A 144,179-nucleotide genomic window follows, 5' to 3' on the forward strand; every position below is an offset into this window, starting at 1 on the left:
GTGGATGAAGTCAGCGATGATCTCCTTCTTTTCCTCGTTCAGGAGAACATGGAGAAGCACCATAGAGAGCTTACTGTCCAGCTGTCTCACTGTGTGGTGTGGTGGCTGCACCACCTCAGACTGGAAGAACATGAGAAGAGTGGTGAGAACAGCAGAGAACATCATCAGGGCTCCTCTTCCCTCCAGTAAAGACATTTCATCCCAGAGCATGTCCCACAGGGCTCAGTTCTAGGCCCGCTTCTTTTCTTGCTGAACTTTTTTCGTCTCAGCTGTATTTTAGAAAACATGGAATTGCCTTTCACTGCTATGCAGATGACACACAGATATATTTACAGCTAAAGAATGTAGACTCCACCTCTATTTGGTCTCTGTTTTTAGGTCTTGAAGATGTGAAGGCCTGGGTGGCCCTACATTTTTTGAAACTCAGATCCACTGCTGATTCCTTGACCAGTCTTGGCTCCTTGGCCCTGTACATTAAGCCAGTTATTACTAACTTAGGGGTTAAGATGGATGCTTAAGATCGAAGCACACAACAGAGCCGTTATAAAGTCCAGCTTTTTCCACTTCAGGTAGATAGCCAAAGTAAAACCCATTCTTTCCAGACAACATTTCGAAACATTGATCCATGCATTTGTGACCACACGGCTGGATTACTGTAACTCACTTTATACAGGGGTCAATGCTTTGTATATTTCCCAACTTCAGAGGGTTCAAAATGCTGCTGCACGTCTTTTAACAGGCAAACGAAAATTCAACCACATTTCCCCTGTTTTAGCTTTCTTACACTGGTTGCCAGTAGATTTTAGGATTGATTTTTAAATTATTTTATTTGTTTCAAAAACTCTTAATGGCCTTGCCCCTCCTTATCTTTCTAAGCTTTTACATTCTTACACACCCTCCCATTCCCTCTGGTCAGCTGATCAGTTGCTTCTGAGGGTTCCAAAGACAAAATGCAAGCTTAGAGGGAATCATACTTTTTCTGTGGCAGTTCCTAAGCTGTGGAATGATCTGCCTTTGAGCACAAGACAAACCTCTTCTCATTATTTTAAGTCCCTTCTTAAGACTCATCTTCTTTCTTTGGCTTTGGGCACAATTTGAGAGGTTTCACTTCGTTTTATTCTGTTTGTATATTAATATGTATTTTATACTCAATCCTTTGTATTTTATAATTGCATTGTATTTTATGATTGTGTACAGCACTTTGGTCCTGTCCTGTCGGTGTAAAAAGTGCCTCATGAATAAAGTGGGTATGGTATGGTAGAGCTGCGTGTCCTGAGCCTGTAACATCATTGATGACCCCTCACACCCCCACCATGCAGTGTTCTCCCTGCTGCCCTCTGGAAAGAGGCTTTGCAGCATTCAATGCAGGACCAGCAGGTTCTGCAACAGCTTTTTTCCTGCTGCCATAACACTATTGAAATTTTGAAAACCCTAATCAAAGTCACAAAATGAGACTCTGCATCACATTTGTTAACATCATATTTGCACTACACAGCAACGTTTTCAAATCCTTTTTAAACAGAACTCAACTCAATGTTTCTACTGCATTTGCTCCATATTATTCTGATCACTGCTGCTCTTTATAAATGGAAAAGTTCCTTTCACTGTTGAAAAACTGTATTCATCAAACGTTTGTCTAAGTCTAAGTCTAGTATTAGAAAATAGCATTACCAAAATGGACATTAAAACTGATTCCTTACTCAGGTGATCTGAGAACAAAAGATGGGATTGCTAATGGACCTTCCTTTCTCCAATGATAGTCCCTATCCTGCATTTCTCTTTTCAGAACACCTGGCTCCAAGGGAGCAAAATACAATTAGTTTTCTAAGAACAACTTCTGTATTTCAGTGGAATTTGGTCTTTTCAGAAAGTGAAAAAAAAAATTTGAAACCAACCAGGAGCTGTTTTTAGCACTTTGTAACAGAAGAACAAAGTATACAAAACATGTCCACAAACTTGCTTCATCCTCAGAGCACTTGAGGTGCCAGGAGAGTGCAGAGTCTCGGGATATGTCACTTCCTAGACCATACCAGAGCATTGTGCAGCTGAAGTAAACTTTGGCAACGGAGCCTTGAACCTCAATGTAACCATTGTCTGCTTTAGCTCAACACTTTCAACACTAGATTCACTTTTAGCAGTGGGGCAAAACAGTTCCTAATGTTGTCATGTTCCTGTGTATTCTCCTGAGGCGTATAATCACTCCCATAGGAGTGAACATAAAAGCAGAAAACATACTCCTTCTAAACAATTACAATGTGATTCATTTTACAAAGACAAATAGTTATTAGACAATTCAAAACAACGCAATTTATCATAAAATTAGCAACATTAATACCTAGGAAGTGGATAAAATTTTGCATTGCATTGATTTAGTGTAGTGACTCCTGTATCTTATCTAGTGGGGCTTTAATGAAGTGGCTCCTTGAGAATCACAAGAGCAGCTAAGCTGACCACAGGCTGAGTCACCCAAAAGTGTCGACTCAACAGCTTTCAGAGATTCGGTCAAACTACTGCCGAGAGTAAACCTATGTATGTGGTCAAAATTAGTTTTAGTTTAAAACATTCAGGATAATTCTAAAACAAAAGGTTATATTGATATGAATTTACATACTGTTCTTGTTTGAAAATCTCTTCAGTCTTTCCCAAAAGCTATTTTCCCAGTCTCCATTATGATTAAGTTTGTTTACAAATTTAATGCGGAGGTAATCCTTAGTGATTTTAAGAAGTAACTGTAGATAATGATGAAAAATACAACAAACAAAAAGGAGCACTTGTAACACAGCAAGTGATCTGTGACTAATCAGTAGATTAAAGGTCCCACCATCAGTTTGAGAACAAGATATTTTTCTGCATGTAATTTTGAAACAAAAGGCTGAGTTTCTAACACTTAAATAAAACATTTTAAAAAATTATAGTTTTTCTAGCCATCACATTAGAGGTTCATGCTCTTCCAGCGTCCTACAAATTAAAGTCATATGTGTCATGATCCTAAGGTGCTCTGGGCTTTGGTTTCCATTGATGTTGACAAACTCAGTCTCATGTTCTTCCTTTTACAGAATATTCTACATTTTTATCTCTCCTCATGTCCTCATCACCTATACTTCGCTCCCGACTTTAGTCTTTCAGTATCAAAGGGGTCTCGTGGCTCCAGCTGGGTGGCTACCAGCCTCTCATTTCCTCTTAGGCTCTTGAACCATTCAACAGTGGCGTGCTCCATTAGGGCTGAGCCGACCCCTGGGAGTCTACCAGAAGCCTCCGCTAGGCGCTCACCGCTGCTTCCTGCTCATTTAAGTGACCCCCTCAGAATGGAGCACCATTGTCCAGGCTGTTATCTGATGGCCCCAATCCACAGACAGACAAAGCAGAGGGCCAGGCCCCCTCCATCGCCTTAAAGTCAGCACCTTTCTTTCTTTCTTTCTTTCTTTCTTTCTTTCTTTCTTTCTTTCTTTCTTTCTTTCTTTCTTTCTTTCTTTCTTTCTTTCTTTCTTTCTTTCTTTCTTTCTTTCTTTCTTTCTTTCTTTCTTTCTTTCTTTCTTTCTTTCTTTCTTTCTTTCTTTCTAAAAATTAGACTTAGACAACATTATTAGAAATTTCCTTTTGTACAGCTCTAATGACATTTCCATATTGAAATAATATTGCAGTTCCAAAGGTTTCTGTAAAAATAAAGAATGAAGCAGAGCAGAAATAGCTGTGTAAATTTACCCAATTTTTCAATTTAGAAAATAAAAATAAGTTGATATTTTCATAGTAATGAATGATGCTAGATATATTGGTATATTATATACTTTTATATATATTTTTTTCTTTTTTACATAAATAAACAACAGAGAACAGTCCAGTTCTGAGGTACCATGACAACGTAAACTGAACAAAAAGTATTTTCATTAAACACAAACAAAAAAAAACAAGGCAAACAGACTTTCTCTATTAAAAAAATTAAACAGAATACTCCTGATAGTTCCATTTTACAGAAATGGGGTATTTCTCTTCTGAAAATATGACATTCTTATTACTTGCAATAATGATGGAGGATTGAGTACGACAGCAGCAGTAGGTGGGAAAACAGCAGCTGTGGGGTGTTTAAGAATTCAATAATTGGTATATTTGAAGTATTTGTTTAGCAGTTTCTGATTTTATATCTTTGGATGGACCTTTAATCTTAACCTGTTGAATCAGTTAGTAAATGCTTCTGTGGTTCTAGACAGGGGCCAACAGGGGCCAGTGCCCCTATAGAATTACTTCTGGGCCCTGTTATCGCCCCTCTACAGAAGACATAACACTAAATACATTTCTTATGATAAAATCCGCTGGCAAATAAACCGTTAATATTTGGATGTTTAAACCAATTTCATTTCTGACCTTTATAGCTTTACTTTAATAATGATTTAAACATGAAGATGTTTCACTTTTAGCTTCAACCACAAATTTTTGACCTGTTACATCGGGGTTCTGTAACGTGCAGTTCCAACGAGATGATTTACTTTGCGGCTCACTTGATATACTTAAAAGTGATGACTAGAAGTTTATCTCCTCCCAGCTGGTTAGTGGTGCATTCACACTCACTTACTCTTGTTTTGTGCTGGTTACCAGCTGGTTGCTGGTCCACTGTGCTAACATTCAGAAGGAAAGCAGCAACCTCAGCATGACTTCTGATCCCTTTTACATCCATAAGTTACTTGGCTTCTTTTTGTTGTTTCTTTAAATCTTAGAAATGTAACATTTATGGGAGTGGCGGCCTATTGTTTAGGGCATTGTGCCTGGAATCCTGAGGTTCTGAGTTCAAGCCCCACTCCCAAAGATTGCCACTCTGAGAAAGACCCTTAACCCCCACTCTGCTCCCCAGGAGCCGCACAATGGCAGCCCACTGCTCCCTAAGGGTATAGGTTAAATGCAAACCGTTAATTTCATTGCTCTGTACTTGTGACTGTGTAATGCCAATACAATGCTGAAAAATTTTGAAGAAGCCATCTCTCAGGTCTATCACAGAGCTACTAGGATTTTACAACGATTGAGCTGCATTGAATCCTTTTATGTCAATGTTGGCATGGTAACCCACAGTAAATATTCATATTATATATTCTTATAAAATATTCTTATAAAAGTTAAGAATATACTATATGTTCTTTCAAAGTAAAACATAATACCTTTATGCTGCAGCATTGTAAATGTCCTGTGGATGTATTATTATTTTTTAATTTATAGTTTTGATGAAGATTTTAGCGATGACATTTAACAATGAAATATTACCCCTTCTATGCGTCACTTTATGTTCTGAGCCCCGATTTAAAAGTCAGTGGCCCCACCTGGCCCCCCTGGTAAATCTGATGTAGAACCGCCACTGAGTACAGTATATACAAAAATTATAATGAAACAATATTTAAAAAACCCAGAGCAAATTGCCTCAGAAAACTTTTACTTGTATTTTTTCAAAAGCAGTCATGGAAATAATCGTACATAAAAATAGATTCTAATCACATCTACTAAAAAAACATTATGTAATTTTTAAATTACATCTGTGTAAAGAGTAATTCCCTTTTTGATGCTATAGTCTATCATCATTACTGTCCCTTTTTAACTGTCATGCCTCATACTGAGTTCATTACATGTGCAATCTTGTTTCTTTACAGTGACTATTTGCTCCCTCCTAGCTTATTGGTTAACCCCCCCCTAGTGGTCTAGCACAAGAACAAGTTTATACTTGTTTTTTGTAAACCTGCAGCTTTTTTTTCTCCTATTTTCTGTGATTGCATCATTTGTCCTCACGTCATTTTTCTCCCCTACATTATTTTGTGTTTTTGATTTAGCATCATCAATGTTTCTGCATCACATGCAGCTTTTTCCTGTGTCTTTGCTCCTGTTGGCAACAATATTTTAACAAAAGACGTCACATAAGTTATCAAGATGAAAGTTGCTAAAGAATCTAAATTTGAAGACACTGCAAAAAAAAAAAAAAAACAGGTGCACTCTTCAGACATGTAAACTTATTAAAGCTCAAACAGAGAGCAATAAATCTGTACTCCACTGATTTTGGCTTTGAACAATCACCAAGGAAAGACATGTTGGCTATTTAAAAGACAACAGAGATACAATTTTATGATTCAGAATAATCAATAATATGGTATATTTTTTTTATCTTTAATAATGAATAAAGTTATGACTGATCTTTTCATTCATACAAAATTTACCTACAAAATAAATGTTTTACTTAAAAACAATCAAGCACAAAACAAACGCTTATCAGATCAAAATGTAATAAAATATATACTCCGTCCTGTTTCTTCTGGCTTAACATTGAAATTGAAGAGGTAGATAATCATGCTGGAGGTTTATTTCTTCAGGTTATCTCCTCAATGTTTGACAGATAAAGGGACATTTATGTCAGTATTATAACATGAGTGATAATTAGATGAAAGTTCCCACACGCTTTTAACCATACTCATTAATTAAAAGTAAAATATTTATATCTGGAATTTGCAAGCATGATTAATGGGCTACATTGAGAAAAAATCTGAGCACTGTAATTGTTGCATTTGGTAGCAAAATGTATTACATTTATTTACTAATACTTTATTTCCTAGATTCCGTCATAAAAAATACTTGAATCAAGAAAACATTCCATATATGATTTTTTAGAAAGTAGAACTATACGCCTAAAAGACCAATGTGTGCTGCCACTGAACTGGTCCAAATCTGTTCTTTATGCTGAAAAAATATTACTTTTTAAATACAGCCTGTCATTAAAAAGTTTTTTTTGTGTGTGTTTTTTTTTCCTAAAATGACAAAAAAATAGAAGAGGATGTGGCAGATTTCATTGAATGCAGCATGGGAGCAGTGTCCTCTTGTGGAAAGAAACAGAAAAGACAAATCAATTTTTTTATGAGTTATTTTACTTTTGTGTTTCAGACTGATAGACAGACAGCAGCAAATGGTTTTATTATAAGGAAACCATTGTGCCCTTTGTACCAAATTAGAGCTACTAAAGCAGCTTGTTTTGTGCTTTGATTTCACCCACACCAGTCAGGATTACCTGTTCAGGTGTTTTGCAACCAGCTGGGGGTAACAAGCTCCAAATCCATATCCTTCTGACCAAGCAGGAATGTCTGTAGAGTAGAAGAAAGTAAATATAATAGATAATATGGGTCTAACCTGCATTTCAATAAAGTATGTATGATGTGTGCCTTCTTCTGTTTCTGTCATTGTTGCCACTTCCTCAGCTTCTCCTTATGAAAATCTCCTCAATTGTTCAGCATTGCAATCGTAAAATTGACGTCACTAAAGCCATGTAACTGCATTATATGAAATCAATAAAAATGTACTGTATTGGATTAAAATAAAAAACTTACAGGATCGGAATGCTGGATTGGAGTCATTAATTGGATAGCCTATCCAGCTAATTAGTCAACATGGTAGCTGACATCGGATCCAAGTATCGGGTTCATGCATCAATAATAAGAACAGCAAGAGAAAATTCAGAAATTGACTTAACAGAAAAAAGATAATATTTACATTAAAACCCAGGTAAACAAGGTAAAGCTTTACTGTGAAACTGAAATATAAGGAATTATAATCCTCTATGTTTTATAAATGCAATTTGAAAGAGTTATTTATATTCTTCCCTCTTTAGCAAAATATTAGTTTAACAAAAAAACTTCTAATATCACTTAATCAGTAAAAGATTGAACTTTTGTCAGTAAAAGACCTTGGTGATTTATTTGAGAACAGTAGTGAGCAAACATCATGCTTGAAACAATAAAAATGGTAAAGGTGAGCAGCAGAGATGCACAGTTTAAGGAAAGATATTTTTTGGGCTTTGCAAATATGGCCTGCATGGTAGAGAGTGGAAGAAAAAACCCATAACATCTAAATTTCCAGTTTATAACAAGCTATGTAGGGACAAAGCAAACATGAAAAAGTAAAGAGCAAAGAGCTCCATTCAGTTAAGAACAAAATAAAAATGTAAAAGTCAATATTCACTGGGTTAATGTAAGGGCTTTCTCAAGCTATACACACAAAATATTTTCAATCAGCATAGATTCTGTTGCAATACTCCCAAACTGCTAAAAAAAAAAAAAAAAAAAAGGTGATTTCCTATGGGGGTTACATGTTAGAACAACTGATTAAAATTATATATCTAGTAACTCCAGCTTAGGATTCAATGCTACTTTGTCCACATACACCTCTGTGAAAAAATGGAATTAAACTTTTCTTTTGCAATCTATAGTCCCATAGACCGGCATCCAAAAACAAGGCCCGGACTTTAATGACAAAAAAAGGTTCTTATCATTTCTTTCTAAAAAATAAAAAATAAAAAAAATACTTTATTTATCACAAGAAACAAAAACTATAAATAATTTCAACACATGCTGCTTTCACATATAGAGGTGCTTCTATACAAACATTTAGTTACAATCATGTATACATAGTTATCTCAGTTACTGCACGCAGTTACTGTCTTTGCACGGTTTTTCAAGGGTAGTGTAAATGGGGTAACAGAATTGGGATCTGTTTTGGAGTCTTTAAATACTAAACCTGATTTTCTTCGCACATATTCTGACACCTCATCTTAACACTGAAACCAACAGCAGATGCAGAAACCTGATTCAAACCTATTGGAACATTATCTAAAAGGACACTGAACAAATATACAACTTTCACAAACTTATAGTAACTTATAATACAAAACTTATAGTATAAAACAGAGAAAAAAAATCAGATACAATATTTACAAAATAAACATGTTAGAGGATTCCGCAGACTGTCTCAACTAGGGCTGAATGAATATATTATCTTATTCTTGTTAAATGTCGTTTGATTAATATTGAGAGCTTTGTTAAATTGCGAATATATTGCAAATGCAATTAATTGGCCAACCCTAGTCTGCATAAACTCCTGACTGCTAAAATATCATCTGTATCTGAAAGGGTAACAAAGCAGTTGGCATTTGCAAAACACATAATTGTTTTATTGCTAACTAATAAGGTTTTCAATGCATATATGGATGCCATCAGTGCATTCCTACAGTATGTATGGCCAAAGGCCCAGTTTTTTTATGGTTAAAGAAGGCCGACATTGGTTCTTAATTACAAATAAAAGCTTTTAATAATATGGTAAAGAATTAATAAACATTTCTTTATGAATAGAAATAATCCAAATAAAAAAATATGAATTTCCAAAAAGCACAATGTGTTTTAACTTAGGAAAAGTTCAGAGGAATAAAACTGTTTTCAGTCACACGTTCCTTGCATCGTGGAATGCTCTATACCAGTCTTTCATGATGCTGTTGGATTCACTTGATAAAATAATTAGTTCCTCATTAAAAAAGAATGTTGTATATGTGTATTTATTTCTATCAGGGTCTGGAATAAAATGCTCCTCCAACTTGAAGCTATGCTGATTTAAGGAAAAAAAACAATGACATCTTTTTAAGCTTTGCAAATGTTGTAATAACAAATCAAATGTAATTTAAAAAAAGATGAAAAAGTCAAATGGGTCAAATTACCTTTGGGGGTCTATCAAACAGATACAATGGCGAGTTATATGAAGGACTTAAAGATAATATAAATAGAGATGGAGAGGGAGGGGGTTGTTTTTTTAAAGCCTGCTTTAGATAAGTCTTTGTAACATTTAGCTGCAGAGTGAAGAAAAAACCTGTTCTGAGACATTAAAGTCAAGTAAAACACGCTGGTTGAGGAAATTAACACTCCTAAAACAACTAAAGAAACACTCCACCTAAAACTCCTTCATCCTTCCAAGATTTCCCCTACTTTTCCTCGCTTCTTTTCTGAAGATCAAGCTATGGCAAAAAGTTGAAAAATTCTGCCTCTTTGATGTGCACACACAAGTGAGAGTTCATTTCCATTTTTGATTTTCTCTCTCTCTTCTCTTTCTCTCTTCCTTTCTGTAAGAGTGCCAGCATCAAGATTTACCTTGGTGTGCAAATGTGCTGGAATAGGTTAAAAGGAAATCTCGCTGCTCTCTCAAAGCACAAGTGCAGATGTTTTGAAGTTAATTAAAAATTTAGCAATTCGTTTCTCCTCGTCCCAATTTAGGCTGCATCAAATGGAAGAAAACAGACGGGTGGAAAAAAAAAATACTTATGAGAGGAGTCCGTGCAGTCTGTAGATGTTACACGTATGGCACCAATGACAAGGAGGACTAGTTCAGTAATGTAAAATTAATCTCATCCACCTTTCCTGGTTCTTCTAGTATTATTAGTGCATATGTAAAGCTGTAATTTCAGTCTCAAGCTAAAACTTATGCAAGACTCTGAATACAAGCATTTTAGATTAATAGGCTTAGCCTGATTTTACTCAAACAAACCAATATTGCTCTACACCTTTTCCTCCATCTGCTTCATTTAGAAGACAACAGAGATAAACACCTTCACCAGCCTCCTTCTTCCATCAGTCTTCCCAACAACTAACCCAGCTCTATCCATGTTTACTCAAATTGCATCAGTATGTTGACACCGGCCCCGCATCTTCTCCCAGCTCCTCTTTCTCCTCCCAGATAATAGTGCCATCCTCAGAAAGGATGTCAAGTCTCAAGATACTGCCCACCCCTCTCTACCCCCCGACCCCCCCCTGCGGGTGGAGTGGGTGATGCTCCCAGATCATAGCAGAGGGAGGGTTTGCAGAGGGTGGTTTCATTTTGAACAGGTGCTTGCAGCTGCATTCGTCCCTTAATCGGTGCTCAGTGTTAAAACCTCTCTGTGCTGCCCCCTTCCCACCACAATACCCCAGCCCACCCCCCAATGGGACCCCCCCCCTCCTCCACTGAGTGATATTACAAGCGGCAGCCGCACGCCTCTGATCTACACGCACTGGGTTCCCTCCTGGTCCTGGGTGAATAGCGCTTGACTTGTTCAATTTGTTTAGAAGCCGCGTTGGATGCTTTGAAGCCACACATTTTAGCATAAATCATAACCTGTCTCCTTGCTCACAACAGCTTTGAAATGCAACATCTGCTTTTGAATCTCCTGCTTTACAATTAGTTAAGCAACATCAATAGAATGACTCCCTGTAATTTTTCTTTATAATGAACTGCTTTGTATACGTATGAGGGCACCGGTGGGCCCCTTTTGATTCGTTTGGTGTGCTTTTCCCAAGGCCAAAGTCTGAGATGGATTAATCTTCATGAACAGTTTTGTATTTTTGAGGGTCCACGGACTCCCTAAACTTTTGAGCACAGTCAGACACATGTGTTAAATTGGGTTACCCTCGGTGCTAACCTACTTAGGAAGTGTCATGGTTGTGGGGCATGTTACCGGGCCGTGTTGTTTACTCTTTCATCACACCTCTTCAGGATTCCTGTTTGTTGGTTTGTTTTGCAAAGCACCAGCCTTCTGTTCAGCTGTGGGAAAAGTGCGGAATCAAAGTCCCGGGGAGCAGCCTGACGGTGACGTTGATAAGCTTGGCCTGTCACTATCCGTTTGTCTGAATGACACTGATGCTCAGGTTGGATCTCTGGAGGAAGTGGCGCCACAGAGCAACCAGGTGCACATGCTGCAGCTGTGCTGTGAGAAGAGAACTCTTTTTCCTTCAAGTTTGCTTTATGAATTTTGTACAAATATAGAGATAATGCAAAGATTTTTTTTTAATCTGTTGATCTAAGTTTTTGTCATTACCAAAGTTAAAAACTCCTCAAATGGGATCCATCACTTAAGGAGGCCTCTAATCAGGTGCATTAAAAATTCTTTTTGCGGGTTGAAGGGGAAAATAACAATCCCAAAGATTTTTATTTTCAAAGGCAAGCATTTGATCAGTAGTCATCAATTAAACTTACTGAGGTGCAAATTACACCGCAAGGATTAGATGAAAGAGCCTCTGTGTTATTTTCTCCCCTCCTCCTCAAAGCTTGGCTTGATTCGCAGCACACAAACAGCGGGCTGATCCCTGGCATGGCGGTGACAGGGTGACACTTCCCCTCACATTACGCAGGCTGAGCTGACTGAGGGGCTTAACAGATAGTGGCATCGCAGGCGTACGTTTACAAATAAACCCACTCCTCTAGCTGTGTGGCACTCCCCTGCACATGTAGCCCTTGTATCTCCAATCCTGCTTTGCATTTCTGATTTTAGCTGGAGTCCCCCCAAGAGATCAGGTTACCATGCTGACAAGAGTCCTTTTTCACATGGCATGTTTGGATTTCCAGACTAATGTTGATAAATCTATATCAAAGATTTTTCTGACAAATGAAGGTTGTTACTTCCTATTGAATAGTGATAATAGAAAACACTATAAGAAAAATAAGAATGTTAGAAAACCTTTTAGGGAAATGAAAGAAGAAGCAAAGCTCTGTAAAAAAGAGACATACGAAGAAAGTTGGTTTCTGACCTGAGGGATCCAAAATCCAAGAAACTAACATTTCTAATTAGATTGAAAAATTCAACATTACATGATGAAAACAGAAGAGAGAACTTCAAACTCTGCCTCCCCTTGTCCAAATACCACATTAGGTGATAGATACCACCCATAGTTTATTTTCTTCAACAAAAGAGTTTTAAATTAAAAGTATTGTGGAAGATTTTTTGCAAATTTTTTGAAAAGACCCTCCCTCTCCACTTTAACAAAAAAAAAAAAAAAAAAACGCTCTCGAGAGGGAATGCCTACTAAAGGTGTGCCACAACATGCACAAGCCCATTTCTCCTTGTGCACGCTCTGTTTAAAAGTTGCCTTTTGCATCACTCATACAAGCTTACTTTCCAAAATTACATTTGCAATTTTTCCATTATGGGGACGAACACATAGGTCGGGCTTATGTAAACATATCACCAGAATGATAGACAATTAGGAAGACAATTTATTTTGATGATCCACCCAGAAATGATGCAAGTTATAATAAAGGTCTAAAGTCTGATAAAAAATTTTTAAAGCCCCTTCGTCATTTAAGATACTCTTTTTCCTCAGATAGATAAAAGTGGATGTTTGTTCATTCTTCCTACATATATATATATATATATATATATATATATATATATATATATATATATATATATATATATATATATATATATATATATATATATATATATATACATTTTTTTTACCATATAGAAGCACAAAATCTGTAAAAAATATACACCTGTTTATTATGTATGTATGTAGTATTATGCCCAGTCTGTATTACAGTATATTTTCATAAACTGTTTAGAAAAAGTAGCATCCAGACAAGTTCACATGGCACCACTGAAGACAATGCAGTAGACATGCCGGGCCTTTTGGTGGCATTGTGAGATAGCTACAGAATCACACCTAAACAACTGAAAAAAATAAATACCAGGCATGCAGAGAGCCCATGCAAGGTAAAAAATAGCAACACGGCATAGCCTAAATAACAACATACAATCTCTGTGTGAATGGGGCCTTTATAAATTCATACATCTTCCGATTAGACATATATACATATATACCCTGTGAAAAAGAAATGTGTACATATCTATATTTGACAATAGTTGTTGAATAAGAAGTTTAAAAAATAATGCCAGCTTAATAGATAGATGGATCCATTTAAAATTGATTGCATATGTTTTATTTAAGATATTGGATAAGTATTTTATGATTTTCTTTTTCAATGGAACTGTTTACAGTTTACATTTAAAATGTGATCATTATTGAGTGTCTTAATAAAAAACAGGTTTTAATCAGTCATTAATATTTTGGTAACGTGCTCAAATCTCCCACAGCCAAAGGGTCGTGTAGAAATGTCCCTGCTTGCTACAATTCCCAGATCTACTTGATGGCTGTAAATGATAGTGTTCAGTGTTAAAGCTAATTATTTACCAATGTTCCTATAGGCTTTGTGACTGATAGGCCCATTGTTTTCTTTCTTCTTTTGTCTCTCCTTTTTTATTATTTATTTAATGTGCCAATTACACCGACAAGCAATTGTAGGGAATTCATCTTTTTGGGGAATTTACACAGCAAACCCCATGAATAAACAATTCACATTTTCTGGGTAAATTAGTTATCATTAATTTTAAATGCTGTGTTGGGGAAATGAATTACCATAAACTTAACACGCTGAAGAAACGGCCGCCAGTGTGGATACTTTAGACACCAACAGGAAATTCACAGAGGAAGTCAGTCAACTGGCAGATGTAGCAACATCTCAATCAGGGTTTTACTATTACCAATGGAGGGAAACTATGTCTTCAAATTTAAAGCACATTTAAAAAAATTGCAGGTCAAGGATGTGCAAACTGATAAATCTTAAAAGTAAACTGTATTTCTTTTTGCTTAAAAAAATATTTGAAAAGACTTTCTTTGAAATAATGAAGGTTTCACAGCATGAAAGGGAACAGCATCACTAGTTCTTAAAAAGCAATCTCATGAATTGCTCTGAAAACACATCAGCAAGAAGTGTCCAACTAAACGAAAGTTTTGAAAGAAGAGCGTTTTCCTCCAGATTAACTATCCTCAGAGACTTGCAATCCATTATCTAATTATTGCAAATTGGAAAGCATCATATTGAACAGCTATTTGTTAATATTAAATTCACACTGTTGTTCTTTTGTTGTTTCTTGGTCACATCTATTGATTTATGTTTATTAATTTCAACTTAATCTCAATTGTTAGTGTTTGCATATCCATACTAGAAGAAACAAGAGAACAAATGAAGGTCAGTTTTTTTACTTTTCCTGCAAAGAATTTGTCATCTTGAACGTATAATGGCAGGATTTGTTTCTTTTCTTTTTTTTTTTTTTTTAGGGGCGACTTAGTCTTACACCAACAAATTTCAGAATATGACATGGTTTCCTGTTCATTTGTAATCATATGAGTTTTGCATTCTTTTTTCATTTCTTGCTGTGTATGTAAAAGGGACCGTTTCTATTCCCCTGTATTACATTTATGTTCATTTCCTAACTTACAAAACAGATGATTAAGGTCTTTCTATGCAGTATTGCTGCTTTGTCCAATCTGTATTGATATCAACAGCAGGAGTTTTTTTTTCTTTAAAGCAGTGATTTTGTTTTTCATATCTTTTCATTATTACTTTGAATCATTTGCATGCATTAGCCCACGTTGTCTTTTCTCAGGGCTGAATCCCTCTCCACTTTGAGTTCTAAAAAATGTACTAGCATGCTCTGCTAATACTAAACCTTCCTCAATTGTCACTCAATTCAATTTACCCTTCTTTATAATCATCACTCAGAAATTGGACTTTTATTTTTTTCTTTTTCCTCCTTTGACTTCCATTTGTTTACCAATTTTCAAAACTACATTATCTTTGTATCTTAATATACATATCTTTTTATGTGTTTAAATTTTTTGATGAACTTATGTATTATTTGGCCAACACCTTTGAAGTGTGTAATATCTTGATGAGATGATGAAATGATTATCAGGAACCATGCAAGTGACGTTTGGCATATGGACTGAATTCATCTTTATAACATCACAAGGTTTTTTCCCTATTTTCCTCTGATAAATCATGAAAAACTCTGCTTCTGCTTTTAACCTGTGACAGGTGTTTTAGTGCTGAAAAGAGGGAAATGTCTGAAGTTCCTGTGAGTTTATGGGTTAAATATATTTATTTTCTCTGACATTTTTTGATAGATCTGGTATAAAATGTAACAATCAGCCTCACGCTGTAAAGTTTTTAGTGGATTTGATATTTATGATTGAGATCCTCATGGTTCAGTTAATATAACATTTCTCCAAAGGTGAGTAAGGTAGACATATCTTCAATGCATTTCTGTAACTGTACTTCTCATAGCCAGTCAGCCTTTGCTGGATCTCTCTTCACACTCTCGCCTTTCGTCTTCGTCTCTGGGAGTATGGGTGCATGTCAAGTGATTGTTGAATTGAAATATTGATGCGGAGTATCAAAGCGTGGCGTAGCACTCCTGTGTTTCCAGAACTAACCACGAAGCGCTTTGATCAGATACTCCTGTGATCTGACTTCTGAAGTTGTTAAGAGTGCTGGAAAACAAAATGCAAACAAACTTCAAGTGCTCTTGGTATTGATAAAAGTTTTCTTTGACAAGTGGATATGCATGCTGTCTGCCTGCGTCTGCCCAAGACTGGAGATTTTGGGGGTTTTGTACATGCTAATGGACATGAGATGAGGGAATTATTATGGATTTCGGTGTCTCACACAGCTTACGGTGCAAATTATAGTGGATGCCTGGGAATCCACAAAGAATCAAGCAGCATTATAAAAAATATTTTAGTTATATTAATTCAGTACTAATTTCATTGTAATTTTGCATATAAAACACTGTATTTGATACAAAGTAAGAAATATAAAAGATCAAAAGATGTAAAATGTGTTCATCAGTTTGGTGCAGATTAGCTTAGAATGTGAAAAAAATAATATTACCAGAGGAAAATTTTTAAAATGTTTAAAAGATTAAACTAAGCATCACATTGTGTTTAACTGGTTGAGCTGTGAAAATGTAATTGTGCAAGAGCCCTAGGTTATCCACTGTTTTTAAATTATTTATAAAAAGTTTGATTTTGCTCTAATATTTCCTTTTTTTCAGCCTTGCAATATGACTTTGAAAACATTTGTCTCCTTTTGGCTCCTCCAAAGCCAATCATCATTCAAGATCCCCTTTATTTATCTCCTGGCCTAGCTTCTCTCTCCCCGCTACAAGTGAACTTGCATCCACCTCTGCTCCATCTCCTCCTTCACTCTCAGACTATTCACAGTCCATTCACCCTCTGGCTTATTCCACCACCAGTGCCGGCCCCTCATGGAAAATTACATTAATCATTTTCCATCAAAGTCTTCTGCTGGGGGCCGAGGGGCAAATAACTTTTCTCATTTATGTCATTTGCTTTTGTCTCCTTTAACCCCAGTCGGCCTCGGCAGATGGCCGCTCACACTGAGCCTTTTTCTGGTGGAGGTTTCTTCCTGCTAAAAGGGAGTTTTCCTCTCGACTGTCGCTACATGCATGCTCAGTGTGAGAAATTGCAGAGTCAATGAGTCGATGCAATCAGCTGGTTTTCCTTAGATCACATTTTGACCAATCTCCTCTGTTACCTGTTTGAATAAATTGAATGGAAAGGAATTAAAAAAAAATGTAATATCCACTTTTATATGTGTGAGCCTCTCCACTCCTGAAAACTACAAAATTATTATTTTCAGCTTACCGGGATTTTTCTATTTATTTTGTAAACAAATGTTTTTTTGCATCAACATTTTCAATCATTATGAATCTATTTATTTTTCTTTGTAATTAAGTATTTATTATGTAGATGTATTTTCTAACGATGCTTGAATCTCAAAAATAATTATTTTACAATTGTGTTATTTCTGGAAGTGTGGTATCATTTCCAAAGTTTTTGGTTTTGATCCCCCTTTTGGTGAGATGATTGTTCTAGAATATGATAGATTCTGTTGCCTGATCAAACCAAAATAACTCATACTTTGTGGATTCAGATTACTTGGTGTGTACAGAAATGACTTTTAACTGGGAGTTTATAAAAAGAAGTTTAGGCCTGATGCAGTTAGAAAAATATTTACCATTACTAAGTGGTTACTGTCAAGGCAGCTCACATTAAACAATGTGCATGCTTTTCAGAAGAGATTAGATGCGTGCAATAGTGTCCTTATTGGTCTGATGATGAATCTGTGGCTCAGCCAAAATGCCACTGCTAAAGTCCTCATTGATACAAAAAACAGCTCTATATTGAGTTAAATTAAATAAAGACTTAGATCGTTTTCAGCTGAATGAGCTACACCCTACCCCAAGTAAAACTGTGTCTGTCTGAATACCTCAAATTATAGCAAAATGTAGCTAACGGCTGAAGCTTTTCAATATAAAGCCCAAAACATTTTTAGGTGAGGACATTTGCATGTGTGACATAGAACATGTCGGGAAATAATTCATTTTTGTTCGACCGTGCCCCCAGTAACTAAATAGCTCCTAGTGGTCGCTAGTAACATCAGGAGGTCTCTATGATAACTGCATTGGCACAATGAAGTGTACTGCTCCCTGGTCCTGGCTCCTTCCTAACTGCCAGCAGTATTCAGGTACTACTTATCATGGTGATCGCGGTTGCACTTCATCTGTGGTTTAGGTGTCCTTAATGATTTGAGGTTGGGCCTCTGTGAAAAAAACAAAGCCACCCTCAGCTGATGTCATACCGCCTGCAGCTGCAGGTTATTACAGAATGAGAAAAACCAACCAGATCCGCCTCCTCGCCACTTAGGCCCCATCCACACGAAGTCAAAACGAACACGAAACGCTGATATTTTCCACAACGTTTGCCGTAAAGACGGAGACGTAAAATAAATGTGAGCGTCCACACGAATGCATGAAAACGCTGCAAAATGTATGCCAGGCCTGTAAGTGGCGCTGTGGTGCCAAAGCAAAAATAAGCAACGAAATGTTGGGCATGCGCACTAATATTTATACATGGTTGCCCTGCGGGTCCATTTTCGTGGTTAAGTCAAATTCAGGTGCTGAACTATGTCGTTGATATTGCTCTGTTCTTCCTGGAGATATTCCAGAAGAAGAAGATTCTGTTGTAAGCCCGACAGCAGGGTGAGTAGCATTAGCAGCAACGGCGCCATTGTTGTTGTGATACTGGTCGCGCATACGTGTTTAGAGGCGACGCTATGACGCATGCGTGTAAAAAAAAATATGCGGTTAGAGCGTAAAGATGGAAACGCGAAAATGGCGTTTCGAAATCTTCCCACTCTGAAGGCTGAATAAAAAAAAGATTGTTTACAGACCCCCGAAACGCCTGCAACGTATGGATGAGAGGCTGGTTTGGTGAAAAATGTGTGCGTTTAGGCCAGGGTTCGTCTTCGTGTGGACGGGGCCTAAGTTTAAAGCTAAACCATGTAGCTAGAAACCTGTGGTTCAAGTAGATCTGCTCACCTCTGGTATGTATATACCCGTCTGAGTGTCTTTAAGAATGTGTGTGTACGAGAATGATAAAAAGAAAAAGAGTTATAAGTGAACTTTTTTATGTTTACATTTTCTTGGAGTTATTGGGTGGTAAGTTTTCAGCTGTGTAGGTAAATGACCGGTCAGGTCTAGCTCTTCAGGTGCAGCCCCCTGTCTCCACCCCTCCATACTCCGTAACCAGATTGGTTTTAATAGCAGGAATTATTCAGCTGCTGGTTTGGTTAAACGTAAAGTGCTTTGCAAACTTATCTTAGATTTAGACTAACTTTGCTGTTTCGATGAATACAGCTTTTCGGCAGCGAATGAGCAGCTTAACACTGAAGAGAACATTTCCATTTATAAAGTGCAGCAGTGATTAAAATGTAAACAGTGTAGGAGAGACATGGTGCAAAAGGCAATAATGTGGAAGGTGCAGAGCAAAATGTATTTATGACTTGATTAGAGTTTTCAACAGTTTAACGGCCTTATGGCAGCAGGGAAAAAGCTGTTGCAGAACTTGCTGATTCTACATCAAATGCTGCGAAATCTCTTCTCACAGGGCGGAAAATTTATTCTTTTAAATGCAAAATAAAATATAATAAATGCATAAAATTTGGTGTAGATCCCTGTAACTGTATTCCTGTGGTTTATATTGATATAAAAAGAACTGACCAGACTAGAATCCTAAATAGGCATCGTTCATCTGATGTCCAGCTAATTAGTCAATATCTGTGCAGATATCCAGGTATTCGATCAGTGAATCTGTCATATCTAGTTGTTTAATTTATTTGCATTCTACATTGTCTTTCTTTTAATGGCACATTTTTTAATGTGATTATTTAATGTAATTTGTCTCTACAACATTCTGAAAAGTTGTATGTGTGACTGGTGCTTTACAAACAGGCCACCTTTGTCTTTCTTTGAAACGGTAACCTACACAAAGACACAGTTACAGACCCAGTTTCCATCTATCCAGCCTTCCTGTAGAAAAGAGAAAGATAACATAGTGTTAAACAAACAACACAAGAAAAGAGAGCATCTATCTGGTAGTGCCTAGTATTCGCTGGGTTATTTACAAGGCGTTAGATACTGTTCATATAGTTTTATACATTTTACAATTCTTATTTTGTTTTAAGGTGTCCATTTTACTTATTTTATGTATATAATGTACATATTGCACCAGAACTGGAGGAAGATTTAAAAAGAAACTAAAATAATGTGGAAAATCCTAAGTCATGTTTTTTCCAAAAATTTTGACTCAGAAATGCAACTGAAAACAAACAACAATGATATAAACTTTTAAATTGCAATTCGCAAAACAACACATGTACCCCATTGGGGTACAATAAAGGGAAACTGCTAAGAACACCCTCCTTTGTTAAGCATTGTTTTGATGCACTGTAAAGTCCAGCTGTTTGTGTTGTTCTTCCTTCCAAAGAACCAGAAAATAAAAAGCAGGTAACCATGTTGATCAGCTTTAAGACTGGTTACCAGAAGAAACTAATAGTTAGCAGGAGGCTTTTACAAGCTGTCTGTCTCTCTGTCTGATCCATTAGGCCACATTTGTCACACATGGACCATTCAGTTAGCACCGCTCTGTAAAACCAGCTTTCTCACATGGCCACCAGCACAAAGGCTGCTCTCCAACGCTGTGGCCCGATTTCAAGTGCAGATGGCCGAGACAGCTGGGCCACTTTAGCGATCTAAGGCTTTTAAACTGCCCCCCCAGGCATTATAAAAAACTGGCTTGAGTACATTCTTATATATTCTACTTTAGGCGTTTAAGATTGCTCCTACAACAAAAAGAGCACCTTTTGTTCACAGTGTCCAGGAACTGAAGAACTGCTTCAAACCTTTGAGAACATAATCACAGAACACCCTGCAAAGTTTTAAGAACCTTAGTTTTGTTTTCCTGGATGCATTTGCTGTCTAGAAATAGGTACACAAGAACATCTGCATCATCTTGTTGGGATTTGGGTTTGAAGTTTTTGGTAGCCACCCAGTCCGAGTTAGTGCGCGGCACATGACGGAGCGGCTCTGATTACCAGCAGTCTCACCAGCTGTTTAATGAACACAGGGACCCCTTTCTCTGGAAATTAGTTTTCCCTTGAATACTGTGGAAGCCTTATCCAGGTCTATTTAAATGAGGTAACATGGGGAAGGTAAGCACCACCACATGAGCATTGTTTTCGCAGTTCAAAGTGAGGCGAGAGTACTTTGCACTTCAAAGACACTCTTCTGGGAGGCAATACAGTGGGGGTGGGGAGGGGTGGTGGAAAGAGGGGACAGGAAATAAGAATCAGGGTAATTAACAACTTCTGCTCAGTAATAAACCACAGACATGGTACCCTTCTGCCTTAAGAATACACTCCTTTATTGCTGTTCTGTTTTTCTTTATTTTAAATTGCACTGATAATTTGAGTGCATTCTGAGCGAATAAAGACAAGGGCTATTCTAATAAATAGTTTTTATTGGATGAAATTGGTCAGTTTTGTATCGGTGGCCTAGAGGTTGGCCAAGGGAAGCCTCCCAATCCACCTAAAACATTTGAAATGCATCATATATTTGGGGACAAATCAATGCTAAAAATCTGATAAATATATAAGGGCTGAGTAAAACTCAAACATGTACAATTTTCTTTTGTTTTTTGAGTGTTTGCATTTAATCTCAAAAGCATATTTTAAATTCAGTTTTGTCTGGTTACACCAACCTAAAACTGTAAGGTGAAACTCCTCTTCCAGTTTAAAAGTAAAGCATTAATCATTTTATTTTTTTTAATCCTACTGTCAGGTAGCTTCTCACTCTCCTTGTAGTGTGTTTATTTAAGGATCACACACTGGAAAGCAGTGAGGAGCAGATAAGCAAAAAAGAAAGAAGGGTGATGGGGGGGGATTTACATGAGAAACAGGTTCCCAGCCTGGATTTAACCTCTTAACATTGTAATGGTGAGCAGACTTACAGAATGAGATTAAGCCTTCCGATCTGCATTTAATGGAGCAGATCTGAAGCGGCCTCTACTTGAACTCTGAAATGTGAGAATGTCACACGGGGCGGCCTATTTGACATGTTACCTACTGGTGAGAACTCTGGGAGGCTTTGATTGAGTTTTATCAATTAGCTTTGTGAGGGGAAAATACTGTGACTTCTCTGAGAGTGTGTGAGCTCCACGTCAGCCAAACATGACCACTGTGTGTTTCCATAAGGCGCAAATAAGTTATTATGATAATCAAATTATAATGAATTCACACCAAAACAGTCCATATATTCATTCATTGAATCATTCAGATCCTTAATAATATTAAGTCTATTTTTCTTTCCCAAAGAATACATTTAATATGGGGGGGATCTAGCTCCTGTTCCTGAATCAGAGTTATTTTGCTTGTCATCATTAGTACAAGATAAAAATAAATTTCTTGTATTTTTCAGTTTTTATTGAATTCCCACCAAGGGCTTTAAGTTATATGCAAATAGTGAGCTTTTCTTTTTCACAGAGGTGGCTTTATAAATCTTAGATCTTTTAACAGAGTAAGCATTTTGACAATGAGCAATGTGCTAAATGTAGAAATGCAGGGGAAATGCAGAAATACAAACTCAACTCCACAAAATGCTGTTTTTAGTCATTTTTAGATTCTACACTCATCAAATAAACAGTACTTATCTGATTTAATAGTCTAAGAGCATGCATACTTTTTAGTTTAGTGGGTAATTATAGATATTTTAGAGTAGAACTTATAAAACTACAAGTTTTCCTGGGGTAAGTATTCTGAAAATGAATAAAATCAATAATTGAATTTTTATTTAATTTTCAAATTTATATGAGCCTTTGCTAAAATATGTACTAGTTTTACATTTTTGATGATCATATTCTAAACACATAAAACATTTTAAATATTTGGTAATATTGTTCTGTGCATTGGGTGCTCCTTCAGTAATTACATCATATTTTTTGCCAGTCCATGTTCCCGTTGTGAGTTAACATATAACAGAACACTATCCCTTACATGCATAGATGGAAAAGGTGATGTTAAAGAAAATTTGGGGTTAGTTTACTGCTTTTCAAGTTATTGTTTTGATAAAATATTATGGCTTCGCAAAAAAATCTTATTTGAAAAAAAAAATAGTTATTTCCTGATTCTTTAAAATTTCCATTTAAGTAAAAGTGTTAATTTTTAAGATGGATCTTTAGATAAAGTACATTGCTGTTTAACATTGTCTGCTTTTCAAAATTCTTTGTGGATTTGTATTTGTTACAAATAAATTTGATCTGGCTGCACCCCTGTTAGACATTATTTAAGTTTAAACCCTTTTAGAAACCTGAATACATTAGGTAAATTAGACTAACAAATTTGGACTAGTTATCTACTGTGATTATTCAGATCTGATTTATCCTTATTAGTTGAAATGAGCTGAAAAAAACAAGTTAGTTTAGTCCTCAAGTATAATACTTCATCAAAACATGAATAAACTTTTTGAGTTTATTTTAAAAAGCCATTGGGATTCCTGAGTTATGAAGCTCAACTTGCCAGCAATGTAGTGTGAATATTAGTGCTTTTGCCCCTATTTAAAGATATAGTGGAGGATGTTCAAGTGGATCATCTAAATAAGTGGTCATCCTAATTGTCAATCATTCTGGTGATATGTTTACATAAGGCTCTGCTTTGTGTTCATCCCCATTTTCACTTACTGGTGGTTAGTCTGACATAGTGGAAAATTGCAAATCTTCTTTTGGAAAGTGAGCTTGTATGAGCGATGCAAGCAGCAACTTTTGAACAGAGCTTGCACAAAGAGAAATGGGCTCCAGCATGTCCTTGCACATGTTTAATAGGTGTTCCCTCTTGGGAGCGGGTACAGGGTTGTGCATGTGATTCTTTATTTTATTTTTTTTAAGTGGAGAGGGTGGGTCTTTTAAAAAATTCACCAAAATCCTCCAGTATACCTTTAAGATTTTTTTTGGCACTAGTGGTCTTCTTTGAAGTATGATGACAGGAAACAGGGTTGAGCGAAAGCAGGGAAGACAAGTGGTGAAGGTCAACGGGCTGAAACCTTCCTTATAGCCGCTACTAAGAGTTCCAACCATTTCCATCATTTCCCCTGTGCCCATGCCATTTTTTATAAGGGTGGCCAGGCAATAACCAACGTACACTGAGGGGTGGCCGACAGCAGATCGGCACCAGAACCTCACGGTCAATCTACACTGTTCCAACAGGAAAATTAACAAGCAAAACATCCATATTTTCTAAATAAAGACAAACTATTCTTTCCTACAGCCTTTGTTAATAAATAGACGCATATATTTAAACATCCGTAATTTCTAGATAAAGGTATAGTGGATAAAACTCAGTTTTGAGTTCTGGGGCATAAGACTTTTCCATTGTCATTACTTACCTACTTGTACCAATAAACATTCTGCAAAAAAATTATATTTACAAGCACAAATATCTACATAAATCCAATATTTGATAATTTTTTTTTCTTTTTTATCTTTGATTTCACTGAAGGCTCGCTCCTATTTGACTTCCAGAGACACATTATTATCTCGTTACCCCATATAACAGAATATCTGGTTCTGGAAAGAGCATGAATTCTATACTTATCATCTTTGATGTTAGTATATTGATGGGTATAATTAACCTAAACAAAATATCAAATGTTTTGAATATTCCACTTGAGAGTATTACTGCTGCCACCATCTGTATTAGAGGGGAAAAAATGGTAGGGGTGGCAAATGATTAGCTAAGGGTGGCCATGGCCACCCCTGGCCCCCCATCTAGCTCCACCCCTGTCCAAGACACAAACTTTTTAAATATAGTTTAATAACATGTAGAAGGAATTTCCCTGACAAACACAACTAAAATATTTCATACATTATTAACACTTGTAACCAAGTTAAAACACTCAATTTGCAGGCAACTTTGACTTTAGGATTAGGAGTGTTGTGAACTACAATTTAGCACATATTTCTATTTAAGTACAAGAGTCCCGACAGTTCATAAACTTGGCTAAATCTTTATAAAAAAAAAACAATTTATATGTCACTTTTTTATTATATTAATCAAAACAGGAAATAATCCACATCTTCATTATCTCTATTATACTAAAAGGATTTATGTTTATCATGTTAAAACAAGTATTTAATTTTCTTATAATATATCTACCTATATATCTTTAACTTTACATAGTAATTTGCTGGAGTAGTATTTTATTAATGCAGTGGATAATATTTAGCAATCAGGGTAATATTTTGCATGCATTTCTGGGTTACTGTCCTTTTCTTTTTCAGAGGAAACTAGACACATCTAGAAGCTGCAAATACTAAGTGACAATCTTTCTATTTTGATCTTTTTTATTAGTCTTTTGTCAGAACAAACGGAGGAGGAGTCAGTTCGCAGGGTCAGCATTTGGTTGAAGTTGAGTGAAATTATGAGTAGCCCACCCCTTCACCCAGCAAGCCCCCCTCCCTCCTACAGCTCATCCATACTCTATTGATGGGCTCGCCTGCATCACACTGGAGACCCCGTTGAGAGGATTTTTTTCTCTCTATAAAGACAAGATGCTGCTCAGACGTCTTTGAGACGTTCACACTGGATTTTACAGAGCGCACCTCTTTTAATAACATCAGCTGATTTAAACTGTCCGCGAACAGAAACACTATACAATTCTTCTGAACTTTTGAATGAATCAAAGAAGATCTATGCTTTAAAGTGCGGGAGTCCTTTAAGGTGCCGAATGCGCGCATTTTGCGCCATCTCCTTTAGTTTCAGCTTTTACGCAATCTCGGAGCAGTTTGTGCTGCAGGTGGAGGAAAGGAGCTCAAGGACAGATGGCTGCGCTCACGATACAGAGGACTGATAACTTTTTACACACATTTTTGCAGGTTTGATTCTCTTTTTATAATTTCTGTCGTGTTTTATCTAATGCTCGCTTTCCGTATAACTTCAAGTTTTACGCATAGCGAATGGATTTATGCTGCTTTCCCTTTCTTCTTTGTTAAAGTCTGATTTATTAGGAATGTAATATATATTTATATAAGAAAAAGACAAAATGAAAAAGCATAAAAGAAGGGGCTGTTGAGAAACAAAAAAAAAAAAACGGTTTTTAGATGATTTATACTAATGTTGCTTGCATGTGTATCACAGGATCGGACCCCCAGCTCCTCTCCAGAGGGTGCACCCAACGCCCTCTCCTTCCTGGCCACCACCTGCAGCCAGGCCTGGCAGGTGGGCGGCAATATGGGCTCTGATGGGTCACAATTTCCTTACGAAGGCACCGTCAGCTCCACATCTGGGATGTTTCAGCTCTGGAGCAATGAGATGGCCCCGAGTACGGCCCTCAGTACGCACCAGATGACCTTTACGGTGCCCAAGGTGCAGTTTCCTGGGCACATGCAGTCCGGCCTGGGTCACCCTCATCATCATCATCACCCCCATCATCACCACCACGAGCTGCCTCTGACCCCCCCAGCTGAACCCGCGTCCTCCTACTCATTTGAACTGTCCCCTGTTAAAGTGCTGTCTTCGCAGCCTCAATCCAACACTTATTACCCTCAGCACAACAGCGTTGGACAAAACTTCCCAAGCTTTCTGCAGAATCCTACCGCCAGGCATCACCTGTCAGGCGGCCACGTGGAGGACGGCCAGCAGTGGTGGAGCCTCCCTCAGACCAACAGCGCCCCAGCCAACCACCCCTTCACCCTGGGCAGGCAGCTCGTTTTGGGCCACCAGCCGCAGATAGCCGCTCTCCTCCAGGGCACCTCCAAGGGTTTGCTGAGCTCCACGCGTCGCTGCCGGCGATGCAAATGCCCAAACTGCCAGACAAACGGCGGGGGGTTGGAGTTCGGTAAGAAGAGGCTGCACATCTGCCACATCCCGGAGTGTGGGAAAGTGTACAAGAAGACGTCCCACCTGAAGGCGCACCTGCGCTGGCACGCTGGGGAGAGGCCCTTCATCTGCAACTGGCTCTTCTGCGGAAAGAGCTTCACGCGCTCGGACGAGCTGCAGCGGCACCTCAGGACGCACACCGGGGAGAAGAGGTTTGGGTGCCAGCAGTGTGGCAAGAGGTTCATGCGGAGCGACCACCTTTCTAAACACGTAAAAACCCACCAGAGCAGGAAGGGTCGGTCAGGGCAGCCCTCACAGGGCATAGATCCGATGCTCACCAGCATTAAAAGAGAGTAATCTGCTTCATTTAGATAAAAATAAAGCTACAAAAACAAACTTTTGGAATCCAGTTCCAGATGTTGCACTACAGGGTAAGCATTCCCTGGATTTCCATTATTAGAAGAATACTCCCTTTAGACTAATCTGGAAACTTGAAACGAATATTAAATTAAAATCTGTGTTTAAGGGGTTTTCCCATTCATTATGTGAATCTTATTTAAAATTCAACTGGTGTGAAAAGTCTATTTTTTCACCTTATGTAAATATTTGATTTTGTTAGAGTTAATGAAAAAAGTGACAGGGTTCTTCCTTAACGTGATTTCTAAATGTATTAGTTGAAAAATAATTATTCCCTCTAAAAATCAAATAAATAAAAGAATTGCACAAATCATGCTGGTGATAACTTCCATTTTGATTACGGATTTGAGCGATTGGTGTGTGTTTGGACATTTAAACTTTTTTATTTACATATTTATCTGCTCCTTGGAGGCAATGCAATATCATGTTCTGCAGACCAAACCTTTTAAAGTTTAAAAATGTTTGTAAATTATGTGTAAATATTCTGAACAGTTTTATTTGGGTTTTGTCCAAAATGTAAATTCTAATAAACACTGTCATGAAAACTTTTTTTAAAACTTCTTATTGAATATTTTCTCATTTTGTAGAGTTTAACTTTCTCACCAGCTGATTCCTTCTGGAGGGGTTTTATTAAAATGTTAATTTGATTGCTTCCAGAATTTAAATGCTGTCCATTGTGATGCTGCTGTAAAAGGAAGAGGCTCTTGAAAAAAAAAGACCTAACATCTTGGGGCAGTTCAAAGATTTTCACACCTCAAAGTAAATACTCATCCCATTGATGGGCCGTTTGTGCCACCCGCTGCAATCAAGTTCACAGTCATGCGGCTTTTTAATGTGTGTTTTCTTTTTCTCAGTAGATTGGATTGAGTCAACAGCTGCATCACAGGGGCAGTGGGGAGGAATTCCCTGTGAATGGGACCCCTGTTGCCGAGACCCCTCCATGGTGACAGGAACTCCCTTTGATTTTGCACCCTTGTGAAAGTTAATACCCCCACACCCTTCTCCCACCCAAGACCTCCATATATCACAGCCGTGTTACGATGGGTCCCGCTTTTACTGCCCAGAATGAGGCTTTATTCAGGAGGCCAGCCAACCAGATGTCTGCTTATCCAGGGGTTTCTTTTCTTTGTTTCAACTTCCTCTGATGGGAAACTAAAACAAGTGAAATTCTTTGTCTTTGTCGGAGGTCCCACAGTGGAAGCAACATATTTTTTTACTTTAACCCTGTCATCAGTTTTCTTTGTATTCTATGAGAGTGAGGGTACATTTCTAAAGCGGAGACTTTAAGGCAAAGCTCGATGCATAAAAATCTATCCCAATAAATGGCCTCTCAGTTTTAAAATTTTAAATTTTTTATATCAGTGAAACTTATCGAACTAAAATTCCTGATTTACGACTGGAATTTCGTTGTGTACACCTAGAGTATACCTAGTTTAATTCAATTATCCAATTTAAACCTGTTTGTGCTTAAATTGATCAGCTAACTGCACTGCAAAACCATCTAGAAATAAGTAAAACTTTCATAAATTAAGTGTATTTACCCTTAATTTGAGTAGGCAAATGATATGATGAGTATTTTTACACTTAAAATAAGATAATATGCTCTTGAAATAAGACAAAGCAATTGTGTTTTCTTATTTTAAGTGTAAATTGTCTTGTTCCATTGGCAATATGTCTCTTTTACCTCCTTAATTCAAGAGCAAACGCACTTATTTTAAGAAAAAAATGAGTTATCTAGATTTTGTTTTTTTTTCCAGTGTGTAAGTCAATTTCACTCTCGGTCTCTGAAAATTTTTACAGCAGAACTTAATTTTCAGGAGCTATTTTTGATACCTACTGTAGCTGTTTCTTGTTGTTATTTTTAGTTTGTTCCAAAACTACAGTGTTTATCTAGATACCAGCTACATCTACCTTAAGAAGTAGACTTTGCCTGCAAAAAAGTGACAAAAAGACACAAAGATAAAAACCCGATAAAACAGAGGAACCATAAGTGATAAAACTTAATGTCATACTACCATAAAGGTAAAGAAGAAGGACTGAAAAAGTAGCCCGAATGCAGGAAAACTCAGAAATGATAACTGAGGTATTAGTATAAAAGTCAACGAGGCAGTCCATAGAAATGCCATAGAGGAGCAAAATATTTTAAAATCTGCAATAATTTAAGTAACTTGTGAAACACTGTGTTTTTTTTTTTCATTGTTGTTTGTGTTTGCTTATGTGTGTTAAGAGAGGCTTGAATAACCTAACCACACTAATTGTAGCTGGTAATATGAGTAGAGATTTCCATATGAAGCAGCCAGCAGGGGAGGTATCAAAATTTCCCACTTTGAGAAAAGGTTTTAATTATTTTAAGTTTTTGGATATAGTTTGCAGCAGAATACCATCTGTCCAAAATGTTTTTCAGTTACCCGACTTCATGTATACAGTGTCATTGTCTCCTCACTGTGAGCTGCATCCTTTCCCACAGGATTGTTGGTGAGATATAGGAATATGGGAAAACAGATATCCACCTGCCCCACCTAACGCAGCACATGTGATTAAAAACTCTGCAGTCAGACCAGAACAACAACCAGATCATTTTAAAGCAGATTTGAAAGTCAAGTAATGTCTATCCAAACTATGTGGATGGAAATTCCATTTACAAGAAAAATAAATGAAAATCACAGCTGATTGACAAAATGTTTATACCTATGTAGCGTGACCTAATGAAAAAGTGTTTTATAAGAAACTTTAACATCGTCTGCCAACTGAAAGGTCTAGGTTTGCTGCTCTTTAGCAACTAGAACAGACGTCCAGCAGCTGAAGACGCTCCAGTGATCCTGCAGCATTTAAAGTTATAACCTGCCGTTGTTGTTGCTGATGTAAATCTGAGTATATGTATATAGATATATATATATATATATTTTTATTATTAAAAAGTAAGACCATAAAACAAAGAGTGGATGGATTTAAATATTGAAGCCAAGATAGAAACACTACTTAAAGGAATATCAAATATTTCTGCATTAATTGTGGAAAATCTTAGTGATACAAACGTTTTCAGTCTATAAATGGATTTCATTGTGATTTTATGTCAACTAAACTTAATGAAATTCAATTTGATTCAATTCAATGAATTCATATAGCTCCAATTCACAACACATGTCATCTCAAGGCACTTTCCAGTTCACCAGATCATCCAGTCAAATTGATTCAAAGTTTTCTATCTAAGGAAAACCAGTTGATTGCATCGCCTCATTAACTCAAAGGCAATCCATCACACCAAGCATGCTTGTAGCGACAGTGGGGAGGAAAAAACTCCCTTTTAACAGGAAGAAACCTCCAGCAGAACCAGGCTCAGTGTGAGCGGCCATCTGCTGAGGCCGACTAGGGTTCAAGGAGACAGAAGCAGAGACATAGAAAAAGAAGCAGAGATAAAAAGCCGGCCCCATCGAGGAAACACACAGCCAGGCAGACGAACTCCGAGCCAGCTCCCATGTCAGAGGATGAAGAGAAAAGATCCAACCAGTCACAGTCTGAGAAACAGGTCCACACTGAAAAATAGTCCAATCTCCAACATCTATGAATAAAGGTGTTGATGGCAGGAGCACAGCTGATATACGGCATTTCTCTCCAGGAAGGTGTCACAGCCAGACGGCAAAAGACTTGTTGATAACTAAGGGGAATTAAATGTTCTGAATCAATAAAGTATTTAATCAAATCTTTCATAAAAGTTCAGCATTTCAGATTTTATCTTGTTTCATCTCCTGCCAGGAAACACAGAGTTCTGCAACAAAGAGATGCATTTAAGGTTTGTAACACTCATACTTCCCACACAATTTAGACTTTTAGTAAATTAGTTTAACTTTTTTCTGTCTACGTGGCTGAATAACACTTAAGTTTTATATAACAACAAAAAAGAGTAATAAATTCAGACTAATCGATTACTATAACTATAATCCTATTTCACTAAAGAAATTATGGATCCATTTAATTGTAAAACGTATTGTTAGTTGCTTTTAAATATGCAACATAAATATTTATTTCAGTTATTTATTTATCAATCCAGTAAAAGGATTGGAGTCTTTTTAAAATACTTTAAACTCTTTCACTGTAGTTTTTGAGTCCTTCAGATATGCTTTTAATTAAAGTCTTTTACTTTTGCATAGTTTAGCTGCCATAATCCTAAAGGAACACTGTGTAATAATTACGGGATTATCTGACATAAATGGCATATATTAGTTAGATGTATTTGTTATCAGCTGTTAACTGAAAGTCTCAATCTTTGTGTTTCCCTTGCCTTAGAAATGAATCTTTATAATTACATAGGAGTGGGTTTGCATTTGTGCTGGCAGACATTTCTTGGGCTACAGCAGCATAGAGCTGACAAACTAGTGACTGTAGAGATCAGCATTACACTTATACACATATACTTAAAGCTGCAATGTATAGCTTAAAATACGTGTGCAACCTTATTTAAAAAAAATCCTGATTAGAACGGTCCTAGTCATATTCAGTCAATTATAAAATGCCTTATTCTGCTTTGTCAAATTAATTTGCTATTTTGAAAAGAGCTGCCTTAAAGTCATTATTAAACATACAAACATACAGAAACACAAGACCTTTTTTAATTGCTGTAATGCAATATTCTCCTCCTTAATAAAATGTTTTTATGTAAGCCATAAGAAGAAAATAAATACCAGAAATAAAGATGTAAAAACATCAGTCCGCATGTAATTGATCCATATAATGTAATCACTATTTCAACAGTGAGTGGAGTTACTGTGGTAAAGGAACTTTTCAATAATATTGATTGACTATGATTGAGTATATTACATGAGTGATTGCATAAGATGATAAGATTATTCAAGCATGTAGGGATGGTGCTGAAACAGAAGGATTTATGTCTAACAGTTCCTCATTCTCTTTCATCAGCACATCCTGCACCAAATGGTCTGGATATTTACTTTTTAATTAATTTATAGTTTATTATTAAATAGGAACATAAAAGTTGTTGCAAAAACAACATCTTCATACTCTAGTTTTTAGGGGGAGAATCTAGAGAAAGTAGAAACATGAACACAAACACAATGTTTATTTTCCAAAAGACAACTTTTATTTTATATGATGCATCTCTGTCTAGTTGCTCAAATGTGACATTAACCAGCGTTTTTCCGGTGTTATATCCTCTACTGTTGGTTCCCTGTGGAGGTATTCCTTTGTGTGTTTCATGCAAAACTGCTTGATCACTCATTCCATGAGAACTCAGTAAAATGACCTGCAGTTAAATGTATTACCGTAATTATCCCAGATTTCAATTTTTACCCTAGTAAAAGCTGGATTATCATTGGTTTTGTTCTGTTTGGAAAGGTTTCCAAGCATCATTTTCAATGTGAGCTCTGAAATTTGAGGCCTTTTGATCTTTGGTGCAGCTGTATGATCAAACTGAACTGGAGGTAAAGGTCTTTTGAGGACCTCTAGTGGCCACATGTAAAGAAGCCATTCTACACTCCTAACTTGTTATTGAAATCCTAACAGAAATTACATTTGAGAGGTTTTGAGTGAGCGATGGCAAACTGAACAGGGGTTGAAAAATCAAAGAGTTGAGCTACAGTCGTTTTTGGCACTTTTTAGGAAGAAGAATATGCAAACAACCAGCTGAATTCATGAGAGTTCTGGGTTATACCCGATCCTTTAAGTAGCAGTACTAACAGTATGTTTGCTTTATGGTATGTACAGTATATGATCCATTAGGGAAAGAGTTATAGAATGTCACACAGCCTTGACATGATAACAAGTAACTCATAATACAACTTATATAAGTTTAAATCAATCCATTTTTCAAGGATCACAACAGATTCTTGTAATGGGACGTTGTGCCATTCAGTGACCTAGGAGATGTTGCATGCAACACTTTGGGTGAGTCTCTTTAAATGCATTTTCAGCTCCACTGCAGTTGTCAAAAGAGGGAAAGAGAACTAGGAGGTGACGTCATACCCACAGAAAAACCTCCAGGGGGTTCATTCATGCCTTCCTGTCCAGATCAAAGGGAGGCCGGTCAAACAGAATATCAGAGCACGCTTGGTGCCCCTCAACACTGTTGTAATAAAGAAAGTTCCTTACTTTTGAATGAAAATTGAGCAAATAAAGTTCTTGTGATGCCCACATCAAATGTTCCTCCTTTCCCCTTCTTGTCAACATAAAAAGCATACTCAGGTGTCAGCAGGGGGGGTTAAAAACATACTGTGTATGTCTTCAACGCAGGGCATCAGAATGAAACTTAAAGGGAACAAGGAGTCACTCCTTGCCCGCTTTCATGCATACTAACTCATCCACAAATCATTGCACAAACACACATTTACACCTAGCTCCAGTGATTGCCCCAATTAGGAATGGAATCATCCAAGATTTAACTCCATCCCTTTCAAAGAGAGGAATACAAACTCTTCAAAAAAAAAAGTAGAAAGCAGAAATTGTCATATCATGGAGTGTTTTCTCATTCTGAACCCAACAGCATCCCGCTGGGTGCTCTTGGTGTTCACTGGAGGTGATCAAGGCCACATCAACTCCCTTTTAAGTGGTTCTCAAAAAGGGAACCAAGCAGTTTTTTTATATATATATATATATCTTGGGGGTTTTTTCAGCTTATGGTTCCTCCATACTTCAGGTTCTTTAAAAGTCCCAAAAAAAACATACACCACAGCCTTGCCTAAACAAACAGTGCACAAGTGGTGTCTTCACGGGTGGAGCATTAGCCACTGTCCTCCTGACGCAGGAGAGTTCAAAGGTCGTCTTCTGCTAGCTGGGCTAGGTTACTGGGGCGCCGACCAGCTGAGGGGCCCGGTAGAGCAGCCTGGGTCACCACATCAGAAGTGGAACCTCTGCGGAAGCCCTCTCCTGCTCTCTGCTGGGAAAGAATGGAACTCTGATCAATGCAATGAACAACGCTCTCATAGACAACAGTCTATGAGAGATCAGATTTTTTATTCTTTTACAACACATCTATAAATCCTTCCTAATTTATGCAGGTAAATGAAAGTGTTAAAACTATGTGCATGTAAAAGGTTTTACTTTGCATACGTAAGGCAATCAGGAAGAGTATTTAAACCACTTAAATGTTTTGAATAATGGTGATTTAATAACATGTACAGTACTTTTGTGTATTTTAATGGGATATTGCACTTTACAATTGAACGGATATAAACTTTGGTCTTATAATCTTTATTGAGTTAATGCAAATCTGAAAACTGCAGTATCAATAAGACTACCTAACCTGACTCCGCCAGATGGATTTGCTCTGCATATCCATCTGGAAACCTTCGGTTGAAGTAATTTTGGGAAGGGGGGGAAATACAGGTTAGCTGATTGGCCTATGTTGGTGATAGACGGGCAAAATAAACCAATCAGATCAACGAAGCATATGACGTACTAACAGCCAGGCTACTCTTGCCGAAACCAGTCGGGAGTAGAGCAAAAACATCTTTTCCTCTGAGAAAAGCCTCAAGAGCAGTGTTTTGCTCTTCTTTCAGTGAATACTCAGTAATTCCGATAAAACTTGCTCGATAGCCACGCTAACGCTAGTTTCATCGGCTGAAGCCGCCATGTTCTTTAGACAGAACTGTCGCACTTCTCGTTGCGTCACACCTCAACCCGCCTCAAAGCCAACGCTGATTGGATGTTCGTTTGGTGAACGGCTCCAAATTTTCTTCAACGGAGAGACTCCAGACTGATTAGCAAGTGAAATCTTGAAAGCTCGCAAGATCAGGATGGTCTCACGAGGCTAAAGACTACCGCCCTTGCAACTGATTATAGAGTACATCTGCTAATACAATTTAATGTCAGTACAATATAGTTATTCTGTGAAGTTGAAGTGAATAAACCCCATCATAAAGACCCAGGGACACAACAAAAAGCTCACAGGTACAGTTGCGGAATGGTTTAAAGCAGTTTTTTTTTTGTTATAAAACAATATTTTGAGTTTTAAATGTCTCACCCAGCACCTTTCAAGTGCACTAATGCAAAGAAGTGGCCATTCACCTAAATCAAGAGGCCTATGGAGACTCTAGAGTACAACTGTTAGTGGTGGACTTTACAGCTCTAGGCCTGTATCCACAAAGATCCTCAGAATCCTCTAAAATAGCTTAAGATTGTTTCAGCTAGCTTCTGAGAGCAACTACGAGAGAGGAGGCAACATTTTAAAGAGAAATTTAAATTTTGTGACACTATCTTCCAAGAGCTGTGATTGGTTAATAGGCGACACCAAGAAAAAAAAACACAAAAAGGCATTGCCAGAGATCACTGCAGATGAATTAAGAGATTATAATTAGACAGGATTATGAAATGTGTGACATAATCAAATTTAGCAAAATATAATTAATTCTCACACTGCATCACTGTGTTTAAATATACATAATTTACATCCTTTTTTTATGTGCTTATTGCTATGTTTACTCATCATGCTGGTCATTTTGCTTTTATTATTGGATAATGCTGTACACTCAGTGCCTGGTTGTATAAAGCTGTTTAATTTAACCTTTATTTACATTAAATGTAAATAAAGGTTGAAAGTAAACTGGACAGAAGAACAGCACCTGCTCCTACTGGAGAGGAGAACAAAGCAGTATTGAAAGGCAAATTTCCTTCTGGGATCAGAGAGCAACAAAGAGGCTGACTGGGAAATGCATCACTGAATGCCTTTCTCTTTGCATTTCAGAGCATCCTGGAATGTTATTCACCTTATTTACACCCCTTTCTGTGTATATAGAGTGTATATTATTGTACTTTATTTTGGCTAGATTTTCTGTTTATCTTTATATTTTCTGAAACTTTTTTCATTTTTTTCAAATGCTATTTCATGGAGAACATACACATCTCAATAACATATTTACATTTATCTTCTTTTTTTATGACATCACAAGAAGCTACTTTTAGTCCTAGGATCCTTTATGTGTGCCAGCCCTGGGGTCCCAATTATTAAATATTGCATAGAATCCATACTAAAAATTTACCAAACACTGGATAATGGAATAAGCCATGAAAATATCCTGATTTATAAAAACATGAGCACAAACAAAACCAAAAAATTTTCCTTTTTTAAGATCAACAGCTGCATCAAAGACTCCACCTCCTGTTCGGCCCTCTTCACCCCCACGTTCAACCATAAGAGGTCCATGCAAGGCGCTTCATGAATGTCACTGTGCATTTGAATAAGCCAGCTGATCAATGTTATTTATTTATTTACTAATGGCAACCACAGCAAAGAGAGCAAGAAAAAGCACAGTTTAACTTAGGTGTTGGTGAGTGAGGTGGAAAGAAAAAAATATATTGCGTAAATAAAAGAAGCACTATTAATGAGACCCAAAGAGTCTGATCTATGGACTAATCATATTAACAGGGACATCTAGGCAGCATTACCTTTATCTCTGACGGTGATATCTAAGCTTTATGGATACACTCAGAATTATTTTGTTCCCTTAAGCTACTTTAGGCAGAGAGTCGATTAATTGTTGGCGATGTTTAACATCTGTGGGAGAATTAGCACTGGTAATAGCCGACAAGAGCCAAAAGCTGTTAACTGAAACGAAAATCTAGGTAAACATCAAATAAGATTTAATTTGGGTAAAAATGGCAGCTTTTCTGGGACATCATTTTATTTAGATGTTTCCTAATTCATGGATTATTTCGAGTCTTTAATAAAATGACTGCGCCATGAAGCCTTGTCCGTTTTTCATCCATATCAAACATTAGTCCTACCTTTAATTCAATTATATATTATACACCACAGGTTGTTAATTGATATTTAATTGTGTTTCATTAGAACCGATCACCCAGCTACCATTGTTTTACATTGGAGTTGTTTATCACCTGTGATGAACAGGGACAGCTTGGTTCCAGCAGGTCTGTCCCTCCAATCCTTTCAGAACATAGATCCAACAGCAATGCTGTATGGAGTCTGATCAGCTGATAAATCAGTCACCATTCTGGGTCAGTAAATATTGTTAATCATTGAAAATGATAGTTTTTCTCTAAAGTCTCTAGCATAGTCACAGCTTCCATCATGCACCATCATATATTATTGTTTAGGTGTTTTTTTTTTTATCTTTACAGCAACTTTTTAAAATCCTCACACCTTCTAATAGATATGTTTATCTGTGGAAGTCCCCTCATTGATCACCAAGGTAAGAAATGTGATGTGAGGAAATGGTAATATGTTGTGTGGACTTTCATTTTGAAATCAAACTGGTGTATAAACCTTTGTTTTGAAATTTATGACTGTGGTTTCAGATCCGATAAAGGCGATGCATGATAAAGGCTTAATCCGAAGGGAAATTAAATGTCTGAGGGAATTATGATGCACTCTGGCTTAGGTTCCTGCCTCAGTCACCATAAGTGACACCAGTTTCCCTGTCTCCAAAATTTGTGTTCCCCTATGGATGGTCGGAGTGGCTTGAGGAGCTGAATATTTTCACTCCAATACTGTTTTTTGTAGATCACAGCCTTTGTGTGGAAGTTTGCCTACACAATTTTCAAGTCACTTTTTTGTGCATACACTCGCTTTATAAATGAAGCTCCTGCTCTTATTAGGAAGGTGTAAACAGCAATGTTTTTAAAAGAAAAACGTAGGAAGTTCTGTTTGCAGACGTAATGAGAGAGAAAGGCCTTTTGTTCTGATGAGACCAAATAGACTGAAAATCCACTTTTTGCATGTGAAAAACTGATGGAGAATACACACTTTAGATATTTTTTTCTGATTCTGGTCTATTGAGTGACACTTAAAAAACATTATCTTCAACTATACAATACAGTGCCTCCGATGGTCTTATATTTCCAGTAAAATTTTATTAAATTTTTTTTTTCTTTAAAGTGACACAATGTAAGAAAGTTCATTGTTTTTTAATATCCTAATCACTGTAGTTGCTCATATTGCATCATTAGACTAGGAAACAATTATGTGCATTTGATAGGCATCTCTCTGCCTTCCCTGTCTGGCGCAGGCCTACTTCCTGTTTAGTTATAACTTATCTGTTAGCCAAATGACAAAAAGAGGTCTTCCTGATGATTACATAAACAAATTCACAAAATTCTACTTTTGACAGACAAGATTCCTCTAAAATTATCCATTTAGTTTTATTTTAATAAATGGTCTTCTTACTCAGTCTATCTGTTTCCTGTTTTATCTATGATAGATTAGGATTATGCCCATTTCTTCCATAAGGGGGGGATGTTACTCTCCTTATTAAATGAAAAGATTCCTTGAGACATGTGTGTATATATAAAGTGTTGCAGTTTAATTTGTTGTTAGATGCGGCAAAATGGTCTGTAATTATTTCCCCAGTGGCTTGTTTTTCTCTGGTCTGCAATCTGCAGCTTGCTTGTCATCCTTCTTGTTGACTCAATAGCACAATATTTGAAATTATGCACCAAACTATTGCTTATGCTTTACCTGTGCACACTGTGTGGCCGGAGTGTAAAGCCCGTTTGATACAGCTGGACAGGTTGGCTGATCAGAGAGACCCAGTCGGACATGTGATGGTGAAGCAGTATGGGAGTCAGCAGAGCATGGCTGCACCACAATGGCCTGCAGATGTGGGCAAGAAAAAGTAAATCAGTCAGTACTGAAAGATATTAATCAAATCTAGCTTTTTTCCAGCTATATTTAAATTCTTAACATCCCCCTACCACTTATGGAGGACCTGTGCATCAACCTAATCTATCAGAGATAAAACAGACTGAAGATCATTAATAAAAATAAAAATAAGTGATTAATTTAAAACAAATCCTGGCAGTCAAAAGCAGACTTTTGTGAATCTATTCATCAGGAAGACCTCCCTTTGTCATCCTCATGTTAACAGATAAGTTTCTAGAGTAGTATGCACTGAAAAACTGGGCTGAAAAGGGGAACACCAGTGGTACTGCACACATGAGCACTACAGCTTAAGATACCTACACCCCTCAATGAGAAGGTCTCATTCGGCCCTTGGCTCTGGCTTTGGCTCGGCAAGTAGAGCGCCGGCAGAGAGGTGTTGTGAGAGTGGAGGGAGGGCAGCTTATGGCGGTCAATGGAGGCAGATGAGTGGGGCCGCAAGTCACTGGCAGCAGACAGAGGGGGCCTCATGCTGCGGCCCAGGCTATTGGACTTGCTCTCTCGTCGCTGATATTCGATTGGTGATTGTAAGGCTGAGAGAAAAATGAAAAAGGAGGAACTTTAGACACATTTCTGCAAGTGTGTAAAAGAGCATTTTATGAAATGTATGCATCGTTATGGTTTTGCCCCATTAGTTTAATTATGTGGCAAGGTCTTTTTTCCAGTTCTTGTTGATGTAACAGTGTTATGACATGTAGTAATCCATTATTTATAGGTTTGGAGCAACACACAGAGGCTCATTGATGTTAGCATCCCATACAAAATAAACAATTCTAGTGTGTTATGAACCGTTTATTAAATGTTTGATAATCTCTTACATAAGTTGGCAATGACTAAAAAGATGCTTATATTTTATTTTATCCATATCTATAAACCACTAACATTTTATATATTTATCTCCTTTTGCAAACTGTATGATACAAGTCTAAAACCTCTCATAGCTTATTTACTAAAATATTTTACGTCTGGAGACTTATTAAACTTTACACACAGAGTGTTTAATGACTTATGTTTAGAAAGAATATGTTTAACAAAAAGCTTTCCTTAAAGTGGGCATTACTCCCTTACAGGCGCAGCGCATGACTAAAATTCTGAATTGTTTTTCAATGCATTTTCAGTCTGAGTTCAATGTCAGGTCATACAAAAAATGATCCAGAAATGTATCGCTGCTAAAACTGATCATCCCTAATAGGAAATTTGCTTTGCAAACAGCAGTCCCAATAAAATGGCAGCTCAGCCAACCATTTTATTATGACACCAAGCTCAAGGCTTCAACCCCTTTACCACACAGTGTAACAATGGTCATTTTGGTCAGACCACAGGTCATGCCTGCTAAAAATTGTGCACTTTGTTTAGGCATGCATCTAGGAGTGAATTTCTGATTTACAACATGGCCTTTTGTATTTTACATTTATTTCTTACCAACTGCAGTCAACATTTTCATGAGATTTTGGGGTTTTTTTTGCATTTGTTCTGGGTTCAATGCAAAAATTTTTGTTCTGCAAAACATTCATCTGCAGGACCAAAACCATTATATCATCCCAGGACATTTCCACAGAATCGATATTTTTATGAATAATCATTTAAACAAATAAACTTCATGCAATTTGATGTTGTGCCCAAAAATCAACCACACTTGAAAAGGCCTACTGTTCTCTTTCAGATACTTTCAAGCATATTTTCTATGTTTTAAAAGATGAGATGTATCTTAAAATACCCTTTGATGCACTTCAACCTAACCCAAATTTCAGAAACTAAAATGCTATAACATCTTCTCCTAAGATTTTACAGACTATTGAAACGTCAAGCAATCTTTCTGATGTAACTTCTCTATATGTTGGCATTAAGCAAATAAATAACTTATCTTAAACAAGAAAAGTAAGAATGTTTTAATGTCAGAACATGAGAAAAAGTAGGCATCTTTTGATACAGCAGGTTTTTAATTGAATCTGTTGAATAAAATCTAATGGCATGCTCAAAGATTGGTGGAAAAAAAACACAATTTATGAATCTTAGCAATACCGGACATCGTTTTAATCATGTCGGATCATACCATTAAGGAAGTTGCGCTGACTCTCCAGGATTTGAACCACATCATTAACCCAAGCTCTGCAGATCTCTGGAGAGGAGCCCTGCAGCTGGTATCTCACCACACTCCCATCCGAGTTTCGTGAGGTCAGTACAAAACGTGCATCATCACCATCCACAGTGGGCTCCACCCCCAGGCAGCTAACCTGCAAAACATCACAATCTTACTACCACCTGGGAGAAAAACATCCTGGTGATTAGCTTGGTAAATTCTCTGAGGAGATCACAGCGGGTAGTTACATAACACGTTAATTTAGAATTAGTGTTATGCAGATCTGTTGTGTAACTCACAACTTTGGTGGGTGGTTAGATATTTTTTACTATTTCTTCACACACCTTGATGCTGCTTTTAAAGATGTATCCAGGTATGGAGAAGCCTTTTTTTCTGTCGATGGGTTCGCTAAAGATAACCAACTGCTCAAACAGGAATACTCGTCTCTCCTTGGCTCGTGACAGAAAGCCACTGTCCTGCTCTGTGACGGTGAAGGTGTCCTGCTGCAGCAGCTTTCCCTGGGCTGTGATCTTTCCCTGGCACACAGACATGAAAAACAGATGAAGCCTGATGCTTCTCCTCTACCTTATGCAGTTGAAAAGCTGCAGTGAATACATACCTCAAAGCCTTGCAATCTACCCACATTCATCATGTCATTGCAACGTTTTGGCACGAAGCACATCACTTCAACTGCTTTCTGTTAGCATGACAAAGATTCACTTTATTTACACGGACGCTCACATTCAAAGGTATCTTTAAAGCAGAAATGTTTCCACCAGGACACCCACCTCCAACTCTTCAGTGTCCATCCCAGCTTTGGTGTAATATTTCAAAAAGTCCTGTAGAAAATAAACACAGCATGGTAACCAGAGCATTCCAGGTTTATTACTCAGAGTGAGGTGAGGACATCTGGTGCTCTGCTTATGGGTTTTTAATTCATTCATTCATTAGAGTGCTAAAAAGAAAAGTAGAAGGAATTTTACACAACTGACCAGAATTTTACAATTACCTTCAAAGACATTTATGTGTTTGTGTTTAAGTCTTCTGGCAGGGAGAGAATCTCATTCTCTAATTTGCTTCTTCCTCTGTTAGCGTAAAGCAGCCTGACAGACAATATGTTCAGTATGTGTCTTGATGATTTAAGCACATGATGTTTACATAAGCCCCTATGCCACAGCTGTGTGTATTTCTGACAGCTGCCCATTGCATGTGTTTGGGTTGTTGGTGTGTGGTCAGCAGCAAAGAAACGCGTCATTTGTTACCTTGAGCAAAAGCTGGTACTTCATAATCCGCTGCACAGGTTTGATGAGCAGGTCATTGAGCTGCAACCTGTGTCCCAGCTGCTGTCGGAGCTCCTGGATGAAAAAAAGGGGAGAAAACAGAAGCAATCGTCATGTCAGCAACATTTCAAATTGACAGCCAATACAATCAAATTAAATCTAAAGTGATTAAAGTCAGATTGTGAGAACGAAGTGGCAGACCGAAATGGATTCAGGGTTATTAAACCACAGGGCAGACATCGATACACGTTAAACATTAGGGAACATGGGACAGATGGGCTCAAGGTGGGCTTGGAGAAAACATCAGCCACAGATTTAACTGTTTAGTATTCCATTAAAGGATTTGGCATTTCTCACCTCAAAGTAGGTCTCAATATACTCTGAGACAATATGTTCCGACTTTGGCTTGTTTTGACAGTACACAACATACATGTGAAGACGTCTCTCCTGGAAACCAAGACAAGACACATTTAATATCAATCCAGTGGGCTTTTGGAACAAATTAGTAAATACTACAATTGCCTTTTAAACTATAACTACATAACAAATACATCTAAATTGCACACATTATTATCACATATTGGAATATCTAAGATGTATGTTCAATTGCATTCAATTAAAAAGCATTTTGTAAAAGAATCACATCCTTCATGCATATGTACATTCATCCATTCATTGTTATTCATGTGAATAATAACAGTCCAGGCAAAGATTCAGCAAATAACATAATGCGATTAAGTGCTGAATTTTATCTGGTAACTGCAATGATATTTTCACAACTTTACCAGACGTTTTCATAGATTTTGTTTCAGTGCTGCATATGTGGACCATTTACAGAGTCTCCAACAGCACTATGATACCAATTCTATTCGCTTCAGTTCAGGTCGTCTCAACTTTACACCAGTGGTTTTCCATTACATTTAAGTATTGCAGCAATGTGTCTGGGGTCATCCTAGCAAGGTGTCCTCACTGTCTTCATGGGATGCAAACATAAGAAACAACTTCTGCACAGTTTGTAGCTTTTAGTCAGAATAAAAAGGAGGGAGCCAAAAAAGGCAAGTTAAAGCAAGGCAAGGCACTCTGAAAAAGTAGCGGAGAGAGAGTGTAGCCATGGAGCAGCATCAGATTGAAGGATATGATCAACAGGACAAATGAGGATAAGCTACAGGCTACCTAATGCTGGGTTACTTTAGTTTTCATCTACAGAAAAATCCAGCTATACAGCAATCAAACAGTAATGTCAAGTTATTATATTTATGTTTTTGATTTGCATGTACATAAAGGGAGCTCCTTAGGGTATCAGTGTGCACAAATCTTCTGACATGGTGTTTTCAGCATGACGTAGTGCAGTTGAAACTGCAGCCAAAAAGATGGGGGAAAATGTTTATCTGTGACCATTGCTAATTGCTTATTGTAGAATTTGCTGGTCACTTTTCCAAACAGGAGATAAAAACAGGGTGTAATATAGAATCTTAACATTTGAAACAAAAATTGAACTTTTTTGCAATAGTAACGAAATGATGTGGTTTGCTTCTTGACATTACGAGGGAAGATTTAAAAAAAGGGGGGGGGGGGGGGGGGGGGGTCACCCTGAGTTTTTGTTAATGTGTTGGGCTGTCTTTTGTCTAGTTAGTCTGGTTTCTGTTGGGATGAGAAGCAGCACAACAGTGATTTGTCTGCAACTGCTGCATCTTTGAAGCTGACACTGTCTGGTATTTCTACTCCACTGTAACTATTTGGCAGGGGAATGCAGATTTGCAGTCCTAAGAGACCTTATGGCTTTATATGTAAATGAGCAGCAGGTTATGTATAATTTACCCAAGCCACCATTCTCTGTAACCAGAGCCTTTACAACCTGTCCATGTATAACAGCAACTAGCAACTGGCCCGCCTAGATCTGTTGACTGCATGCAATAGAATAAACAGTCCTTGTCCATGTATGAATGAATATTCTGTGTGTCAGCCCCTCTAGTACTTAGTATAAATCTGTTATTACATGTGTTTACAGGCGCCATGTGTGCAAGTGAGCAAGCAGGGTGCATATTGGTGACACGGATCTTGTTAAAAGCAGCTCGAGCTTTCTGCTTTTCATTAGGGCCGTGTTCCCAGTCTGCTTGTTTTCACAGTTTGACACCGTGCTTAGATTTAGTTGGAGCTTTTTTTAATCCCCTACAGGCTTTTTAAGTTGATTATCCACTGGGGTTAAATCTTTCTGGATTCCAAAAATGAGCTTCAATAAGAGTATGAGGGAACAGAAAGAAAAAGGAGAGATCTTTGACTTAATTATGTTTGAAGAAGAAATAAAGCCTAGCTACTTGAACTGCCCATTCGAGTCTACCAAGACTGCATGTGCCACCACTTAACCAAAATACATAAATCTAATTTTACTCCCCCTTGTGACGTTATAGTGACTCTAATCATCTCTTCAGCTACTCAGTTGTTTAGGTCCTAAGTTTCAACAAGACATTTTTGTGTCCAAATTCATGATTTGCAACTTTACAGACATTTCCCTGGGGTAAAATGAAGCTTAGCACTTGGTCTTCCTCCTTCCTTTATAATACCTGCTATAAGGTGGTGCAAATCTTTCATACATTTAATTTATATTTTTATACTATTACAACCAATTATTACATTTATTTTCCCGGGAAGCAGATTTGTGACTTCTCACTTCAGCACTTATGCCTCTTGGTGTGAAATAGTCATGATTTACATTTTTAGGAGTTAGAGTATCCTTCAATAAGTGAAATAAAATATATAACTGTTATATTTGGTACTTTGGAAAACTTTAAAACTGGTAAGTGTTAGGTAGGATATTGTTTGGAGATATTTTTCTCCATTGATGGACAAATTAAATGGGGGATGATTAGTACTTAATTATCTTAATGAGCAAAACCCTTAATATATGTTGTTTAGACAAAATATCACTTGCAGGCCCCTTTTTATTAACCTTTCCTCTCTGCCCTCGTCTGCTGAGAAAGGTACGTTTACAATTTTGGAAGTTGACTTTTTTAAACAAAGAAACATGAGTTTTTTGTGGAAAATCCATCCATACATCTTCTGCCTATTCTGTCAGGGTTGCTGTGGGTCTATGGGTGAGTGGCGGGGTACACCCTGGACTGGTTGCTACACTATATTGGTTTCCTGGTTATTTCAAAGTAGGTTTTAGAATATTTTTAAGTTTTAAAGTTCCTTTAAAGTTGGCTGCATTTATCTCCCTGAACTGTTGCATCCATCTTGACCATCGATCTTCCTCCTTTTGATCAGTAGACCAAATAATTTTACTTGCTTCAGATATATTGCAAACTCACACTGCAAAAACGAGGTAGAAATAAGTACAAATTTCTTAAATTAAGTGTATTCAACCTTAATTTGAGTAGGTAAATTAGATAGTTTGCCAATGGAATGAGTATTTTTACTCTTAAAATAAGATAATTAGATAATATGTTCTTGTAATAAGAGAATTCAACTGTGTTTTCTTATTTTAAGTGTAAATTGTCTTGTTCCATTTGCAAAATGTATCTTTTACCTCCTCAATTCAAGAACAAATGCACTTATTTTAAGAAAAAATAACTTATCTTGATTTAGATTTTTTGCAGTGCACAGCAATACAAAAAAGCTGACCTCACTTTTTGCTACTTTTTATCCTACTTGTTCCATTTTTGCATAACCTCCCCAGTCTGTACCTTTGCAGTCTTGACTGTTTTGCACTTGATTTTTTTTTTGTTTTTTTCGATTCGATCCGACATGTTGTTGTTTTATGTTGCTATATAAATAAAGTGGTAAAAGGTCATTCTTAATAGTGAAACTTTGTCTTGCACTTGTGTTTCTGGTTTATTCTTGGCACTGGATATGTCAACAGATGGGATTCAGGTTCTGGGGGAAAACAATAGTTTTACATCAAAAAGTTTAAGATGAGGATTTGTTTTCATCTTCCTTTATTGGTTGTTTTTATGTTTTCTTCTTTTTCCCTTTGGCTTGTTTTGACTGGTTCAGCTTAGACTCTTAAATCCCCCAGGATGACTGATTTCACTGAGCAGGGCTGTTAAAAGCCCAACCTGACCGACGCATATCAGTAAAAGGGAAGTGGAAGCAACATCGCTGGGAGTGGAGGGAGGAAAGGAAAGAGCTCTGTCTGTTTTCTTTCCTTTCTTTTTTTCCATAACACCCAACACAGCAAGGAAGCAGACACAGACCCACCTACTCCAATTTTGTACACGTATGTGTTTACTTTTACATGATGTGTAGATATACTCACATGTTTAATAAAGAGCTGAGCCAACCTTTCTGGCTCCACCAAACACTTCTCCAGCTCTCCCAGGAAGTAGCTACACAAACAGAAACACACACTTTTAGGCACACAAATACACAAACATAACCGTCCTCCCAAAAACGGAAGTTCAGATTTACTTAGTGAACTTTTGTTCCTTCTTTTTTTCCACTTGGACACAACCGCAGATCAAAGTTTTCCTTTCACTTTGTCTGCTTTTAAAACATGGAGCTTTCAGCATTCCCCTTACAGGGAAAATTCCTTAAATAGTTTGGACTCACTCTTTATGCCAGTCATATATTTGGTGAATGTTTCCAAAAACAATCTTGTCCTTTCCTTTCATATCATCTGGAACACCTTTGGAACTCATTGTGGCCATGTAGCCCTACAAAAGAAGAACAAAAACTCGATCATACCAGTGGTAAATAGCTAAGTTGTTACAGCAAAGAGCAGCAATCCCACACAAGATAAAACTAATCTTTTATTAACTTTCAGATGGCAAGAATTCCTCTCTAAACCAAAATATCTGCCGCTATTTAAAGCATCAGGAGATGGATTGTGCAGTAATATAATACTCCTTAGGCTTATAATTCATTAAATCTGCTTAGGCCTGGAGACGGTGGGATGGATGCAGACCAAAGCGAGGCGCAAAGTGAAGGGATTGGGATGATTAGGAGCTGAAGTTCTCTTTGATAGGCTGGGTGGATGAATGTCAGTGCAGACTGTGAGGTTTACCTCCACTATGAAACCCAGGTCTGCCACATAGTACTTCTCTGTCTCTATAAGCTCCTGCAGTACATACCTATAGTGGAAGAAAGTGGAAATGATTAGTGTTAGCATAAGTATTCTACTCCTTAAAACACATGTAGGCTCTTCAATAATTTGAAGAATTTTCCTTTTGCCTAAAAAAAAAAAAAAAAAAAAAAAAAAAGCACTTGGTTGCTGCTTATCTGGAAAAGACGTAATGAATCGGAGCATGTTACAGGGAGGAACGCAGACAGTATTTAATTTGTGCACTTTTACTTGAATAAATCTAATTTAGCAGAATGTTTTGTGAATGTTTTTTGAAGTCAACTACCAGCAGATCAGCTGCGCACAGAAAAAATGTAGACTCACGCATGTTTTAAATTAGCCTGAAATATCACTGCATAACTTCAGTATAAAACATATTAGCTGCAGATTACCAGTCAGGTTAGAAGCAGATTGCATAAAATAATGCTTTGCTTTGCACAACAATTCAGAAGCATTTGTTTTCTTCTAAATAGCTGTCAGTTTATGTATGTCATGCTTATATCGTACACTGCTTAAACTAAACAACTTTTATTTAAGAATATCAAAAGTAGCCTCTTGCTTTGGAAAACAACATTTAGTTTTCCCTTTTTTCAGTTTTATGGAAACTAGATTAACATTTTAAGTACTCATGGAGGAAGTGTGAGCAGGTGTCTAAAAAAAACAAAGTCTCTTTTTTTATCCATAAATAAAGAAAAGAAGTAGCAGTAGCTAATTAGGAGCTGAGTCATGCTAAAGTCTTTATGGATCAGATTGCATGCATGCTGCATGCACTACTTAAATGATATTTTCTGCAAATTTAACACACTGGCCGAGTGGGTAGGAGGCCCTCTGGTGTGTGGCAGGTATGAGTAACATTACTCCTTAATATGTGGTTCGAAACTGGAATATCACCCCTGATCACCATAAACACTTATTTCTAGCTGGATAATCTTTACTCATTCAGCACAGTTTGCCTCATCTTTTTGTTCATAATTACCTCACCCTAAATCATATTTTCTCATACCCACCTTCTACATTCCTCCTAATAACTCTTTTTCAAGAATTATTTTATTAATCTCAGTTTTTTCATCAAATAACAAAATACTTTATTTCACACAAAGTACTCCTGGTTGTTAACAGGACAATGGAGATGCAGTTGTGTATGTTTAGTCTGATTGAAATCAAAACAGCCCAAATCAGAATGTCATTTCATTTAATTGCATTACCACTTACGGTTTAAATGTAAAATTTTGTTATGCTTTCCTTGATCTGATTTCTCTTTTTGCCAAAATTAATGGATTTTAAGAGTCATAAGTTGACTTGCAAACCAAGACATAATTTTCGCATCTAAACCATCATTTTAAACTCAGTTCAAACCAGTACGAAAGTTGTTGAAGATTGGGTTGTTCCTTAAACTGAATTCGGTACAGACAGAATATAAAATGCCTTGCATAAATATTCATGCCTCTTGTTTTATTCAAAGAACAACCAGTACTCATTGCACTTTTTAGGATGGTATGTAGCAGACCATATCAATTCATAACAGTACAGACGAAGAGATATGGTGTATGGTTCAAATACTGAATTCAGAATAGAGGTCTGAAAAGTGTGGCATGCATTTTAGCTAACCTGCTCTTTTTTAACATTCTGTAAAGCCCCCCTCAGCTGTTTAATAACCACAGCTGCAGATCTTCTGGGCTATGTATCTATCTGCTCTACCTATATAGAGTCACATTTAATCATTACAATATGAGGTTTATGTGTCAGATTCAAAGGACCTGTTGACAATAGCAACCAAAAAAATGTAGGTGTGATATATTAAATTTTCATTTAGCCTTCATGTCTGTATTTGCAAATTTATATACATATTTTGATATTCTAACCTTAGATTTTGTGTTTTCATTTGCTTTAAACAGGTGATCATCATAATTAACATAAATAAAAGCTTGAAAACATAAATCTGTGAATTATTATTCTACATAAGGCGTGCTTCACGTGGTGAAAACAATTACTGGAATAAATCCCTCTTTAAGAAATATAAAAAATGATTAAATACGGCAGTATGTTTGGTTTTGTGCCAAAGGCTTCACTTTTTCAAGTGTTTTGCGCCCTCTAACTATCTATAAGTACTTGCCGAGCTGAGAGCTTCTTCACTGACAGACTGCAGCATCCTAAATCTATAAAGGAATGTGTTGCAGATATTTCCTCCAAGCAGCTGTTAAACCCCATTACTGCTCCCAACAAGCTCTATATACATCTACATCCCTTCGTATTTTTACACATAACACAAACACACTATTGTACATAAACATACATAAAAACAGACAATTTTGCATGTAGATCAGGGGTTATATTTTAGCCTCATCTGACCACAGCGTGTTCCTTGTGTCCTCTGTCTGTTTGCTTGTTTCTTCTTCAAACCATCATCAGTAGAAGGTACAGAGCCTGGTTCTGCTGAGGGTTTGTCATTTTTAAAATTAAATTTTTTCCTCTCAAGTTTTGCTGCATGCATGCTCAACGTGGGGGATTGCTGTAGAGCAAGGGCGTAGGTTTGATTTCAACTTTGGTAGGGACACTATTCTTCAGTTTCATTGGTCCTTTGCAAAAATATGCATGCTCTTTTTTATGCTTAATGTGAGCTTCAGGGCTCATTTTGTTTAAAGAGAACAGCAGCATTTCTTGCAACATTAATACAAATCTTATAATCACTACATGCACTAGATGCTGTTTATCAATATTTAAAGCATCACTGGCTCTGATGAATGTGGAATTAGGATTTTTTCCACTTTGAAAAGGATTGCATTTAAATTTACCTGCGACTAAGACAGTGTCTGTTTAACCAAATATAGTCTATAATATGTGGATTTATCCTGTGTTTTCTTCTGAAGATATAGAATTGTGCAGAGGTAAACAGAGGTAAAACCCACTCTTATTTTTTATTTTTTTTTTATCTAATATGCTCTCTCTGGATAATGCAAAATAAAACATTCAAGGGACGGCAAATAAATGTACTGTATTAACATGTGCACTGGAACTAGAAGAGGAACTGACACTGAGCATTTAAAATATTAATATTAGAAGTTGTACATCTGGGCTGTAGTTACTCTGTGTAGCTAATTTCATGTATTTTATCTATGGCTGAAACAATTAATCATATTAACAAATTATTTAAATAATCGTGAACTAATTTAGTAATTGATTAATCGTAAACTGGAGTATAGGGCCACTAAAATGTGCCTTTAGCCGACAGAGCGACCCACTTAGAGCAGGAATTATACCAAGATTGTAAAAAAATATGTAAACAATTAGCATTTAAGAAGTAAAAAAAAAAAAAAAAAAGTTTTTGTCTGTCAATATTCTCCATCCAGAACTCCTCCAAAGGAAACGTTTAAACGTTTCTGTTTCACCTGGTTTCATTTTATAAAAGATCTTCTTTAAGGAGCCTTTGGCTATCTGATTAAAAGATAAAATAAAAGAAATCCTAACGTTGTTAACTTACATTTCTCAAGTTCCACAAATCAAAAAACTCTCTCCTGCTTCTTTACAGAACTCCAATCAGAAGCTTTCGCCTGTTTTAGAATAGATAATATTTTTTTTTAGTTTGGACTAGTTTCGTAGCCCAATATTAATTTATTTTAGCGTCTTTTTTTTTCGCGCTCCAAGCACCCGCGCGCGCTCACATACAGACTAGAAAACACGCAATCAGAAAGAGAGAAGGCGGAACTTAAGGCAGAATAATCAGAGAGTTAAACCGCGCAGCACAGTTGATGCGCTGCTATGTGAAAGGGACAGGAAAGAGCAGGCAGCTGCAGCTACCAGGCAGAGAAGCTGTGAGAGGAAAAGAAGCGGCTGCTGTATAGTAAATTATAAACATGTTGTTTACATCCAATTATTGGTAGGGACAAATAGCTCCTTCCAAAATTTTGGTAGGGACATGTCCCTATGGTCCCTATGCAAACCTACGCCCATGCTGTAGAGTCAATGACACAATACAAGCAAATGTCTACTGTTGCCACATGCTCATCCAGAATTAACTAATCTTGTAAAGTCAGTGACTCAATGCAATCAGTTGGGTTTCCTTATACACAGAAAATGTTTCACCAATCTATCTGTATGACTCGATTCAATTGTCTCTGTAAAGTGCCTTGAGGCGACATGTGTTGTGAATTGACACTATAGGAAAAATATAAAAAGAGCTACATTTCATTGAATTGATCCCTTCAGGTCTTTATCACATCTTCAAGGGTTTAAACTGCTTGGCCTTCTGCACCTCTATCCCTGACCTGTTTGATATGTTTCTTGTTCTTCTGATGCTGTTGACATTAAACCCAATTAGTTCAACTTAGTTCATATTTTAAATATATATATAGGCTTAACTAACAACACGTAGTTGCTCTTCAATTCATTCAGAGCAATCAAAGTAAAGGGGCTGAATGCATAGTGACATCACACTCTTTAGATTTTTATTCGTGACAAATATTAAAAACTGATTTATCACTTTCCTTTCACTTCACAATCATGTGCTATTTTGTTTTCATCTGTCACTTAAAAATATTAATACTAAGTAATAAAGTGTATGACTTAAACATTTTGAAATGTGAAAAAGCTTGAGGAGATATGAACACAACTCCATCATAGTTAAACAGTTCCAGCTATTCTGCATCCCTTGCTGGTATGTAAACATAATAAATTAATGTTTATCTGACCTAAGCACTGCTGTAATGATGTGCACATTTTCTATTTTGCCACAATGCAGACCAATAAGAAGGATCAATCAAATATCCACATATAAAAACATTTTACTGCTGTATCCACAATAACAAGAATTGTCTTTTCATATAAAAAGAAGTACATCTGGAAGAGCATGTAACTAGTGCACGTTTTGTACAGAATATGTGTACAGAATATCATTTCTTAAGAAGTTATAGCCCAAAACTTTTACTGAAGGATTTTCTCTCTGTTTGCATTTGGTCTTACAATACCAGGAAAAATAAAAAAGATCCGTAATAGCAAACAGATAAGCTGTCGTGTTAATGTCATAATGCCTTTGGTAATTCCTTGGCATCTTGTTTGAAGCGATCATAAAACTAAAAACAAGGTCATTAATTCTCATAAGAGCCACCGAACAGATAACAGCCTTTGGGGTTGAATCTTCCCTGACATTCTGCAGCTGTGCTGAAACATAATGTAGTTTGCGGCAGGTCAAGTTTATAAATGGCTGCAATAAAGTAATGAAGACTGTCAAGACATGCATAATGTGTGGACCTTCATCCTGATCAAGCACATACATGCTTTTCTCTAAGGCACTTTTCCTCTCCTCCTCAGTGTCAGCCACAGTGGACCATTGGCTGGAGGTGTCGTCCATCAAGACTGACTCGCTGTCGTCAGGCAGAACACCGGTAGACTGAGTGTCCTGAGGAGACACAGACAGACAGACTGATTGTTTATCGGTGGCCTTGTGCCAGTAATGTGGATCATGCCAGGAATAAAATAAACAAAGGAAGATAAAGAGCAGAAGAGCAATGGTAACAATCTCGGTTGCCAAGGGGACCAGGAGGTGCAGACGGGTACGAGGAACAGAGATTGAAAGATAAAGAGATTGGAATCAGATTGCTGCTGTTAATGATCAGGCTTTTGTCACACATTACAAGAGATAAATCAAGTGTTAGAGTGCAAAATGTGAAACAGCTATGAGATATAATAAAACTGTAGCTTCTTGGTAAAGTTTTAGCTCCTGGGGAAGCCGAACACAAACACCTACCACACTGGGCACATTATTTTTTATGTGATGTTACAAAGATTCTTAAAAGTACAAGAAATATTTTAATAAGTAAATTTTAGGGTTTCTCTCTTTCTTCTAACTATCAACACGTACATTATTGGTACTGTTTCTATGTCAGCATCTCAAAATGTGTTTTTTTGTGATTGCAAAGCGAACAGGATAAGCAGAAGGTTACCTCACTCCGATCAATTGTGCTCATGTGTTGAATAGGTGACCTCATTTTTTTCTTGCTTTTTCCTGGAAGTGATGTCATTTCCTTGTATGGGATTCCAATAGGAAATTTTTACATCCACAAAGTTTAGCTGAACTGGTTAAAATCTTTATCAATCTACCTACTAATCTTGTATATTATTCACATAAGCTTCCCTTAAAATGAACTGGCCTATCACCTCAATGCCTTAAAAAATATCTCTCTCCTTTGCACTTTTTGTTTCCATTTCCATTTTGGAATTTTGTGTCATAGATCATTCCACCATCTGAACATTTAAGAAATATTTTTTTAATTTCCACTTCCATATAAAGCCTAAAAAACCCCATCGTAACAGATTGCCTTCAATCAGATGTAAGGCTTTCATATGAATTCCCTACACCTGAACAACAATTTAATAAAATTGTAGAAGCAATATATCTAACATCTTGGCAGATGTAGAGATAAAATTATCCCCAAAGATTCTTAATTGTATTTTGCTTTCAACTCTCAATAAGCTACCATAGCCCATTTGATTTCAATTATTCTATTATTGCTCGGTTCTATTTAGCACCCTCCAGCTGGAGGGTGCCATAAGTGTTTTGCAGTTTCTAACAGGTTTTATTTCATGATTACCCTATTTATGAATGGATCCATATCCCTATCAAGACTGTTACACTTTTCAGTCCTTGCTGTAGTTTGCATTTCCTATAGCATGATACTAACATGTGTCAGGCTGAATATGATGTGTCTACAGTTGATGTGCAGTTTTACAAATGAGCCAAAACATTTAACTTTGTTCTCAACTGAACGGAGCACCTGAAGCAGAGATTTATAAAGGCGACCCCAGGAAGAGTCAAATTTATGAAAAGTAATGGGAATTTACATAAACATAAAGTGCATAGCAACCAAATGTCCTCTCCAAAGATAGTTTTTCTGATAGGTATGCATCTTTGCTTAGCCCTCTGCATTACTAGATGACCAGCTGGATGCTCAAAGGCTGGAATATCGTTCTAAACCCTTTCCATACTTTACACCTAGCCATAACTTCATCTTCGTCTGCTGTTTACCTTGATCTTCATCCTGCTGTTTGTTCTCTAACATTTTCTAATAAACATCTAAGGCCTCCAAAGAGCAGCTGCATTTACACAAAGATTAAATGACACACAGATGGGTTCCAGTTAGTAATTAGGTGACCTCAGAAAGCCTTTGGTTTAACTAGATTTGACTTAACCCTCCTGCTATCCTCATATTCTATAAACTACCTATGTCCTCTGGCTCATAATAACCTAGCTTCACAAAAACCCCAATTTAGAGCCGCTTAACTGAATTTCAAACACCAAATCTATTTTGACTGAAAGAACAACTTGCTTTTTACCACAAATTGAGTGATTGCCTGAATGTTTCCTTTTTACATGGCTTAAAGACTGCATTTATTTAGGAGATACCACTTGTCAAGTTTTGACAGGAAATTCAGCTTTCGGGTTGAGGTATGAATCAGTTCTTCTGTGAAAGAGTTACATACATGTGGCCACGATTGACCTCGGCCTTGTGCATTGTGCATATGCAAATATGGGAATTCTTCTTCTTCTCTGATTTTAATTCCAAATAGCCAAGTCCAACTAGCATCTTCTCTATACCACGCTGAGTACAAGGTGTGCTTTTCTGTACCTGTGAACAAAGGTTGAAAGTATTGCACAGTTTAAGCCCGCCCTAAATGGGGAAAAGACTAAATGTAGTGTAAGGCTCTTTGTAGTTTTCTCACTCCTTTTACCATTTTACCATAATCACATTTGAATCATGAGAATCTGTACTTTCCTTCATTACTTACATGCTCTTTTTATTTCTCTGCATGATAAGAAGCTGTACACATACTGACAGGTGCACAGATGGTAATATTGTTCCATTTCAGTGATGAGATTCTATATGTTCCCACATTTCTAGACACCCTCCTGTATAGTGCCGCCCCTTGGCTGCCAAGACCACGTGTCTCATCATGTTTTTGTCTGCTACTGACAAATCTAAGGCAAACCTAAATCTTAACATATTTATGTTGTGTCATTGAGACTCTTTTTACCTTTTTTGCACAGGTTGAAAATGCCTAAGGGTTCAATTAAATTTCAAGTAAAAAAACAACAAAAACAAAAAAAGTTTTTGTTCGTTTTTGGCTGTTAAACTTGGTTTTTGGATCCTTATGACCCAAAGACAACAGGAGTATTTAAAGGTATCTGAGCAAAAAGATGTAGAATGCTTTCAGAGTTTTATATATATATATATATATATATATATATATATATATATATATATATATATATATATATATATATATATATATATATATATATATATATATATATATATATATATATATATATATATATATATATATATATATATATATATATCCCTCCACTATAGCCCTATAATATTATAATCACAGAATATCAGATAATCCATAATCCTGATATTCTGAATATGTGGTTATTAAATGACTCACAGTGATATGTTGTTAAATTTGGTTAATTTTAGCCACAAATCTCTGCATCCCATTTTCCCACTCAAACAGGACATTTGCAGCTTAAACCGAAACACACATACACATATAGACATGCCACAACATTCATGTAATCCCTGTAACTTTAAGACAGGATGGATTCTTCAAGGGAGAATTAAAAATATATACAATATGGGCTGACTCCTAAACCCAAGCAAACATAACACAGCAGAGACGTTTCTCCTCTTGTCCCTGGTCTAGTTCAAAACGTTCACCTGTCATCTCTTTGATATACTCAAGTATTTAACTTGCTGTTCTGTTGCTGGAAATGCCAGAAGAGGCACACACAGGACAATAGTGTGTTAGGGTGAGAAGGAGAAGCTCTGTACAGACCCCCAGCTCCCCTGGATCTTTTCTCCCCTGCTATTAGATCCCTGGCCTGGCTGACAGGTCTCCCTGGCTCCCTGATCATTTCCAGATGTGCTGTGGCAAAGACCCACAGGAAAAATTCCCATCTGCCTCTGTTCTAAAGTTTATTTTTTTAATATCCAGAGATCTCTGAAAGAAAAACAGGACAACAACTAATGATTTTAAAAAAAATTTTAAACCATCTGTACTGACAGTTATGTCATAGGAGTGAGATTGAAAGTAAAACATGACCCAAAAAAAAAACAAAAAAACAACAACACAGCTTTAAAGGTTTTCATGTTCTCAAACTTAAAGAGGCTGAAAATCTTGAAAAAGTGTTTTCAATGCAGGGGAGAAAGCTGAAGACTAAACGGGAATGCCTGTGAGCTGAGGCAACATTGCATTAAAAACAGACAGAAGCCATTTGCGAAAATTACAGCATGTACTCTGGACCATTTACAAAGGGTAAAACTATAAACATCACAGAATCATACCTTATCATTATCAATAATTAAACAAGAATGCTCCCTTAATAGTTTTGTTGGATTGATAAAAAACTAATCTGGTCTTTACTAGGTTTTATCCTTTTAAACAGATTTGACCTAAAGTCTAGAAAATACATCAGATTCCCCATTTTTATTGGGCAAAGGTGGATCTCATATACTGTAGAAAAGCTTCAATTCTTTGTGTGACTACCTCTATACCTTAGAGGGGATGATTTTTCCTGTTTGCATTAAACCTTTTTACATTGTCATGCAGGAATTTTATTGCATATTTTTTGCAACAGTAATTGCAGACTGCTTTAAAACACAGCTCATTAAAATGCTCCTACATGCCCTCATGGCTGCGGGAAGTGGGGGTGCTGGGGGTGGTGCAGCACCCCCTATACCAAAAAGGAGATTTCTAATAAAAATATTTGCACAATTTATAAATTTCTTTTTAATGTTTTTTTGTTTTAATATAAGGTATATTTGGATCTTAATTTATTTATTTTGAGGCCTAATTAACACAAGTTCATGGAAGTTACGTTGTCATGGCAACATAAAGCAAGCTAGAGTGTGGGATCCCGCTCGCAGCAGTAGACTTGTAAATTTACATAGTCTAATGAGTGAAATGAGGAGGAAATATGGCACAGAAATGCATTTGTGTTTCTTCCGCTTATGAGAGACTTTATCTCCACGACCTCAGAGCTGCCTGAACATTAGGCACAAAAAAAAAATTCACAGCACCCCTTGTTCAAAGCTATTTCCAGGGGCCCTGCGTGTACAAAAAAATTTTTCAACCATGCTGTTAATAACTTGCTGATGAGGTCTGCATCCTGTAGTCTGATCCAATTACAGCCAAGCTACAGACTTAAATAGATGGCCTCACACTTGACTCTGCAATTCTGAGGTATTAAAGGACATATATCAAACAAAACCAACAAGTTTTAAACTATGTTATGATGCAATTCTTTCATCAAAATCGTACATAAAGTGCAATTTTAGCTGATTCATCCACGTAGAGTAATTTTCATTAATAATGAGGGGCCAAGACAGGACCATTACCTGCCCCTTTCAGGAGGCACCTACAGTACCTTTACTGCACCGTTCCTCACAAATAAACAGGCCTACGTTCTGCTATCAGAAAGCTGTGATTTGAGGAAAAGTGTCATTGATCATTTCAGCTCAAAGTTAAGACAAAGTGGCTCTGTTAAGATCTAATCTGCACAGTGACAGCAATGTTTTTTTAGTATGCTTATGTCTCTGACTTTATTTAGCCTTTGTATAAAATATATATAAAAATAATACTCAGGGGAGTGGCAGCCTAGTAGTTAGGGCATTGTGCTAGGAATCCTCAGGTTCTGAGTTCGAGCCCCACTCCCACAGACTGCCACTCTGGGTCCTTGAGCAAAGACCCTTAACCCCACACTGCTCCCCGGCGCTGCCGATGGCAGCCCACTGCTCCCCAAGGGGATGGGTGAAATGCAGAGAGTTCATTTCGTTGTGACAGTGTAATGACAATAAATGCTGGGAAAAAAAGATGCCTATAGTTCACTATGGAAGGCTGATGATATAGGGCTTTTATTCACTGATTCATTAAGGCCGGAGCATTACGCTTCCAACACGTTGCTAGGCATTTGCTGTGATGTGTATTTTCATCAAACATCTTCACTTTGGTCTACTCCTCCTGACTTTATTGTGAAAGTTGTATGGTGTGTTTTTATTCATGTTTTCAAGTCTCACTGGTTCTTTCTTCTGGTTGCATTATCATGAATTTTACTCTTTAACATTTGAACTAAAGCTTAAAGGATAAAGTTACCGGTAAGCATTTTTTTTTTTATTATTTCTATAAGCATAAAACACTTTTTTCCTTAGGGTGACTTTGGGATGTTCACTTATGAACAGGTTGGCACCTGGCTTAAATGCTTTCCCCTTGTGAATAATTGTAGAATGATAGACTGTATGTTATTCAGAAATCAATCCCAGATTGATCGAAAGCAACTCTCTGAGATCATCGTGGATGTCTATCCTACTTGGCATTGTGTTAACACACACACCTGTGTAATCCAGACCAGTAAACTGCCAACAAATATCCTTTTATAAGGATGATCACACTTCCAGATGATGAATTATTCATTTACACTGGATTAGAAGCATCTGGCTGTTTCACTGAACTGTATAGGAGCAGCTTGAGTATAACTATCATTTTTCTATCAATCTTCTTTTTTCGGTTTATTTTAGTTTAAACAATAATTACAATAATAACACTTTTCAATTAAAGTTTGATCCAAACACCCAAAGAAGTTCAAACTATTTATAGTATGTCCAGCCACAAAATACAGAATTCAACAGTTTAAACAGCAACATATGTCAATCATTAAAAAAAAAACTCTGTTTGATAATGCATGTAAAAAATATTTTTGATGAATGAATGTGAGTAGGATAATGAAACAAATGAGTAATACCGCCAGCTTACATGATGTTGCAGCCTTGTCTTTGTCTTCCCTTGTTTAGTTTTAGCTCAGTCTTCAAAGCTTTGCAATAAAAACACCAAGGAACTGACCTCATCCTAATGATGTAATCCATTTAGCTGTTGAGAGAGAGATTTCTATTCAGGTGTTGATTCCTAAACAGGAGATACTCCACACCGCTCAGACATCAGTGTTGCTTCATTCTGACAGGCCTCGGGTGCAGCTGATTAATGCAAAGCCTTTTTTCTTTCCAAACAGCCTCCGCCGTCTGGCGAGCTTTTATTTACAGCCAAAAGGCATCACATGAACACCCAACCTGAGATGCTCCTTTCCCTCAAGCAGCTGACAGCAAGGGCTTAATGGAGAAATGGAAACTCTTGTGTTTTATATGCCACTCTTTCATCTCATCTGTGATGCCATACTGTTTCCTATTTACCTCTTGGCTGGTCCTTTTGTAACATTTTAAAAGTGAGTCATGAATCGCACCTGCTGTGGTCAAACTCTGCCGTCTGGTCTTTGCTGCATCATTCTACTATGACACAGCTGGATGACCCCAGGCATGTACATACATCATGCAGGGTATCTATATGTTTTCATAGTTTGATCAGAGGGCTACTTCAGCCCCAGCAGTCCTTCCCAGACTGGAATGCAGGGCAATGGAGACACACAAGGCTTAGATCTCGCTCAGAATATTACTGCCTTTTTTTTTCAGAAACTGGATGCTTATTCATACTGAAGAAACAGTCTTGTTTTATAGTTGAACATTCAGTTCTTGTAATTGTCAGTTCTTGTTAATAATAATAATTTTTTAATATATATATTTTGTCACTTTTACAACCAAAAACTTCAATGTTTCTCAAAGATTCTTTGCAGTAGACCAACACAAAGTAGAACCTAATGATAAAAGTAAAAAAAAAACAGTTGTGCTCTAGAGTCTAATTCAATTTTCACTAAAACTTGATATAAAACTTAATATGAAATATATATATATATATGCTCTATCTGGGAAACAAGTTTCCAGGATTGCATTGGCTTCATCTACTTGCTCATCAACCCTGACCAGCTTCCTTATCTGATGAAAAGCATTGAAATGATGCCTTCAACCCTATATTGCAATGTGGCACTGTTCTCAGGATGATATATATTGTCAGGGTTTTACAACTCAAAGTGTTTTGTCTAAGGGTCCACCCATGTTTAGTTAGGATCTCTTTTGAACAAAAAAACTGTTTTTGTCTGTTTGCTGTTCCTATGTGGTTTATTGCTAGCTTTAAAGACACATTTTTTTTCTAAAATAAAAACTATATTTGTAGAGTGCATAACCAATTGATGCCTTGTTTGCATATACCGTACTTCCACTTGGGCAGTGGATCTCTGTATGGCCTGTATGTTTATCATAAATACACAGTCATTTAGGTCATGGTATGTTTGCAGTTTTACTATTCCATATTCAAATAATGCAATAAACCTATCTTTAAGTTCAGCCCTGACCACTGTCTTTGGTCTTCATATTTGGTTTTTATTGTACTGTTCGCTAATAAACCTCTAGGGCCTTTGAAGAACACATGCAATTTAAGTCAATCAGTGAGCTGCATTTTAATTAGGGGTATCAGAGTAAGGGTTAGACACATTTGAATTTTTATTAAAATTTCAGCTTGCCCAGTTTTGTAAACCTTGTATATTTTCATTTGACATTACATGTTTACTTTAAATTGGTTGCTTATAATAAAATGTTCTAACACAATGTTATGCACCTTACAATTATTATAAAATACCTGTCTTCAGAGAATTTTCAGATTTAGAAATATGTCATAATTAAAACTAGAAGAAAGAATCACTATGATACAATGAATTCAATTTGAGTGGGAGTTATTATTGGCAAACCTGCTTGTCTGGCAGTGAAGTGAAGTCAGCAGGCGAAGCACTCATGTAACCTGGCGGATGTAGGGAATCTGGTGACAGGTCTTCTGGGCTTGCCAGGCCATCTTTCCATTCCTTGAACGCAAACACATACATTTAGGCCAGAACTGTGTAAACAGCCATGGTATAAAACTGAGTTGTATGTAGTTTGCATTGAGAAACATAAAAAAAAAGTGTTAAAAAGAGGTGAGCTAGCATTAACTCTTCTGTCCAATGTGTGACTTTAAATGTCATGCTTGCATCTCAGCTGACATGTCTTAGCTACATAAAGCAAACAAGAGGCAGTTTGCCATGACCTGAGCTAATAATTCTATTTATACAAGACAGATACTTTGCATATTTACTTCGGATCCAGTTTTTAAAAGATCTTGGCATGAGAAGATTTGGGTCTAATTTAGATCTCAGAGTTTACTTATGGGGAGGTGTAACTCATCTGTATAAAGTTAAACCCAGACTGCAAATTTAAGACTTGTCTGACTAGTTTATATGTCCACAAACTAAAGAAATAAAGAAAGCATCCTGGAAGTGAGTTTTACTGCTCCTTCTCACCCGTTCTCTGTGGGTGATGGGTAGAATGGTAAACGCTTCATCGAGCCGCATAGGGCTGCCGAGGTCCTGGCTGTGGCTGTGGGATGGGATAGGAGGGGATTTTCCCTCAAGCCTTCGGACCTGACGTTCCCCCTTGGCAGCAGATCCAGCGCTGAGTTTGCGGACAGGGTTTGTAAGCCACTTCTTTAGGGTACTGACAGAGCGTCTAGAGCTTGGCGAGCTGGGGGCCGAGCTGCCTGATGGCTGCGGTGGCAGCGACGCCACAGAGGTGGAAATGCTGCCCTCACTCCCTGCTGCTGAGTATGAGTCTGCAGAAAAGACACAGGGAGAGAGAAATCAATGTGATGACTGCAAGATAAGGAAATTATTGCATCACCGGGCAGAGTACATTCTCTTCTAATCAATGAAGTAGTCAGAAGTATAATAAGAGATTTTTGTCTAAAATAATATTTGACTGACAGCTGAACTGCAGATCTGGTGATATGAGAGGTTAGTCAACACTGTTAAACAGTGAAAAACAAAAGAAAGTTTACAGTAGAATAATAAACTAAATATAGTCCAGGCAGCAGAAACATCCTTTAATTCAGCAGAAACTTCAAATCAGACACCACTTTTACTGTCCTTTTTAAGCTGCGGTGTATCGCCCACTCTCTACTGAATGGACATGCAAACAACTGAAAATTGTCGTGGTCACAACTGACAGATTATGTTTATGTTTTCATCTAAAGTGCAATTTGCCGGCCTTCGGCTGTATTCCATCCTGGGCAGTAAGCCACGTAGCATTCATCAAAAACTTGACTTAGGACAGACTATGCACTCAAACAGAAACTCAGGCCTAAGGGCAATTTATAGCAACAAAATAACCTCACTGTGGGAAACGTCCCCAAAGACAACCCATACTTGCTCAGGGAACATGTTTCTATACAGAAAGACCCCAAATTGGATGCAAATCCAGGATCTTCTTGCTGTAAGGGAATGCTGCTGCTGTGCAGACTAAACTGTCTGCACAGTTTAGTCTGAACAGCAGCACCAATAAAGATAAAACAAATTATATTATGTAACTATATACTATATGTTGTCTATTCCATCGTTCCATTTCAGAAATAATGATGTCAGGGTTTAAATGCTGAACACAGCTATCACTAACTCATACTAACAGCTATGTAGCTAAAACATTGGTGTCATGTTAAGGGAAAAAGTTACTAATGTGAGTTCACAACCTGCTGACATGCACATATTTTTTAAATGTATTCTTACATTTAAAATATCTTATTTTATTACGGGAAATAAGTTCAGGTCGTTCCCGACTTGTTTTCTTTCCCAAAATCCAAAAGCCAGTGTTTGGATTACCAAAACTAACCCAAAAGTTGGAGTGAACAAAAAAGAGAAAACAAGATCTGCAAACTAATTTTCAAATACAAACACCAAAAATCAAAGAATAATTTTAACATATGTATGTGTCATCATCACATGACCCCACTGCTAGGCAAACAGACAGCCAGAGGTTGACATCTGGCATGAAATATTCTCTGGAGGATTTTCAGATTCTTTGCTGCACTGTGATGTCAAATGAACATGGGAAGTGAACAGGAGGTTTAGTTGAGACCGGACATCCACTTTAATCTTTTGTAGAGATGATGGGGGGGTTGCAGGGTGGGGTTGTCCTTGCCTGAGTCTGTTTGTTTTTCTGTATTGCCTTCAGCTCCCATCCTGCTTTTAGCCCCCCCAAACAACTGCCTCCATACAGCAATTTTCTTCAACCTCCCTGTCCTGCTCTCTTTCTCTAAAGTGTGTGTTCATTTCCAGTTCAGTCATGTTTGCCATTTATCTTTATGCTTTTAAACCTCTGACCTTTAATCACCCACAGCAGAGGGATTCATCTCTCATGCTGTTTACTTGCAATCTGCTCTAATAGATCATCTACTTCACCTCAGGTTTCAGCACACTGTATTTGTTGAAATAACTTTACAGCTCTCTTTTCTGTGTTGGAGAAGGCACTCTCAAGATGAAGTTTCTATTAGGTTTATAAATATGTTGCACTTTTGTTTATGGGGAGATAACGGTGTTTATTACGTTGGCCTCAAAGTGAGATCTTATCATGGCCCTCAGCAAAGTGGATCCAGACTGCAAACAAAACAATCCATTCTGAGTAGGACTGGAGTTAAAGCTCTCCTCAGCATTTTGGCTACAAGCAAGTCCTGCTAAGCTTGTTTTTTTAATGCAATAATAGTTACTGTGTAATTCAGGTGTATGAGCTTTATCCTATTGCTGCCAACTAACTGTATTTTCAAAAATATTTCATACCAGTCAGCACAAAGACCCCGGTTAGAAAAGAGAGTTTTTCTATCGTCTTACCATGTCCAGACACCTTTATTAGGTTTGAAAATGTAAAAAAAAATTAGTACACCAGAACGAGGAACCGAGCAGGCGGGAGAGATAAGAAATATAAATAACAGACCTTTGAGAGATACAAATTTAAAGAGAAACTTAGTTTCATGATGGAATTTTCTGCAAAAATAATCAAAAAAGGTTTTTTTTTAAATTTATTTATAGTTTTAGACTTAATATTGGTTCCAGCAACCCATTGCTTCAAAAACGTGACCCTTTGAACCATGACATGGCATGACATCGCTTAAGGTAAACTAGTGCGAGAGACAGTGGTTGTCGGATCAGTTTAAGGTAGTCGTTGCAGGATGCATCTGAGGCCTAAGCAAGATAAAAATGGTGAATGGGTGTTTTTGCACGATGTAAGAATTGAAGTCTTGCTGCACATGGTCTCCAGACTAAGCACCAGGACTTTACTGACCAGTCCATTCCATGATCTACAATGTTGACTTTGCGGAAAGGGACTATGTGGCAGGTGACATTACAACATTTAAGAAGAGGTACAGAAGCATGTAGAGTGTGTGATTGAAGACTGATGCAGGGCCTACTTCTCATGCAATAGCTAGCATGTGGGCAGAAGTTATAACTAGATTGCTCCCTCCATCTTGTCTGCTGCGAACTGGGAGGACGAGGGGCCAGCCATTGAAAACGAGAGGCAAACAAGGTAAGTTTGTCTTAATTAGAAACAATTCAATTAGATACCTGCAAATGCGTTGATAATTTCTGTAAATTAAGCAATTAATTGTAATTAAGTTCTAACTATGTTCTGTGACTGCTATGATGTCCAGAGACATATTAGACATGTTTATGGTGGACAAAATGGCAGTAAAGTTTAGAGAAAGACCTCCACTACAGATTCAGTTCACTCTTCCCCTACAGTTGCAGATTCTTTATCTGCTGCCAGGCTTTCATAGGCTTTCATAGACTGCTGGTTAAAGCATGAATGTGACTCCAGGTCACCTAAAAGGGAACTGCCTCTGGAGAAACACCACTAGAAAAGATCTGCACAATGGCAGCGCTGGTTTCGGTCTCGTAAACGACCCAAATCCTCCAGATCCTCAGGTAAACCCCATGCAGGTTATGTTACCAAGCAACCCCGATAATAGTTTTAAGCTAACTGAATATGTCTGTGGCCTGATCATAAGGTGAGCTGCTCAGTTTCAATTTGAAAACAGCTTATGATTCATCCTTTAATCCAAAGGCCACAGATTAGCAGACCATAGTCCAGATCCAGGCCCACCTGCTGGCTAATCCGGATCCACCCTGATTTATAATTATGATTTGAACATAATTATAGAAATTACAGCATGTTGTACAATGGCAGTGTCTAATTTCTCTTCCCCCGTTTCTCCTGTTTGTACGGTAAAGCCCTCCGGGACCAGGCAGGACGTGATGCAAATTAGCCAATGAGCTGTATCAGTCAGTGAAAGAGTAGAGAAAAAGTGCAGACTGCTGGAAGAACTGCGGGGAACTGGTGAAAGAAAAGTGCAATGGTGTGCTCAAAGAGGACCCTGCACATTTTGAGTATGTTTGGTTCAACCTACTGCTGCGAAGCAGGATTCCCTACCAAAACCATAATCAAAAATAAAAATATCAATCCAGGCTGAAAATTAGCACCTTGATATGTGCTTTAGAATGGCTTTGTCGCCCATAAAACCCAGTTTTAAAAGCCTTGCAGGTCTTCTCTCATTAAGCCATAAAAATAAAGGAAAAAAATAACAGTCAGTTTAGATGTTTTATAAAATATGCGAATCAGAAAAATGTATATGTAACAAACTGAATGATTGATAATCTCTACTTTAAAAAAAGACTTTAGATTTTAAAATGGAATTTTTTTTTCATTATATTTTTTTTATTTAAAAAGTCAATGTGTGACATGGATGCATAAAAAACTCATTTTATTTCAGTGTTAAATTCAGTTTAAAGTAACGGATTATAATTAAAAATGTCTCCGGACCTTTACTGGTTGTTGATTTTCTTTATTCGGACCCCGTAGATTTTTAATTGGTTACCTCTGCTCTAATCTTTACATCACACGATCTGTTTAGCTGTTTTTTATCGTCCATTGCTGATTTCTTTATTTTTTATTGCACGGACTATAAAACATGCTTTATTCAAACCAGTAATCATGCTCTTAACCTGCCAGATGCTCTTTACAATCCCATCCAAATTTAAGACAAAACAAAATGCATTATCTGTGAGGTTCAAAGGATAGAGAGAAAGATATAGTCATCCTGCAGATGACTCTCTTTAGCCACCATCTTAAGTTCTCTGATCCTCAACGAGGCACCAAACCTCAATGATGTATATCCTTGGGGTCCCCAATAACATTGGAGATTTAAGCATGCAAAGATGCATAAAGACAATTTCTACATGCATCAGTTAAAAACATCTCAAAGGCATTGAGAGAATTGTCAGAAAAAGAATAAATCACTCAGTATGGAGTCTCCTTGTAACAGTGTGGCAGTGGTAGTTGAAAGTGTAGAGCTAAACAAGAGCATACATCATCTACAGGTTTTATAATGAAGATCCTTAAGCTCTGTCTCCATGGCAATGCTGCATTATCATTGTGCTCAAAGTATGGATGATTTACCCTGTAAAGTTTTCTCACAAAATCCTTTAGTACTTTCTCAGAATGAGTGATTGGAGACATTTCAAAAGTGAACTATTGCACACTGACAAATATAGAGAAACGATGAGCCTCCACAAAAGGAAAGAAAAATCCTTTCGCTTTCCCCACACACTAAGCCTATAACAACTGATGTTCTTATACACCTACAAAGAGGAAATTGAGGAAAAGCATCCCTCCCACTAGCTGTCTTGCTGCATGCTGACGATGCCTAGAGATATTCGCCTCTATAATGGTCCTGCTGAGCAAAGATTAGCCAGGCTGATTTTGTTAATGCGACTTGACTGTTGTTTAGGTGCTTACAAAATTAACAGTCTAAAGCGCAGGAGGACCAGACTACATTAAGCCATGCGGTCCGGGGTGATTTGTTAATGTTGGGCTTTCACAAGTAGCCCACTGGCTGTCTGAGAGGCTTGGCGGTGCCTCCTAAGGGAGAAGGGGAGGTTTATCCAAAAGTGCTGCTCTCTGAAATTTCTCAGCCAATATGAGGATTTATTGAAAATAAGTTCCAGATTTTTCTTCTTTTTTGCCCAACTGAAATTAGATCTTCTTATTAGGCAAATGTGTCTAATCATTTAGAATCTTTTCTTCCCGATACAGTAACTTGCAAGAGTTTCCATTCCAAATGAACTTTTCCACATTCTGAATACAAAATACACCTGTTAATTTATTGAATTTAGCTCAAATTAATGTGATGCAAAAGTACTAAAATAGTACATTTTTTGCTCGATGGACTCAAATTAAATTAAAGCTACAGTGTGTAATTTTTAGCGACATCTAACGTCCAGACTGCAGACCGCAGCAACATGAACATCTCCCCCCCACCGCTTCTCCCCCCCAACAGTACGGCGAGTGTTACGGGACAAAATGTCTTCCACGACGTCTGCATCACCTACCTTCTCAAGCGATGAGGTTTGTTTACATAGATAATTTTACAGATAGTATTTCAGGCATAATACTGCCATCTATTGTTCAGTTCCGTCTCAGTTCATCTCTCTCAACTTGCCGTAGTTACTTTCGAGCGTAATGGGCAATCTCGCAATCGCTAGTTTGTTGGCTCTGCGCTGCCGTAGCGCAAAGATGTCTGCCTCCATGGCTGCGAGACCCGCTCCTATGTAATTATAAATAACAAATTCTAAGGCAACGCAAATATTAAGGTTAAGAGGCTGAGCTCGTAGATGATGATAAATAACATAGTTATGTATAATATATTAAATTTCTGACTGTATATCCCTGTAATTATTACACACTGTAGCTTTAAACGAACAAAAAAATACAAATAAAATCTAGAATATGTTCTGTGGGGTCCATTTTATTCAACGTTTTATAGCTAGTTTACACAGCAATAGGGCTGAAATCATCAGTCTTGTGTTGTGTTTTGCTTCTTAAGACTGAGATTTCTGCCTATCCTTCTTTGAAAAAATAGCTTTGGTTCAGTCAGACTGGATTGAAATCTGTAAACAAAATAGTCCTGCAAGAGACTCTCAGCTGGTTTAGCCCTTGCTGCATGTTTAGTGCTGTCCTGATTGAAGCTGAATTCTATTCTGATTTCAAGTATTTTGCTGCTTCCTAAAGTGTTTTGTGAGCTACATCCATCTACCCTGTAGAAGAAACATATCCAAACAGCATGATGCTGTCACCACCATGCTTAACAATGGTAGGTTTGCCTGTGTTAAGGTTTTTCTATAGTTTCCATTCTGACTGTCTTGCAATAAAGATAGGAGGAAAATCTAAGGGCAACTGATTAGACTGGTTTTAATGTCTATCACAGTAGTATGGTATGAATGCTTATTTATTACTAACTTTCTTAGTTTAACTCATTAAATCCCTATAAAATACATTAAAATGTGTTTATTAAACATGACTAAGTGTGAAAAGTTCATCCGTCCATCCATCCATCTTCTCCCTCTTATTCCGTCATGGTGACAGCGGGTCCAGTACCTATCTCTAACAGTCTATGGGTGGGAGGCGGCTGGACAGGTCGCCAGTCTGCTGCAGTAATTTCATAATATTTTGGCTTTAAACCATCAATCTATCCATCAGGGCTACAGATGAATGGATATATGTATATTATTTTATAAATGTTTTAAAGGCATATGAATAAAGCTGCAGATATAAAATAATGATATTCTTGTAATACAAAGGATAACCCATAAAGGATAGGATGTTTGGGGCAGTGATGTAGATAAACGAGCTTTTGCGGATTATCCACCAGAAGTCATCACCTCTACCTTTCCTGTATCGATCAGCTGCTGACTCGGCTGCTGAGCCAACAAATCTGCCTAAAAGCGTTGGCAGTAATGGAGCAAACTTGTTTGCTGCCCCACTGTAGAGCAATTTCCCAGCCTGTATGGTCTCTCAGGACCCAAGGCAATTTAGGCATTGCTGCACTCCACCAATAAACACAAACTCACAGACATGCAGGTGCCCAGAAAACGACACCCTGTATGAATCTGACAGTCATCTTGCTGGTCACAACAGATGGGGAAAATGTGTCAAATGTCCAGCTGAGAGCTGCCAGTCAATGTCAGCACCTCACAGATAATAAGTGCAAAGGAGAAGAACTATACAATTTCAGCTCCACTCACGCTGGCTCTAAAAATACAGCACAGATCACAGTAACTTTCTCTAGTTGTTATATCTTTGTACCTGAAAAAGCTTAATTCTACAGCAAAATTGCACTTTATCCACTCAGAGCAAATGTACCAGCAGCTTTAAGCAGCAGGCAGATACTACAAGCATTAAGCATAGAAGACTGCCTTAGGCATACACCTCCAGGTGCTCCATTGCATAAAATTTTGAATCTCACTTTATACTTATCCCTAAACCAGAGATTTTTTTCTCATATTTCTGTCCTTAAAAACCATTTATTCTTTCATTATGTTACATCCTGTCAGCCCCAAGGCTGGTTTAAGTGTTTAGTGGTTCTTTTCTGTTGTTTTTATGTCACAGATTTATTAAAACCTGCAGCATGCCTCTTTTTTATTTCCCACCTCTACTTCCAGCTGCCTCTCTTTTTTTGAACTCTAGTCTTCTACATTTTGCATCTCTGAGCACTGTTGCATTTTTCCAAAATGGAACTGCTTCCTGCTCTTTGGAATCAGGAAGTGCAGTTCTCCACTCTGATGTCCTCTAGTGCTGTAAACCACAGCTGCTGAGTCAAGCACAACTTCTGACATGCAAAACCAGCTAGCAGAGGGTGCAATGAGACGGAAGGAAATGACAAAAAGTGTGTGAAGAATTGCACTTTTTTATACTTTCTACATGTTCTGGTAGTAAAACTAGACCCATTGCACATGTGTTTTCACCCCTTTAATTTCCTCTCTTTATGTGATGATACATCCACTAAATTCAAAACATTTTATTGGGATCTTATCTGATAGCATATAAATGTGAATTGGAAGGAAGATAAGATGCAGTTCATAATACTGCTTTTGGATAAAAGTCTGGGAAATATAGTATGCATCTCAATTCAGATGGCTTAAAAACACAATTTGATTGCAATTACTGACTTTATAAATCTAGAAAAAAATTAAATAGGTTTGGTTGGATCCAACTCTTGCCACACTCTTTTTTGCATTTTGGCTAAACCCCTTATTATCACAGTTCAGACTTTATGGTTTTCTGCTTAAAAGGATTCACACACTCTAGTTTAAAGTCTCCAGCATGTATCATTCACAGACTGCATTTAGCTCCAAGCATCTTGCCATCAGCTCCTAACACCCTCCATATCTCTGTTGAAGGAAAACATCATCTCATCATGATACCACAACCACCATGATGGATGCATTTGGACCAAAAAGTTCAACCCCTACCTCATTTCAATGAGAAGACCTTCTTAAATGCATTAGCAGTGGCTTTAACATGATTTGTGGAAAACTAAAAATGTTGCTTCTTTTGACTGTCTTTAAAGCTGCGCTAACTTATTGTTGAGTCACAATCCGTTTATATGACCTTTAGAAGATAGCACTGTTTTAAACACTGAGTATTTTCTGTGAGCTGTGCCCCCCACAACTACACTGCTGTCACTCTCCAAGCAGCTGTCACTCTCAACCATATGCCTGAATAGCTTGGTACAGTAGTATTGTAGATTATCAAATGTTAGCTACTATACAGCAGCCTTTTAACTGTAAATTGTTACTTTTATACAAGTCAGTCAAATGTACGCCTGCTTCTCAAGTAAATATCATCATCATTATTTTATTTCTTTTTTGAGAAATAGCAATACAAAGGCATAGTAAGGATGAGATGGACCCCAAACACAAAAAAATGCTCACTTTTTTAACAATTTACATAAAAAACTCCCACCAACACGCCCCTCCCAGACCCACATCCCCAGAGCCCCATGTTAAAGCACACTGCATAAATGAAAGTAAATTAAAAATTCAGACTAGGGGACAGGAAGAGAAAGGGAAAGGGAAATAGGCAACAGAAATGAAAGAACAAAAAATACTAATAACCTAAAGAAAAAATAACAGTAAAAGGGGACAAAAATAAGTAAATACATAACTCAGATTGTCTCTCTTCTGGTTCAATGTCTAGAGTGTTTATGATGGACAGCAGGGGTTGAGTAAACATTTTTTTATTTGCTCTCATGAGGTGATTCAGGGGATTCTCTCCATATTTTATAGGAACATGTTAAAATCAATTACTCAATCAGTTTATCAGATATGGCACTAACAAGTGAAATAACAGCAATGCCAGGTTTGCGTCAGTTTGGCATCCTTGTTTTTGTTTGAGACCCGTCCCAGTCCAATTCTAATTTTTTCTTCCTTTCCTTATCTTACAAAGGGTTTCTTTGCCTGTTTTTGTGGTTCCACAGTGTCATAAACTTCCAAAATAAGAAAACGTTTTTCTATAATCACCTCTGTGTAGCACATCACAACGGTATGGCTAAATGATTAAAGTAATTAGCTTTACTTTAAGTTGTCTGTCTTACCAGGAGATAGAAAAAAAGAGTGGCGAGACTGCTGCCAGGGTCGGTTGCATAGAAACCTGCAAGTAGGGATGGAAGAGAGACCCTGCAATAATCTCGTAAACACCTAGATTACCATAGCAGTCATTTTGATCTTCCTGTTGTCAGAATATCCAACCTGCTGGGTATCTCTCCAACTCCTCCATAGGAGGGCGTTTCGGCTGCTTTAAATTCAGAACCTAACATCTTAACAGTCTGTTGTTGTCTTGGCCTTCATGTTGAAATTTATCTATCAATTTTCTCTAAAAATCCTCTGAGGCCTTCAGAGAACGGCCGTATCTGAGGCCGTAATTACACAAAGACTCACTGTATTTACTAAATAAGATTATTTTTGGATGCGACTGGTTGCGTTGCATTTAATTAATGGATATTAGAGAAGAAGCCACTGTAAACTAAAGTATGGCATACTTATTATTTATTATACATATTATATAAAAACTCCTGCCTGAAGGACTAAGGGAAAAAAATTACTATGTCATAGGGTTCTTTGAGTCTTTTAATTCATTTTTGTATGCTACTTCTCACGTATCTTTACCTTAAGGGTGGGGGGGTGGGGTTTGCCATGGGTCTATTACTAGTGTTTCTATTTGGTCTTGCCATATTCTGTTATTTTGCCATTATGGGTTTGCCTTGTTAGGTTTGTTTGTTTATTTTTTTGTCAGTTGTTTTCTTGTCTAGTTAGTTTTAATTTACCTAGGTTGGTGATCCTACATTTTTAGATAGGTTCTCTCTTGTGTGTTTCACTGTTTACCCATTTAAACGTTACTCCGTCAGTCAGAGCCTTCAGAAATTAGTATATTCAGTTCACCCGTTTACCCTCATTACCTGTTCCTTGGTTGTCATTCCCCTCTTCGTTTTACTGAATCCTCTTCGTTGTTCCAGTTCCAGGCAGGCCTGCATGCCTGCCTGCCTGCATGTCTGCCTGTCTGCCTGCCCCATGGCATTCCCCCATAAGCTCATTTTGATTATGAAGCTCAAGTATCCATATCATGCTGCTCTAGTCTGCTTTTTCTGAACATTGGTCCACAAATCCACAACCACACCATGACACATAAAAAGGGTAAACACTGTGTAAGCTAGTAATCCAAGTGTATTTAATGAAACACAGGAGGAAGGACATCACAGTTGTTGTTTCTGCATGTGCCATATGTGAGTGTTTTCTGTGTCCATAAAGTCACACACTGCAGTTAGACAAGTGAGCAGTGGTTTCCTGTCCTCCTGTTGACCTACTTTAGGCAGACACACACACAGACATGCAAGCACTCTCTGCTTTGATTCCCAGAGCACTGAAGGAAATACACGGTAGACACATCAAGCACAGCACAAACAAGTTGCCAGGGTCGGTTTTCTGCTGTCAGCACCCGCATGCACATTTTGTGGCATATTTTTCATTAGCATTGAAGCAGTAAACGTCTGTACCAAAAAAAGAGAAATAATACTCCTTCATTAATCTTGTCATCTTTGAAAGTTTTTAAAAGACAGATTGAGAAATAACAGTGAAACATCTCTAATTATTAGACATATATAGAACATGACCAGTGCCACTCAAAGCCATGTCAACAGAATATAGTGACAGATTTGAATGTGCAAAGGCTGTGTGTTTACGTCACAGATGTAGCCCCCTGCTGAAATAATCCTCCTGACATTTCAGATGAGCTTTTGATTGTTCTTTTAGAGCTCACTTTGCATCTGAATTGGATCTTTTCATGGAAATAACGGGACTACAGAGAGGGACGGCGTGACAGAGACAATCCAGCCACAGTCACTGGTTTTCTCCAGACTGGAGCAGGCGAATGGAATCATGTTTGTGGTTACAGGGCCTGAAAGCTCCAGACATTCCTTAGGGATTCTATGGGACAAGTTCTTGGTTTTATAGTTGTGGAGTTTATTGTAAGCTCTTGAAAGTCCTACTAATGCATTTACACTAGTTCTGTACTGATATTTTTTTTCACGCTTGCATTTATTAAAACAAAATCCTTCAAGATTTATATGATTTTAACTAAATTCTTCCAGAAGAATTGAAACCTTAACCAAGAAATGTGAACATCAGCCATAAGCTACATAATTTCTAAAACACTGCAAATCCTGCATTTCCCATATGGTATCTAAAAGTGCATCATTCTGTTGTCTTCCATTCATCTGAGAGTGAGCAGAGGGATGTCTTATCTTCAACATCCCTCTACTCATGAGAAATAGAAAGACATTCCCAAGGCAGACAAAAAACCTCCAGTGGGTTCTGGGTGTGCTTCAGGGTCTCCTCCAAGTGATATGAGCTAGAAAAGCATGCAAAAAAACGAGATGAGGAGACAGATGCCTAAACTAACTCAATTGTCTCCTTTTTCAATTCAGAAGAGCAGAAAATGTCTTGGAGGACTGATGTCCTCCACCATATCTAATGAGGAGTCTAGATATCTTACAGAGAAAGCTCACTTAAGCTCTTTGTATTCATGATCTTGTTCTTTCAGTGATGTTCCACATTGCATGATCATAGCTGAGGTTTGGAGCAGAGAGAGACCACCAAACAGTGAGCTTCTCTGTATGGCAATCCTCTTTGTTCACCCCTACGCACTGGAGCAGCATCATATTACAGACAAGGCCCCAGTCCGTCTCTCCATCTCAATTTTCATCCATCAATCATGAAAAACTCCAAGATAATTAAACTTTTCTGCTTGAGGCAGAAATGACCCCCAGTCTAGTGAGATCAATCTTTTTTTTTCTAGTTAAGAAAAAACATGGCCTCAGACTTAAAAGAGCAGATACTCATCTGTGCTGTGAACCGCTTCAGTGCACTGGGAGGATGATAGCTTGAAGATGTCAAAAGAAGCCCATCAGTTGTGAAAAGCAAAGATGGGACCATGAGACATCCAAACCCAAAGCCCTGCTCTCCCCAAACCCTCTTTGAGATCCTGTCAATGCATGAGGCAACCCACGAAGGGTCATTGAAAATTTCAAACCACAGTACCTGATTAGTCCATAAAAAGCAACCCATACGTACTTCACCAGCATCCGCCGCTCCACACACAAAATATCCTGATGTACACATCTATAAATGTCTATTTCTCTATGCAACGGCATCATACAACCAATAGCCCTAAGGAAACACACAATATAACAATACTAATCTCCTAATGCATCATGACTTTGCAGATCGACAATCAGAAATTGCTATTTTGTCCTATCAGTAAACACGCATTACAAACGTTTTACCGGTTCAGTAGATGGAAGGCTATTTGTTGAAGATGTTATTAACAAAGAAATTAAGTATTATAAGTTTAACATGTCAACAAAAGCAGGACAGAGATTGTGTGCTGACTTTTAAAGAAGTGAGAGAGAGAAAGACTTCCAGAAGACAACAGAAAGGCTGAAAAGAAAAGAGTAAAAAGTGAACTTCTCAGTTCATGGGGAAAAAAACAGGCTAAAGGTTTGTGTTAAGAAGGATTTACAGGATCAACAAGATATTCAGAATACAAAGATTATAGCTGTATTAATGCTAAGTAGCATACTTTATCACAGATAAAGGATGCCAAAGATATTTTGTAATGTCAACTCTTCAATAATATTGTATTTTCATGCTAATTCTCTATTTTTACATCAAACATCTCTGATATATGAGGTCTGATCATGATATGAGAAATTAACATTGATAGAAATGATGTTTAATAGTGTTTGATAACTTTGTATGCTGCCACAGGAATTATAAATATATAATTCATTATTTGTTCATTCCTTGTTATATTTAATGTGTCATTAATTGAAAAGTAGACTTATGAGTAAAATGATGCTGGACACAATTGTCATTATTAGTGGACGGTCCTAGAACTGTGAAAAGGTTTCTGTCAAATCTTTTTTTTTTTTTCATTGCTTTTTGCTTTTGTCTGTGCAAATTCTCAGTTATCTGGGTCATGGCAACCACTAAACAGGCTTTAATCGGAGGCAAACAGACTTTTGCTTATTATTCCTGAAAATCTTTCAACGCCTATCCAGGAGCCTTGGTCAATTCTGGCAGCTCAATGATTGCAATTTGTTCCTTACTGTAATATTTCGAGAAAAATACATTAGGCATGGATAACAAATGTTTAAGAGCATGTAATAATGTTTTTAAATCTTTGCATGTGTGTTCAAGATTACAGTATGTAAGATCTCTTTGCATTAGCTACAAGACCAACTACAGAGGGTGAATATTACAGTAACTGTGGACAAATACACACAAAGTAAATGACAAGTACAGGAACAGTCTTATTTTAAAAGAGATTTGATATTGCTGAGCAGCTGAGTCAGTGCCAGCAAGGAGACTTGAAAAGAGAGCCCGGCACAGAACTTTCCTCCAAGGCTACAGGGACATGGAGCTTCTCTTCCTGTCCCCATCCTCCCTCACAGCTCTGGCCTCTCATCTCTGATCTTCGGCTGTATATCAACCACAGACTGTGTGAAAGATCGCATCTGTCCACTGTAAGATTTAGATGCACAGAAGAAGTTAAACCACAAGTTTATCCTTCATTCTGATCTGGTACACTGTCTTGACCAACAGAGACGGTGGTTTAATGATTCTCACTTAGACTTGATGGTATTTCCAGACACATTTTCATTCCTTTCCACAGCTCTGCATTTCTCCCCATACTCATTGCCATAGCAACTAAACCCAGTAGAACAGCGAGTGAGGGACAGCAGCACAAGAGATTAGCCATCAAAAAAAAAAAAAAAAAAAAAATCAACCTACACATGTGGGCACACACAGTAAATCATGTTATGCTTAGCTACATATGGTGCTCTTTGACACACATACACACACAGAATATGGATTGGTACAAACAGTTATGTAGTAACCCTGTAATAAATAAAAGGATAGGTTTTATTGGATATTTGTAAAACAATACTATGCGTTCTGAGAGGGTGCATCCGAAAAGCTGTTTCCATATTCAGGAAAACATCTGCACCTGTCAGCCTGCGTGTGTTTCAGATCAGATCCTCTCCACATGGCCATTATCAGGATGTCTTATGAATAATCAAAAACCTACTTAAGTGTTCTAGGGAGTGAGCTGCAGCACTCATCATCACATTTACCTCCTAGTCCACATTCATGCACTGGATCTTTGCTCGCATCTTAGGGGCTTTCTGGTTATTCAGACCTTAAGATTAAAGAGAATCAAGCTTTTCATAAGTGACCTCATCTTTCACAGCAAAAGCTGTAGAAATCAGGGTGTATTTTATAATCACCTGACACACAGTGGTGAAAATCTTTCAGTTCAGAAACTTAATACAATTTGTTTAGTTTCCTGAACATTTTAACCTGTAAAGTGTCTTGAGATGATATTGCTATTATTGTTGCTATACTAAAAAAAATACATTTAAATTCATTTGTTTTGATCTCATACCCTTGAATTTACTTTGTCTCACTCCTGTGCCGCTGCAAACTATGTTCTCAGTATTCTTTAAAATAATGAATTTGGAGGAAACAAAAGAAATCTCATTAATAAACCATACTAACTCAAACCACTTGTATGTTTATCTGTTCAGCTGGTCTTTCTAGCTAAAACTTTATGGCACTATCTTCAGAATTAAAGCCTATGTCTATGACAATGTTTAATGGTCCCTATGTAAAAGTGACTGAATCACTTCACCATCTGATGACAGCAGGAGATAAACATGTCTATTTGCAGAATGCTAATGATAGTGGTCTTGCAGGCTCCAGGGGAAAGCGTTTCTGGAAAGTTTATTTTTGTAACAAATTCGCTGACATCAATCAGTTTCTGAGTAAAATGAAAAGTTTGCAAATTTATTCTGAATTGGGGTCTGTTGCTGATAACCCATTATAATATTTTGTCTCCTTACAGTGAAAGAAATAACTGCTGGTGGATCCACTGTTGATTTTTGTAAGCTTACTCATATTTTAAAGATGATCAGATCTCTAATAAATTATGTTATTTTTGTTTCATTGAAGAGAAAACAAAATCTTTTAAAAACTCTGGGTTTTTGGCTGCACGCCTTTAGTTTTTGTTCTGCTCATTTTCTGTAAAACTAAAGTCTGAAGACTAACTGAGCCACAACATTGTTGTTTTTGTCTTACTATTCCTTTGTTACAATAAGCCAGTTTGGTTATTTCATTAAATTCTATTGTACATTACATGGTGATTTTTAGCATAAACATAGCCCCAAAGTATGACGCTTACATCTTAGAGCTTGGGATGGTGTCTGATCTTTCAAACGTAGATGAACTTAGGATAGCTGAAGACAGGTTACGCTTTTATAAGAAGGTCCTTCAAGATTTAATGACATTATTTTGTTTAGTATTTGAGCTGGTGGTCCCACTATAGTCCCCAAAACTTTCTAATGACCATTGGATCTTTAATGGAGATAAATACTGAAGGCAAAAATGATCATTTTAGATTTCTTCTATTCCCAAATGTCAAGATAACAAGTTGTTATCATTTTAGCAGACTATCATGCTGATAGTCTTTTCCATTCAACATCTACTTTCTTCTCTCTGAATTTGAAAGCTCTTTATTTTTTCTAGTGGGTGAACAAAATACATATTTTTCTATGTACTCTATGAGCAGTTTTATCTGTAAAATGAATACACTTCTGTAGAAGTCACAATAGAACAAGCTATTATCCTAAGTCTCTATTAAATCAGTAGTGTTGTGAATTTGACCAAGAAACTTGAGGTCGGTTTTATCCCCCAACAATGGGATACAGTGAATCTGATACAAATAACTTTTATTAAACACAGTATATTTTTACAACCTAACCATGTTTCAGTTTATACTGTTTCAAACTTTTCATTATTTTTCAGTTACAGTAAAATGTGGTAATTCGAGCTATGTCAAGCAAACTCCCTAAAGATGAAAGAGCAGTGTGTGTATCTTGTCCAAAAAGTCGCTCTCAGTAATGTGACTACCCATTGTTTGATTTGCTTTGTGCACTGTTTTGGAAAGTTTCTCAGCGAGGCCTCTACTGAGTATTCTCTGGAGTGATCAGTAGAAGAGAGCAGCCAGAATCTCAAATCCCTCCATGCTTTGTTAGCCTCACTAAAGTGAGAACTGTAGTCATTGGATGGGTCACACCTATAAAATTGGTTAGGAGATTGCAAACACATCTTAGAGATAAATTAAATTAGAAAAGTTTTAGATAAAAAAATTAAATCCAAATGTACTTTAAAAGCAGAAGCATAATTCCCTAATGTATATTTCTGAAACAGAAAGAGCCTTCGACATGCATCCTTCATCGCTGCAGCTCATCACAGCTATATGTCTGTCCCTCCTTAAACCATAACACCGCAACATGATTGGCCAACCCATTTTGGAAAAGTCTCCAAAGGTTTAAGCTGGAGCAGTACAAGATGGATTGTCGTCTGTTTGGAACACAGAAACATTGCAAGAATTGCTATTTCAGGCAAAGTTAGCAGTTATTATTTTGCAGAAAATGTTAGTGAGCTTCATGGGGGTAACATATGTTCCCTCACCCCCCACTCTCACTTGGAAACATATTTTTTCCCAGCATTGTGAAATTGAGTAATAATAAAGGGGACAACCACAGTTAATAAGAGGAATGAAAGATGTTTCATGTACAAACAATAGCTCCAACAGCAAGACCAGAAAGGTGATGAAGGTGCTGATTATCAGTATAACGCTTATGATTTACAAATGATTAGCAGAAGCAACACATTTCTTCTCTGTGTCTGAGCCAAACGAGGAATAGACCAATAGAATGCAACAAATACATGGTAGTATGAAATTAATATGAATCCTAGTACATTTTTGTAATAGATTTATTTTTCAGCAATCATATGACATAGTAAAGTTGACTACTGTTTCCGTCCACTACTTGGTGGTTTCCCTCTTATTATCAATCTCGCTAGCCTGTACGTTAACGTTATAGCATACAGTTGCCTTGTGTAAGTGAGTGAAAACTGCAAATGGATATTCAAAATTTTTTTAAACGTTCCATGACCTCTGCCAAGGCTCTGCAAGAATTTGTACCTGGGAATAGCTCTGCAAACCCAGTTAGCTCATCATCAGATCTTGCAGGACTATCGTCGGGTTCAATTAGCTTGCCTAGCAGGTGTACTAAAGCACAGCAACTACCAAATGATCTTGGTGACAAGCATTGCTGTCCTAAACAGCCTATTCTTCCGGATTTTCCTTCAAGATTGTTTGGAAAACCTAAACGAGCCTTTTCCACGTACTACTACAAAAAGTACTGTTGCCTTGAATACTCGGTTTACTCGCTTACTTCTGCACTAGGTAAGGCTTTCTTTAAATTAATATTTCTAGCAACTACGTTGTACTGTATACAGTAATGTAACAACTTATGTTGAAAATTATCTAATCACTTGTGCAATCATGCCTAATGAGCTTTATGTGTGTGTGTGTGTGTGTGTGTGTGCACACACGCATCATAGTGAGAGCATGTTCGTGTGAAAAAAAATATTTTTGCCCCCCGGATGCAAACGTGAAACTCTGCCTATGGTCAAATGGCATGTCATCTGAAAACTAACTGAAGATATTTTTTCAAATATAAAGTTTTAAAACTAAATTGCTCACTTTGTACATGTTTTGGATTACTGAAAGAACTGTTCCTCATGGGCATCATTCTAAAAATGTTAAAAGAATTAGATCTAAATAAATGCTTCCAGAACTTTTGTAAACATTTGCAGGGTACCGGTCTGTTAGGTTAACCAGCTGCCTCTGAGAGAAGTTAATCTAACTTCATTCTCATCATGAACAAAACTGTGATTAAATCTTTATTTACTCAGATTTGTCCTTGAAATCTTTTTATCACTATTTTGGTCCTCAGTGGCCACTGTGTTACTACCTGCCCTGTTCAGTTTGGTGTCTAAAAACTAACTTTATTGCTTTTTGGCATCTCGTTGACTACCATAAGCTCACATTTTTTGACATGGACAGGAATATGAGTGTAATGAGAGTTAAAACAAAAATGTCCTTTAAGTTTACTAAACAACACATATCTCTACCTTCTGAAATCATTCTACACCTTAGTTATTAAGAATTTAAACAGAAAAAAGAGAGTAGGTATAAGACCAAAAGGTCTGAATACTGAAAAAAACAATTTCACAGATATCCCTGAAGGCTGCATACATAAAACGAGCCATATGGGCTGAAAGAAGGGGTGGTTTTGCAGGGGTGAAGTGGCTGCTCTCCCCCCCTGAGCTGTAAGAGAATTCTTTCTAAACAAGGTATGGAATGCACTCCTGTGTTTCATAATTTGTTCCCTCATTCTTCTCCTCTGCACGTTTACAAACAGAGTTCTGAGGAAGAAGGAAAAAGAGGGAGAAAGACTGTGGGAGACGGTGAAGCCGACAAAGATGGAAGCCCTGGAAATATGTCAGGGCAAGGCGGTTAAGTAGAGGAAAGAAGAAAGGAAGAATGAAAAGGGGATTGATGAAAAAAGAAAGGGGAGGAGGAGTTACACATTATTAATAAGTGGCTGAGTGACTGTAAGACAAGAACAAAAAAAAAAGAGAAAGCTGAAGGAAAATAAAATGAGAGACCCTACAGGGATCCTAATGTTCAAGTTGGCAGATCAGCTCAAAATTCGGAGCAGCAACTTTCCTCATACAGCAGGGGACTGGGAACAATTGGTTCACTCCCCTTTAACACCCCCCCTTGTACACTTCACACACAAGTACACACACACACGCACACAGATTGCATTACTACCCGTCACTGCTTTCCTCTGTGCAAAGAGCAATAATATGTTGAAGATATCAGATGCACAATACGGAGGAAGCACAGGGACTGGGGTGGGAGGGCAAGAGGAGATGACGAGGAGGAAGAGGGGGGCTTGGGGTACAGGGTTTAAAAATATCTCAGACTGCCTGAGCACAAGGCTTGGGCCAACATACCTTCAATTTCAGCTATTTTTGTTGCTTTTTCCATACTGTCTAAGGTCTGCCTTATATGCTGATGACAGCAAAGACGATTCTCCAGCTGAGAAATAAAAAGACAGCAGCAGTTCTGTCTCTCAAACTTTCCCCCCAGCATTTGCCAGGGGTGCTGCTTTTTGTCAAAAGCAGCCTCAGCTTGTTATCAATTCGTATTCATACATCTCTGGGGTCGCAGGTTAACAAACAAAAAAAAACTGGAGGAATCTGGGTTCCTCTGAACTGAAATCAGACTCACTATTCCATGACATTGAACCGTTCCCGTAGTGGGTCTGTAAAACATCATGATTCATTTGCAAGGAGGCGAATGGAGGAAAAAATGCTGAAGATTTTCATCTCTTAACAGTTCAAGTTTTGTGCCCTGATAACTGTTTGATTACTGTACATGTCACTGCAGATGTTTGGAAAAATCTTATTTTCCCCACTTCTATGCAGTAGGTTGAGCATCATTTGTCTTCAACAAAGGTATCCTTTGTGGGTTAGAGATTGGGTTTCTATGTTACACACATAAAAATTAAAAACACACCAAAACTATGTTCTGATATAATTAAAAGCCATGTTTTATCAAACATTTACAGCTTGTGTTTTTTATGTCACTGTTTGCAGACGCTTTTGTTCTCCTATCTTCTCCATTCAGCCATTTCAGCCATGTAAATATGCGTGTATGTGTGTGTGTGGAGGGGGGGTGCATGTGTTTCATTGCTGTGGGGGATCCTTGTTCTAAATCATTGCATGCATGAGTCAACATCAGTCCCCATTACTCACAAACAAGCTCAGATAGAAAGGGAACACTTATAGCACAGATGTAAAAAGAGACTTGAAATATCATTTAGAGGAGAACATGCACGGAGACTTGATATAAAAGGTTAGAACAGCTTATAGAACCAGAGGTGGATCTATAAATGAAAACCTGCCACAGATCATGCAAAGCCAATTTCCTCTGCGTCACTAAGAGCGCAGGTAAAGCAACTTACTGCATTTAAGTGTTTATTGAAAGAAACAGATAAATAAGTGGATGTATCTATGCTGAAAAAAACACTTTTTTTTTTACACGTTTCATACTCGAGTGCATGTTCAAAGCACAACAATGATTATTTATGGTCTACCAAAAGGCCAGATCAGTGGAAACCTGATGCCCAAGCTGATGCCCTTAAAGATCTCTGTGGGTCCATAGATCAGCTCTTTGTGGAGGGTTCTTAAGGTTAAATCTGAAAGGATACTAACAGGAGGCATCTTTCTTCCTCGGGGGTACTAACTCAGGGAATACAAAAGTTTTCAAATCCATATCTGGGAAATTCTGGATAAGAAATATAGAGCATGTAAAAATGTTTCTGTTTAAAATCTTTTTAATGATCTTATAATTTTAAAGGTTCATTGATTTATCTATCCACTTTTCATTATCTACCCATCTGTTGCTCGTCCATCCGAACATCCATCCATCCATCCTTCCGTTCATCCATCCGTGCATCCGTTCATCATTCCATACATCCTTCCATCCATCAATCCACCCATCCATCTATCTGGTCATCCATCCATCCATTCATCCATCCTTCCATCTCTCTATCTATCCATCCATCCATCCATCCATCCATCTTTCCATCCATCCATCAGTCCATTCATCCATCCTTCCATCTTTCTATCTATCCATCCACCCATCTGTCCATCCATGATTCCATCCATACACCCATTCATCCATCCTTCCATCTCTCTATCTATCCATCCATCCATCCATCCACCCATCTGTCCATCCATCTTTCCATCCATCCATGGTTCCATCCATCCTTCCATCCATCCATGGTTCCATCTGTCCATCCCTCCATCCATCCATCCATCCATCTGTCCATTGATCCTTCCATCCATCCATCCTTCCATCTCTCTATCTATCCATCCATCCATCCACCCATCTGTCCATCTATCATTCCATCCATCCATGATTCCAACCATCCATCCATTCATCCATCTCTCAAGCTATTCATCCATCCATCCACCCATTCATCCATCCTTCCATCTCTCTATCTATCCATCCATCCATCCATCCACCCATCTGTCCATCCATCTTTCCATCCATCCATGGTTCCATCCATCCATCCTTCCATCCATCCATGGTTCCATCCATCCATCCTTCCATCCATCCATGGTTCCATCCATCCATCCATCCCTCCATCCATCCATCCATCCATCTGTCCATTGATCCTTCCATCCATCCATCCATCCATCCATCCATCTGTCCATTGATCCTTCCATCCATCCATCCTTCCATCTCTCTATCCATCCATCCATCCACCCATCTATCATTCCATTCATCCATGATTCCAGCCATCCATCCATTCATCCATCCATCCATCCATCCATCCATCCATGGTTCCATCCATCCTTCCATCTCTCTATCTATCCATCAATCCATCCATCCACCCATCTATCATTCCATTCATCCATGATTCCAGCCATCCATCCATTCATCCATCCATCCATCCATCCATGGTTCCATCCATTCTTCCATCTCTCTATCCATCCATCCATCCACCCATATATCATTCGATTCATCCATGATTCCAGCCATCCATCCATTCATCCATCCATCCATCATTCCATCCATCCATGGTTCCATCCATCCTTCCATCTCTCTATCTATCCATCCATCCAACCATCCACCCATCTGTCCATCCATCATTCCATCTATCCATGGTTCCATCCATCCATCCTTCTATCCATCCATCCATCCATCATTCCATCCATCCATGGTTCCATCCATCCTTCCATCTCTCTATCTATCCATCCATCCCTCCATCCATCCATCCATCCATCCATCCATCCATCTGTCCATTGATCCTTCCATCCATCCATCCTTCCATCTCTCTATCCATCCATCCATCCACCCATCTATCATTCCATTCATCCATGATTCCAGCCATCCATCCATTCATCCATCCATCCATCCATCCATCCATCCATCCATCCATGGTTCCATCCATCCTTCCATCTCTCTATCTATCCATCCATCCATCCATCCACCCATCTATCATTCCATTCATCCATGATTCCAGCCATCCATCCATTCATCCATCCATCCATCCATCCATGGTTCCATCCATTCTTCCATCTCTCTATCCATCCATCCATCCACCCATATATCATTCGATTCATCCATGATTCCAGCCATCCATCCATTCATCCATCCATCCATCATTCCATCCATCCATGGTTCCATCCATCCTTCCATCTCTCTATCTATCCATCCATCCAACCATCCACCCATCTGTCCATCCATCATTCCATCTATCCATGGTTCCATCCATCCATCCTTCTATCCATCCATCCATCCATCATTCCATCCATTAATCCATCCATCTTTCTATCCATGGTTCCATCCATCCATCCATCCATCCATGGATCATTCCATCTCTCTATCTATCCATGGTTCCATCCATCAATCCTTCCATCCATCTGTCCATCGATCCTTCCATCCATCCATCCTTCCATCCATCCATCATTCCATCCATTGATGGTTCCATCCATCCATCCTTCCATCTCTCTATCTATCCATCCATCCATCCATCCATCCTTCCATCCATCTTTCTATCCATCCATCCATCCATGGATCCTTCCATCTTTCCATCCATCCAATGCATTAATGTCATTTTTATTTAGCAAGTTTTAAATATTATTTTAAATATCATTATTATCAAGTATTAAAAAACAACAATTTACCCATTTGTTTTATTATGACAACAGCAGGCTGGATCCCCAGTCTCTGGTCTACGAGTCTAATTGACTGTGAGCATTATAAGCAAACCATTTTCCAAATGGTTTGTCAACAATCTTTGCTGGGAAGCAGGTCTCTCTAATGGCTCTCTGGTAGGCAGTCTGCTAATGTGCAGTGCAGAGTTAAAATGAAACATGTGCTTTTGTCTCTCGTTTTACATCCCTCTACCTGTACATCCTCCTGCTCGTCTCTATCACATTGACTATTCAATCAATAGTCCTTTCCATGCCCTGTTGTGCTGCTACACGTCACTTACAGTGGTGTGCAAAAGTCTTGAGTGCTTCCCCATATCTTTCTATGCTGAATAGAGCCAACTGATTTTCCTTTGATTAGTTTTAATTACATAATTTGTTTATTTTGCTTTTGGATTTTTACTTTGACTGATTCTAAATCAGTGAAACTTAAAAAGGCTCCTTAATTCATGGCAGAAGCTATTGTTTCGTCCACTCATAACAGATACTAACATAAAAAGATTTCACAAAGGGACTGTAAATCCACTTAAGAAACCAAACATGATATATGACAAACATGCAGATTGTTTAGCATCAACAAAGCCAATCACAAACAGCTCTTAGCTGCAAAGTTACAACAGTAGAAGATCAAGTAAAAGAAACCAGATCTATGTTGCATTATTTGTGTCTCTCTTGAAGAAATTATATTCAGATACACTATATTGCCAAAAGTATTTGCTCACCCATCCAAATTATTGGAATCAGGTGTTCCAATCACTTCCATGGCCACAGGTGTATAAATTCAAGCACCTAGGCATGCAGACTGTTTTTACAAACATTTGTGAAAGAATGGGTCGCTCTCAGGAGCTCAGTGAATTCCAGCGTGGAACTGTGATAGGATGCCACCTGTGCAACAAATCCAGTCGTGAAATTTCCTCGCTCCTAAATATTCCACAGTCAACTGTCAGCTGTATTATAAGAAAATGGAAGTGTTTGGGAACGACAGCAACTCAGCCACGAAGTGGTAGGCCACGTAAACTGACGGAGCGGGGTCAGCGGATGCTGACGCGCATAGTGCGAAGAGGTCGCCAACTTTCTGCAGAGTCAATCACTACAGACCTCCAAACTTCATGTGGCCTTCAGATTAGCTCAAGAACAGTGCGCAGAGAGCTTCATGGAATGGGTTTCCATGGTCGAGCAGCTGCATCCAAGCCATACATCACCAAGTGCAATGCAAAGCGTCGGATGCGGTGGTGTAAAGCACGCCGCCACTGGACTCTAGAGCAGTGGAGACGCGTTCTCTGGAGTGACGAATCGCGCTTCTCCATCTGGCAATCTGATGGACGGGTCTGGGTTTGGCGGTTGCCAGGAGAACGGTACTTGTCTGACTGCATTGTGCCAAGTGTAAAGTTTGGTGGAGGGGGGATTATGGTGTGGGGTTGTTTTTCAGGAGCTGGGCTTGGCCCCTTAGTTCCAGTGAAAGGAACTCTGAATGCTTCAGCATACCAAGACATTTTGGACAATTCCATGCTCCCAACTTTGTGGGAACAGTTTGGAGCTGACCCCTTCCTCTTCCAACATGACTGTGCACCAGTGCACAAAGCAAGGTCCATAAAGACATGGATGACAGAGTCTGGTGTGGATGAACTTGACTGGCCTGCACAGAGTCCTGACCTCAACCCGATAGAACACCTTTGGGATGAATTAGAGCGGAGACTGAGAGCCAGGCCTTCTCGTCCAACATCAGTGTGCGACCTCACAAATGCGCTTCTGGAAGAATGGTCAAAAATTCCCATAAACACACTCCTAAACCTTGTGGACAGCCTTCCCAGAAGAGTTGAAGCTGTTCTAGCTGCAAAGGGTGGACCGACGTCATATTGAACCCTATGGATTAGGAACGGGATGTCACTTAAGCTCATATGTGAGTCAAGGCAGGTGAGCAAATACTTTTGGCAATATAGTGTACCTCTCATCTGCTGTAAACAACAAATTTTTATATTTTGATATTCCACTTGAAACTGTATGTATCTAACGAATATAAGTGAAAAAGCAGCCAAAGTCTATTGAATGTGTTAAAAGCATATTCTGGTGAGTTATTGACTGACCCCCAATACATAATTTATAAATAAATCAGAGTTCATTTAAAGCCTTTCCTCAGTGCTGTGCTTTTGATAAGCAATATTCATTCTAAATGTTCTCAGTCATCCAAACCAGCTACATTTTCCAACCAACCAGTGCTTGTGTTTTATGATATATTACCTAAATGTGGTCAGGTTTCTCTGTGTATAAAGCCACAGTGAGACTGATTAGTTCCACAGCCCTCTGTGGAAAAGCGAATGGGTTACACGCAGGAGTGACGGATGTCTAGCTAGGCTTTTAGAGGCAATGACAGATGCTGAGATCACTCATATCTCCCCTTTTTTTTTCCAAAAAACTGTTAGAAGTGATCATTTCCCTCTGCATGCATGCATCTAGAAGGCAAATGTATGTGTCATTGTTCATTAAAAAAAAAACTGTTGTTTTGATCCAACGTAGGAAATGAATCATCCTGTTCTCTTTTCTCTGGAGTCCAGGCTAAGTCCTTTTCAGAAAATAGGTCCAACTTCATTTCCCGTTTTCAGATTCGTCTAAAACAGCCAAACACGAAACCTAATGATGATGATGATGACATCAATCATAGTCGTTATCTTCATTATATGCTTTTATTTTGAAACTGACAACACAGAATTTATTATTTAATTTCTAATTTTTTATTATAATTAGAAAATTCCACTTTTAATTTTTTGTAAAAAACTCATGCCTGTCAGAGTTTAGACAATTATAGTGAAATCATATTTAGGGTACGTTTTTTTTTGTGAGCTGATATCAATAGAGATAATAGCATGTCACAGGTTTGATAGTGAATTTAATAGAAATTAAACTCTGATTGAGTTGGTGATATCAACATATCTTCATCCATGAGGACCAATATAACAACTTACTGTGATAAAGCTGGTAATTAACACCCCTAATGGATACAATATGCTCTTTCAACTAGTAATTTCATGTTTTACGGCAAACAATCCATTTAAATCACCCTGGTCTTTTGTTAGAATAGAACTGCCCTGTGTTTATTACTTAACTCTGGTTAATTACATTTTTTCAGTTGAGTTTCACTCCCCACACCCGAGGATGATGACCACAGAACCCAATGAATCAATACATCACTCCAGTAAAACCTATATGAATACATCAACTAGGACATAACCTAAGAAGCAGATGGCGAACTTCCACCATTATTGTTTGCAGAGACTTCCGACGAGGGTTTTATGCAACACCTTCTGTTGTTCTGCACTGCCAGCTTCTTCACAGCTCACAGTTGTTCAGGATATCACCAACTTTGCTTGTTACTTGTTAATGGCCAGCGGGGACTTAGAGGCAGCTTGTTTTTGTGAGTTTATTAAGGAAATGTTTTGTGAAAGAGGCTAATAACTTATGCAGGTGGTCATAAAATTACTCAAACGGATGCACTGCAGACCTCAGTTACCTCAGCTGAGGTCAGTGTTCATTACTGAACAATAGGTAAGAGATGGGGTCAAAAATGGCCAAATCAACGCTGACTATGAAGAAGTGAAAGGCCTATCTTAAATTTCCCCAAAAAAACATATTGATAATCCAGAATATTTTCTCCCAATGGGCTGATGGAACTGCTTAGAAGGTATTTGAATTTAATATATGACTTTAAAGTAACTGCATTTAAAAAAAAAAAAAAAAACGCTGTAATTACACTTTAAAAGGCTTTTGGTAAAGTTTCTCCATGCACAAAGTAGAATATCCCACCATCAGTTTGAGATAACTTTAGCCCAAGCATATTTCTATTATGCACAATGACCAATCATTTTTGAGTAGCTCAGTAAAGTTTTAGAGTGGCCTAATCAATATCCCAAATACAATTAAGATGCTGTGGGATGACATTAAACATACCCATGTTTTACAAACCACCACTATGGCTGAAATAAAGCAATTCTGCATCGAAGAGTGGGACCAGATTTTTTCTACTGTGACTAAAGGACTCTTTGTCAACAACTACTACCATCAACAGGTAAATGTATTTTGCATTTACTCATGCTTATCTGAATTCAAATTGCTTGACAATCTGAAACATTTAAAACAGAAACAAGTAAATGTAATAGAGTTATCTCTGCCATTTAATTCCAACTATTCCAGCTAAGGTTTCCAGACATTGCTTCAGCGAATGTTTGTTGGAAACACCCAATAAAAAACCTCCTCCAAAGACAAAAAGACATTATGTGCTGCAGTGGCATGCCTGAGCTAAGTGAACAATTGTAAGAGCTGAGGAACAACAAGTTAGGCCTGTATTGTTCAGTGTTTCCTATAAACAACACAATAGAAACTAAAAGTTATCTCTGAGGTCACAGGTTCTTAAACATTCAATACATTTATTTTGTTGTGTTGAAGTTCTGATCAACATCATTATTAAGGAGGTTTTTCCTTCCCTCCTTTCTCCATTCCTTGACTTAACTTCATTAATCATTGGTTGGTAGATTTCACATAACCTTGCTGACAGACAAGTAGGCAGACAGAGGAAAGACCGAAAACAACAACATACTGAGTTCTAACCTTGAAGAAGGAGCAGTAGGGAGCTCTATGTTGATTAAACTCGTACTACCAGTGGACATGTTCCAGTAAACAAGTTTGAATGATTTAGGCCATATCAGAAGAAACAAAGCAAGTAATGAGATTTTAATGGTACTGATTAAAATTGTTGTCGAGGGCTGGCACTGCTAATGCTTTCCCCTCCGAAATGATGTTAATCATAGAAATAGCTTCACAGTATTTAAATTAAGACACAGTGAGCTCTTCAGTGTATTAAGTGAACAACACACAAATGTAAAAAAGAACAGAAACAAAATCATAGTTTTGGGTACAGTTGAAAAAGTCTGCAGCTTGATTTTCTGTGCTTGGTGTGCCTTCCTTTTTTTTAAATGAGAGGGTATTACCTTCGCACTGTCCATCACTAAATGCTATATGGCGTCTTTCAAAAGTAGCTGTACCCATTCATACCTATCAAACACATTTGATTTGAATTTTCTGTGATTGACCAAAAGTCAAGAGTGTAAAGAGGAAGAGGTAAAGATAAAGAAGGTTTCCATAATGTTTTCAATAAAGAGATGTAATTTACAAATATTTCATAGAGTAACCTTTTGTTGTAATTAAAGCTGCAAGTGTTTTTTTAGTTATTTCTACCGGCTTAATGATCTAAAGACTGAAGTATTTTGCCCATTCGTCTCCAAAACTTCTCAAACTGCCTCACCATTAAACTGAGGACATCTGTGGAGGCACTTTTTTACATTTCAAAACAGATTATGAATCAGGTTTAGCTCTGGGTTAGGCCATTCTACCATGTCAACTCTCTTTGTAATTTGCATGCTAAAGAAAAGTATAAAAAATCATGACAATGCCACCACCGTTTTTCAGTGCGGGTATGAGGCATTTCATTGATGTGGAATGTTAGTTGTCTTCCACACATGTAGCTTTGAATGTTTGGAGGGCCTTCCAGAGTACTGCTGTGTCCCAAGTATGGCATGAAGCAAGTTTTAAACATTACTTCTCATAAGTTTTATCTTTTAACAATGGACCAGAGAACACATTTTAAGGGTTATTATCACTGTTATGCTCAACTGGGTTGTCAAAGGAAAGAAAGACAGAGGATCAGGTGAGCCAAGAACATAAAAAACTTTAATATATCATGAGAGAAGCTGAATGTTTATTCATCTTAATCCTCTAAAGCAGGAAGTGATTTCCTGTCAGACCCCCAGCAGCTATTAGCGACTTTTGTACTCCTCATCATGTTCCTCTTTTGAAATCACCACATTCCACTTTATGGAAATTTGTAGCCTAAACTGAACAGGCATTAAGAGTATTTAGTTTACTATCTGGAATTGTGCTTCTCTAACAGTTGGACAATGTGTTTATGTTACTAGAAACCACAGAATTTTCAACTAATAGAATCAAGCTCAGACCATGAACTCTGCTCCTATTTCCAAAGAAGCAAAAACAGTTTTGTGTCATTTGTTAACAGTTGATGTTTTCCCTTTTGTGGCCAGGCTGAGGCGTGTGCATTAGAGGTGCTACCAGCAGACTGGTGGCTTTGTTGGAGGACCTTTTGTTTTGCTTAACCTGGCTTTTTCAGAGCCAATATTCCAAAGGGTTCCAAGTGCATAGTTATATTTTGATCCTCTACATGCTATGTTTGACCATCAATATACTTCTAAAATGCTGTATGCAAGAAATCTGGAACATTGGGGGGAAACTATTTATTGATGCTAATTTCATAGCCTGAAATGTTTAATTCCTTCAATCCCACACTTGTTTACATATTATGATCCTAAGCGTGTGTGTATTTGCTATGATAACATGAGTAAAAGGTGCAATGGGGGAGCAGCAGACGACGGTGGAGGAGAATATCCATTACATAAGAGATTAAAACCAAAGGAATGGTAGGTATGCAACCAACAACGCCAGCCAACGATGCGGAAGTCAACTCCATGAGCCCCCCGCTGCATACAGAGCCTCAGTGGGCAGCTCCCCTGTACGGGCCTTTGATGCTAAAAGGAACAACCACGTAGCACAGCACCCCAGCACAAACTCATATCATGCAATTAGACACCACTGTTTTTTTAACTCTGCTTTCAGCCACAGCTGCAGAGGTCATACTCTATGAGTGTGCAAGGCAACAGCAGGGACAGTGAATCAAATGGTATACAGTAGGTAACAATCTAGGAGGAAACATTTCAGTTCTGCAGCAATTTATGCGGCATTACAATAGGAAAGCACAATTTGAAGCAGACACAGATAAGAGGCCTACATTTGTTTGTTTTGGATAGAGATGGGACCAAGTCGTTGTGTTAAAAGGGACCAGTAAGTCTGCAGTCGTTTTGCTAAACTCTATGATCAAGTCAGAAGAGAAAAGACGCCAACCGCAAAATTTACAACTCCTGAATCAGGACCCGTTTCCTTCATTTTGAGATTTTTCACACCCATTAGTCCAGTAGGCCCGGTCCTTTTGTTGACTCAGTGTGATTAGGGCTGCCATGTTCTGCCGGTCCGAGATTGCTCTCGCAGTACAGTTTATCAAACAAACCAGACCTTTTAAATGACGCAATCCCTTCTCCTCACACTGAGAGTTCCAAGAAAAGCATCCCATTCTTCTTTACCCAGGAAAACTGTCTTTTTCCTAACCTGAATTATACCTACTTCCAAGCATGTCAAATTGTTATAATGAGTTTTTGTTGAATCAGATCCTGATTTCCATCTCTCCCATTCCACTTCAACTTCCACTCCTCTAAACATTTCCTTGCAGTGCAGGATCATATGTTAATAACTGAGGTAATCAGCAAGATCTAAAAAAGTCTATCTATTGACATATTTGCAACTATTACCCCATACCATAAACATGATCACTAAATTCTTACTATGAATTTAACTTGCTTCCTTAAAATTCGAGCAAAACCTGTCAAAATTCTGCCCCATAAAACAAAGCACCATGCTGCCTGGATAGGTGAATGTAACGGTGGCTTGAGCCTAATATCAACATCCAATGTCAGTGTAGGATCCAATGTGGATTCTGAAACAATTTACTCCAATCTTTATTGGAACTTAAGGAAATTTAAAGGGAGTATTTCCAATCAAACAACATGAGCCACATGAGATTATATAGGAGAAAAAAATGGATTGTTAAAATCATTTTTATTAGATATTGAATCTCCACCTTCTGCAAGCTCCGTACAAGCCTTGGATGCACTGCAGAGCTGCACTGTAAATATATTATCAAAGGGTGTCTGCAATATCAACACTGATAGGTTGGCAATAAATATGAGCTGATGATATAAATGCAATGCATTCATGTTTGGAATTAAAGTAGCTGTGATGCTTGGTATCTTTGGCAGCATAAAATATATTAACATTTTCTAGTAAACTCAGTGAGAAACTGTACTGCCATGCTGCCAAGGTCGTCATGGTGGCAGCATGTTTTTCTACAAGCCATGTTTTTGTACCTTTATTAATGAACTAATGTCTTAGTGCAAAGCGATTATATAGGGTTTTTGGGGTCAATGTTTAAAATGACCCTAAAGCAGCAAGAGGTTAATAATGTGACTTTCAGTATTAATTTTATAGCAGGGTATCAAATATTAGATGTTTTCCTGATATTCTACAGCCCTAATGTACTGATTGTATTTCATATAAGGTGCCAAACATAGAGACTGGACCGAAAGTGCATTAATCAGGGTAGGTCTCTTAGGTTCAGTGAAGGAGACCCGAGTCTGATCTGCAGCTGGATGCTGTGTTGGATCCAGGGACTATGTAAATTGACTCAAAAGAATAAAGTAAGTTCGGTTTACTCAAGGGAAGCTTTAGGTGCATACTTTTTTCTATAGTTGTTCAATTTTGTGCAGAAGGTCACATATTTTAAAGAATTGCTAACATTCCCTGATCATATGTCTGAAAGTGTCTTTTGATGCCATCAAGTTTAGTCCCAAGTTATAAAATCTGTTGCACTGAGTCAAATTCAGCTCCACACCACTGGTGTCTGGGTCATGGACAGGAGTTATGCCTTTCATGTACAGCATATAATCTATTGACACGCAGTCATGATGATGATGAAATTAAAGTTTCCGAGTCTTACACACACAAAGTCTTGTTTTCTATTCTCTAAGTGAGCGGGGGGTGGGGGGTTAATTCTCCTTCCTGTTTCCCACTGTGTAGACATCTGCGGGGGGGGTCATGCATTGCCTGCTCTGATCTGGATGTGTCTCACATAAACACTTAAACACATCTGTTGCTTCATAGGTGCAACCTAAAATCCACATTTCCAGATTCAGCACAACTTTAGAAAAGAAAGCAGAGACCAGAACCATGTAGGAGATCTTCTTATCACTCCAGTCAATTGATCGTCAATAACTGGGGGAAGATTTTTTTTCATGTGTTGGTATGAGCATAACACTGACCTCTGACTCTGGCATAGCAGCAGCCACACTTAACTAGGACTTTACGGAACAAGTGCTGGCAGCCACAGCCTCGGTAGTGGCGATGGTGATGGTGGTGGCCCCCTTTCATGCTGTTCAAGCATTAGCAGGGGTGGGCATGGGGCCCGGCAGTCAGTCTCTCTCCCCCCCACCACTCCTTTCCAGCTTTACTCCTGCAAAGTGTAAATCTCCAAAAAAGGTGTCAGCTGATCCTCTTCTTCTTCTTCTTCTTCTACCTCCTCCTTCTCCTCAGTTGACTGTTAACAGTACTACAGCCCACATCCAAGACACTGGCAGTCCTCAAAAGAAGCAGGCAAGAGGAAATCCAAACCAACAGGGGATTTGTTTTTCTATGAAAAAGGCTGCAAAAGTATCCAGCAAGCTCAGTGATACACTGAACATGTTCTCTTCTCCCTGCCGCTCTCCTGTTTTTCTTTCTCTTCTTTTTCTCTGGTGCTGAGCTCTCGCCTCTGTGAACTGCCTGGTCAAATGACAGACGAGGAGACTGCTTCAGAGAGAGAGAGAGAGAGAGATAGCAGGAGAGAGATAGAAAGAGAGAGTAAGGGGAGGGTGGGAAGGGTGGAGTCTGTGGTAGTTGTCGACTATTCCAGTGTAAGGTTCCCCTCCCCTGCTTTTTTACTTCTGTCCTTTCTGACGTCCCCCCCCCCCCCCACCACCCCCAGCTGATTTTTCAAGCTACCTCTTATCCATTTCCTGTCTTGTCGGCTCTCTCCCCTGTCCTGTCTGTTATCCTCTACATGCTTGTGGCTCATTGTGGCATAGGTAATCCTTCCATGGGGAGCCTCCGACATTCAACTCCAGGACCAGATGAAATGTGTTCTCCTATGTCTGCTCCCTTCTGACCCTGGAAAAAGTAACACCCAGGTCTTAAGTGATGCACGATTCTATTTAGAGAGCATATGCAGAGTCAGGTTTAGGGCTCATGTATTTTCCGGTAAGAGTGACCGGGTTTTCTTTGGACCAAGACATTGGTTCTGGGTTAAACCCCTGCTCTGTTCATCTATGATCCTTAAAAGTAGTTTGCACTTGTCCATGGTGCAAATACTTTATGTGTTCTCATATTTCAAAATGTTGATAATCCTGCAGAGTGGATGCGTACTTCTCTTTCCAACTGTATTTGTATGTAACTCTAGACATACAGTATACTGACTTACTGCTTGAGTTGATACAAAAACATACAAGCATGAACAAAATATCCCAAAGATAAGTTTACTGAGTTCAGGAAAGTACCCTGTAAGTCTATGATTAAATATTAATAGATTCTAATGATTAATAATTTAAGGGTTTCCAAATAACCATAGCTGTTCATCAGTACATAAATTGTATCACAGATGTTCAAGATCCAAAACACTCTCTATAGACAATTGTTATTACACATTTCGCTTGTTTTAATTGCCCCTTAGTACATTTCCTATTGTTAAACTGACTGTTAGGGTAGTGTATAGCGTATATCGAAAGGAACAGCTGAGTTCTGGGAAAGTAAGATGTACTGTAAACCTCCCAATAGTGAACTCTAAGATGCTGGCGATAGCCCTATATGTAAAGTAAGCTGTCATTTCTTTTAAAGTAATTTATGTTTTATGGAAATAGCTTTCGAAGTTTTATCAGGATCAAAGAGATAACCATCAAGTTTAAAGAAAGTAATCGCAAAGCACTGAAAAATCAAGCTTATGGATAGTAACCTATATATATTTTATAGCAGGATTTATTAAATATAAAATATATCTTTAAAATAAAATTAAATACATTTTATTAGTAACCATATATATTTTGTTTCAAGCAAAGTTAAAGGCTTAAACAGCCCAAGACAATAGTCCAAAAGTTCTCAAAGTAGCCTATAATGCCTTCCCGAAAATAATGTTTTTTTTTAGGTCAAAAAAAAGAAAAGTTTTAAGAACTTGACCTCTTATAACAAAGAAAGTAGTCTCAGAGCATTGAAACCAAAATATTAAGCAAAATTAAGATTTAGAAAACTAGCAAAACACATTACTGAAAGATTCCTCTTAAATAGAAAAATAAAAGAAACACAAAAGTTTTAAAAAATAAATTACAAATTTCAACAAACATTTACAGGTTATTTTTGCTATAGGTTCAGGTGAGCTAATTTGTAAATTGTAATAAAGTGATGTGTAACAGAAGCATGTTTGGGGGGTTTGGAGAAGTAATCTTATCCCAAAGTACCACCTTTATTCTGAAACACTAATGTGTAAGCATATAGACAGTAACCTGTAAATTCCCATATAGTAGCCTCTTAGTTCTGGAGTAGGAATCTAAAAGTTTTGGTTAAGTAACTTCTAGTTTTAACAAGAAAAAATCTCTACATTCTGGAAAACTAATACGTAAGTTTAGAGATATGTATGGACTGTTTTAAGTGTTGCAGAAATTAGTTTAGAAAAGAATCATAAAATTAATCACTTCTCACTTGTTTAGGTCCTGTCCTTTTTATTTATTCCTCTGTGTTTAGCTTCTTACTTATTTTTGGTGGTTTGTTTGTGCATTCATGTTATTTTTGTCATGTCGGTCCTTTAGGTTTTGGTTCAGTTCACCATGTTCACTGTATTAATTGGTCTCCTGCCCTTATTTTCATTCTCAGTTCTCTCCTCTGACAGCTGTTTGATATTCCCCTGTTAAAACTCACATGTTTTCCATGTCATTGATCAACAGGAAGTCTGTATAAAGGTTCCTGGTTTTCCTAATTCACTGCTGGATTCTTCTGGTACTCTTTTTTTCTTTCTGGCCCGATGTCCCATTCTTGATATAAGTCTTTATTTCCAATCATTTAAACTGCTGACTTCTGCCCTCTGCTACTTGTCTACCTGCATTTGGGTCCAAGTAAAAACCAAACATGACATAACCACTTCTACATGTTTTTCCTTCCACAGTCTTCAAAGTTTCTAACCTAGCATCTGCATGTAAGAAGATAAAATCAAGCCTATTCTGTTGTTTCTGTGGATTTGCCCATCTAGCTTACCTATAATCACACAAAGTGTCAGTCAGATACAGAAAATATTTTGAAGTATATTAATACATAAAAGCACTCACCAGATGAACAAAATAACAATTTCAGAATGAATTAATTAATTATTTAATATGAAAAAAAAAACATTTTTGTAAAGGAAGATGATGATTTCTTCCACTCATCATCATCGTTTCTGTTCTCTGAAACAGGTATTATTAGTAGATATTTTTTTCCTATTCTTGGAAAACGTCTAGCAGTCATTGCACAAGCCTTTTTTTTGTAGTTGAGGGGGTACATTTTGTCTGAATGTAAACAACTTGCACCTTCCACATCTTAAATTTGCAGATGAAAATATTTTGCTTCTTACACTGCGGAACTAACAAAGTAAACCATATTTAGATGTGAGCATAACATCGAAACCCAAGACACACAGTTTACATTTTTAGCACAGATGAAATCCGAGTCATCCTGTAAAGTAAAACACGTATCCATTGAGTAAATAACTTTAGACAGATTTGGCGCAGGGAGAAAAAAAAAAAAAAAAAGGTTTGGTGAAATGCTATGACATCCCTGCCTGGAAACAGCCCTCTCAGACATGTAGCTGCTCAGATTATGACTCAGTGTGTTATACGAGTTTAATTTTGAGCTCTTGCCTTCTTTCAAAAGTTAGATCCTGGTGTGCATAAATCGACGACTGATTCCTGGAAGGGTTTATAGGTAGACCGCAGCCCCCTCACTGATTCCCCTCTGAGAATAGCTGAGTAGAGGCAGGTGAGAATGAGCAAGAATCCTACCAGCAGAAGCAGCAAAGTACACTGTCAAGTGCTCTCATCTTGCCATAGTGACAGGGTGACTGCTGTGAGGATGTCTTTGTCATCTATAGGGGACAGAGCAAACATCGAAGCCTCACCCATTAGTCTCACAAGCAAGATACACACACACAGATCCATTACACAGCTTACAGAGAACCCAAAGAAGCCATAACATGCTGCAGAACGAGAAGTTTTCCAGATGAGAAACCCCACAGCGTTAAATTAATCATCTATTCCCAGGCTGTGTTAGCATGCAGACTGGTCTCACTCTTCCCTTTGCTCTTCTCAGATACAAAAACACATTTACTCTCTTTGTGACTGCTTTTATGGAGGAGTCCTCCATATGCTTTAGCATTTCTTTGCTAATAAAGGATGCTTTAAGCAGTTATCACTGAGGGGGAATGACACCGCAGGATCACTCAGCAGTGATGTGGAACAGGTTGATCTGTCTGGTCAGTGATATAATGTGAAACGCCATCAAATTTGAAAGCAACAGATTCAACAGTGGAAAAGAGATTCTATAAGATAAAAAAAAGAATGAATCACAGACAAAGCTGTAAAGAAATGAAACATGTTTTAACATTTTTACTTTACATTTAAAATGTATGGCACTTAGCTATAATTATATATGAAATAAAATCATATATATATATATATATATATATATATATATATATATATATATATATATATATATAAACTGTATATATATATATATATATACAGTTTCTTTGCTAGAAACATGTATCAAACAGGTTCTCTAGCTTCTACTTGAAGTGTAACAAGCCTTTCAGATACCACAGTGCTTAAGGTTTAAACCAGGGGTCTTCAGCATTTTCCAGGCCAAGGACCCCCACACTGATGGAGCGGGGACCCCCTAATTTTATATATATATATATATATATATATATATATATATATATATATATATATATATATATATATATATATATATATATATATATATATATATCAGACTGGTACTATAGTCACTATTATAGATGAAGTAATGTAACAAAAGTAATTTCACCCTGGGATTATTAAAGTATTTCTGATTCTGATTCCTGGTTGATGGGACAGGTGTTGTGAATGAAAGGGTGCCCAGCTTGAAAGAGCTCCTGTGTGTCACTGAATGTGTGCATTGATGACTGAAAGACATCTTCTTTCTCCATTTATTTGTTTACTTCAGTGTGTTAAATTCATGTTAATGTGGATTTAAAGAAAGTCAGTCGAAAAAAATTGGGGAATTAAAAAAAAAGAAGTCTAATCAACCAAAACTTTAGCGACCCCCATGCAGTACCTCTGTGGACCCCCTCGGGGTCGTGCACCCCCTGTTGAAAACCTCTGGTTTAAACTAATTGCTAGTTTGCAATTCTGGTCAGAATTGAGCTCTTCTTTAAAAGTGTCACATTTTTATGATCAAGACTGTATTTGTTTGGGGTTTCTTTTGGTCAAATATTAGCCCCCATCTGTCAGTGGGTTAACTGGGTTAAGGTAACTGCTGCTATTTTGTTCTTCTGTCTGGTATGATGCTGGAGATTCTCAGTCATCCAGGTCTTGAATTGAGAAAGCTTTCTGGATGGGGAGCGGAACGTTTTCCAACTTGGAAAACAAAGCCCAGTTGTTTGTTATTTAACTTTTTTAACCTTTTTTGGAAGTTATTGTGTCTTGCTTTCAAAGCCAAATAGTTTGTGCCATGGCTGATCTACCACAACAGTTCTCAGCCCCATAGGAGGGAATCTGAATAAAATACGTGACCAGTTTTCCTGTTTTATAAAGAAAATCTTTATTATCTTTATTGTTTATACATTTTATCAACTTAAAGATGGTTTTAGTACTGGCATTTTTCTACTATGTTCTTTAAGAACCTCTTTTTTCCAAAAAACGTCTCATTGAATTTTTCTGAGTCTCTTAAAACTTGAATCAACAATATCTGCGGAAAAAAGCTGATTCAGTCGTTTATTTTTCATTACACATCATACAACATCATAAGGTTTTCTAAAAATGTTTATCCACTTTCTCTGTTCCTTACACCTTTTTAGTGATGTCAGATGAAGAGCCAAGAGTATCTTCTCAAATTAAATTTGTGCTACCTTCAAGAACGATTTCCTTCCACTTGTCTATTGACAGGAAGGAGTCTGGGTCCTTGGTTTAATCATGTGCTTTGCTCTTACTTTAAACCAATTTTCACAAATGTCCAGAAAGAAAGGGCTTTCAGTCAGACTGGAAAGATGAACTGTTAGCGCTACATGAGAAATCCCTTTACAAAGCTAGACGTTTAGTTGGATCATGGATTCCATAGACTTTCAGTGGGGATAATTATTGGCTACATTTTAAACATAATAGTCTACATTATTCACTAAATCTCAATTTTTTAGATCTGAAAGAGTATCTTGTCATGTATAATGCCACTCCCTTTTAGATTTATTGACCAATGAAGGCTTTTGAATTTTTAAAAACATACCTTTCAGAAACTAGTATTTGTGTACTCAGATGATGTCATTTATTGCCATCTACTGGCATACTTCAAATATATATATGTATATATATATATTTTTTTAGAATCTCTGGCTCTTTTGAACTACAGTAGAGTACATAAATAAATTAATAATACAATAAAACTATGCATGACTTCATTAGAAAATTATTGTAAATGATCAAATTTCCCAATATGCTGATGGTCTTCATCTAATTCATACACACAGACCAAAAGACTAAGTTCCAAGCACCGGTACAAGACCTTAAAATCTGGACTATTTTCAATCCCATGCTAAAGTAAACTCAGATACAATAGAGGTTATTTTCTTTGGACCGGAGAAACAAAGACACAATAGCTACCGAGTCATTTACTTCCCTTAGGCTTTACCTTTGAATTGTACTATGAAACATTTTCTGGTATTTTTAACTAGAGCATGTCTTTTCAACATTTTAAAGTCCCTTCCATCTTATTACTTTTATTTAAATGATTAAGGTAATACATTCAACTACATGTTAAAAATGGTCATACCTGTGATATTGAATTTATTCTGAAACCAAATTTTAAATGATTCCGATTGCCTTTTATGTGCAGGAACACTGACACTTAACAAGAATGCAGTATCTCTTCTGCCATATGGAACGGGGGTCTTTTAATAAATAAACACTAAAATTAGCCCTGTAGACATGAACAAAGATGACAGTGTTCTGAGAAATATGGAAAAAATGTTCCTTCTCTGGCTTTCAGGGAGGAGCGGGGGATGTGAGGTGATGCTTGCATTAGCAGACATTCATCTTGCTCCTTTTATCTCTCCTTTGCTCCTTCTCTCTGCATCCACCCCCCCAGAAACACATTCTCAAACACATACAAATACTAGGTATGATTCATCTGCTCCAGTAGGCCTGCGCAGATGTGGACAACTCAAGAAAAGCTATAAAATATACTTTGTGCAAACATGACTTTTGCATTTATTTGTGGGTTTAAAATCAGATCAAAAGTTTTAAGGATTTCCCACCTAATAATGCCACACAACTGAAAGGAAATTATGAGGCAAGTTCATATATAAAGTGATTAATTAAGGAAGGCCTGTTCCTGATGTATTTGCTGTTTTCCTTTAATGTGACATTCATGGAATACAATAAAAAAAAAAATTATTAACTTGCAAAAGTAAAATTCAAAACTTATGGCTATAGAGATGGCTTGAATATGATAATGGAAATTCTCACAACAGCAGACATGAAGTTGCTTCAGTGTGTTCACCAGCCCCCTATTGACATTAGCTTCTCCTAACGCAATCAGCCAGCTGAAACCCTGCCAAAGTATACTCACTAGCATTTCACTTTCCAGAAATTTTCTCCATTGCTTTTCCTCTTTAGTTCCCCCCCTTCTCTCTTTCTTTTCTCCCTCCCCTCATTTCTAAACAGAGCTCCAATTAAGGAAAACTGGCATTCTGAACAAGCTGTTTTAGAATTTTTTTTTTTTTCACTTTTTTTTTTGGCTCTGGTTCCATCATCGAAAATAAGTCAGGGTAGATATCTTGTTTTCTTTTGCTCTGTGCTGCAAATAGCTTTATTTATCCATTAGACCAAAGGGTAAGCATAGACCATAAAGAAAGGCAGGTGTGTTGAAGGTGTAAGTATGTGCAAGCAAGAGTGAGAACATCCTACCACTAATTCCTTTCAGAACCTCCCTCATTAGGTTGACAGAATGAGGGTCTGTGCATCCACCATGTAGACTGTTTCTCCTAACATACACAGTTATTGTGACACGCCTTAAAAATACACCAAAGAAAACACTTATATCTGCACTAGCAAATCAGGAAAACAACTTTTCATTGTATGTTCACTGACCCATATCAGACCAAAGCCCTGAATAGAGTCAGCAGCAGTCCCAGACTCTTTCCCTGCTGCTAAGGCAAAGTTTCCACTCAGAGCTTTGCCTTAGCAGCAGAAAGAGACTCTGGAACTACTCCAGGCTCTATTCAGAGCCTTGCTCTGATGTGAAACGCCACCCAAAGGACAAAAAGTTAATTAAACATATTCCAATCCCCAGGACTATATCATTCATTCTATGTTGTAGAGAGTGCTTGGTAGCAATGTGCGGTTTTCTCTGAATTCCTTTTCAATTTTTTGTGCAAATAAGTGAAATATTCTACACAGACTTTCACGATGTAGGTAAATAACAGAACAGGAAAATACATCTTTATCACTCTTTTTTCAGGTTATAATAAAATGAAAACCTTCTGAGCAGCATCGCCAATCTGTCCTGTGAAAACGAGATTAGGAATATCTTAGTGAGAATGCCCTCTCAAGGAAGCAGCCACTTTAACCTTGCTGTGCCCTCAATGTAAACAAACACCCGCCTTCTTCGATTAGGGTGGGGTAATGTGAGGCAGAGGGAAATGATTCTGGCTCAAAGTTTAGATAAAAGCAGTTAACAGGACATCCTCCTCTCTTTTTTAACTAATGTATAAGTCTGTAAGAATCTGTTTTTGGCCTCAAGAAATCTCCGACTTTGTTAAGCCTTTAGAAGTGAAATGATGTAGTGGCGTAATGAAATAGGCGGCACCCAGACTGGGAGAGGAAGCTTTTCTTTTAACGCAGGTGTTTTCTTTGGTGCTGGAAGAAACAAATTCATTGTCCATAGAGCTTAATAAATTATTTCATCATATTTTTGCCTGTAGTTGACTATAAAAAGCTTTAAAAGTGTAATATAGGACCTTAAGGTAATACATTTTAGAGAACAAAACCTTCTCAGTCCATGGTTGTACAATCTGTCTTCATTAAGAACATTTATGATTTGTTTTGTCATTGATCGTTTTTAAGTTGATGAAATAAGGTTAATTACTTTAAATGAAAGTTATTTTAACACTTTAAAACAACTCATCTAAATACATTTTATCTATTTTTGGAAAACCATATATTACCCTAACAACACGGTTCTAGAAAGGTGATAACATCTAAAAATAAAAACATACTTTACCTAAAAGCTGGTTAACACTCTAGAGAAAAAAACTGTTTATTCAAGCTCTGTGCTTTAGTGATCTAATATGATTTTTTTTGTGAGTGATTCTGTTCATATAATCTTGTTTCTTTCTGCTTAGAGAAAATCTGCATTATGTATAAATACCAAACACTTCTATTTAAATCTCAGTAATCTCCATTTATCCTTTCACATTCAGTCTGACTAGATGACTAAAACTCCATCATTATATGACATTAAGGACTAGATGAGTGTATTTAAACTACTGAGTAGTACTGCAAATGCACATGTATGTATAAAGTCTTAGTTATAGGCAACAATTACTTCCTTCTATTTCTTCCCTGGTCTGCAGCACATTGACTAACTAACTCAGCCCAATTCCCCAGAAATAGAAGAGATCACATTTGATGATGTATAAAAAAAAAACATGAACAAAAAACAAGTTTTGCAGGGTTTCTACGAAACTTATAAACTTTTAAAACAGAAATAAAAGACATATCTTGCCTGGCAAGCTTTAACTGACTCTGTGACTGTTAATACTTTGTTGTTCTGGTTCACTCCCATCCCTCACGTAGCACAATATTCAGCCACAGCAGGTGACCTCTGCATTGAAAAAGCTGTAATCTGCTGTACTTCTCTCACCGTCAAGGGACTGCTGCAGAAAGCAGTAAAAAAAAGCTTCAGATTTCCTACTGGAGTGAAGAAAAAAGAAGAAAGAAAACCGAAGCTGAGTTAAGAAAGACTGGGTTAGTGTTACGTAAAAGCAGCCAAGCTAAGCTTTTTTTAAATTGATGTTTATGGTTTAATCATTGTGCAAAAGACAGCTGACTTCTTTTTAAACTAGTCAAAAAACAGAAAAAAGCCTAAAAATATCTGTAACTGCAAAACAGATTCGATCAATACTGCCAGTTTAGAAGTTTTGAATGCACATAAATGTATCCAATCAAAGAGGGTGATAGCCACAAGGAGACCTTTAAAAAAAGACTGATTAACACAGCAGGTCACTAAATAAAGATTGATAAGGATTAGATTATCATGATAACTTGGATGTTTTGGCCTGATGATAGATAATATCACCCAGCTTTTTTTACAGGAAAAACATTGCTTATGTTTTTATCTTATAAAAGTTGTCTAAGGCCAAGCCTATTTTCATGAATCTATACTGTCCTATTGCAGCAGTTTTTAAAATATTAACTAAATTATCTATTACATGTACAGTAGAATAGTCACTCCTTTCTATATTGTTTACATCTGTGAATTGATTTTTCAAATACAAAAACTTTTTCAGTATTTAACAAGATTTTTTGCTATAATATATCAAGATGTACTTTATACAGATTACACCACCCTCTCGTCTCTTGCAACTCTGCCGAAGTTTGGCAAGACATGACAGCACTGTACACACATAATCTAGCCAGTCACCTGAGTGAGGCAAACACTATCTAATCTGTGCCTCTGGTAACCCAGTGTGATGCAGCTTCAGGTTGATCTTTGTCCTTTTAAGGTCACGCACAGACATGCAGTGTAGTCCCAGATTTCTCTGTATCCCTTTCTCTCCCTGGAGACGTGCCTCCAGTTTCCTTCAAAACCCGATATGGACAAAGCCGGGGGGGTTTCTGCTAATTTTGATTATTTAAACCTGCACTCTTGGTTTTTTTTTAGACACATACTATTTCAAACTAAGATAACTTTAGAAAGATCAAATCTGGCTCCTACAGGTTTGTATGTTGTTTTGAAAAATATTGATTAAAGTGAAAATATTTTTTTTTTCCTGGTTAAAAAATATATTATTGTACCAGTATGAACAGTGTACATACATTTTTTAATTTGGCAAAACAAAAATATTCTTTTAAGTGATATGTTGAAGTTTCTTCTTTAAAAGGTTTTATAAGACAACAAGAAAGCAGTACAATTTTATGACAGTAAACACTTGCTAACTTCAATAGAATGAAAGTAGGGTAAAGAAACTAAAGATGTTTGATGATGTGAGAGAGAGATGTGTGGCTAGAGTTAGTTTTTTAGTAACAATACCTTTTCTGCAAAGAAAATAGTAGCATATGAAATGGGGAAGAAACAGGGAGTGACGAAAACAGATATGATTCAGCATTCTAAAAGTGAGAGCAAAGAGCAAAGTAAAACAAGACTGGGATTTCTAGAGAAGGACTTGACTTTGCAACCCCTGCATTGTTTTGTTATTACAGGGAGGAGACAGGGAAGTGTCTTTCTTCTAACACATTAAGCAGCTAATCCTTGTCTTAAAAAAGAAATGTTTAGCAGATCCTCCATCTCTTCACCTCCCATCTGTACTATGTTTAAAGTGGAAGAGTTATCTAACATTCTGTAATTCTAAAGTAGTGTTCATTTCTCCAATTGAAATGCACTAAAATCAGTAGAGAAAAAAAAGTTCAAATTATAGCCTCCTCTGTGTTTTAGAAGGGCAGAGACAAAGTCCAGACTTTGACTCCCCAGTATTTAAAACTTGTTTAGATACTATCTCCATCCATTCTTATTAAGGTTGAGCTATTTAGTAAAGATGATTGTGCAAATTATTTATTCTCTAGCTGTGCAAAGCTGGTAGAAACATACCTTAAATTAAGGTATTAAAAATAAGTGAAAGCTGTTGTATGTATGTATGTATGTATGTATGTATGTATGTATGTATGTATGTATGTATGTATGTATGTATGTATGTATGTATGTATGTATGTATGTATGTATGTATGTATGTATGTATGTATGTATGTATGTATGTATGTATGTATGTATGTATGTATGTATGTATGTATGTATGTATGTATATATGTATTTATGTATGTATGTATATATGGATGGATGGATGGATGGATGGATGGATGGATGGATGGATGGATGGATGGATGGATGGATGGATGGATGGATGGATGGATGGATGGATGGATGGATGGATGGATGGATGGATGGATGAATTGGACCATTAATAAGTTGTTTTGACTTTAACGTGTGGATGTTTAACATAACACTTTACTGACTATCCATGTATTTCCCAGAAGAAAACTAGCTATTCTAAAAAGCTACTCCTGACTAAAAATGAACAATTTCCATTAACCTTTTCACCCTCTTTCTGCTCCCCTAGAGATACCTTTTCCAGCTTACTTTTTTTTTGGAGTGGAAACTGTGACCAAAAACAATATTTTGGGTGCATTAACTTCAACAGTACTGCAACCCTGAGTGAAACTATTACAGATAAGCATTGCTGACGGCTTCCTCTGAGCCCTTTTATATATTTATCTATACATATTCCCTCGAACCCAAATCCAGATCCAGCCACAAAGCTCCCTTTGTTCCATATCCCACTGGAAAATATAACAACACACGCAAGCCCTTTGCAGCAAAATGAAAAGAAGTTGCACCACTGATGGGGCAGAAAGTAGAAGGGAAGCAGTCGTGTGTTTTTCCTGCCCCATCTGGAAAGAATTGCTTGTGTATGTGTGCACACGAGAACTCCTTCTCTCTTTATCTCTCAAACATACTTATAGATGGTAAATTATACCAAAGCAATTTACTACCATCAGTACTAATAGTGGATCCAGTGGATGGAGTTTAATAAAAGGTATACCACTAACTTTCAGGTGCCTCCAATCTGATACTTTCCTTGAAGTTATTATTGCCTAATAGCATCCATCAGATATGGCAGATGGGATCTTGGCCTGTTTCAATTCACATATGGGCAGCATGCAGAAAGTCTGGCTGCTCCTTCATGTTTTTTACAAGCACACCGGTAGATCCATGCATGTTTATTACCCTGGCTTCTGTTGGAGCACATCAGTGTTGTATGTTTGTTTGCTGCTGTATAAATCAATGTCAGTGCTCTTTCAGGACTTTGCTGCAGAGAAATCTGAGATGTTTCCAAAAATAAATCAAAGCTGGATCTTGAAGTTTGCGTTTCGGCACATGGCTTAGCTCTGACTGGTTTGGTGAGGGCTCTTGTTTGAACAGGGCTGAAGGTCTTTGGCCACAAAAATACAACTAGAACAACTTTTTCAGGTCTTACCTGTCTTTTCACTCCCCTCTTGGTTTTGTGTTGCTGTGGCCTGTTGATCCCACTCTGGCCCGTCTTGATCCCACTGGCCCATCACAGGTACCTTCTCCACCTCGCCTGATGAGAGGTCTGCCTCGCCCCCATCTGAGAGCTACACACAGAGATGCCATTGTCAGCAAAGGAGCTCTGCTCTTAAGGATTGTAAGATTGCAGCGAGCACTTATGGCCATAAAACCACAGTACAATATACCAGTGGCTGATGTTTTTTTCCACAATTCCCTGCAACTTTTTCATCCAGTTCTCCATTACACACAAAGCTGGAATGCGATGGAAATGAGCCCCTACTTTTGCCGCAGAGAAAGTAGTTCCAGTCTGTATTTAAACCACAGAAGCACTGAGGTACAAATTGACAAAGCACTGTTATTATCTCCATTTTGCAGATAGGCGAACAGATTAGATTCACTCTGAGTGTCTGTTTATCAGGAGGGGAAATGATTTGTGATGATAAACAAATAATTTGCTCTTATTCCTGCATTCTTTAGTTCTTAATTTTTTCACAAGAAAAAATGTCTATATGAATGTGTGCTCACAAATAGAATCTCAGCTAATAAAAATGTATTGTTTCTCAAGGCTCTCTTCTAAGATCCTTACTATTCATTTGTACCACAAAAGGAAATTGCAAATCTTTCATATATATGCTGTGAAAATCTTTCAATTTGTGTGTCACAAAAGCACTTCATTCCCTTAAGTTTTGCAGACTCAAATATTATTGTATGAATAACTTCCTCCTGTTTTAAATTATCCATATTCTTAGGGTCATTTTATACTTAATTTCTTTCTTTGTAAAGCCTCGAACCTGACACTGCATCATGCTCTAATCTTTCTATTATTTTTAGATTTTTAATATCAATCTATTTTGCTGTTGTCCTTTATTTTCTAGAAAAGCATGACAACTGATCAGTGCTACAGTCATAACCTGCTCAAATCAATCGGTCATCATGTCTGTCATCATAAATGGCTACTGTAAAAAAATTAGATTAGTTGTGTCTTTTTCTGTAAGGATGAATTTTAGAAAGAGAGAAAAGTTGTAACAGAAAAGCTTTGCAAAAATCTGAGAGAGAGACACCACAACAGCATGACTTTGTTTATGGTCACGTGTTTTCTTCGTCTCCACTCTGCTTCCTCTTCCCCAGAAACATCCAAATTCCTCCCAAGCACTGAACAGGGACAAGACGTCCCCCCCTGCTTGTCTATCTTGACCATTTAGGTGCAAAAAACAAGTTATGGCAAAAAAATTAAAATATGTCTGAAATGAAAGACAGTAAGCCAGAAATAAAATGCCGTGATCTCCAAGCCCAGAAAAAAAACAGCTTCATATATGTGGCTTCCTGTGTAAATGTGGTAATGATGCTTTCTTATACAGTAACCATTACCAGACACCCTCACAAGTCATACACAGCAGAGATGTAACTCACCCATTGCTGTTTGGGCATTGCCACAGAAGTGAGCACATCAGCCATGGCTCCAAACATCTGGTCAGTGCGTCCCTGATTCTTCTGCAGAGACTTCATCCTCTTTGTCTGCTCTCCTAAAAAGCCTTAACTCCTCTCAGACTGTGCCACAGTGTGGAGCTAAGCCCACCTCTTCCTACACTGAAGCCTGATGCATAAGAACAACTGATCCAGGAAGAGGAGGAGTGCTTACGTGTGTCCAGACCTGGGAGTGTGTACTTCCACAAAACCCTTAAGATCTTGTCCCTTTCTCATTCCAGTGAATTAAGTCTGTCCTGCCTGATGCCAGTGAATCTCAGCCTTTCTCTGTCAGGGGGAGATTTTCCTGGTGACAAAAGTAGACTCCAAAGGGCCTCCTTTTTTAGTTATTGATGAGTCATCTTTTATAGCCCCATGTATGTGGAAATTTTTCATTTAGCAACTATGTCTGTGAAGCTGCCTTTCTGTTGCCTTCCCTGAAGCCAAAAAATAAGAGTGACTTTTCACATCTCCCTCCCTGAAACTTTCTTACTGAATCTTCATTGGTCAAAGAAGATCACCTCGCCCCTCCCAAACCTTCACCTCCTTCTATTATTCTCCCTTTCCTCTCGCTGCCCGTCCTTCTTGTCTTTAAAACTCTGCCCATTTTAAACTAAATTAATCTTTTTGTTATTGCTATGATCTAGTTGTTATCTTAATCATATCACAGCAAAGTGCACAAACTCACTATAACTGTGTAAAGGTCTCAGACAACAACACATGGAATGAATGAACTCTTCAGCATGAGTGCATGGCACGGGAAACATACGGTAGACATTTAACTAAATGTCACCAGTTTGTATCGCTAATATCATACTCACCACTTTTCACATCAAAATAGTCAGAGATGGCAAAAGTACTCACTTTCCGTACTTGAGTAAAAGTACAGATATTTGTGTTAAAAAATACTCTGGTAAAAGTGGAAGTACTGATTAAACTTCTTTACTCAAGTAAAAGTAACAAAGTACAGGCTAAAAGTAAATTTACTTAAAGTATAAAAGTAAAAGTAGAAACCACTTTTTTCATCACTGCCTACATTTTAAATGGATGTCTGCCAATGTCTAGATCTCCGTTGTGTTCATTTTCAATCATCTCGTCGTCCATACTACTATGCTAACGCCACCGCCACCAAGCTGCAATGATTTACCGCAAATGAATACCGCTGAATCTGTCGATTAATCTTGTAGTAGTGCGTCAAATGCAACGTAGATTCCCATCCAATTACATTGAATTTGGTATTGATGACGTGAAAAATAATAACGGTAACTCCATTGAAATTATTCAAAACTAAAGTAACCAGCCAATTTTTTTACATGTAAGGAGTAGAAAGTACAGATTTTTGTGTAAAAATGTAAGGAGTAGAAGTAAAAAGTCGCCATAGAATTAAGTAGTAAAGTAAAGTAAAAATATCAGAAAAATCTACTTGAGTACAGTAACAAAGTATTTGTACTTCGTTACTTCCCATCTCTGAAAATAGTTAATAAGTCAAGCAATGCAAAGCAGTGCGCCTGGGCTCTAAGAAGTTTGCAAGTATCCAGTTCCTTTCCGACAGCCTGCACTTTGGGTCTCCCCAGGCGCTGCACTGTGACAGCCCACTGCTCCCCAAGGGAATGGGTTAAATGCGGAGGTAAATTTCTCCAGAGTGAGATTAATAGAGCTCAATTATTATTATTATTAAAGCATGTGAGCCAACCAGCAGTTTCTGTTTCTGTGACTAAGTTGGTGATGAACTCTATGCAAAAATTACGGTTTAATGTTAATACAACCAAGATGTTCACCTTTAATGATCCTGCCTTTAATTTTTTTCATAGAAAAATCTGTAAAATGTAAAATAAAAATAAAAATTTCTGGTTGAAATAGAATTTTGTCTTTTAAGTGTCGATAATCCCACACAAGCATACCACCCACAGTGTATTTTTATATTTTCTCTTTTCTAGAAAATTCTGTAAAATGTAAAATAAAAATAAAAATTTCAGGTTAAAATAGAATTTTGTTGTTTAAAGCTACAGTGTGTAATTTTCAGCGACATCTAACGTCCAGACTGCAGACCGCAGCAACATGAACATCCCCCCCCCCACTGCTTCTCCCCCCCAACAGTACGGCGAGCGTTACGGGACAAAATGTCTTCCACGACGTCCGCATCACCTACCTTCTCAAGTGATGAGGTTTGTTTACATAGATAATTTTACAGATAGTATTTCATTAGTATGTGTAGGGTATAGATTTCAGTACCGTCTCAGTTCATCTCTCTCAACTTGCCGTAGTTACTTTCGAGCGTAATGGGCAATCTCGCAATCGCTAGTTTGTTGGCTCTGCGCTGCCATAGCTCAAAGATGTCTGCCTCCATGGCTGCGAGACCCGCTCCTATGTAATTATAAATAACGAATTCTAGGCAACGCAAATATTAAGGTTAAGAGGCTGAGCTCGTAGATGATGATAAATAACATAGTTATGTATAATATATTACATTTCTGACTGTATATCCCTGTAATTATTACACACTGTAGCTTTAAGTGGCGATAATCCCACACAAGCATACCACACACAGTGTATTTTTATGTTTTCTTTTCTTTTCTTTTTTTTTTAACACAGCATTACCCATTTTACCCATACTCCATTTTGAAGGAGGTACCCCTATTAGAATCTGAGACTTTTATTGGTATGGTCTGACTCCTAAAAAGAAAGTGAACACTGTGCTCAAGTCACATTTTGTTCCAGAGTACTTCAGTAAGCATGGTGTCAGATGCATGCAAACACTAAAACTAAAATATGCACTCTGCAGATAAAAAATGTGCTGCAAACAGAAAAAATAGGCTAATATCACAGTAATAAGGGTAGCAAACACCGAAATTCAAACACCTACAAACAGAACACATGCAAAACAAAAATGTGGCAAAAGAAAACTGCTACAATCACAGAAAATCAAGTGCAAACCCACTGCAAATACATACATAGGTGTGCTGCAAAGACAACTAACTTTGCAATCAATTTAATGATGCTTAAACAAAAAAATATAAAATGCAGCAAATAGCAGAAACAACTGCAATCTAAGAAAAAGTGCAAATTAGCTCTGCATAAGCAACGTGCTACAGACCACTGGGGGAGTCTACCATTAAATCAAATGAGATCAGACCATAGATATTATTACGTATTTGTGTCCATGGACCTGACGTGTGATCTGTGGAGGGGACATTTGGAAAGAAGAAAGACAAGGTTAGGCTTTCCTTTGAGCCTTTTTTTTAAACAATAAATATTTATAAGCATCCTGTTTCTGTTTTTACTAAGGGTGTGGTCCTCCCATAGGAGCTAATAATAAAGACTGAATATTGAATATTTCTGGAGGCTTCCAAGTATTTTTCTTTCTTTGTTTTTCTGTTTGTTTTAATCAGGTCTTACACATGGGTGATGAGTTTTAAAGAAGAGTTTTGTTATTAAATTTGATTAATTTGGTCCAGCTTTGGTAAGCCTGAACATTTTTGGTTGTCATGCTTGTTTTTAGAAAGGGTTGGATTTTGAATTTGTTTTGTTTATAGTGCCATCATTTTTGCTCAACCACCTAGACACACAAATAAGTTAAAAAAAATGCTAGTAGTGAAACTGACGGAACTATCTTATCTTTTCTTTTTCCGTGGAGGACCTACAGTGCCCCAAGACAAGAGGGCGTCCTGGGTCAGCAGCCATATTGCCAATTAATAGAGAACTTCACTGCAGGCTTTAAAGACACTTTTTTTATGCCTTTTTCAAAGTTTTCAAAAGGCTGAGAATCTTTGAAATTAACAAGTCCTAACCATTTTTTCTTTTGAATGCATCAAAATGTTACAGTAAACAAACCGAAATCAACAATAAGGTGGGAATATAAGTGCCATTAGCTTCAGTTTGACACTAACCCTCAGATTCCACATACTCCGCCTGCGCTCCGCTCCACCTTTTCTAAGAAGTGCTTTAAACCAGTCCTATCTATCTTTATCCATGCTGGATCAGATCCTTACATTTGAAAGGGAAGGCAGGGAAAGTAGATTACAGCATTAGCCTCACTCCATGCACCTAGTGAAGCCATGTATCTAAACCAGGTCCTGGAAAAGGATGTTTCTTGTACCATCTTATTCTCTCTCTCTCTCTCTCTCTCTCTCTCTCTCTCTCTCTCTCTCTCTCTCTCTCTCTCTCTCTCTCTCTCCAATGCATCTCTTACTACTGCGGCTTGACTTGTCAATCCGCTTCAAAACGTCTGCGCTGTGGCTAGCCTGATAAACCAGACTGAATGTGAGATTAAATGTGTAATTTAGTCCAGCCCCGATAAATGAGACATCGGAAGATTGCTGATGAGAACCAACCAACCCGTTGTTTTTTCAAACCATGTCTGTGCCTATTGGCCAACACTCTGGCCAATAAGCACAACTGACTGTGACGTAGTAAGTGCAACAGAAAAATGGTTGGGGTGTAAACAAACAGCCTGTCGGTAAAACGACGAATACGTCCTTCTTAAAAATGAATGAGCATAGAGCCTCTTCCTGCTCACGTTTCAACGAAAAGCCCAAGTCTAATCCTTCCAACACTGATTCCAAACCTTGGTCAAACCACAACTGTTCAATAGTTGTTGCCATCTTCCTTGTTGTGCTTTCTCGAGCGCCGTGCAGCTTTGTCGTCCCACTCTCAAAACCCTGCCCACCTTGCATCCAAAAATTCAAAACACATCTCTGCGTTTTGATCGGCCTGCCAGTTCTAGGGCCTGGGGCATTGATCGGGGCTAGACCACTGGGAGGCAAAAATGATTTTGGCCGCTGGCGGGTGGGGCTAGTTTACTAGGCTACGCTGCGGCGGGAGGTGGTGAGCAAATACACTTCCTGTCAGCTTGGGGGCGCACTCTCCTATATGTTTGTTTTGCAGAGTAGCTACTGCCCATGGACAACTTTTAACAAGAGTCAATGGGCAAAGATTTTTGCGCCCTAGGTCGAAAATACCTAACCAATCCGACGAAAAATTAAAAGAAGCTTTACTTGTCATTAAAGATTAAATATTTATCCTGCATATCTAAAAACTATATAGGAATATATTTCAAAACATTTTAATTTTTATTTAAAATAAATTAAAAAAAAAAAAAATATATATATATATATATATATATATATATATATATATATATATATATATATATATATATATATATATATATATATATATATATATATATATACACTATATTGCCAAAAGTATTTGCTCACCCATCCAAATTATTGGAATCAGGTGTTCCAATCACTTCCATGGCCACAGGTGTATAAATTCAAGCACCTAGGCATGCAGACTGTTTTTACAAACATTTGTGAAAGAATGGGTCGCTCTCAGGAGCTCAGTGAATTCCAGCGTGGAACTGTGATAGGATGCCACCTGTGCAACAAATCCAGTCGTGAAATTTCCTCGCTCCTAAATATTCCACAGTCAACTGTCAGCTGTATTATAAGAAAATGGAAGTGTTTGGGAACGACAGCAACTCAGCCACGAAGTGGTAGGCCACGTAAACTGACGGAGCGGGGTCAGCGGATGCTGACGCGCATAGTGCGAAGAGGTCGCCAACTTTCTGCAGAGTCAATCACTACAGACCTCCAAACTTCATGTGGCCTTCAGATTAGCTCAAGAACAGTGCGCAGAGAGCTTCATGGAATGGGTTTCCATGGTCGAGCAGCTGCATCCAAGCCATACATCACCAAGTGCAATGCAAAGCGTCGGATGCGGTGGTGTAAAGCACGCCGCCACTGGACTCTAGAGCAGTGGAGACGCGTTCTCTGGAGTGACGAATCGCGCTTCTCCATCTGGCAATCTGATGGACGGGTCTGGGTTTGGCGGTTGCCAGGAGAACGGTACTTGTCTGACTGCATTGTGCCAAGTGTAAAGTTTGGTGGAGGGGGGATTATGGTGTGGGGTTGTTTTTCAGGAGCTGGGCTTGGCCCCTTAGTTCCAGTGAAAGGAACTCTGAATGCTTCAGCATCCCAAGACATTTTGGACAATTCCATGCTCCCAACTTTGTGGGAACAGTTTGGAGCTGGCCCCTTCCTCTTCCAACATGACTGTGCACCAGTGCACAAAGCAAGGTCCATAAAGACATGGATGACAGAGTCTGGTGTGGATGAACTTGACTGGCCTGCACAGAGTCCTGACCTCAACCCGATAGAACACCTTTGGGATGAATTAGAGCGGAGACTGAGAGCCAGGCCTTCTCGTCCAACATCAGTGTGCAACCTCACAAATGCGCTTCTGGAAGAATGGTCAAAAATTCCCATAAACACACTCCTAAACCTTGTGGACAGCCTTCCCAGAAGAGTTGAAGCTGTTCTAGCTGCAAAGGGTGGACCGACGTCATATTGAACCCTATGGATTAGGAACGGGATGTCACTTAAGCTCATATGTGAGTCAAGGCAGGTGAGCAAATACTTTTGGCAATATAGTGTATATATATATATATATATATATATTTTTTTTTTTTTTTTTTTTTTTTATGTCTTAATCAGGGTCACTGGATGGGTGGGGCGGTGCCCTAGCGCCTTCCATTGACCTGCCACCACTGAATCATACAGTATTCATAAAATGAGTTTCTGTGACTAAACTAAATGGTTGAGGCTGAAAACTGAAAGAAGCATCCAAACACTCAGCAAATAGCAAAGGTTTCTGTGGGCATGGAGAAGATGCAGAAAATAGTCCTGGCAGCCATCAGTGGGTTTTATAATGACATGTTATAAATGTAGGGGTAACAAGCAAACAGTTATGTTTATAGAAACAAATGTTTGCAACAAAATGAGATGTTCTCAGTATGTTTTCTTCAATATCTAAAATATTTTCTTTTATTTTTTTTCAGCTAACCACAAGATTTGTTTTTTTTAAATTTACGAATACTTTTATTATTTTCCAAGGTATCCTGTAAATATGAAATATAACTTAACACTGCTTCTCTATATTCCTTAAACATTATGCTTCGATAAACAGTTTTTTTTTCTTGTCATTTAAAGTTCTAATTTTCTTGTGACTCTAGGTTGGAGGTCAAGTACTCCCTGCATTGGCAGCTGTGTCAATCATAGACAAGGTATGCACACACACCCATTTAAAGGAGTCCAAATATCCAACAGTTCAATTAACTTCAACTTCTAAGATAAGTGTTTATTTGTGAACTAAAGCCTTTTAAAAATACTTTCAACATATCTCATAAGAATTTGAGATAGGTTAATATAGTTGCCTAAGAAGAACAGTCTGAACTTAAGGAGTTATTGAATCAAAGGCAGCAATTTTGTTGTTAAAGGAATTCTGCTGGTGACTCCACCAGGGGTGTCAGTCCCAATGTCTTGTTGCTAAAATGACAATAAAGTTTGTCCAAGTCTGTTATTCTCACAGCATACAGTGGGGAAAATAAGTATTTGATTTGATTGTGGGTGCATCCACTCTGAGAGACATGATCTAAAGAAAAATCATAATGTATGATTTTTTAACTATTTATTTGCATGACACAGCTGTAAATAAGTATTTGAACACCTATCAGAATTTTTAACCTTATTCTGCCTTCAGAATAACTGCCTTATTTTCCTAAATTAGATGCACCTGTTTGAGGTCGTTAATGCATAAAGACACCTGTCTACCCCATACATTCAGTAAGAATCCATCTATCAACATGACCCAGACCAAAGAGCTGCCCAACACACTAGAGACAAATTTATATACCTCCACAAGGCTTGAAAGGGCTACGGTTAAATTGCCAAGCAGCTTGGTGAAAAAAGCTCCACTGTTGGAGCAATCATTAGGAAATGGAAGAAGCTAAACATGACTGTCAATCTCCCTCGGACTGGGGCTCCGTGCAAGATCTCACCTCGTGGGGTGTCAATGATACTAAGAAAGATGAGATATCAACATAGAACTACATGGAAGGACCTGGTCAATGACCTGAAAAGACCTGGGACGACCGTTTCCAAGGTTACGGTTGGTAATACACTAATACGTAACGGTTTGAAATCACACATGGCACGGAAGGTTCCCCTGCTTAAACCAGCACATGTCAAGGACCATCTTAAGTTTGCCGATGACCATTTGGATGATCCAGAGGAGTTATGGGGAAAAAGTAATGTTGTCAGATGAGACCAAAATAGAACTTTTTGGTCATAATTCCACTAACTGTGTTTGGAGGAAGAGTACCATCCCAAGAACACCATCCCTACTGTGAACCGTGGTGGTGGTGGTAGAACCACCCATGCTTTGGGGGTGTTTTCTTCACATGGGACAGGACGACTGCACCGTATTAAGGAGAGGATGACCGTGGCCATGTATTGCCAGATGTTGGGGAACAACCTCCTTTCCTATTCAGAGCACATTACATCAGAGCAGAGAATACTCAAAGCTTCAAAATCACCATCTATGAGAAATAAAAATGTTTTATCAGGAAATCCCCCTCAAAAAATATAGTCGAGATTATATTTGAAAGCTCAGATTAGTCCCTTTCTTATTACTTGTTCCGGTCCATTAGTCAAGCAGCATCACCTAGTGATGTAATAAAAACTGATGCTTTTTTTTTTTTTAAGAACCTCATTATGCTTGGAAAGTCCAATATGATACTCCTTAATGAGAATCAGATTCAGCTTTGTTAGCAATAACTGTTTGCAATACATTTAACCTGAGTTACAAGCACCTGCACAGCAAATCCAAATCTCTTAAATGACCAGTGTTGGTGTTAAAAGAACTATGTTAACTCAAAATGTGCTTTGTCTAATTTAACTATGCAATACAGTTAGTTTCTTCAAAGAGTTGGTGTTAATCTACAAAGTTAAAGTAAGGCAACTCTGTTACGTGTTGATTTCAAAATCTACACTTAGCTGAACTTATCTGTGAACTCCTTCAAAAAATATTTGCTAACCCACATGTTTTTTTTAAGGCAAGACACCTAACCTGAATTTGTGATGTGTTGATAATGTACTGATGGCCTGGTGGCATGTGTTCACAACAGCCTCACTTCTGTAATCATGCCTGAGGGCAACTGTAGCCACAGTGTATCAGACAGCATGGGATTATGCTGATGATACTCAGCTATATTTGTATATAAATCCTGAAAGTGTGTGGTGTTTACTTTTGACACTACACACTAATCTTACATCAATTCAACGCTCACAATTGTTGAATTTAAAATAATGAGATTGTTTCTCCAACTGTCACTGTTAACTGTTTAACACAACACAAGTGTTATTTATGTGAAACATTGTTGACAGTTAAAAGGTGTTGAGTTTTATTCCCTATTGGTTGAATTAAGACTTCCTAAATTGCTGTTTATGTTGAACAGACAGTAGGTATAAGTAAATGAGCTTTAGTAGAAGTAATTATTAGGATGAATGGAGCAGTATGTGCATGTGTCTATGCACAGGGAGATTGTAGTAGTCAAGTTTAATGCAACTGATAAGGTGGAATTTGCTTTAGCAGTATTGCCCAGATCTACTTTCCTTACATAAGCAGGTAAAACACTGCCTGCCTACTACTTCCTTTAATTGAAATAATTATTCTGATGTTTTCAGAGCACAAAATGAAGAGCCTCAGTCTTCAGGAACTTAGATGGAAATGATAAAGCCCCTAAAGTCTGAGCAATGCACTACTTAAATCAGTCCCCAAGTGACTGCCAGCAATCTAATATTAGCAGAGCACACGTCTCTCCATACAATCAGTCACTAAGCTGACTAAACTTACTTCACTTTGTCCAAAGCCTCTTTTTAAGTTCTTTTACTATGCTGCTGACTTCTGCTGGGTACCAGGGTGTCTGGGGACAACAACCAGACAACCAGCAGAACAACATTTTGATGAGTGAAAGTCTTCTTAAAGAATTTAAAGAATAAGGAGACCATAGCTAAGACCCTATAAGGAAATCTGAAGGCTTAAATAAGGTCTGTACCAGAACAAAATGTTCTCCATTATGTACAAATTTGCTGTGATTACTGTTGTGGAAAAATCTGAGCTAAAGCTTTTTGTTGTTGAAGCCACAATGAGTGTGCAGAGAGAACAATGCTGCCCTCATCTGGTTGGTCAACTTGCATTTGGCATACCCAAGAAGTATGGAGAAAAACATCCAAAATACCCTGTCCACCTTTAACAAACAGACTTTCCTCAAGTCTATGATATTTCCTGACAATAATATTCCTGATTTACTCCCTTTAGGCCATAATCTTTACCCCCTTAATGTAACTTCCTACTACTAGCACTTCCTTTGGTTCATTTCAGTACGGGTCTGGCTAAGGCTTTTTGGTCTAAACTTACAGCATCCTCTTTTGAGTAACAGCTCAGGTTGCTATGATGCTGTGGAAGTGATCCTTAAGTTCACAGCCAGAAGTGCAGTTTTGTCGTAAAAAAAAAAAAAAAAAAACTGCCTGCAGCTTTCTGAGGGATTTTGCTTCAGAAGCTTATGAATGATGGATTTCTAATTCTGAGCTGATGTGTGCATTAAAGCTCGTCATACGCTCTCAAAAGCTGAGCTCTGCCATCTTAAAGGAATCCAATTTTAGCCTCTCTGTGCCATTATCTAGTTCTTTAAGTCATGATCCACAACTCATTGCAGAATATACGGGTAAGAAGTTAAATACAGAACATTGTTTTTTGCTTTCCATCCTTTGCTGGCCGAGGAACATTTTCTTAGACCTAGAGGGTTCAACAAGGTGTCTGACACATTTCTCAGAGATGTTGGTTAATATTGACTCTCTGTCTTTACATAGTTGCTGCATTTGAACCCCAATGTTTTCAATCTCCTGCCTCCCCACTGTAACAGCGATTGGTGTACTATATAGTATCATTTAGAAAGTGGTTGCACTGTATTCAAAAAGAGATGGACATGGTCAGCATTGTACTCAGATTGAAATTATGTAAGTAATGCTTTATTGACACTAAGGGGTCCATTGTTGCTGAAAAAAGAAGAAAACATCCTCAAGGCTGCATGGATTAATCATTTCATAATCTTCCAATTCTGCACCACCATCTGATATCAAAATAGGGAATGCATTTCCAGTGTAAATGTTATCATTCTCTGCAAACATGAAAGCTCGCTTTGGATTACCTTCGGAATGGTCTAAAGTCACCTAAATCCTCATTCAACCGTACTCTGATGCCCAGTTTGAAATTTGACATGTTGCTTTCATCACATCAAGATGCCTAAATGTAGTAATTTGCAACCACTTGCTAAGTCTGCTTGCTCTTTGCATTAAAAAACAATTGAGAGGGTGTACCCAGTGAGGTAGCCTCTTAGTGTTTTTGTATTAACACATGCATTCTCCAGTTTGAACAGGAGGGGGCAGGCACCATCTCTCAAACAGACATCAGATGTTGCCTAGATAAGCCTAGAATGAAGTGCAAAAGCAGTCAAAGTGTGGCCTTACTCCCTTTAGGTATGAGGGTTAATCTTTTTACATGACCTTTGAGACAAAGAGTCATTGATGCAATGAATAAACCTCTTACTGTAATGTTTTTCTCAATGTACTGATGCAGTCCACATAACATGGAGCCTGTTAAAGGCAAAAAAAGAAAGCATAACCTTAAAATATTGGGTGTTAATTATTTTGCAAGTTTGATAATAATTTAAAAGGTAAAAATATCATACCAAATAAATACTTGAACCCCAATATATGTAATAAAGCTCTTGCACATCATGTAAGGATCTGGACTCTGCAGTTTGCACACAGTCTGTATCATTCTTACTATGGGAACTATGAGGCCCTCTGGCTGAGTAACAGTAAGGAGAGTTTTTCTTGTCGAAGCAAATTAATTTTCATCAGAAACCAGATCCAAGACTCTCAGCTTCATTATAACGCACCTGTTACAATGAAGAGAACTGTATTAATGTGGTTGGTTGGGGTCTTCAGCAGTTTTAGCAGACACATAGCCTTAGTGATTCAGTCACAACACTTTTTTTTTTTTTTTTTGGACAGCAAGCAAGGTTTTCACTCACACAACAGATGGGCAGCTCAGAGCTGTGGACAGGCAGACTGTGAGAGAGCCAAGAAGATGAGAGAAAGAGCAGAATAACTCGACAAACTGAGAGCAGCGGGAGCAAGGTTGGCTTCTGTCTGTTTCTTTCTCTTAATCCGTAAATCTTCTGTAATCAGGATGAGAGGGAGAGAGCACGTTGCCTGACTTAGGGCAGTAGATTCTATGTTGGGACCAGGCTGATGAGGCAACCTAAGTGGCCTGCAGAAGAAATTGAGGGAGGGGGGGAGGCTGAAGCTGTGCTCAGGTTGGGGAACTTAACCCTAACCAGTCACTGGCGTGCATTCACAACTAGAGCCAAGAGAAGATGTTTTAACACCCAGGAGGAATAATAAAACATCAGAAAAGAGAGAAGGAGGCCTGAACCATGGATGGAATCTTCTGGGTGAGATCTTAAAGTTTTTCTAAAGTTCTGATTTCCAAATGGTTTAGGCGATATTTTGGATTTAGACGGAAACTGAGACAGCTTGATGTTAATAGATGTTTAGGCCATAAAGACAGTTAAAGAGGGATGAGGATTTTCATGAGTTAATCTTCATTCTTCTTGACAAAAACTGCTAGAATAAAAGCACATGCTGGGGAGATTATGGAGGTTGAGATGGTCTCCATCATCTATAGTCAAGGCCAGAGATACTCTGCTAAATGACTGCTGCTCGACTTTTCATTCTTAAAGAAGACAGACAGATGAGAAACAACCTTGTTTTTTGACTTTAAAGACTTTACTGTGTTTTCAGGTGTATCTGTTAATTGAACGATGACTCATCAATATTGTGCTTAAGTTTCTTTCCTTCTAAATACTTAACTGTCTTCATCTTTTGGAGTTTTGTGCCAGGTAACAAAATTATTGCTAATACAAATAAAACCAAGACTTAGAAGGTCCTGTTCTGCAGAACAGTGTGACTCTTAAAAGAAGCAATGGCAGATGCTGTCATTAAACTGGACTCCCATTGATTCCAGCACCATATGGCCTTTTTTATCCCAGTCTATCCCTCACACTATACCTTCATTCACATTATTTCCAGAGACCAGATTTCCTCAAGCCAACATTATTCTCCTTTCATGCTTCTGCTATTGTGTTAAAGGTACAAAGCATAGAATCTGTACTTCTGCTGACTTGGCTCTTCTAAGCTTGTGAAGAAATAATGCTTTTTTAACCTTGTCATATGGACAACAAACAGAAATGCATATTATAATATGTTAGGTTTAAATCATAGCCTTACACATTAGCCGCAGTGACATGGGGAGCTAAGGTGAGGTAAAGCTCCTCATCCTCTTTAGCCATCATATCTTCAGGTCAACAGGTCTTCACAGGAATGAGTCTTACAGTCTGGTCGCCATCAAATTGGTAAAAATAAATGTTCAGGGTACAACAACTAAAATTATTATTACATAACAATTCATATTAGAAACACCTGAGATGTGGATAAATTGATGGAACCTTAAAATCAAGAGTAAAAACATTAATTCTTATTACTCTATATCTTGTTTAGGCTTCGTATTTGTTGTTATATTCATGCCAGTGTGCATTAATTTTCTTATTTCCTGGTTTTCCTGTAAAGCAGTTTGAACTATCCTCCTATATAAAAAAAAAGATAGCGTGTTTGGCATCTCCTTAATCATATTTAGTTACTTTAACACAAATGTTTTAAGTTGTACCCTGCTAACTTGAATAAATAGTATCAAAGTATAAATCAGATTAATTAAATGCCAAAAACGGTTGCATTGGGGTTTTTTTTAGTGTGCGTATGAATGGAGTCCTTGTAAAACACTATCTTTATCAGTTTTAAATATATTTTGAGATTTTTTTTGGTACCAAAGATAACAACATGTAAAAAGCCTTAGAAAAATGATTTTTCTCCGAACGATTTAGGAAAGCCTGACTTTTAAGTTTATATCACCTTGTTTGGCATCACGTATTACATGAAGAAAAAAATAAACAGCCACATTAATAGATAATTTATTGTCAATACTTAGTAATGCAACATTTATTATCAGCTGACATAACCAGACAGAACCAAAGTTTACTCCTAATTTAGCCTTTGTCCATTGTGGGACAATTTATTCTCCAGGACTTATTTTTTCTGCAATAGAAACACCTATAGACCTGTGAATCAGGGATTTCTTGATTAATTTTTCTCCCCCAAGTGTTTCCACTGCCGGAACTGGGCTGGTCAGACAAAAGTGTTTTATGTAAACTAAAAATCATTTTATAGGAGATGATTTTTTATATTTTTTGCTTTGTTTTATTTCTGGGTTGTTGTTTTTTTTTTCTGTTTTTGCAAACACAAAAATTGAATGGAGCAATTATTTTCCATTTAAATATATTACTATATACATATATATATATATACAAAAAAAAAGAAAAATAGAGGAAATCTTCAATTAAAGGAGAAGTCAACATCTGCTTTTTGAATTAATGTTAGGTGACATGGAGCCAGATTTCTCTTAACTACTCAACATTCTAATCAAGGAGGGCATATTTTGAAATTAGCTTACTAAGACTATTACAACGTTAAGCCTGGTTAAAGGTTTAAAACAGTTGGGACTGTGTAAAAGAAGCTAAACTACTCTTAGCACACACAGAGAAAATAGATGACCATGCTAAGAAAAAACTGTTCTAAATCCCAGGGGACATATAATTCAAGAATTTTTAGATTTTTCCTTTTTTTTTAACTGGCAGTTATATTTAATCCTCTTCACTTTAGAACCAGGACTTTGGACCCATATATGCAAAAAATTATCTTTAAAGCAAAAGATACAAAAATAATAACATGCTGTTGTGTGTTTCATGAATATATCTTGTTTGTTGATAAAAGTTATGCATTTCCTTTTATGTGAGATAAAGTCATACTGCAACCTGGTCTTTTTTTTTATGTATCAATTTTCTTCTTTTTTTAAAGGTATGGGTGGTGTGCAGTGGTCCTGGCCCCCAGGTGTGATCCCTGACAGAAGGGGCCAAGATGGCATCTGCATCCCATGACCCAGTCTTGGGTCCTGGCCCGTCAGATGACGAAGAGATCCTGCTGGATGATTCTGACTCAGGAAGTGTGCTTTCTGATGACTCGGTACTCCCTGAGTATGAACAAATAACAGTCTATAAGGAGCCACCTAAAACACTGTATGAAGCCTGTGCAAGGAACGACCCCACCTCCCTGAGCAGCATGCTGGAGAGAGGGCTCACCAAAGAGGAGGCCATGGAGTTAGACATCAATGGCAGGGTGAGTTAGAAACTAAATGAGCAGGTTTTACTATGTCCTGCAATATTAAAGATAAATAAGTTGATTCTTCTTTCTTTTCTGTTCCAGAATGGACTGATGTTGGCTGTGTCCAAAGGTTTTGTAGACATTGTCACTGTTTTACACAAATGCCCATTAATAGACATCAACCACCAAGATAAGGACGGTAACACTGCTCTCATGATCGCTGCACAGGCCGGTAGGTGTCGAAAATCCCAACATCACCTGACTAAACCATGACAGCTTTAATCTTTTTGAGAAAACAAACATGATTGTTATTTTATCTTTTATGCTAGGATTCATCACTATCCTTAACTACATCCTGAACTACTACTCTGGTGTGGAGACCGAGATCAGAGACCCCCGCGGCTTCACGGCCCTCATCAAGGCAGGCCTGCAGGGCAGAGAGGAGTGTGTGTCCGCCCTCCTGATGCACGGTAATTTTAGAAATACATTACTCAGTTTACACTCAAACCACAGGTGCAGCCAGAGACAGATGAGCACAGGAAGCCAGAAATTAACTCTTAGCAGGTTTCAATAAATAAGCCACATTCTCATTATAAATGTTACCAAGACAGTTAAAAGTTATGCATGCATTTTACGTATGCATTTATGTATGTATGTATGTATGTAAATATGTATATATATATATATATATATATATATATATATATATATATATATATATATATATATATATATATATATATATATATACACACGTATGTACCGTATATATGTGTATGTATATATATATATATATAAGTATGTATATATGTGTATATATATATATATATATATATATATATATATATATGCAAAGTCACGTATATATATGCAATTTGTAATGCAAAGTTACAAATTGCTCATTTGTCTTTGAGGCAAAAAAAAATAAAAAATTCCCAACACAATAATTTAAGTATTACACAATCCAGTCCTCTGAAATTTGTCCTGTGAAATTTGTTCCATGTAAAGTTACCCCAAACAGCAGCAGTCCACACCTCAAATACAACCACATGGTGGTGTTGTTATACTGATCAAAGCTGTGTGGTTTTAATGCATTTTGTAGACCTGGTTTAATTTCTTCCTGCTTCCTGTTTTTCCCCCGTCCTTTATGTGCTGCAGGTGCAGACATGCATGCGGTGGACCTGGTCCAAGGCAGAGGGCTTAAGGACTGGGTTCTTCGGACTGGAAGGTTTGAGACCCTGAACAGGATACGCCGTCTGCAGGCTCATCCTGTTGCTAAGCAGTTCTATGAGAGCTACAAGCCTGAGTGGCCTGAACTGAAGCAGCTGGTAGAAAAGGCCTCTGCCCCCAAAACAGCCAGTCAGAAGTTGAGGCAGCGATTAAAAGAAAGCCTTTCTTTCAGCTTCCCACATGACGCCCAAGACAACGGGGTTATGGACCATATGGTTCGGATAACCACGAGCATTCACAGCCCTCTAGTAGTCACCGGATCCCGGCCACTCTGTCCAACTAGTCCTCCTGAGATCGGCAAGAGAAGGTTCGCTGTACCAGAACTGCTAGAAAAGCACAGCAGTAAGGAGCTGGAGGAGAGCACTGTGTCCCACAGCAACGGATCCATCAGCTCAGCTTCTCCAACAGTTTTGTCCGCCACCTCTGTTTCTCTGACATCCTGCTGCCAGGAAGCAGAGCGCAGAGAGAGCATGGCATCAGGCGGCGTGAGAAGCTTCATCCCCCGCAGCATGGCGCACAGGAACAGCATATTCCCCTCAGGCTGCATTCCTAAGATTGAAGTGACAAAGTCTGGGGAGCCCACACCAAAAAAGGAGAAAAAGAAGAAAAGGCAAAAGGGCTACCTAGAGCCGCCTGTCTGGAAATATAAGGAGGCCAAAGAGGAGAAAAAGAGAGAGAAGAAAAGACAAGAGGAGGAAAAAGAGCAAGAGAAAAAAAATAAGGGGTCCAAAAAGTCATCCAGCAAACACTGAGTCATCAGGATAATATTTCACTGTGATATGTCCAATGAATGAAATGAATAAAACAGTGAGATAACAGCGACTCTGATTTCTGTTACATTACAGGAAGTCATCGCAAAGCAGCTTTCAGAGTGGGAATCTGACAAAAACCCATGAATGGATTCAAACCTGCTCTGAATGGAACCGAGATCCACTGGATTGATTCACTCCAGATTTTTCAGCAGAAGTTTTTGAAATCATTGGCATTAAATTGTGTTTTCTAAATCTTAATTTAAACACGTTTAAGCATTTCATATCTCAGCCTTAGCGGATCACAGAGTTTTTTGGTGTTGTATTTCTGCCCTTATCCTTCAGCTGCAATGAAATACAGCTTTAAAGAATCTAACAAAGGTTTGGGGGAAAGCTCTTGGGAATCTTAATACGAAACAAAAAAGCCAATAGCCTTTACTGTAACAGATTGCAGTATGAATGTAATATGAACAAAGGCCTTTAGGAAAAATATATAGTAGTATTTAAGGTTTAGTTTCCCATAATGAGGGAACCAAAAGAGACTTTTTTATATCTACATTTCAAATAACAGACAGTAGAGGTTTATTTTTATGTGGTATAGAAAATTGTTCTTTATTGCCCCCATTTTCAGAGTACGCTTTACTTAAAGCTGATTTCATTAAACCATGGAAAATGTTGTAATCTGATAATGTAATTGAGTATTAACAGTTCAACATATTATAGCTGATTGGAGAATCTCCACAGTGGCAGCTTTTGGGAGGTATTTTTGGTCTGCAGGTTCAATGGCACACATGGTTCAAACCAGCAGACAACTTTACATGGAAGAAGTTAATGCTGGTTCTGATATCTCAGAATACAAAGTACATACACTCAGGTTGTTGAATGTGGAGCTGCTCAGGCACAGACTGCTCAGGCTCAACATGGACTCCTGTCCTCTAACAAACATCAGCTAACGTGACGCGAGCATCAGAGCTGGACCACAAAGATGAATGCTTGGTCTACTGAAACATGTGTTGTTTCCTATCTGGGGGATAGTTGGGACCTTATGGAACCAGAATGCACAATGGATGAAATCTAATTCAGAGGAAACAGCGGGATGATTTGGGTAAAGTTTTTCTGGAAAAGCAACAATTTTGTCGATGTTACTTTGAAGCAAACCACCTTCATATCACACCAACCATGTACAGAGAAGCACAAAGAGCTTGTGGTTCTGACTAAGTTCCACACGGAGATGAGCTGGGAAAAAATAGTCAATCCATCGATTCCCAATCTCACAACTTAAAGGACACAAAGGGTCTACCACAGCACAACCTCAGGGGGACTAGTGCAATCCATGCCAAATAAGCTGTGATGGCTGCCAAAGGAGGACCAACCCACTGTTCAGCAGGCAAACATCTTATTCCTGACTAGTGTTCCTATATTTACCCCGCTGCAGCTTGTAGCATCTACCAGCGCTTTTTATAAATCTTTTACATGTTTCTGATCCTCCAAAACATTTTTGAGTCAAATGTGAGTCATTTAACATGGAAAATCCATTTATCTTTACATTTGGTTTGGGATCGAATAAGGACTGCTTTACTGCAAGTCTTTAGTCATCAACAGCTCTTTGTGTTTTATAAGCCAAGGTGGACAGATACCTTTTATTTGCACACTTACTCTTTGATAAATAAAAATAAGCAAGGCTTTATATTATTCAAAGAACCTATGTAAGAAACTGCCTGCATCAAATATTACTCAGGTGTATTGAAATATTAAAACAGATTGTGTCTAGGATTTTTGTTTTTTGTGCACTGGATAAGTGTTAACATTCTATGTTTGTATACAGTATACTACCTAGAACAGCAAATATTAACATGTGTTAATGCAAGAACATATCCAGTTAAAACAGAACGTATTTATCTGTTACATATGAATCCATTTAGGCAATTTCCTATTTGAAAAGTTAATGTTTTGGTGATTATTTTAAAACAAAATCACAGAAACAAGCACTCAGGTTTTTTTGCATGTATAAGTTGTTGAAGCAATAACAAGAGCTTGTATGCAAGTGTAAAATAAATTTAGCAATCTGTTGTAAAATTTGTACGAATCTCACAACTACTAATAAAAGCTAAATAAAAACACATTTACCACAACCAGACCTCACATATTGGATTAATCCTCCCAGACTAAACCTGGTTGATGGAACCTAAGGTTTTGCTCAAACCTCATGGAGGAAAGCACTGCAGCAGCAAACAGTTGAGGAAAGGCCAAGACGCACTGTTTAATGAATCGATAGTTGAGTTGGGGTAACATGACAGCTACATCCTATTAACAGAAAATTAGCTTTTTGTAAACCTCCTTTGAGCTCAGGAAGACATTTCTAACCTCTAAAACTGCCAACAAGGCATGGACAGGCTGTTTCCACATTCAGCCATTTAAAATATGCGATCACTTAGACTAAGACTAAGACCAACTTTATTGTCATTTTGTATACACAGGACCGGAATGATGGAGGCAGACTTAAAGCATGCTGGCACTATGACTTGGTCCAGCGAGGTGTTACAAATTTGATTGAATTAAATGCAGATCAACAATCAAGCAGATATAAGAATAAAGAAACTTGAAAGTACCGGTAACTATTTTTAATCTGTATTATCCGGATGGCCTATGCTTCGAGGGGGGCATTAACACAAAATCTGCTGAGCATTATAAAATAATAAGGTCATATGCTTCTCATGTTTTTGAAATGCAAGGCTGTCTTCAAGAGAAAAGGAAGGTTTTTGTTTTTTTTGACAACACATATGGGTCTATGAGGACATTTTGAAAGGAACCTGGAGAAAAGCACTTCTTGGTGAAAGGCTGTACTGGTGAGAACCAGACTTAATTCCAGTGGTAACATGTGAAAAACATTAGAACTACATATATGTAACGTCTCCGTATCAATACAGATTCCCAGTGAACCGAAAAACTACCAAGATTTCTCTTCTTTAGGATAAACAAGACCGATTAGTCCTGAAACCTTATTTACTCTTTTAAAATAAAGATAGTTTGAGCTTCTTAAGACTCTGCAGTGGCATGGAGTGGCTTTTGAACCCTTGTTGCAGCTAATCTTTTAATCCACACTGGATTAGCATTACACAACAATCACCTTTTATTAGTGATAAAATGAAATAAAATGAGGCAACATCTCATCTCTTTAAGCACATATTGAGGTTTTTATAATTTCATAGGGCTGCATTTCGCAATAAAGCCTGTTCTGCAAGAGAATTCACAGTAGCAGCCAGAAAAAGAGAAGCAAAATGTATTTTGTTCTGTTATTGTGTAAAACCATGTCTTATTTTATTTTCAGAGCTGCAGCTTACTTCCTCTCATGAGGAGGGAACTTTATGACCCATGTCACCCCCGAAACAAATACCTCCCATGGGTTCATTAGGCAAGATGATGTAATTTAAGAATTGATCTCATGATTCAAGCTTTTATCTTGAAGCTTTAAGCTGAAACTGAGATTTTCTCCTTGGTAAATAAGGCCTGTCTGTATTTAAATGAACTGTTTCAGTCTTACTAAATGAAAAAAGACAACCTTTTATTTGTTTTGAACAACTGACAGGATTGAATTGTTATTTTATGTACTCCAAGGAATCATTCAACAAATGGAAGCTCTTCAAATTACAAAGATTAATGGCTTAAGAAAAATAAGTCCCTAGAGTGAGAAGAACAATTTGCTCTTTTTGCAACTTGACAGCTGATGTGAGAGCTTGCAGCTGGTGCCTAAGCCAAACCGGAGAGATAATAGCGCCTGCAAACAGGGAGGGAAATTTATATTATAGACATGAAGACATCTGTATTAGGCTTTTCGGAATAAATGTTCCACAGTATACTCCCTTTGGCATATTTTATCACGACAGACATTAGCTGCCGCAATCACTAAACTCTCTCATAAATCTATCAGCTCAGCTTTATGCTTCTTTCAGTGCTTCACAAAAAGTAAATATTGGTAGACATGCAGTTTATTTCTCTTTGGTAGATTTATTTGGCTAAAAGATTTTTGCATCTATGTTTATTTGTCGAATGCAGAGCATGAAACAGTACACTCAATAGAAATGAGCACTGGAATCAAACAGGTGGGTTTGGGATTGTTGCATTGATAGTTGTTCATCTACATGGCAAAACAGGTTAATGTCTAACAGAAAACTGCATGTTTAGGGCAAAAATAATCATTTTCAGCTGTCTTTCAACAACAGTGTGAACAGATCTTCCCATCAGATATGCACATTTCTGCAGCTCCTCCAGAGTCATCATGCGCCTTCTAGCTGCTTCTCTGATTGATGCTCTCCTTACCCAGCAATTAAGTTTGTGTTAACTCGGTTGGTAGGTTGACAGTTGTTACATGCTATTTCTATTAATTTATTATATCAAATAATAGGATAATTATTTGGATCTTGTTTTAAAAACAAACCCTGATCAATGTTTTCCCTTCTGGTCTTCATGATGGGTGAAGTTTCACCCATGTTTTTTATCAAACAATTAACCCTAAAAAAAAAAGTAAATTTACACAGTTGGCCACATCATGGATACTGCATATTATAGAACACTAACTGTCTGAGAAGTCAATAACTGCAAACCTCTAAATGTCATTTGGACCCTAGATTGGGTCAAGAACAGTGGATGGAGATGTTCAGGTGGTGGCTTTTGATATTGAAACAATTTCAGTCTGAAAAACTAACAATGAAAGAAAGACAATTACAAAAATTTTATTTCGGCAGGAAACATTAGCACTGAATTTTGCTTTGATATGTATAAGCAGGTGTATAAGAACAGGGATGTTTTCCCCCAGGCCTGAAACTGGTGGTGGAGTGGAGATAGATGAAGTGGTTCAGTCCATAGACTGCTGGTTGGTGAGACAATCTGCTTGAACTGTATTGATGAGATGCAGTAGACTGTGTGAGCTGACACCAGTGCTTCACTCAGGGACCTGGGAAGATGGAAGTCCAGCTTGGATAAACACAGGTAGCATGAACCTGTCCATTATTGGCAAGCATGAAGCGACAGTGGAGAGGAAAAACTCCCCTTTGGGAAGAAAGCTCTGATAGAACCAGGCTCAACATGCCAAAAAAAAAAGAAAAAGAAAAAAATCCACTGGACTTGGTTTCCAGGTTTGAAGACGTTTCGCTTCCCATCCAGGAAGCTTTTTAAATTCAAAATGTCAGGAATAGCGTTAAGTTCGAGGTAGCCCAACAAAGCCCTGTTTTTGTATTGAAAACATGCAAACTGGAACAGATGAAGAGGTAAACGAAGATGGTTCCTATAATCTGCAAGTTTCCTAATCAATTTCTCATACTCACACATTATTCAGCTTCAGGCTGAACATGGCGTCTTCTGCCAGACTGGTTTAGATGTGACGGGGAAAGCAGAAAGAATCCAGGAGGAATGACACTATGATGGGGACGAAGAAGAAGAAGCACATTGGAGAAGTCAGATGAAGTTTTATCTACGATGGTGGAGAAGGGGATGGAGGTGGGTTGAATTGGGGTCAACTGAATCAAAGTCAGACATAGCACAACAACTGCCTGTGCTTTGGCTGGGTAGCAGACTGAGTTGTGCATTTTCAGAGCTTTTAAAATGAACTCTGGATGCTGAATGGGCTGCGTGGAGGTGTGTTTTAAAGCTGAATGGCTTGTGTCGGAGGCGGATAAGGGTAAGTTATCCAGTTTCTTCAGTTGAACTTCCAACTTCCAACTTCAGTTGAACTTCATGAATCAGGCCTTTTCATCCAACATCCCTGCCCCACCTCAAAAACACCTTCTAGAACAATAACAAAATAAAATTGTCATGATTGGTTTAAGGAATCTGACCCACATGCAGAGAAACCACTCAGAGAACACAGGGAAAAGTTTAACAGGTTTATTTGAAGTAATGCAAACAGAGGTTGGATCTGGAACTCAGTGAACTGGTGAACCAGAACTGGAAAGTCTGAAGGGGAGATCACAGAGATAAGTTCAGGGACCGTGGGAAATGAGACTGCGGCTTGAATTATGCTGGAGAGGGACTCACATTTGAGGGGGCTCTTGTCATTCCTTGAATCCAGTCTGTGTGGGATTATACAGAGAAGAGGGAACTCGTTGGAGAGCTGACAGGTAGACTTACGTTGGACCCAGAGGAGTAATGGAGCGGACTGTCACTTGGATTACCGATGGGGACTTGAATGGATCATGCGGAGGTTTTTCCCTGCTTAGTGGAAACTCAGTAATTCCTTACACAGGGAGAAAGTCTAGGTATCCAGTTTTCACAGGAAGGCTTCCCAAAACTGGCAAACACTCTGGCGTCGAGGTAGTGACAGCCCACTGCTCAAATACTCCTCCAGTAATGAACCAACGAGCCGCAGGTTTGCAGGGAGGCCCAACGAGGATAGGGCACCACCTGGTGGTGGAGGGAGAAGAAACACACAAGCAACCCACACAAACTGGATTCCTAACAAAATCCTCTAAAAACCTTTTCAAGGAGAGTCAAAGCTTGTCTAGAGTGGGGTGCGATAAGAAGAGCCCTATATGTCACTCGAGTAATTGTCTGTGTGAAATAATTTTGTTAAGGATTATGCTGTTATTTCTATTAGAAATAAGAATATTATTTCTGTGTAACAGTAAATTTTCATCTGGGAACCTACTTTATTGTCAGCTTATAGTGCAGTTTTAAACTTATTGCATGGATTTTATCACTCTAGCAGGTTATGGTTCATTCATTATTAACACATTAACCATTTTTCATCTTATATTGAAGATTGAAACCTTGTTTCTAGTTCTTGTTGTAGCTTGTGCAACTCTTTGACGCACATTCCTCTCCTTGCAGTCCACAAGGGAAAAGGAAAATGAGAGGTTTAGTGAGCAACAGGAAAACCGCTAAGAGAACACATTCCAGGCGCGCAGACTGCGGACGGAACAATAAGGGGTGGGACAAAAAAAAAACCTCTATGCCTACAACTATTTAAAAATCTCTAATCTCGAGTTTTAATCGGGAACAGCAGCTGAAGGGTTCGTACTTAAAGGGAACCGAGTCTGATCTGCCAGTGTGAAGCCAGTCAGAGCGGAAGGAGTCTGGCCCCAAACCCCGCGACCATGTTCCTGTTTTATCAGCGCAGATTTGGACCCAGATGAGATAGACAACCAGCTCCGTGGCTCATTTCTTTCTTTTTCCTAATCGTTTATTCTTTTTTTTTCTTTTTTACCACTAATTTGTTTTTTTTGTTTTTTTCTTCCTAATCGGGCTTTAGTTAGAAGCGCTGAGGGGAAACTTTTCTTTTTCTTAGAAACTGCGGCTGGTTCGTCATCGAGAGCGCAGATAGGATGTGAGATGAAACATCTGCAGCTGGGCCCTCCAACTCCTTCATGAGGCCACATTCACCTCCTGTGCTGCTTTAAAATGTCTTATTCCAGATTCCTGTGATATGGGCGACGTGTGGCGTTTATATCTGTCCATTTAAAGAGGAGCAGAAAACAGGTAAGGAAGGCATACTGAAATGTTTCTATAAAACCGTAAAAATTGTTCCCATGCTAGACTATTTGGGGTTGATTATGTTGGAGTGCCCTTAATCTAAATCGGTTTTTAAAGCGGTGCAAGTTTCCAGATGTGAACAGGTGTAAACCCCTTTAGACCGTTTATTATTTTTCCACTTATCAGCACACAGATTTAGGTTCAGACATTATAATGCCCAGTGATTTATCATACAAACTGTGAACTTTTCAGGATTTGTAATCTGATTTAACAACAGTTATATATATATATATATATATATATATATATATATATATATATATATATATATATATATATATATATATATATATATATATATATATGTTTATGCTGCTGTGGTCCAGCATCATGTAATAACCAGGTTTTTAATGCAGGTGTTTGCCTTATGAGTGGGTCTTTAATATAGGTTTAGGTAAGTGTAGGTTTAATAATTCCAGCAACAATCAATTATGAATAATCAGATCATTTCAAATGGAAAAGTCTCAATGTCACTGGCCTTATCATCATTTTTAAATAACACAAGTTAAAATGCATTTTACTTTTTAACATTTTTTTACTGTTTTGCATAGATATTGTTGGCTTTAAAAGCATGTCTGCCTCTTTAGATTCATCATATTTTCTTATGTCAAGACTCAAAATTGAAGAGAACTCCTTGTTTTCAGATTCATTTCTTTTTAAACAACTGAACGTCTGAAAAGTGTGCTTTATGTTCCTATTCAGCCTACCAGAGTCAATTTGGGTAAAGCTCTATGCTGCATTTACACCTGCAACGTTTTTACTGCTTTTTTGCAAAACAGCTCAAGCTCTGTCAGATGGAGCATATGATTGCTGAGTGGTGCAAACGCCATACACACAATGTTTTAATCCACTTTAAGCAGAGCACCTCCTTCCTCTCCATGGCTTGTGGCATACTAGAAACTCGATTTTGCATGACTTTCTTAACAATGGATGTATTTTGTTGTATTATGTGTAGTGCAGTGCTGATAGGTAAATCTGCAGCCACTTCTTTGATTTGCTCAACCTGCCAAAGTAGATAAAAGATCTACCTTTTGGGAAATGTGTAGTTTTCAAAAAAATTTTCTTTTCGAGGTGTCAGACTAAAACGCTTATCTTAGAAACGCTTTAAGCTTATTGTCTGAGCTAGCCTGTCTCCTGAGTTCTGTGGTTTTTGTGCTGCTATTTGCTCTTTAATGTTCTGTAAAATTACCGAAACTTTTACTGAGCGAGATTAGATTTATACTCAATAACACATAGGTGGGATCTATTTACCAATAGCGGACTAGGGAAGGCAAATAGTTGGCAGATTTGTTTCTCTTCAGCTGATTTCACACCAGCACAAACATTTATTTCTCAGATCTATTTGACCCTCCAGCCCGAGGTCATCTTTCCATGTGACTGCCGCTGGGTTATCCGTTCTGCTCGTTAGGTGTGTGTCGTCCAGACTGTCATGTGCATCATGTTCTTTTTTGAATTCCCATTTTTGTTTTCCCTCTTATGTCTTTAGAGCAAAGGGCAGAGTCTGAAGAATTTGCTTGTTTCTTTTCCAGACAAGCTTTCATGACAAGTTTGGTTAAGAGAAGCCTGTGTCTGCTTTATGGCTGAAACAATGTATTTGATTAATCCTGATTAATCAATTTTTTAAATATCCATCAACTTATTATATATATATATATATATATATATATATATATATATATATATATATATATATATATAAACACATTTTTGCATATTTTTGCATTCAAGATCCAAAAAAAATTTGGTCTGTCAGAAGTGGAAAAGTTTTAGTTTCACCTGGTTTACTTTCATTCAAATTTTCTTTAAGGAACCTTTGGCTAATTTTGATCGAAATGTCGAAAAAAGAACATTCAGTCTGTTTATTGGTCAGGTGTGCCAGGAGTGGAAAAACCACATGTTAAAACATTTTGTGTTTCTGCACCATTAAATGCAAAATGTTCTGCAACATATACCCGATGAATAATGGAGGATTTCTTAAAGGTTGCTAAGAAAATAAGATGCCAATAATGAAACTTGTACTTTGCTACTAGAAGTTGTACCTTGCAGCACTTCATACCAGTGTTGAATCGAGGGAAAATCCCATTGACTCTATAAACAAACCAACCCAGAGTTCTCATACCGAGGCTACATCCTAAAACCCTCACAGTAGTGTTGTTTTGCTGTAATTGCTTTGTTCTGTTCACCTCTACACAAACAAACAGGATCAAGCAGGAAACAAACCAGTTTGTTTTCAACAGTTTTTACATCTCAGGTATTCAGATACCATAAGGCTTTATTATAGACACTTTTACCGCAACACAACAAAATGCATTGTGAGGAACAACATTTGATCTTAAGAAAGAAAGCCAATGAGTGATGAGGCCCAAAGACGAATTTGCCAAACCATCCCTCCGCTGGAAGCACACAGATGGAATGAGAGCTCTGCCTCCCTGAGTCGCTGCTATGCAGATGAGAGGAAAAGATGACAATGGATGTTTTTACCGGGGTCACGTGGGTGTAGCTTTGGACAGAATGGACACAGACAGGAGTAAGCTTGGAAGGGAAAGCTGCTAAGCATAAACTCTGTTCGCCGGGGAAGTGATTCCTCTGCTCTGAGATTTCAGAAACATTTCAGTGGTATGATAGCTTTTCAAGCGGCCCCCTTAAATCCACATGTTTTCTGTTTGTATAGTTGTTGTTGTGTTGAGGTCAACCATTGAGGTTACCTTTTTTGGTTAAGGTTATATTTAAACAGAAAAGAAACCCTGCATGATTCAGGAAGTACTCTCTGTTGGTAGATAAGACATATCTGTTGTGGATTGAGCTTGTTCCTCACATCAAGTTCAACTTCTGCACTTCAACTCAGACAGAGACAGTTTCTCAAGATAGGAGCCGTTATACATCACTATCAGATTGCTCAGGTTTGGAAGAGATCAGAGACAGGTTTTCACACTTTGCTTCAAAGACAAAGCTCTTTATGGCCTGGTTTCCTTTTGAAACACAGTATAATCTGCAGAAAATGTTAAACCATGTGCAGTTTCAGTAAAAAAGAAGTGATTAGTAATTTCAGGACAAGAAAAAAGTTTCAATGAAATGTCAGTTTTTTTTATCTGGTTTATGTTCTGTTGCATCTCATGCTTTTTTTATTTAAAAAGAAAAACGAATGCTGCGAAAGGGCTTCCTGTACTTTGCACTTTGATGTATTTATAGAGACACATCTAAACTAAGGCCTGAGATTTGCAACTGTGTGCAATGTTAACTGCAAACATTTCTTTTTTACCTTTTTATTTTTTCAGCTAACGTGGGTAAAACTGAGGGTTGATACAGAGCAAGGTACAAGTATGTTCATAGATTCTCAGTTAGATTAATATGGACTTTGACTAAGACATTCTAACTCATGACTGTGATGTGATTTGATCCATTTCATCTTCTTTGTACTGAAAGGTAAACCACTTATCTGACAAGACCACCTTGTTCCACATGTTTGCTTTTTATTCCTGCAAGGCTTGTGGCAAACTGCAAATGTTATCTATTATAGCTTCATTCTTGCAGTTCTTCCACAAGAGCTAAATGTTTATACTATGCTGTTTATTACTGTTCTATCACACATGAACTGTGGATCTCTGCAGCTCCTCCAGAGTTACCAAAATGCCTTTGGCATCGGCTCTAAGCTGATTTTTTTAAACGTACCTTTTGAAAACTTGAAGGAATCTGTCATGAAATGAGCCACTGGTTGTTCATATAGACCAATGGTCTGCAACCTTTAAAATTCAAAGAGACATTTTGCCGTGAGTGTAGCTCAGTCGATTGGAGCCGCAAATGCCACATGACCTTTTAATAAAAGACAACTTTGTATTTTTGTTAAATATCAGAAATTGTTGATTTTTTGCTATTTTAAAGAGGCAACCTTTTTTTTTTGGTTTTAGAATAAATATTAAAAACATACAACTCTCATAAAGACAAAATGTTGATTTTCTGTTGATATCTGTATATAGCAAAGCACATATTTTCTAAGCTAACAGTGGAACAAAAATAAGAAATACTAAAACATATTAGTTTTACTTTTTAATCCCATTCAACAGTGGAAATTCAATTCTAATAAACTTCTAAAGCTTCTAAAACTGGCATCTGTTATACTGTATTGACAAACAACTGGTAGCTCCCATTGGTGGCTGCTGTGTTCAGGTCATCAAAGGCATGTCTGTCCATTTTTTCCATTTTTTAAAACGTATTTTTCGGTTTGGGGAATAGAATAAACTTTGTTTTACCAATTAAATACGTCAGGTTAGGCATATGTGAAATACATGTTACTGTCATGAATCGGGGACAGATGGACCCAGTATTCAGGAGAGACAGTCAGTAGGAAAGTTCAAAAGGTTTATTAAAATAAAAGCAAAACAAAAGTGGAGCTGTGGCTCACGGACACTGCAGGCAGGGGGCGGGGCACCGCCCAATCTCAGACACTCTGGTTTAACAGTCCAGACCACGAGTGTCCCCAGTGCTGCAGTCCCAGAGGTCATGCTGGAAGCTGATCCTGGTGAGGGATCCAGAACAGACAGGAACAGGCAGGATCCAGATCAGGCAGGAACAGAGACAGGTGGCAGGATCCAGACTTCCAGGCATCCACAGGCTTCCAGGAGGGTTCAGAGTCAGACTGGGACCAGAAGCATGACCAGGTGGTCACGCACAGGAGCAGACAGGATCAGTTGCAGACAGGCAGGCACAGTGGAAGAGGGTAGCCGAGACAAGACATAGGAACCGGAACTTGAAGCTGGACTTTAAACTGGTCTCCTCCCTGGAGCCAGGCTTACTTTGATAAAAACTGAACCTCCCCCCATAATGAGCCAAAAACCCAGAGGACTCCACAGGGGAGGAACAGTGGACGATCAGGAGACAAGACAAACACTAAAACCCTCTATCCACTGGCAGCTAGGATCCAGGACATGAATCAAATAAAACTGGACAGACTAACAAAAAGACAAGCAATGATCTGGCCCTGAATGCTCAGGCTGAACTGAATATAAACCACAGGAAACAGGTGAGAGGAATAAATTATGATTGAGGCAGGGAAGGAAGAGGGCAGGTGAGAGGAATTACTAATTAAGGGAGAGCAAACAGGCCAGATCATGACAGTTACCTACCGAGGGCAACAGAACAGACTGGGAATGTCTGAGGTGAGATTGACATTCTATCTGTCGACTGCAAAATACTTCTATCTGTTTTGGACCACTGATTTCCAAAGTTGGGGTGCTTGATCAGCCCGTACAGAGTCATGAGATCCCCTACAGAAATTATGCTGAAGAATAAACATTGATGTTGAAGTGACTATAAAGACATAAAAGCATTACTAAAGATGGACAAAACCAACTCTTTTGGTTTTTGAGGCATCTTTTATTTGTTATGTTGAAAGGTCTATTTGCGTGAATGTCAATCATTCCCATGTGTCCCTTTCCAAAGAAATAAAGCATGTGTCTGGTTATAAGTTCTTCAAAGAACCTTTGGAAAGTGTATCTGGGGTTCATGTTCTGAAATAATCATGCAAAAATGAGGATCTTTAGCTCTTCGAAGCAAGAAAAGCCCTTACAAAGAGCTAGCTGATGAGTAACCCTTTAACACTGTCATGGTGGAAAGGGAGTATGGAGAAAGTTTTTGTAGTGGAAAAAAAAATCACTAATTTCTTGAGACCAAAAATTGCTATATTTGATCAGAGATGGAAGAAATGGATCAACTATAAGAATTATTAGTGCATTTAAGCAACTGTAATACCCACCTTTATATCATTGGTTTCCCTCTTTTTTTCATCACTGTTGTTATTAGTTTGTTCACTGTATATTTGTGAATATAACAGAAATTATGAGTTAAAAAATGTGTTCATGAATAGGAGAGGGGAAGTGAGATTAGTTGTTTTGCATAAATCTGGTGAAGTTTATTCTTGTTTGCATGGAGCACAGACTGATCTTTTCTGTAGAAAAGATGTTAGTGTAAAATTAAAACATATTGGGAGAGGACTTATACTTTTTTGGTGTGTAAATTATTGTCACATGTCTTCTGTGGCTCTTTTGGTAGCTTTATAATCCTGTAAAAGGTCAGATGCCACTTACATTCTAGCTGTCAATAGGCACTAGGTTAAGTGCACAGACACAAACCTGCATGCACATAGGTCTCATATGAGATTTAAATGTGGGAAATAAACCTAACATACACGGTTTGGGGCTTTAGAATATCCATGCATTTACAGAGAAAACAAGCAAAGCAGAGACAGAAACACTCTGGGGCACTACATCGATAAGAAAGCCAGCACAAAGGCAAGCTTGTATATCTTGGCAGGTGCTAAAATGCTTTTCTGTATGTCAGCTTTAATAGACGCGTGTTTCAGATGGAGAAAGGTCACATTTAAGCCAACAATAAATAAATGGAGCTTGAATTAGAGGCGCCAGGGAGCCCTGGACTTTTTATACTTATTGTTTTTTTATTTACTGATTAAACAGTCTTATATTCTATGTTTTCCAGATTTACATTTAGACTAAAAACATGCAATAAAATAAGTAATCTAAACTACAAACACCTGTTTAATTAATAAAAAGACAGCTTTTGGTCTATGGCAATTACGACTTCTTTAGCCTCTTATTACTTGAGACTTTCCGGTTCTATAAAGTCCTGGTTTGCAGAGAGCATAATTGATTGGAGTTGGTTGTCCATTATTTATGAAAAATGTTATGAAATGTATCATTTATATTCCACTTCAGTGATATTCACTTAATCATGCGGGCCTATTATATACAATCTTGGTTAAAATAAAGTTTTCTCATGCTTGAAGATTAGAACTAAGCTGGTATAAACCAGATTGATATGTGTGTTTCAATTTGAATTCTACACTGAATTCTACACTGGTTAATGAGTTGACGTCATACACGTCACTGTGTTTCATTGGTCCAAAACATTTCTGTATCAAGGCTAATTCATGTCTTGGCTTCTTTCAAGATGTATTTTCAGGATGTTATGAATTCACAAATCCCACTGTAATAAATCTTGCTTGGACTGTATTGTTAGTACATGACCAAAGCACAGAGGCTGGTTATGGCAAAAGTACAACTTTTAGTAAAATATAACAGGAAATTCAATGACAATGACAAGAACATCAGGACATGGAGGAAAGGCAAAGGAAAGCCTGGTTTATGCTTGACATGTGCACGACCAAGGCTGCACAATGGTGCAGTTTGCAGCACTGTTGCCTTGCAGCAAGAAGGTTTTGGATTTGATTCCGGGTTCCTTTCTGCATGGAGTTAGCATGTTCTCCCTGAGCATGCGTGGGTTCTCTCTGGGTACTCCGGCTTCCTCCCATAGTCCAAAAACATGACTGTTAGATTAATTTGCTTCTCTAAATTGTCCTTAGTTGTGAGTGTGTGTGCATGGTTGCCCTGCGACAGACTGGCGACCTGTCCAGGGTTAACCATGCCTCTTGCCCATAGACTGCTGGAGATAGGCACAGGTCCCACCGCAACCTTGACAGGACTAAGCTGGAAAAAGGTAAAATTACGTCATTTTGGGCTTCCATGCCTCTTACTCTGTGCGGACAGAATTTCCGCTTCGCACACCTAGGAAATTCTGTAACTACATGGAAAGATTTGCATGAGAAAAACATGGTGAGTTACAAATGTAAAGATCTAGAAATCCTGTGAATTAGCTCCTAGATACCACCATAAAGATGGTGGAAAAGTTTCTGGAAAGAAATGACTGTCACACTTGGACAGCACAAAGAAGAAGAAGAAAGTTGTAAATGTCTGTGTTTTCTACTTCCTCATGTGGTGTGGTGTTGTCAGCTTGCAGTTTGTGCTGAACACATGATGGGTGGCTCATTTTCCGTGTGGATTGTACGTGCTTCAAACATAATGAGCCCTTAATGGGAACAATATTAAACCAGGAGCTTAAATACTGAGACGGGGTGGAAATCAATAAAATAACCTAATTATCCGATCCAAAGAGATGTAAAACAGCTGTGGCTTAATAAAGCAAGGAAGCTGAGGGGGGTTAATAAATACAAGGAGAGCTAAATGATTATTTTAATGATGCTAGTAGCCAAAGTAAAAAAAAAAAATCAGAAAAGGGAATATAAAGAAGTACACTACCGTTCAAAAGTTTGGGGTCACATTGAAATGTCCTTATTTTTTAAGGAAAAGCACTGTACTTTTCAATGAAGATTAACTAGTCTTAACTTTAAGGAAATACACTCTATACATTGCTAATGTGGTAAATGACTATTCTAGCTGCAAATGTCTGGTTTTTGGTGCAATATCTACATAGGTGTTTATAGGCCCATTTCCAGCAACTATGACTCCAGTGTTCTAATGGTACAATGTGTTTGCTCATTGGCTCAGAAGGCTAATTGATGATTAGAAAACCCTTGTGCAATCATGTTCAGCACAAACAAGCTACTGCGGGTACTATTTAATGAAGATGGCAGTTGGGGACCTGTGAGGCATCTGTTTCTCAAACTAGAGACTCTGATGTACTTATCTTCTTGCTCAGTTGTGCAACGCGGCCTCCCACTTCTTTTTCTACTCTGGTTAGAGCCTGTTTGTACTGTCCTCTGAAGGGAGTAGTAAACACCGTTGTAGGAAATCTTCAATTTCTTAGCAATTTCACGCATGGAATAGCCTTCATTTCTAAGAACAAGAACAGACTGTTGAGTTTCAGATGAAAGTTCTCTTTTTCAGGTCATTTTGAGTGCTTAATTGATCCCACAAATGTGATGCTCCAGAAACTCAATCTGCTCAAAGGAAGGTCAGTTTTGTAGCTTCTGTAATGAGCTAAACTGTTTTCAGATGTGTGAACATGATTGCACAAGGGTTTTCTAATCATCAATTAGCCTTCTGAGCCAATGAGCAAACACATTGTACCATTGGAACACTGGAGTGATAGTTGCTGGAAATGGGCCTATATACACCTATGTAGATATTGCACCAAAAACCAGACATTTGCAGCTAGAATAGTCATTTACCACATTAGCAATGTATAGAGTGTATTTCTTTAAAGTTAAGACTATTCATTGAAATGTACAGTGCTTTTCCTTCAAAAATAAGGACATTTCAGTGTGACCCCAAACTTTTGAACGGTAGTGTAATAGATGGAAACACACAAGAAATGATAAAAGAAAGAAAGAAATTAAACGTATATGATGTAACCATGATATCAATAATAAAACCAACAATAATTAGAAAGGAACACAAAAGAAATCCAAACCAAAAACACCTGTAGATGATGAAAAGTTGGTAGAAAAGGTTAACAAATAGTCACTGATGCAAACAAACTGCATCCTTTGACTTTTAATGAATTTCATTTCAACTGCTCTTCACTTACACAAGTGTGTATTGCAGGCCTCTGGTTTGCGTGACTCCCAGCCCTGCGGCCCTAAACAATAAGGAGACCCGAGTCTCGCCAGCCAGCCGGGTGGGGCCACTCAGTGGCAGGAAGCATAGCCATCAATATTTACTCTGCAGGCAGGCTAGCTGTGGAGTCGTCAGGCCTGGAGCCCGTGTAGCACAGTGCCACAAGCAGTCCAAGAACACACACACAAAAACACACTCAAGTGCCTTTCAGCCCTCTTTCCTTTAAACCCCCTTTTTCCCACCCAGTGCAATTAAAACACAGTCAGACAGACTGGATCCTCTGGTTGTTGTTTTTGACCTCATAGCTTCCTTTAGGGCCCCGGTTTAGGCCACAGCTCAGCTCCTCATGGACGCAACTATTAAGCTACCCTCTGTAAACTGAAATCAAGCTGCAGCTGATATGTCTTGCTTTTGTCAAACATTTATCTTCTAATTAAATGAAAGAAAAAAAAGCTTTTACTGACATTTTTTTTCTTTTACGTCTTTTTTCTTTTTTTTTTCATTTTACAGTGATGGGAGGGTCTGCTCTGCTCACGCTTCTGTTAACAGGAGTTTTTCTCTCGACTTCCAACATTCAGGCAGGTGAGTTAAAAGCAACCTTTTTTGTCTCTTTCCCATGAAGCATCTATTTCTTTTATTAAGCAATAGTTCAACATGATCCACTGGAACAAAAGGTCTGTATCCAACCAACAAGTTTAGACAAGGTTGGTGTTTACTAGATGCCTGACATGATGACCTGAGTAAATGGGAGGCGGAGGATTTTCCAAAAAACATTTCAAGAGGAAAATTACTTACTTATGTGCAACTGTCTGCCTTTTAGTCCAAAATGACCTCTGGCAGTTTAAACAAGGTCACATTCCTGCAGTGGTTTAATACTTGCGTAAATTAGAATATTGTTGGTATTTCAGTTACTCAATTCCAGAAATTAATCTCATGTATAACACAAAATAAACTGATTACTGCAGGGCACAGCTCATGTGCTGGAAATAAAAAATTCTTTATGGTTAACACGTGTTTAAGTATCTAAAACCTTTGTTTTATAGTTTATATTTAGTTTTATGAGAATTTTTTATAAAAAATGTTTACTTCAGGCATTCTTAGTTGTAAACCACAATCTTTTAAGATTATTAGAAAAAAAAACACTTGAAATACGTTGCTCTTTATATCTTTATATATCGTTGCTAAATATAAAGGAGATTCTCATTTAAAATGTAATACTAAAATAAAAGTAAGTAACTTACCAAGTCTTTTATTTGGGATTATAAAGTACCTGTGGAGTACTTTCTGCTGTTACTATTTACCTCTTTAGTCTG

The 144,179-nt window shown here is 37.8% G+C and overlaps 4 protein-coding genes across 6 annotated transcripts in view; 3 read left to right on the forward strand and 1 right to left on the reverse strand.

Moving 5' to 3' along the window:
• Positions 1-25,345: 25,345 nt before the first annotated feature.
• Positions 25,346-27,627, forward strand: sp5l (Sp5 transcription factor-like). The gene is made up of 2 exons (XM_038282745.1): positions 25,346-25,718; positions 25,981-27,627. The coding sequence occupies exons 1-2, from the start codon at positions 25,665-25,667 to the stop codon at positions 27,016-27,018; spliced, it is 1,092 nt and encodes a 363-aa protein (XP_038138673.1). The 5' UTR covers positions 25,346-25,664; the 3' UTR covers positions 27,019-27,627.
• A 4,523-nt stretch (positions 27,628-32,150) lies between these two features.
• Positions 32,151-109,135, reverse strand: arhgef25a (Rho guanine nucleotide exchange factor (GEF) 25a). 3 transcript variants are annotated; one of them, XM_038282720.1, is made up of 17 exons: positions 108,763-109,135; positions 107,300-107,438; positions 61,390-61,697; positions 60,805-60,915; positions 52,388-52,512; positions 47,064-47,130; positions 46,610-46,713; positions 46,317-46,386; positions 42,419-42,508; positions 42,044-42,136; positions 41,570-41,620; positions 41,401-41,478; positions 41,126-41,317; positions 40,755-40,935; positions 39,005-39,234; positions 38,501-38,635; positions 32,151-33,961 (listed from the first exon to the last, which is right to left on the reverse strand). In XM_038282720.1, exons 1-17 carry the CDS (start codon positions 108,856-108,858, stop codon positions 33,839-33,841), a joined length of 2,193 nt encoding a protein of 730 aa, XP_038138648.1. In that variant the 5' UTR covers positions 108,859-109,135; the 3' UTR covers positions 32,151-33,838. The 3 variants fall into 3 exon arrangements, with proteins under 3 accessions (XP_038138648.1, XP_038138647.1, XP_038138649.1); XM_038282719.1 differs by having other exon boundaries at positions 32,151-33,964; positions 108,763-109,116; XM_038282721.1 differs by lacking the exons at positions 107,300-107,438; positions 108,763-109,135 and adding an exon at positions 94,002-94,542 and having other exon boundaries at positions 32,151-33,964.
• An 11,721-nt stretch (positions 109,136-120,856) lies between these two features.
• ankrd33aa (ankyrin repeat domain 33Aa) lies at positions 120,857-127,841 on the forward strand. The gene is made up of 5 exons (XM_038282647.1): positions 120,857-121,180; positions 123,696-124,013; positions 124,101-124,230; positions 124,328-124,468; positions 125,157-127,841. The coding sequence occupies exons 2-5, from the start codon at positions 123,756-123,758 to the stop codon at positions 125,978-125,980; spliced, it is 1,353 nt and encodes a 450-aa protein (XP_038138575.1). The 5' UTR covers positions 120,857-121,180; positions 123,696-123,755; the 3' UTR covers positions 125,981-127,841.
• Positions 127,842-132,852: 5,011 nt separating this feature from the next.
• Positions 132,853-144,179, forward strand: part of acvrl1 (activin A receptor like type 1) — a 22,687-nt gene continuing 11,360 nt past the window's right edge. Inside the window, exons 1-2 of the mRNA XM_038282735.1 lie at positions 132,853-133,447; positions 143,377-143,448. Of these exons, the coding sequence (XP_038138663.1) occupies positions 143,379-143,448 (70 nt within the window). The 5' untranslated portion in view covers positions 132,853-133,447; positions 143,377-143,378. The remainder of the gene's footprint in view (positions 133,448-143,376; positions 143,449-144,179) is intronic.

This window comes from Cyprinodon tularosa, unplaced genomic scaffold (assembly GCF_016077235.1).
Source record: "Cyprinodon tularosa strain WSP-4 unplaced genomic scaffold, ASM1607723v1 ctg187, whole genome shotgun sequence".
NCBI lineage: Eukaryota > Metazoa > Chordata > Actinopteri > Cyprinodontiformes > Cyprinodontidae > Cyprinodon > Cyprinodon tularosa.

What these genes read in the sequence shown, in the direction of transcription:
- arhgef25a (XM_038282719.1), bottom strand. Translation starts at nt 108,858, where the DNA reads ATGAAGTCTCTGCAGAAGAATCAGGGACGCACTGACCAGATGTTTGGA. An exon ending in CAATGCCCAAACAGCAATGG is followed by an intron (nt 107,439 to 108,762) that starts GTGAGTTACATC and finishes CTCTGTGTGTAG; the next exon opens with CTCTCAGATGGGGGCGAGGC. An exon ending in CCATCACCCACAGAGAACGG is followed by an intron (nt 60,916 to 61,389) that starts GTGAGAAGGAGC and finishes TTTGCGTTCAAG; the next exon opens with GAATGGAAAGATGGCCTGGC.
- ankrd33aa (XM_038282647.1), top strand. Translation starts at nt 123,756, where the DNA reads ATGGCATCTGCATCCCATGACCCAGTCTTGGGTCCTGGCCCGTCAGAT. An exon ending in CATGATCGCTGCACAGGCCG is followed by an intron (nt 124,231 to 124,327) that starts GTAGGTGTCGAA and finishes CTTTTATGCTAG; the next exon opens with GATTCATCACTATCCTTAAC. An exon ending in GTCCGCCCTCCTGATGCACG is followed by an intron (nt 124,469 to 125,156) that starts GTAATTTTAGAA and finishes TATGTGCTGCAG; the next exon opens with GTGCAGACATGCATGCGGTG.
- sp5l (XM_038282745.1), top strand. Translation starts at nt 25,665, where the DNA reads ATGGCTGCGCTCACGATACAGAGGACTGATAACTTTTTACACACATTT. An exon ending in TTTTACACACATTTTTGCAG is followed by an intron (nt 25,719 to 25,980) that starts GTTTGATTCTCT and finishes TGTGTATCACAG; the next exon opens with GATCGGACCCCCAGCTCCTC.